The sequence below is a fragment of the Pelmatolapia mariae genome, linkage group LG4, assembly GCF_036321145.2.
Source record: "Pelmatolapia mariae isolate MD_Pm_ZW linkage group LG4, Pm_UMD_F_2, whole genome shotgun sequence".
NCBI lineage: Eukaryota > Metazoa > Chordata > Actinopteri > Cichliformes > Cichlidae > Pelmatolapia > Pelmatolapia mariae.
In genome coordinates, this window is record NC_086230.1 from 33,848,220 (window position 1) to 33,992,398 (window position 144,179).

Genomic DNA, 144,179 nt, shown 5'->3' on the forward strand with positions numbered 1-144,179 from the left:
TCATCATTGCCAGACCTGGCCCACATCTGGATGACATACATCTTATCATGCCAGAAGTCAGCCAGCAGTGCGGGCTTGATACCAGATCCGGGCCAGACCTCCTTGCTATGTGGGTAATCTTAATAGTAGAGATAGTGTCTGTCTCCTGAATCCAAACTGGAAGCTGGTTCCACAGAAGAGGGGCCTGAAAACTGAAGGCTCTGCCTCCCATTCTACTTTTAAATACTCTAGGAACAACAAGTAAGCCTGCAGTGTGAGAGCGAAGTGCTCTAATAGGGTGATATGGTACTACAAGGTCATTAAGATAAGATGGGGCCTGATTATTTAAGACCTTGTATGTGAGGAGCAGGATTTTGAATTCTGGATTTAAACACTCACTGTTGTACCTTTCTCCTGACCTCTGTACATACTGAGGATGATTCATCAATCTATCAGATCTGTTGCCACTTATTGTGTTTGGCATACCGCAGCCTTTACTCCTTGTTTCCTTTTAAGATTGGTTCTTGGTAGCCAACTTTCCACTAAGACAATTTCCGATGAGGTAAAGAGCAGCCAATGAAAGAGATTATATGTCATGTAGTAAAATAATCTTTTGTGACGTTCGTGATGTTGACTAAAGGCGCCTTCAGTGCAGGCTATTTTTAAAAGCAAGATTTCCTATAATTGGACCTACTTTGCCTGCAGACTTTTGTAAATGAAATCCTGCTGAGGGGATATTTTTCTCTGATGAAACTGCAAATGAATGATATCTGAGAACAGGTCCTCAGGTAAAGGAAAAATACATCAGTCTATAGCAGGACATTGGTTTCCTCATGTGAAATGGATAATTAATCTAAAAAAAAGTAAATCATTAATAAACAAGTTCAAGATTGATGCCTGAAAGCTGAAATTCCTGTTTAATACAGCGTGTCTGATGTGAGGGTGGCCAGGTGAGCTGGAGGGAAGTGTTGGGCGTGTCAGAGAGAGGTGTGTTTAATGCAGACAGAGAGGAGGAGGAGAGAGGAAGGTTATTTATACCTCAGCAGGTCTGGAGGTATGGATTTTACAGCGATGGCTTTCTACAAAGTGATGTGTTTGGCTGCTGGGCTGATGCTCCTGACCCAAGGTAAGAGCTCTCTGCACACACCTGCATCAGGTACGACTCAGAGGGTGAAAACACTCAGGAGCACATCGCTTCACTTTAAAGTGAGACTGCAGGAAATAACACGGCAGGAAAAGGAGGACTGGTGGTTTATTTTAGCTTCATCTTTATCTTGGTTATGAAAGCTAAAACACAGATTAATGTGACGATCCGTTTGGTTTGGAAGCAGCTGAGAGGCTGAACTGCTCTCCATCAGTCAGCGTCTGTATCACAGTTATTAGAGCTGCTTTATTTTATTTTAACTTTGATTCACTTTTTAACCTTTATTTATGTTTTTTTTGTTTCATATCACAGATAGTTTTTAAAATTCCAATGATATGGGTGATATTAATCAGCGGTAATATTTAAGAAGTTCAGAACAGGTATTCCAGCACAAACACTTCGCTCAGAGTCATCTGTAGATGTCAACCAAGTATTTGGACTCAAAGATTTTTCAGTTTTATTGTTCGTTCTGTGAAATAAAACATTTTTTCACATTTAGTTGTGGTTCTAGTGAACTGTGATGCCTTTGTGCTGCATCATCGCTGTACAGCCTGAGGATATAAATCACCTCTAACATGAGATTCTGATGTGTACAGCTTATTATTCAAATTAATGATTTGATTACAGCACATGTACATACTGGGTGTTTTGGGATGTGATAATGGAATTAGAAGCGAGCTTGCGGTGACATGACGTCTTTTCCTATTATTGGAGTAAAGATTTTTCCTTGAAAGTACTCTCGGCTTTGTGGTTTGGAAGATACTCTCACAAATTAAACTTCATGCTTCTGGAGATGATACAATAATAATAAACTAGATTCAATGTGAACTGCAGGCAAAGACATGAGACAGACTGAAGGAAGTAAATTTGTCAGTTTCACACCTTGACGTCATCTTAAGATGCTTTTATTACACATGAATGGAAGAAGTCACTCTATTAGGTATAAATTTGTAGTAAGATTTTAACAGATTGAAGTGTTGAAGAGATTAAACTCACATTTAGAAATTGATTTGGTGTATTGATACACCCAATAACAACAGTCACCCTACGGCACTTTAAACTGCAAAGTAAAGACCATAACGATCACTGTAGGGTCTTTAAAACGCTGCTAAAGTTAAAAACTAAGAGGACAAAACCTCCAGGAGAACCAGGGTCAGGGTGTGGCAGTCACCTACCGCGGCGGTTTGGCAGGGCGAGGTAGGAGAAAAAAAAGCAGAATGACAGAGGACAAACAGACTAAAGGTGAGAGAGCACAACAATGGAACGACATGCTGCAGTGCTGTGTAAACACAGCTGAGGGGTTTGTAGAGCTGTTAGCATAAATCTGACATTTTTTAGTGAAGTGGTGGAGTAAAGGTTCTTGTGGCTGATTGTTACTGATTATCTATTTGTGAGATTAATTAAGGCTGAGGAGATGTTTTGAAAAGAGTTTTGAACTCTTTGAACAGGAAGTTGGTCGCGTCCTGAGATGGCTCCACATCTCGCTATGATTGCAAAACATTGATGAGGAAGGTGAATCTCCAGAAGCAGAACAGGCTGTCTCAGTAAATATCTTAGAAAACCATTTTCTAATGAACGATGGAGTAACTATGGAGGGCGAGGACCGTGTTGGGGTCAAACATGAAGGAGTAGCATTAGTCGTACAACACACAGTGTGTGTCCAGTATTTCTCTGTGTGGTTTCTGTCTGAGAGACCATCATCAAGAGCTCATCAGTGTTTTCATTTTGCTGAGCCACACAGTAAACCCCTCCTCCTCACAGACAGACAGACAGACAGACAGACAGACAGACAGACAGACACACACACACACACACACACACACACACACACACACACACACACACACACACACACACACTCTTAAGAGAAATGCAATATATTAATGATTTTCTGGAAAGGTGGTAAAACAGTCTGATGTGACAGCTAAAACAACATTAAGAGATGAACACACATAAACAACCAGGGATGAAAAATAGAACGAACACAAAAACCTGTATTCCTCTAGCGCCCCCTGGAGGCAAAAAAACCCAACCCTTTTATGTATATAAAATGTATGTATATAAAAAATGTACACAACAATTGCAACATTAATGGTGGTCAGTTTGGTTCTAATGACTCACTATTGCACACTCTGGTGGATGTTAGAGGAACTGCAAGTCTTGGGTTAATTTTTAACACTCTTGCTTCTAGCAAACCAGACTTTCCCACTATTATTAACGACAGTGAACTAATCACAGAAGGATGAATGGAGATTATTTGCTTTAAAATTGTTTGTTTTCTGTGTTTCAGAGTCTGAGTCACAGCTGGATGGTAAGATAAAGTTTCTTTGTGTAATGATTTACTGTTATGTGTAATAAATCTTTAGTTTCATATGAATATTAGTTTGTGAGTGAACTGTAGACTCCCAGGATCACTGTGTCCTCACTCAGCAGTTTGTAATGCTGAGAGTTTACAGCTCATACAGTAATGCTCACTCTGTGTTTTAATGTCTGTCTTCAGTTTGTGGTCAGGCGGCTCTGAACACCAGGATTGTAGGAGGACAGGTGGCCCCTGTTGGCAGCTGGCCCTGGCAGGTCAGTCTGCAAAGATCTGGGTCCCACTTCTGTGGAGGATCCCTCATTAACAGTCAGTGGGTGCTGACTGCTGCTCACTGCTTTCAAACGTGAGTAATGAGGCTGAAGCTGCACACTAAACAAGATTTAAAGAGATTATGGAGGGTCCTAATCTGGGGGCTCAGGGGGGTAACAGGATAAATATTTAACAGGGCGGGAAGTCAAACTTTATATATGTTTTCTCGTCTATAACAATTGTAATAACTGTGCACTGTTTGTGTCTCTCCTGATGATCTCAGCAGTACTCCAATCGGTCTGACTGTGAATCTGGGTCTTCAGAGTCTACAGGGATCTAATCCCAATGCAGTGTCTCTGACAGTAACACAGATCATCAACCATCCAAACTACAACTCTGGTACCAACGACAACGACATCTGCCTCCTGCAGCTCTCCTCACCGGTGACTTTCAACAGCTACATTTCTCCCGTCTGCCTGGCAGCTTCAGACAGCACCTTCTACAGCGGTGTTAACAGCTGGGTCACCGGCTGGGGCAGTATAGGAAGTGGAGGTGGGTCATGAAGACACCTGATTGTTTTTTAGAGTAATGATGACTATAATGTACCATTTTAGAAATAAATCGAGCAATAAAATTCTTATGTAAGGTCAAGGTCTGTGGAGACGCATCAAAAAAAGAAAGAAACACAGAGTATTAAAATTTAACAAATGCAAAAGTTATATATATTATTATCATATACAGTATGATAATAATATGTGGAACAAGGAAACATGCAACCATGAGTGATGATGCAACAAATGGCAAAGGGAGATCTGAGGCTACAAATACACACAAGAAAACAGGGGGAGAGGAAACACCTGTGAGGAAAGCTGAAAGTAATCAAGAAAATGATTCAAAGGAAGTAAAACTTCTGTCTCAGAGAAAAACCATTACCAAAATACACCAGGATGTAGCTAACAATGAATCAGATTTACACACAACACACAAAGAGAAACACTCCAAACGATTAACAAACAGAAATACAGTAAACCACAAAAACTTTAATAATAAACCTTTACGGTAAAGAACCCTGGGTCTGTGACACTTTTTAATACTGTTTGCATGTTAGCCTTTGTTGACACATTTTCACATTTCTTTGTGTTTTGCTGCCACCAACTGTCAGCCAGTGGAACAGCACAGGAGAACCCACAGCAGATAAACATGTCTCCCCCATCTTTGTTTGCACACGACTGCACTTTGTTTTTAAGTTTGGTAGAGCCATCCTTTGAGTGCATTTAATCAATCACGTCTCATTAAACTAACTTTGTTGGGGTCCCTTCAGTGCCCCTTCCTTCTCCACAAAACCTGATGGAGGTGCAGATTCCTGTTGTGGGAAACAGGCAGTGTAACTGTAACTATGGAGTGGGAACAATCACTGACAACATGGTCTGTGCCGGGTTAAGTGCAGGAGGAAAGGACTCCTGTCAGGTGATTGTTGTTACCTGTGTTTGGCACATTTTCACCTTCTACAGTTTCTTCTCCTCAGCTAACAGTAAATGTTTCTGCTCTCAAAGGGGGATTCAGGAGGTCCAATGGTGAGCAAGCAGAGCGGTCGCTGGATTCAGGCGGGAATCGTCAGTTTTGGGAAAGGTTGCGCCTTGCCTAATTTTCCAGGAGTCTACACCAGAGTATCCCAGTACCAGACCTGGATCAACAGCCAGATCTCCTCCAACCAGCCGGGCTTCATGACGTTCACGTCCACTGGGACCAACAGTGACCTCAGTGTCTCCTGCACAGGACTGCCGCCAGTGCCAACCACCACCCCTTCAACCACCACCAGCAAACGTATGTCAAGCACAAACCCTAAAACCATCATCTCTGTAACTACCACCACAGATACCAATACAGCCGTGGCTCAGGGGATTGGGAAGCTCATCTGTAACCAGAAGGTTGCCAGTTCGATCCCCCTGCTCTCTCTTTCCTGGTCGTTGTGTCCTTGGGCAAGACACTTTACCTTACCGCCTACTGGTGTTGGCCAGAGGGGCCGATGGCGCGATATGGCAGCCTCGCTTCTGTCAGTCTGCCCCAGGGCAGCTGTGGCTACAACTGTAGCTGCCTCCACCAGTGTGTAAATGTGAGCGTGAATGAATAGTGGAATTGTAAAGCGCTTTGGGTGCCTAGAAAAGCGCTATATAAATGCAATCCATTATTATTAAAAAGCACAAATCCTACAACAACCGCCACCCCTAAAATCAGAAATGTACTGATCACTATTTTATTTGATTACAACCAGCTGATACCGAGTTGTGTTTACTTCAATTTTCAAGTTTACTTTGTCATATAACAGTCATATTATAAGACACTGGAATGAAATTAAATTTTTCACAGGCAATGTAATAAATGAAAACCACAAAACACAAAGAGAAGGCACAGTCCTAAGGTCTTTTCGATTCTAAGAACCAGATGAACGAAGGAAGCGAGGGGGCCTTCACAGTGGAGAAGCCCTTCTTTTTGCATCTGAGACGATCCTCTCAGCCATCACGCTGCGTTGCAGTCTTGTTGTCAGTTACATCACCATACCATGGTGCGATGCAGCTTGTCAGGATGCTCTGAATAGTGCTTCGGTAAAAGCCTACTAAGGAAGTGATTCCTCCTAAGGCGGCGAGGATGAGGAAGAGTTCCTCACATACTTCAACCTCCTAAGGAAGTGCTTGCTGTGCTGAGCCCCTTCTCGGCCAGGTGTGTGGGTTTCAAAGTCCAGGAAAGCCCTTCGTTGATGTAGATACCTGGGAATTTCATGCTGCTGACCCTCCGATGTGGGATATCAGCCTTTGTTCAAGCTCACAATCAACTCTTTCCTCCTGTTTATGCTAACCTAGTAGCTAGCAGCCTCTACACCAGCTCACTAACGGTTGCACTTCTGCTCTGTAAGATGTTTCAACTCTGTTTGTTAATGAACCCCACTGAGGTTGTATCATCAGCAAACCTGATGAGCTGCTTTGTGTTGAATTCTGCAATTCAGTCATGTAGCAGAGTAAAGAGAAGTGGGCTGTTTGATGGAGTTTGATCATACATGATAGTGTCGGTTGTCTTTCAGATAAGAAGTCCAAAATTCAGTTACAGAGTGAAGAGCTTAGTCCTAGCAGAGAGAGAGCTTCACCATCAGTTACAGTAGGATGACTGTGTTAAAGGTTGAAGGCTGAAGTCAATAAGCAGAATCCTGGCATAGCTGCCCTTTTGTTCCAGGTGAGATAAGGTGGCTGGCAAAGAACACGAATCTTTGCTCTGATGTGACCCAGGACAAGCCATTCGAAGCACTTCATTATGACAGACGTCAGTGCCACAGGCTGACAGTCGTTAAGACCGGTGTTTCCTTAGGCACTGGGTCAGATTTTATGGCCTATTATTACTGAAATCTACAGCAATATGTGCTGAGTCCCTGGGATCACTGGATTTATTTTGACTTTGTCCCACGTCTACCACATTCTGGATGTTCTAGATTTAATGAAGTGATATCTCCTACCAGATGACCACAGATTAAACAGTCAAAGAGAGGAAGGTGAAGGATCTTTCACAATGGAGAAGCCCTTCTTTTTGCATCTGTCCTTAAAGCTTAGCTTTCTTGATAGCTCAGGAGAGTTCAGTACTTGCCAACCAGAGGGTTACTTTGTTCAATGATCAGAAGGCGGCTTCCCTAAGTCACAGCCTTGTCCGGACCTCTGATATCATTCACAGCTTCTGAGTCACGCACTGTGACATCACCCAAGCACTTCTCTTTGTAGCTCATTATAGAATCAGTCTCCAGTGTTGGGAAGGTTACTTTTAAAATGTTTCCACTACAGATTACAGATTACATGCCCTAAAATGTATTTTGTAACGTATTCCGTTACGTTACTTAATGAGAGTAAAGTATTCTGAATACTTTGGATTACTTAATATATTATCATGCTTTTTACAACTACATGAATGAACTATTGCTGTGTGATTTATTACTATTACTGAAGGCTACTCGTTATACCAATACCAACTAGATGTTTAAATCTTAATATAAATGAGTAACAGTAGGTGGACATTAGGTAAGGCTGCACTTTTTGCAGCGATCTCGTATAGAAAACTATTCCGCGCGTATATAAAACAGGTCCGCGGCTCCGAACCGTAGTAAAGGGACCTCTGGCTAATACGTCGGGTTTGTGTCGGGCTCGTAGCTGAAAACTAGCTTTACTTTGTTGTCTGGGTCAACTTTGCTAGCGAGAGACAGAGAGAGGCGTTGAAAGGCTGCTCCAACAGAACTTATTGTTTCAGAGGAAAAGACGAAAACAGTGTACAGCCGAGTCTTAATAGCTTACTTACAACTGGGCTCGTCAGGCACTCTTCTTGGCTGCAGTGGTTATTATTATATTTACATGCTTCCAGCTCCCGTTTCTGCTTGGTGACACCTCGTACTTTTCCACTCTCCTTTTTCTCCCTCCCTCCCTCACTCACAGACACATAAAGGGTATAGCAGTCCATTCTCCCTGCAGCACGGACTACACTGCCCATGAGGCTACATTCTTTAGGGCTATGCCTGTAACACTCTGCCTATTGCCTTCATATTAAATCATTTTTTGAATAATACTTAAAAGTAAAGGTAAAGTAGAGGTGACATGGGCCGCGAGATTGAGACACAGGCATTAGAGCCTCTTAATATGTTTTGTTTGGCTTTCCACTGGCGTGGAATTACTGAAAATAAAGAGTGCATAGCCTAACATATGAAACAGGAGAAGACCGCCCTGTAATCCATTTATTTCAACAAAGTAACGGAGTAACAAAGCAACTGTAACGGAATACAGTTGCTCATATTTTGCATTTTAAATACATAACATGTATTCCGTTACTCTCCAACACCGTCAGTCTCCAACTACTGGGATTTATTTTTTCTAAGAACTTTAACTGATAGCATACACAGGCAAAAATCACATTTTCTCAAGTAATAAATGCTATTTTTATAACATTAAATAAAAATGGTTTGTTTTTTAAAGGTGTTTCACCTCACACCCAAGTAGCTTCTTTAGCTCTAAAACCATCCTAGGATGAACTTGTGTGCTTTCATAAAGTCTAAACTTGCTGACCTGAAATGATTTCTTTGTGTCTGCCTCTGGTTTTTCTCCTCAGCGGTGTTCTGTGGACAAGCTCCGAAGAATTCTGGCATTTTGGGAGGAACCTCAATTGGGACAGCCGGCTCGTGGCCGTGGATGGCGAGCCTGCAGAAGAATGGAAGTCACGTGTGTGGTGGGACTCTGGTGGCCTTGGACTCAGTGCTGAGCAACGCCAACTGTTTCTCAAGGTGAGTTGGAGCTGAAGTTGAAATCTGGCTAGATTATGATACAACTCATTAATAAGTTAAGTCTTGTTATGAAGTCTCAAACTGAGCAACTTCTGAGTTTTTAAGCATTTTGAATCACATGAAGAGAAAAGGGTGGATCTGACAGAGGAATCAACATATTCGTTGGTCAACAATGTTTCACTGACATGTAGCCACAGTCTCAAGCAAACCCTCCTTTATGGTCCTTTCTGACAAAAATGGCACCAGTGTTGAAAGTGTCCAAGTAGACCATCAGGACCTGAGGTGTCCTATCAGAACACACATAATGAGTTGAACGGTGTTCTTCACATCTACTGTAGTTTCAAAGCTCTGGCCAGTCTTATATTATCCATTACATTTGCCTAATTGTCTTTAAAAAATGTGTGCATTATTTTAAACTTTAAATGGACTTCTTTGCCCTATGCTTCTTAACTGCAGCATTTTTAGCTCAAGGTTGTGTTCAGCCTGGCCAAAATTTCCCATTCAGGGCATGTTATTTAAAGTGAGCATGAAATACTACATGTGTTTGGTCTCATTCACACCACAGAGCCTATAAATTTAAGACTGTCTGTGAAGCTGGATTTCAAAAATAAGCCTGTTTGAATCAGGTGCACCAGTGGTTCATCGGTCCAAGAACTATAGGACAATAATAACTTTAAACACTTATGGCCAACACAGAGAAAAGAAACAACGGACTGGAATGAATAGCCTTGACCTGAGAAACATGGAACATAGGGTGGATGAGTGTAAATGAGGCAACTTGAGTTTCACCACAGAGGGACTGATGACTGATTCAGTTTTAAACGGCCCAATGAAGTTTAACTTGCGTGATAGAGATTTATTTTTGCAAGAGTCTCCACCAGAAATAACGTTTAATGAACAAAGTAATTCTACTTGGTCGAGGATGACAGGTGAAACTGGTAGTGTGAGCCCATTATATCACAGCTGAGTAGGCGGCCATGAAAACGTAGCAGGACTATTAGGATCTGGTTCATTCTGAAGGGTTTGGTGAATGGTTTTCTCTAAGTCCCACGTGAGCGAGCCCACCCTGCGGAGAGGCGGAGTTCAGGATGATTGGTGCTTGAGGAGGGTGACCAAGTTAGTGTCCGACAGAGAGGCAGTATATCCAACGTTGGGATTGCAGAGATCCTGAGCAGAGCGGTGGGCAGGAGGGCAGTCAGGTGAGGAAGCCACAGCCAAAGCGTACAGCCTGAGCAGGTCAGTTGCGGCAGATGTCTGGCAGGATAAGCTGCAAGTGAGTTGAAAATTGATCCGGGAATGGAGGAACAAACTGGACACAAAGGGAAACAAAAGTAAGTATACGATGAAGCAAAGAACATGCAGGAACATGGGAGTCGGGTTACCACCACAGGAGTAGCAGACGAACTGGGAATGAGTGGAAAGGTGAGCTGGTCCTAAATGCTGACCTGCTAATTGTTGCTGATGGATCACAGGTGGATGGTAAGGGTGTAGAAACAAGGCTCCGCCCCATGAGTGGATACTGGAGAACCAGAGCCAACATGGAAAAATACGCCAAAACAGGAAACACTTGCTCAGATCATCACACCAGGGGCAGGACAAAAGTGACCCCTTTAGACTGCGTTTTTTTGTTTTAGCTGTTTTCCACTGAGTTCCACTAGTTTGCTGATATAAACTAATATAGCAGCAACCAACCAACCTAGTGATGTCATATTCTGTACTGGATCATAATAGTGCTACATATGATCTAAAAACTATGACTTTAAACACCATCCATCTATCCATCCATTTTCTTCCGCTTATCCGGGGCCGGGTCGCGGGGGCAGCAGCCCAAGCAGAGAAGCCCAGACCTCCCTCTCCCCAGCCACCTCCTCCAGCTTATCTGGGGGAGCACCAAGGTGTTCCCAGGCCAGCCGAGAGATATAATCTCTCCAGCATGTCCTGGGTCTGCCCTGGGGCCTCCTCCTGGTGGGACCTCAAATGGCTCCTTTCGATGTGGAGGAGCAGCGGCACTACTCTGAGCCCCTCCTGTATGGCTGAACTTCTCACCCTATCTCTAAGGGAGAGGCCAGCCACCCTTCGGAGGAAGCTCATTTCCGCTGCTTGTATCCGCGATCTTGTTCTTTCGGTCACTACCCACAGCTCGTGACCATAGGTGAGGGTAGGGAAGTAGATCGACCAGTAAATTGAGAGCTTCGCTTTTACACTCAGCTCTCTCTTCACCACAACAGACTGGTACAGCGTCCACATCACTGCAGCTGCAGCACCAATCCATCTGTCAATCTCCCGCTCCCTTCTCCCACCACTCGTGAACAAGACCCCAAGATACTTAAACTCCACCACTTGGGGCAGGGTCTCGTCCCTGACCCGGAGTGGGCACTCCACCCTTTTCCGGCTGAGGACCATGGCCTCAGATTTGGAGGTGCTGATTCTCATTCCCACCACTTCACACTCGGCTGCGAACCGTTCCAAGGCAAGCTGGAGGCCATCACCTGATGAAGCCAACAGGACCACATCATCTGCAAAAAGCAGAGATGAGATCCTGAGACCACCGAAATGAAAGCCTTCCGCCACTTGGCTATGCCTAGAAATTCTGTCAATAAAAATTATGAACAGAATCGGTGACAAAGGGCAGCCCTGGCGGAGCCCATCACTCACCAGGGACGAGTCCGACTTATTGCTGGCTACGCGGACCAAGCTCTTGCAACGGTCGTATAAGGACTGAATGGCTCGTAGCAATGGGCCAGACACCCCATACTCCTGGAGCACCCCCCACAGGACCCCCCGAGGGACACGGTTGAATGCCTTCTCCAAGTCCACAAAACACATGTAGACTGGTTGGGCAAACTCCCATGCACCCTCGAGTATCCTTGAGAGGATAAAGAGTTGGTCCAGTGTTCCACGACCAGGATGAAAACCGCATTGTTCCTCCTGTATCTGAGAATCGACTAACGGACGAACTCTCCTCTCCAGCACCCTGGCATAGACTTTCCCAGGGAGGCTGTCCCCTGTAGTTGGAACACACCCTCCGGTCCCCTTTGTTAAAGATGGGGACCACCACCCCGGTCTGCCAGTCCTGGGGTACTGCCCCTGATCTCCACGCAACATTGCAGAGACATGTCAACCAAGACAGTCCTACAACATCCAGAGCCTTAAGGAACTCGTGGTGGACCTTGTCCACCCCAGGGGCTCTGCCACCAAGGAGTTGTTTAACTGCCTCAGTGACCTCACCCCCAGAGATTGGCGGGTCATCCCCCTTCGTCCCCAGACTCTGCTTCCGCCACGGAAGATGTGCCAGTGGGATTGAGGAGGTCCTCGAAGTATTCCTTCCACTGCCTGACGATTTTCTCAGTCAAAGTCAGCAGCACTCCACCCGCACTATACAGAGTGCAGGTAGAGCACCGCTTTCCCCTCCTGAGTCGCCTGATGGTCTGCCAGAATCTCTTCGAGGCAGTCCGAAAGTCTTTTTCCATGGCCTCGCCAAACTCCTCCCACACCTGAGTTTTTGCTTCAGCCACTGGCCGAGCTGCATTCCGCTTGGCCTGTCGGTACCTGTCAGCTGCCTCCAGAGTCCCACAGGCTAACCAAGCCCGATAGGACTCCTTCTTCAGCTTGGTGGCTCCCCTCACCTCAGGTGTGCACCATTTGGTTCGGGGGTTACCACCATGACAGGCACCAATTACCTTGCGTCCGCAGCTCTGTGCAGCGGCTTTGGCAATGGAGGTGCTGAACATGGTCCATTTGGACTCAATGTCCCCAGTCTCCCTCGGAACGCTGTTGAAGCTCTGCCGGAGGTGTGCGTTGAAGATCTCGCGGACCGGGGCCTCTGCTAGACGTTCCCAGCACACCCTCACTGTACGTTTGGGTGTGCCAGGTCTGTCCAGCGTCCTCCTTCGCCACCTGATCCAACTCACCACCAGGTGGTGATCAGTTGACAGCTCAGCCCCTCTCTTTACCCGAGTGTCCAAAACATATGGCCTCAGGTCTGGTGACTAAAAAATCGATCATCGACCTGAGGCCTAGAGTGTCCTGGTGCCACGTGCACTTATGAACACTCTTATGTTTGAACATGGTGTTCGTTATGGCCAAACTGTGATTTGCACAGAAGTCCAATAACAAAACACCGCTCAGGTTCAGATCTGGGAGGCCGTTCCTCCCAGTCACGTCTTTCCAGGTCTCACTGTTGTTGCCCACGTGAGCATTGAAGTCTCCGAGCAGGATAACACCCTCCAGTGCCCCACCCAGGGACTCCAAGAAGGCTGGGTACTCTGAACTGCCGCTCGGCGCATAAGCACAGACGACAGTCAGGACCCGTTCCCTGACCTGAAGGCGAAGGGAACAAAGCCTCTCGTCCACTGGGAGAAACCCCAACATACCAGCAGCAAGCCGAGGGGATACCAAGATACCCACCCCAGCCCGACGCCTCTCACCAGAGGCAACTCCCGACTGAGACAGAGTCCACCCCCTCTCCAGGAGACTGGTTCCAGAGCCCAGGCCATGTGCTGAGGTGAGCCCAACTATATCTAGACGGTACCTCTCAACCTCACGCACTAGCTCAGGCTCCTTCCCCACCAGAGAAGTGACATTCCATATCCCAATTGCCAGTCTTGGTAGCCGGGGATCGGTCCGCCCGGGCCTCTGCTCCTGGCCAGGGCCTGACTCACATTGCACCCGACCCCTACGGTGCCTCCTGCGGGTGGTGGGCCTGCAGGAGGATGGGCCCATGTCCCTTTTTCGGGCTGTGCCTAGCCGGGCCCCATGGACTAAGGCCAAGCCACCAGACGCTCCCCCTCGGGCACCCTCCCCGGGCCTGGCTCCAGGGCGGGGCCCCGGTAACCCTATCCCGGGCAGGGTGAACTGTTCCCTCAATGGTCTTTTCATAGGGATCTTCTGAATCGCTCTTTGTCTGGTCCCTCACCCAGGACCAATTTGCCATGGGAGACCCTACCAGGGGGCAAAAGCCCCCAGACAACATAGCCCCTGGGATCCCTGGGACACACAAACCCCTCCACCACGATAAGGTAGTGATTCGCGGAGGAGACTTTAAACACTTATTACTTAAATCCAGCTTCACGTTAAATGTGACACTTTTAACTGGCAAAGTATAAATGGTAAATTAGTAAATTGATTGATTGATTGATTGATTGATTGATTGATATACCTTTATTAATCCCACAAGGGGGAAATTTCATAAGGCTGCCGACCTATTAGCCTTTATACAGGTAGTGTTGTATGACGTCCTGCTCTAAGGACCACTTATACTTCTGTGTTAAATGTAGTCTGTAGGTATATCATATTTTACAGCATAACCTGATGTACACCTCCATAGAAATATGATTATGCTTTCAGTCAGACTGGAATGACGGTGATTGGCCCATTTGCTACCTTTGTTTTCTCCTATCCATTCTGGTTACTTTTTCTTCCCAGTGCCCTTTCAAAATCTACAGGAAGAGAATCAAAAAACTCCATCGAGAGCTAGTATTTCAGCAGCAACATTACCAAACAACTCAGACCCACCATACATGAGTATGAATGATAGCAATGATGCGGGTCACATGCATAGGCTACATTTTAGGCCTTACATAGATTCAGTGCAAAAGTATACATTAAGCACTAGTCTATACACAGTAGCTACGCATCAGCAAGCAACTTCGTAATGCACTTCTAGCCCCACTCCTCAGTTACATTTCTTTAAGTCAGTATTTCATGCTGAGGAAAGGTGGGGACGTCCAACAGAGTCATTAAAGGTTGGCATAACGAGTTCATGTTATGAGTTCATGTTTATGTTTGTGTGCTTCGTTCCTCCCACAGCTCCCCTGTAGCATCCGAGTGGACTGTCGTGTTGGGGCGTCTGAAGCTAAATGGATCCAATCCCTTTGAGGTGACGCTGAATGTGACAAATATCACTCTGAGCAACACGACCGGGACCAACATAGCCATCCTCCATCTATCTGCCCAGCCCACCTTGACCGACTACATCCAGCCCATCTGCTTGGACAATGGGCAAACCTTCGCTGAGGGCTTGGCGTGCTGGGCGGCCGGTTGGAGTCCTGGAGCAGGAGGAGGTGAGTCAGCAACATGAAGGCTGACAGAGTTCTGCCCAGACTCTGCACCGGTCCATCTCTCAGATTACACATGTGGACCACTGCACTTACAGTTTCTTTAGTCAGTTTTTCTTATCTTTCATAATGTTAGCTGAGGAAGTTATGCAGCAGTTTAACACCTCGGTGGTAAACTGTGGGAACTCATCATCGAGTGAGAGCATCTGTACAGACGTGTTTGCACTGCAGCAGGTAAATGACTGGATTCTTCTTCTTATAACACACTGTCTGCTGACATGTTGTTTATTCTGGATCTTGGATTTAGCAGCTTATCAGAAGCTTTAAACAAAGTTCTCTGATTTCTCCAAATGATCAGAAACTGACTAAAACTGTTTAAAATGGCTTTTGCAGGAAAATTTTAAAGTGTTTTAGCAGCTTTGACTGATGACTGTGTACATGCAGATTTTAGGTCCCGATGACCTAAAGTTTAGAAAATGCTTAAAATTAGGTGCAAATTTCAATATGGAAGCTGAGTGATCAGATGTGAAGAGCAGCTTCAAAACAAAATCAATCCTGAAATACTCCAATTAGGGCGATATGATGAAAATATAAAATTGTGATATTTTTTTGGCTATATTGTGATACACGATAAATATTGTGAAATGTCTTGAGCCCAAGCGCCTCTGGTACCGGGGGCAAACGGGCTGAGCTGCAGTTTAAGCCTCCGTGCAGTCAAGTTTCTTTATACAAATATTGGCATGTGTGGTATCCACAGAAACCTCTGGATCTCAGCTACAACCACCAATTGTTAATATTAATTATACATTCACAGTGTGTGGGAGAAACAAAAACTCACAGTGAATTATGTGCAGACGGCTTAATATTTCCATTGCAACCTATATTCAATGGTTACGATTAAGGCATTTTAACCATCGTACGTAGAAAAACTGCATCGCATACATTCGATATGTCATCCATCACTAGCTCCGACTCAAGATTTTTTGTGTGTGTGTGCTGTTTTAGGTAGTTAATAATCTGGGTCCAAATTTTTTCTGGTAACAAAGGTGTATCAAAGTCTTCCTTTGAGTCACAGGAAAATATAAGATTATAATAATAACTGACCCTTCCCGTCTGTCCAGGGTGAATCTGGCGGCCCGCTGATGTGTAAGCAGGGCGGCTCTTGGTTCCAGCCGGTCGTGTTAACAGCTCCAAGCCCCTCTGCCAGGAGAAGACGAAGCTCAGTTGTGACCTTTACCAGACTGAGCACCTTTAATGCCTTCCTGACGAAGACGCTGGGGACACTCTTGTCTCCAGCCTCCAACACCACCACCAACACCACCACCAACGCCACCACAACTACCTCAAGCACCGTATCACAAAGCAGCGGGGGTCGTCCTGCTCACTCCTTCATCTTTGTCTTCTTCCATCTCCTCAGCCTCGTCTTTTGTCTCCAGCTCTTCCTGTAGACAGTTTGACTTGATCGACATGATGTGATGGACACAAATGAATGTGAACAAGCTTTGACTTTACAGACTTTACACGCTTAAAGCCGTGCCTGCTAATCTTTGACTTGATTCTGCATTAATCGGTTATCTAGAGCTCAGTGGTGACGTTTGGGCGGGTTTACTGTCAACTAAGGGTGACTTTAGTGTTCCACTGCCAAGAAAATGAAGCTAGTTGTGTAATGTGTGCCATATCGTTTTTGAGGCGCAGCATTTTTATCATGAATTCTGACTCCTAGTGTGTACTGTACACCTGTTTATGATTATATAGGTACCCCAGACTTGACAAAGCTTTTGCCAGATGACTTGCAGATGAATAACATGAATAACTACGCACCCGTGCACAGGTAGCTGCTTTTTTGCAAACAGTTTTACTTTCCCACCAAATTTAAGTCGTCTTTTATACGAACTAATGCCCATTTTCAATTTTCAATTTCAAACCTTAGGTTGGGGTATGTGCTTGAGTGATGAATAAAACTGATTAATAAATTTTTATTCTGTAAAGAAGACCTTTCTTCTGATTTCCAGCTCCACGTCTTTATTATTTATGTGCACTTTACTCCTGCTCTAATGTGATGGTGGCACCAGGCGTCGGAGCTAAACTTTGGTATAAAAATGAAGAATTCCTTTAAACTTGCACTGAACATGAAAATTTATCCCAGAAATTCATTATCTGCACTTGTTATGTACATATCTATATATTTGAGGTAATAATGTTGAATGGTGTACAATCTTTATTTTATAATTTCTAAATACTTTGTTCATTATCAGGAGTATTGTGTAATTGTAACAAAATTGTAACCAAAATACTGCTGATGGTATATCTTGCAGTCTTAATCAATTTGATTTAAAGAAACATATTTTGGAGCTCTCAGGAGCAGGATGATGATCAGGCTGTTCCTCGTCTACCTCGTGTCTGGGCCACAACGCTAAGTACTCAAACTATTGAACTGCACTGGAAAACAAATGTGTCATTTGAAGGAAAAATGAATAAATATCCAGTAAATGCAAAAATATAAAAGAAACTCTATCTTTCTTTGTTTTTGTTTTTTGTTTTGGTATTTTGGGAAATTTTGGGGGGAAACCTGGTCTTGTTAGCAGAGACGGCATCCATCCCACTTTGGATGGCACAGCTCTCATTTCTAGAAATCTGTCAGGCCTGTTAAACCCTCAAAAACATGATTGTCCAGAGTTGGGACCAGGAAGCAGTGTCGCAGTCTTACATGCCTCTACTCCACTCTGTCTTATTAATCAACCACAGACACTGAGAGTGTGATGTTGAGGCTGTGTGTAGGCAGTAATTATGGCAAGGAGGACCCAAAACTGCAGACTCAAAAGAAAGATTACTTCTAAATCACAAAACAGAAAACTGGCTAAACTGGAAACACAGAAAATTAAACTGGGAGAAAGAAGGACAGAAAACACAGCAGGGGATGATGGTAGATCACAACACACACAGATGAAAACACAGGGCTTAAATACACAGAGGGAGAAATCAGGGAATGAGAGACAGGAGGGGAACACAGCTGGGGCAAATCAGGGCTGAGAAGACAAAGGAAGCAAAACCAGACACATTAACATGAGACACGGACTTTCAAAGTAAAACAGGAAACATAACACAGAGACAAGGGGATACAGTAGACGGGGGGACAGCAACCATGGATCACAGACAAAAAAACAGAACACTAAAACTCTAACAAAACCCACACAGAGAACCTAAACTAAGAATAATCCTATAACCCATAAGACAAAACTAGAATATAATGAAATAAACAAAATCAAGAACCAAAAACACAAAACATGGGTCGACGACCCAGGCACCCTAACAGACAGAGTTTTTATTCATCTCAGTTGGCATCTGGGTCATTCTTCATATCAAATACTTTTCAAGATAGCCATATAGATTTTTAAAATAGTCCAGTGACCCACTTCAGTCCTTTTGTTCACACATAGAAATCTGAGGCAATGTTTGAACATGAATATCTCCCAAACTGTTACAGATAAAAACCTGAACATGAAAATGGGATTTCTTTATCTTTGTGACTCAGAGTTTCATGTTAGAAAGTATTCTACATGCTTTATTTTGCAGTATTGTGAAATTCAACTATGTTTCTTTCATTTATTTTAATTGTCTTTCGAAATGTTAATTTCTTTAATAATGTGTGCTCAAATGTGGGACTTTACACGAGTGCTGGATTGTTTTTTTCTTATTTAAATAGCCAATAGTAAAATCTCAGGCTTTTATCTTTAACAGTCTTTGAGATATTAATGTTTAAATATTAATGCAGATTTCAAGGTACAAAATAAAAGCTTCAGGGAATGTCTGTGTGGCAGGCAGAGAAGGAAACCAAAAACACTAAAAGAGATAAAGAGGGGAGCCAGAGCAGAGAGTCCAAAGACAAAATGATGGCTATTGGCACAACAGACGACAAGCTCTTCAGGGACAGACTGGCAGGCCAGCAAAGATGGACCACTGGAAACTGGCAACAGTGAAGGAGATGGCTTGGCTGAGGTCAGATGTCAGTGGAGGCAATGAGGCACCCATAAAGGTTTGCTGTACTGTGCAATCTGCACGCCTTGGTTCTGACGAGTGCTTGTTTGTGTTACTGCTGCCTTCCCAACAGCTTGAACCAGTCTGATCACTCTTGTTTCTGAAACACTCAGCCCGTCTGGCACCAACAACAATGCCACGCTCAAATTTAAATCACCTTTCTTCCTCATTCTGATGCTCAGTTTCAACTTCAGCAGGTCATCTTCATATATCTGCATACCTAAAGGCATTGAAGTGCAACCATGCGAGTGTCTGTCGTAACAGGCAGCCGAACAGGTGTAACTAAAAGTGTCATAAACACTGTTATCCTGATCTGCTGGAGCCTGTAAAGTACAGTACTGTGATAACAAAGGTGTGTCGCGTTTTCATGGCTACAAAGCAAATGTGTCATTGAAATACTCAAAGTACTCGACACCTGTGTTCACATTTCTGCTATTTCTGCTGAGAAACTGAGACACAGCTTGTACAGCTTGTCCCCCAAAATAATTATTAAACAGAAAAATGCACCAAGTTTAACGAGAACTTTTTTTCTTGTTTCAGCTGTGTCAAACTGAGCATGTGCAGAGGCTTTAATAACCTGCCAGCTGCCGTGCTAGGATCATTTAGCCTAATTTTTTAAAACCATCTATCATCTCATTTAACCAGTGCATGTTTTTCTTACTTTCAGTGCTGCCAACATGAATTAGCACTTTTACATGCACCCATTCAACTCTTGAACTCCATTGTGCTTGTATTCTGTTACTGGCAGATCCAGTTTGTCACGCCACGTGAAAGCATTGTTCCACAAAAACCCCATCTTACAACAACATCTCTAAAAATTCCCTTTACACTACATTATCAAGATGGTGTTTTATGAGATGAATCCAGTTTCAGAGGAGTGCCTCATATTTTATTGTCATTTTTAAATTTGATTTTGTTTTTTCAGTTAACGCAGCAGTGAAAATTAAATCAAAGCTGCATTAATTACAAACCTCCAAAAGTTGATTCTGTTCATCTGGACGTAGCGTTTTGTGGGAGAAACGTTTCGTCACTCATCCAAGTGACTTCTTCAGTCCCAGCTGACTGCAGGTTTCCAATCTTATAAACAGTACATTTGCATAATGACTGAAACCAGCCCACTGAAGGAACAATGGGCTGGGAGTTCAGTTCCTTAATCATAATTATGCAAATTCTCATGACCATTGATCAACAACCACTGACCAAAACCCACTGATCAAAGATCACTGATCAATGGCCATGAGAATTTGAGAATCACGTAGTGAGGAGGTAAAATTATTAACAAGATAATTGACCTCTGATAGGGTAGCGTTCAGGTAGCTGCTCTGCTCTATGAGCATTGAAGATGATAACAGTGGGTGGATTATATTCTTAAACTGAGTTACAGCACTTTCAGAAAGACATCTACTGTGATAAAGTCTACTCTCCACTGCTGTGTAATCAATCATTGTAAATGTAAATGTTATCAGGAAATGATCAGACAGCAGAGGGTTTTCAGGAAACACTGTTAAATGTTCAGTTTCTATGCCATATGTTAAAACAAGATCTAGAGTGTGATTAAAGTGGTGGGTGGGTTCTTTTACATTTTGAGAGAAGCCAATTGAGTCTAATAACAGATTGAATGCCATGTTGAGGCTGTCATTTTTAGCATCTACATGGATGTTAAAATCACACACAATAATTATTTTATCAGAGCTGAGCACTAAATCAGATAAAAAGTCTGAGAAATCAGAGAGAAACTCTGTGTAAGGCCCAGGTGGACGATAGATGATAACAAGTAAGACTGGTTTCTGAGTTTTACAGCTGGGGTGGACAAGGTTAAGCACCAGGCTTTCAAATGAATTAAAAGTCTGTCTGGGTCTTTGGTTGATTAATAGGCTGGTGTGAAAAATTGCTGCCACACCGCCCCCTCGGCCTGTGCTTCGAGGTTTCTGGTAGTTAGAATGACTCGGGGGTGTTGCTTCATTTAAACTAACATAATCATCCTGCTGCAACCAGGTTTCTGTAAGGCAGAGTAAATCGATTTGTTGGTCAATTATTAAGTCATGTAATAACAGAGACTTGGAGGAGAGAGACCTAATATTTAATAATCCACATTTCACTGTTTTACTCTTTGGTTCAGATGTGGATTCTGTATTGTTCTTTCTTTTTGATTTTTTATGTTTAAGTTTTTTATTGCTGGTTTTTAGTTTGTTTTTTGTCTGTTTGGGAGCTGACACGGTCTCAATGGAGATGGGTTTTTGGGGGGGTAGCAGGAGGAGAGAAGCTGCAGAGAGGCGCGTAAGACTGCAACTCTGCTTCCTGGTCCCAACTCTGGATAGTCATATTTTGGGGGGTTTAATAAATTGGTCCATATTTCTAGAAATGAGAGCTGCTCCATCCAAAATGGGATGGATGCCGTCTCTCCTAACAAGACCAGGTTTCCTCCAGAAGGTTTGCCAATTATCTATGAAGCCCACATCGTTTCTGGGACACCACTCAGACAGCCAGCAATTTAAGGAGAACATGCGGCTAAACATGTCACTCCTGGTCTGATTGGGGAGGGGACCAGAGAAAACTACAGAGTCCCACATTGTTTTGGCAAAGTTACACACCGATTCAATATTGATTTTAGTGACCTCCGATTGGCGTAACCGGGTGTCATTACTGCCGATGTGAATTATGATCTTACTGAATTTACGTTTACCCTTAGCCAGCAGTTTTAAATTTCCTTCAATGTCGCCTGCTCTGGCCCCTGGAAGACAATTGACTATGGTTGCCGGTGTCTCTAGCTTCACATGTCTGAGAACAGAATCACCAATTACCAGAGTTTGACCCCCGGCGGGTGTGTCGCCGAGTGGGGAAAAACGGTTAGACACATGAACAGGTTGGTGGTGTACCTGGGGCTTCTGTTTAAGACTATGCTTCCTCCTCACCGTCACCCAGCTGCCCTCTTTCCCCAGCTGCTTGGGGTCTGCCGGGGAACAGCTAGCGGGGCCTACGCTATCTTCGGCTGCACCAGCTACAGGGGCCTGGCTAGCTACAGGTGAATGAAGGGTGCGAAGCCGAGTCTCCAATCCAGTAATCCTGGCCTCCAGAGCTGCAAATATGCTACATTTGTTACAGGTATCATTACTGCTAAAGGAGGCCGAGGAGTAGCTAAACATCTGACACAATGAGCAGGAAAGTGCAGGAGGGACAGGTGAAGTAGCCATGGTACAATATTACTGGGGGTGGCTGTAGCTCAGGTGGCAGAGCAGGTCAGCCACTAATCAGAAGGTCGGTGGTTCGATCCCAGGCTGCCTCCTGGCTGAATGCCAAATATCCTTGGGCAAGATACTAACCCCATGTTTGCCTACTGGTGGTGGTCAGAGTGCCCGGTGGCGCCAGTGTCCGGCAGCCTCGCCTCTGTCAGTGCGCCCCAAGGCAGCTGTGGCTACAATGTAGCTTGCCATTGCCAGGGTGTGAATGTGGGTGTGAATGTGTGTGTGAATGGGTGAATGACTGAATGTAGTGTAAAGCGCTATACAAATGCAGGCCATTTACCATTTTACCATGGTGCTAACGAGTCGGCTACGAGCTAAGCTAAGCTAGCAAAACAGTACAAAGACAGTGAGTGAATACTTTGGCTATAAATTAGGTAGTGAGTACACAGAAAGTGTGCTTCGGATGAAGCACGTGAAGATTATACTATGAAAAAAGAATGTACTTAAAAGTTTTTAATTAAATTGCTAAGCAGATGAGCTACTCAGAAACACCACTGTGTTTGAGCAGGAACAGGAAGTGATACTCTACCGCAGAGCGAGCGAACACCAAGTGACAGCGCCACCAAGAGCTAGAAATAATCAGGCCCCATCTTATCTTAATGACCTTGTAGTACCATATCACCCTATTAGAGCACTTCGCTCTCACACTGCAGGCTTACTTGTTGTTCCTAGAGTATTTAAAAGTAGAATGGGAGGCAGAGCCTTCAGTTTTCAGGCCCCTCTTCTGTGGAACCAGCTTCCAGTTTGGATTCAGGAGACAGACACTATCTCTACTTTCAAGATTAGGCTTCAAACTTTCCTTTTTGCTAAAGCATATAGTTAGGGCTGGACCAGGTGACCCTGAATCCTCCCTTAGTTATGTTGCAATAGACGTAGGCTGCCGGGGATTCCCATGATGCATTGAGTTTTTCCTTTCCAGTCACCTTTCTCACTCACTATGTGTTAATAGACCTCTCTGCATTGAATCATATCTGTTATTAATCTCTGTCTCTCTTCCACAGCATGTCTTTATCCTGTCTTCCTTCTCTCACCCCAACCGGTCGCAGCAGATGGCCCCGCCCCTCCCTGAGCCTGGTTCTGCTGGAGGTTTCTTCCTCATCACCGGCCGTCTGCTGCGCTGCTGTGCTGACCAGCTAGCAGGTGTGTTCACTTACATCTTCAACGAGTCCCTGGCGAAGTCTGTGGTCCCCGCACGCTTCAAAAGATCCACCATCATCCCGGTGCCCAAGAACAGCAAACCCTCATCCCTGAACGATTACCGGCCAGTTGCGCTGACCTCGGTAGTAATGAAGGTGTTTGAGAGGCTGCTGAAGAACATCATCTCCTCCTCCATCCCAGACACCACAGATCCGCTCCAGTTCGCCTACCGACCCAACAGATCCACTGAGGACGCCATCGCCCACGTCCTGCACACCACCCTCAGCCACGTGGACAAGAAACAGGGTAACTATGTGAGAATGCTGTTTGTTGATTACAGTTCAGCGTTTAACACAATAGTGCCCAGCAGACTGTTCACAAAGCTGAGGGATCTGGGACTCAACAGCCGTCTGTGTGCGTGGGTGTTGGACTTCCTCACTGGCAGAACTCAGGTGGTGAGGGTGGGTAGGTGTGTCTCCGACAGCATCACCATCAGCACAGGAGCACCACAGGGGTGTGTCCTCTCGCCACTGCTCTACTCCCTCTACACTTCAGACTGTGTGGCCACCCACGGCTTCAACACCATTGTGAAGTTTGCTGACGACACAGTGGTGTTGGGTGCCATCTCCAACAGCGATGAGGCGGCCTACATGGACGAAGTGAAGAATCTGGCATCATGGTGCCAGGACAACCACCTCCAGCTGAACGTCAGCAAGACCAAGGAGCTGGTGGCGGACTTCAGAAGGAGTCAGCACAGAGACTACAAGCCCATTATCATTAATGGAGCTCCAATAGAGAGGGTGCAGTCCTTTAAGTATCTTGGCGTCCACATCTCCTCAGACCTGACATGGGCTGCCCACATTCAGGCCCAGACCAAAAAGGCTAGGCAGCGCCTGTACCACCTACGACAACTGAGGAAGTTCAGGGTCTCTCCAAAGATCCTCAGGATCTTCTATGAAGGCGCTGTGGAGAGCATCCTCACACAGAACATGACATTGTGGTTTGGAAACAGCTGTGTGAAGGACCAAAAAGCTCTCCAGAAAGTGATCCGTACAGCAGAACGCTGCTGCAGGATTGCTCTCCCCCCGCTTCAGGACACCTACACCAGGAGATGCCGGACTAGAGCAACGCAGATACTGAAGGACCCGTCCCATCCTGGCAACAAACTGTTCCAACTTCTACAATCTGGTAGAAGGTTCCGCATCATCTGGGCAAAGACAGAGAGACTCAAGAGGAGCTTCTATCCTCAAGCCATCCGAGCCCTAAACCAAACCTAACCTATAATTGACTGAGACTCTCCTCCAGACACTCAATTCCTTTAACTTTAAATATGTTTATATTGTCCATTCTGTAAAATAGTCAGATGTCTATTCATATTAATGTACAGAAATCACCTGCTTGCTGCTACTACTGCACATTCACCCAATGTATATACTATATATATATATATATATATATATATATATATATATATATATTTATAATGTTATTCCTCTACCCCCCCCCCCCCCCCCCTTTTTTTTGCACATGTTGAGGAGCGTGTCAGGATACATTTCACTGTGTGTTATACTTGTATAACTATGCATGTGACAAATAAAGAACCTTGAACCTTGAACCTTGTTAAAAGGGAGTTTTTCCTTCCCACTGTCGCCAAAGTGCTTGCTCACAGGGGGTCATATGATTGTTGGGCTTTTCTCTGTACCTATTATTGTACGATCTACTGTACAATTTAAAGCGCCTTGAGGCGACTGTTGTTGTGATTTGGGGCTATATAAATAAAATGGAATTGAATTGAAAATCACTGGCGGCTCCGTTTCATATATAAAGCTGAATGAGTTTCATTCACAGTGCAGATGTGATGGCTATTTTTAAAAATGTATACAATGTTCGTCAACTTTCCTCACCTAACTTTGCTAGTTTTGAAGCTCAGTTATTGGAGATGACTGCTTCCACGACCACTCTGTGTGTTGGTTTACCGACCGCTCAAATATAACAAGTGTTTTATCTCGGACTTTGCTGACTTCTTGGGTTTTGTTCTTTTTAAATATTACTCTGTTCTTATTCTTGGTGATTTTAACATACACATATGTTGTAAGGGTGACCTGCTTGCTAAAGACTTTCTTGCTTTAAGGAACTCTTTTAACCTCCTTCAGTCGGTAAATGAACCAACCCACGCTAAAGGCCATATTTTGGACTTGGTCTTTATGTATGGCCTGGATATCTGTATTAAGGATATAAATGACGCTGGTATTTCAGATCATTTTCCAATTTCCTTTGATATTGGTTTATCTGCCTCTGGACCACAGTCTGGAGCTCTTTCTTATCCGCTACGTGTACTCAGCTCTGAAGCTGTGTCAAAGTTTGCTGTGTCTTTTTTAGAGTCGGCATTTATGATTCCTGACTGCTGCTCAGTTCGCTCATCTGATGGTTATGCTAGTATTTTGTTATCATTATTTTCATCTACCCCTGATTTGGCTGTACCTGACTACTGTTCTCTCTGCTCGGTTGATGGTTATGCTAATATCCTGTTATCTTTTTGTTGTTCTATCCTTGATTCTGTTGCTCCCATCAAAATGAAGCGCTCTATAAGCTACTCTCATTGCTGGCTAAATGATACTACGCGTGCTTTACGACGTGTTTGTCGCCATGATGAGAGACACATATTCACAAGACATATTTTATCCGTTATGCATTGTTAACTACTTTTATGTATTATGATTGTCATGGTTTTATAACTGATACGTGCCAGGTACTTTCTCTTTTCCCTCCCATCTCCTTTTTCCTATTTTATTTTTGTTTTTGTCAAGCACCTTGGTATACCCTTGGTTTTTTAGTGTGCTTTATGAATAAAGTTCATTAATATTATTATTATTATTATGTGTGGTGTGTCTGTCCTTCGTAGTCTCTGAGTGAATCAGCACAAACAGAAGCTGTTTCCTCAAATAAAACTTCAGTCAGCCAAAACATGTGCTGGATACTCACGTTCATTTGAGCTTTCTATTTCTCACCCTAAGATAGCTGGGATAGGCTCCAGCCCACGAATAGATGGAAAAAAGAAAAGATAATAAGAAACAGAGCAGATGTAGAAAAGCACAGTGGGTCATCAAGTGCTGCACCTGTAAGAAAAAAACTGCACCTGGAACAGAAATGCATGAAAAATGCACATACACAAAACAACAATCTTGTGTAGTGTGTCTGTGTGTGTTGTCATGAGATGTGTTTGTTATTTCTCACACTAATTGTGACACCCTCCAGGAGTGAAAGGCACACAGCCAGCCGGGATTAGCCCGAGCGATGGGGCGGTTTTCAGGGACCAATCAAAGCAGCAACTCTCTCCATGAGTGACGTAGTTAAAGAGTGATGATACCTCACTGTAGAGGTGGATGTGCTCGGATTTTCGGACATAACCCAACCTGACTTTAGTTAAAATAGAGTGTCATTAAAAATCCTCCGCTGTGAAAATTTGGAATGAAATCTGAACCTTTATTATCTGAAGCATCAGAAAAAAACCCTGTACGCTCCACAGAGTGTGAAAGATGTCTGTGAGGTTGGTGTTCACCGAGTGACAGATTAGTATCAGACTAATGTCATTACGTAGGAATGTTGACATTGTTCTTCCTGTACAGGTCAGCTGAAGGTCTCAGTGATCTGGGACTGTAAATGACACAAAATTAAGTGTTCTGTCCACCTCTATTGTTTATTTGGACTAACTGTAAAAATGTACAATATTAGTGCTGATCTGACATCTGACTGAATAAGCAAATAATATAATAACAACAATGAAACTGAACTACATTAAGTGACATCAGAAAAATGCACTTCAACATCGATCTGTCAGCTGTGTTTACTGGACTTGTCCCCTGGAGTACACCAGTAGGCTGCAGTCTTTCCTCCATGTACAGCAGAGTGGGAAGTAGAGGAATAAAGTGTCTAGTACAGGGGTCAGCAACCTTGAACACCCAAAGAGCCATTTGGACCCAGTTTCCACGGTAAAGAAAACGCTGGGAGCCGCAAATACTTTTTTGACATCTAAAATAAATATTTGCAAAATATTTGCATAATATTTATTGACCGGATGAGCCCATGATGGTAACAAGCTCCAACCTCCTCTGAACCTTCCTTCAAAGGTTCTGAAGGACAAACTGGAGAACTCAGGAGTGGACCATCACCTCACTACCTGGATTTTGGACTACCTCACCGACCGACCACAGTATGTGAGGACTCAGGGCTGTGTGTCGGACAGGGTCGTCTGCAGTACGGGGGCCCCACAGGGAACGGTTCTGGCTCCGTTCCTCTTCACCATCTACACTGCAGACTTCTCCCACAACTCCACCCAGTGCTTCCTGCAGAAGTTCTCTGATGACTCTGCTATAGTCGGCCTCATCACTGATGGGGACGACAAGGAGTACAGAGGACTGACTCAGGACTTTGTGGACTGGTGCCAGCTGAACTACCTCCAGATTCAATTCAATTCAATTCAATTCAATTCAATTCAATTCAATTTTATTTATATAGCGCCAAATCACAACAAAAGTCGCCTCAAGGTGCTTTATATTGTACAGTAGATAGCACAATAATAAATACAGAGAAAAACCCAACAATCATATGACCCCCTATGAGCAAGCGCTTTGGCGACAGTGGGAAGGAAAAACTCCCTTTTAACAGGAAGAAACCTCCGGCAGAACCAGGCTCAGGGAGGGGCGGGGCCATCTGCTGTGATTGGTTGGGGTGAGAGAAGGAAAACAGGATAAAGACATGCTGTGGAAGAGAGACAGAGATTAATAACAGATATGATTCGATGCAGAGAGGTCTATTAACACATAGTGAGTGAGAAAGGTGACTGGAAAGGAAAAACTCAATGCATCATGGGAATCCCCGGCAGCCTACGTCTATTGCAGCATAACTAAGGGAGGATTCAGGGTCACCTGGTCCAGCCCTAACTATATGCTTTAGCAAAAAGGAAAGTTTGAAGCCTAATCTTGAAAGTAGAGATAGTGTCTGTCTCCCGAATCCAAACTGGAAGCTGGTTCCACAGAAGAGGGACCTGAAAACTGAAGTCTCTGCCTCTGTCAGGGTCTGACGGCACCCTGACCGGTCGACCTGCCAGTGTGTATATTTGTGTGCGTGTATGTGTGTCTCTCCTATCATCCTGTCTCCCCCTCCGGCTCCGCTGTGATGTGTTAGGAGGTAACCTAGCAACAGGCTACCTCCGACCCGGAAGTGCTGTCGCCCGAAGCTGCCGCACCTGCAATCAATCCACCAGCTGCTGCCAATCAATTACCATCTTCAGCAGGGCTACTTAATGGTGCGGCTGAGCGACAGACAGCGCTGGAGTATTGCACTAAGCCTGGTAGTGTTTTTGAGCCGCCACGTTATTGAAGTACTGTTTTGCCCACGTACTCATTTTGCTGTCGTGTGTGTGTGTTCACCCAGGGATTGACAGAGGATTACGGACACAAAGGAAGCACTTGGAGGAGAGACGGGCACTCACTACCACGCACGGGCTTACACGGGAGGAAGGACGCACTATCACCATTGTTGCACATTTGAACTGTTGTCACCTTGCTGCACTGTAAATAAATGCACTGTCCTTATTTCTGAGCTCCGCGCCTGAGTCCACTCTTTAACCACCGTGACAGAATACTCCAGCCAGCCATGGACTCAGCGGACTCAAACCCAGTGCAGCGAGAGCTCTCTGTTCAGGGCGAAGCTTTGGACCGCCATGAGAGCATGATGAAACACATCATGACGGAACAAACGGCGATGCGACAGGTGCTTGCAAACATTCAAGGTATGTTACTCACCGCGCCCGGCACCTCAGCTGAGAATCCACAACCCACTCCATCAGTAAGTGTGGCTGCAGCTTGTCCACTACCTCCATCTCCACCACCTCCACCTAGGCGAGAACATACATTACCGGTTCCGGAGAAGTTTGATGGAGATATAACAAAGAGTCGAGGCTTTCTGATGCAGTGTTCATTAATTTTCAGACAACAGACACAGGCTTACGGCTCAGATTGTGCGAAGATAACGCTTATGGTGGAATTAATGACTGGCCGGGCGCTGCAATGGGCACAAGCCGTTTTAAATGTTCAACCGAATATCTCCTACCAAGATTTTCTGACCAAGTTCCGCTGTGTGTTTGATAAAGGAACAGATGCAGATGGCGCTGCTAATCGTTTGTTTAACCTGAAACAGGGACGTAAGAGTGTCGCGGATTTCTCCATTGACTTTTGGATCCTGGCCGAGGAGACGGGCTGGGCAGAGAACGCACTCCGGGGAGCCTTCCTGAACTGCCTAAATGAGGAAATCAAACGTGAGTTAGCTACAAAGGAGCTACCTAAGTCTCTTAGCGCTTTGATTAATATGTGCATTCAACTGGATAATCATATGAGGGAGTTTGGGAGACAGGCAGGAGAGGGACGACGGCTGGCAGGGGGCGCCAATGCGCCTACCGGGTTGCTTCCTTCTCAATGGCGAGAGGAAGAAGAAGACCCAGCGGAGGATGAGGAACAGCCGATGCAGCTGGGCCGGGCTCGGTTCGGTGCTTCCCATCGGAGGAGAAGACAGCGCACGGGTGAGTGCTTCGTGTGTGGGAAAAGGGGACACTGGGCTGATACCTGTCCGAAGCGGGTAAAAGACTCCGCCCGCCAGTAGCTGTGGGAATACTGGCGGGTGCGACGGCTAACTCTGTTCCCCATCTCAGTTGTCCGGCCAAGCTGATTTTTCATTCCTCCGCTCACCCGTGTAGCGCGCTAATTGACTCTGGAGCTGAGCAGAGTTTTTTGGATGAATCACTAGCTCATAAATTAGCCGTACCCATTGTTCCTTTCCCTGAACCGCTCCAGGTTTCGGCTCTTGACGGCAGCCCACTGACTACAGTCACTCACCGCACTCGAACCATCACACTCACCCTCTCTGGCAATCACTCGGAGCAGCTCTGTTTGTTTCTTTTTAAATCTCCTGATGCTCCCCTTGTGTTGGGCTATCCGTGGCTGCAACAACATAATCCGCAGATCGACTGGACCACGGGCCGTATTTCGGGGTGGGGCAGTCAGTGTCATGCTTCGTGCTTACGCTCCGCGACTTTTGGTGCGACAGTCGCTGGCTCCTCGGAGCCTGTTGCACCTCCTGATTTGTCTGGTGTTCCGCCTGAGTATCGTGACCTGGCCCAGGTTTTTTGCAAAGACAAAGCCTCCTCGCTTCCGCCCCATCGCCCGTACGACTGTGGCATTGACTTGATTCCCGGCGCTCCCTTGCCCACCAGTCGGCTTTATAACATCTCCAAGCCCGAGCGGGAGTCGATGGAACGGTACATTAATGACTCTTTGGCGGCCGGCCTCATTCGACCCTCCACTTCACCTTTGGGCGCGGGATTTTTCTTTGTGGCTAAGAGAGACAAGACGCTCCGACCGTGTATTGATTTCCGGGGTTTGAATAAGATCACGATCAAGAACAAGTACCCCTTGCCCTTGCTGGCATCCGCCTTTGAGCTCCTCCAGGGCGCCACGGTTTTTTCCAAATTGGACCTCCGCAATGCTTACCACCTGGTGCGGATTCGTGAGGGGGATGAATGGAAGACGGCATTTAACACTCACCTTGGGCACTTCGAATACCTGGTGATGCCTTTTGGGCTCACCAATGCCCCTGCTGTTTTCCAGGCTATGATTAATGATGTGCTGCGTGATCTCATTAACCACTGTGTCTTTGTCTACCTAGATGACATCCTTGTGTTTTCCCGGAACCCGGTGGAACATGTGGAGCATGTGAGGCTCGTACTGCAACGCCTATTGGAGAATCGCCTGTTTGTGAAGGCTGAGAAATGTGAGTTCCATGTTCCGACTGTGTCTTTTCTGGGCTTTATGGTGGAACAGGGGCGGCTGCGTGCGGACCCAGCTAAGGTCAAGGCGGTGGTTGAGTGGCCAGAGCCCAAGAATCGCAGGGAGTTGCAAAAGTTTCTGGGATTTGCCGACTTCTACAGGCGCTTCATTCGCAACTTTAGCAAGATTGCCTTGCCTTTGACTAACCTTACCTCTCCCAAGTTGTTATTTCAGTGGTCTCTGGACGCTCAGCGGGCTTTCGCTCAATTGAAGGCTCTGTTTTCATCCGCGCCTGTGCTGGTACAAGCTGACCTGGAGCTCCCGTTCTTCGTGGAGGTGGATGCTTCCGACTCCGGGGTGGGGGCTGTCCTCTCGCAACGGGTGGCCGGTAAGATGCATCCCTGTGCTTTTTTTTCTCGCCGGTTGTCGCCCGCGGAGCGGAATTACGATGTTGGTGACCGGGAGCTTCTCGCTGTTAAAATGGCCCTGGATGAATGGCGACACTGGCTGGAGGGGAGCAGGTTTCCAGTGGTGGTGTGGACGGACCACAGGAATTTGGCGTACCTCCAGGCTGCGAAGCGCCTTAACGCCCGACAGGCCAGGTGGGCCCTGTTCTTCACTCGCTTTAACCTTACCATTACTTACAGACCCGGATCTCGCAACGCCAAGGCTGATGCGCTGTCTCGACAGTTTACACCTGCGGCCGAGGGCATTGAGAGGGACTTGCCCATCTTGCCTCCATCTTGTTTCATCGGCGCTTTGACCTGGGAGATTGAGCAGGTGGTGCGGGACGCCCAGCGACAGGAGCCGGATCCTGGCACGGGCCCGGAGGGCAAGCTGTTTGTTCCTGCGTCGGCCCGCAGTAAGGTGCTTCAGTGGGCCCACACCGCCCGTTTTGCCTGCCATCCGGGTAAGAATCGCACCGTCTCTTTCCTGCGCCGGTTGTTTTGGTGGCCCTCTCTGTTGCAGGATGCTGGGGAGTACGTGGCGGCTTGTCCTGTGTGTGCTGAGAACAAGATGCCGACCTCGCCGCCTTCTGGCCTCCTGCGCCCTTTGCCTGTCCCCATGCGCCCCTGGTCGCATATTGCTCTGGACTTTGTTACGGGACTGCCTCCGTCCTCAGGTAACACTGCTGTACTCACTGTCGTTGACCGGTTTTCCAAGGCTGCCCACTTTATAGCCCTGCCGCAGCTTCCTTCTGCTCTGGAGACGGCTCGCCTTCTCACCCAGCATGTTTTTCGGCTCCATGGCATTCCTCGGGACATCGTGTCTGATCGTGGTTCCCAGTTCACGTCCCGGGTGTGGAGGGAGTTCTGTACAGAACTAGGGGCTCGGGTCAGCCTGTCCTCGGGTTTCCATCCCCAGACCAACGGCCAGACGGAGCGGGCTAATCAGGCGCTGGAGGCTATGCTGCGCTGTGTCGTCTCCTCCAACCAATCGACGTGGAGCGCGCAGCTCGCATGGGTGGAATATGCGTACAACTCCAGTACGTCGGCGGCCACCGGGGTGTCCCCGTTCGAGGCGTCCTTGGGCTATCAACCCCCGCTTCTTTCCATCTCTGAGGGAGAGTTGGCTGTTCCGTCTGTTCAGCTCCACATGCGGCGCTGTCGGAGAGCGTGGCGTGCTGCCAGAGCGGCCCTCTTGAGAACGGCGGCCCAGAACAAGAGACTGGCCGATCGCCGCCGCGTCCCGGCACCGGACTACCAGGTGGGCCAGCGGGTATGGCTCTCGACCAAGCATGTTTCTCTCAGAACTGAATCTAAGAAGCTTGCTCCTCGGTTCATTGGCCCGTTTCCTGTCCAAGCTGTGTTGAACCCAGTGACGGTTCGGTTGAGCCTGCCTCGTAACATGCGAACTCACAATGTTTTTCATGTCTCACAGGTGAGGCCTGTTCGGACCAGCCCGCTGTGCCCGCCTCCCGGGCCCCCGCCACCCGCCCGGATTATCGACGGCGCCCCGGCGTACTCCATCACCCGCATTATGGATGCCCGGCGCCGCGGTAGGGGCTTTCAGTTTTTGGTGGATTGGGACGGGTATGGTCCGGAAGAGCGTTCCTGGGTGCCGCGGTCCGCGATTCTTGATGATGCCATGGTGAGAGAATTCCGCCGCCGGCACCCTGACAAGTTTGGTAGGTCGCCGGGAGGCTCCCATTAGAGGGGGGGTACTGTCAGGGTCTGACGGCACCCTGACCGGTCGACCTGCCAGTGTGTATATTTGTGTGCGTGTATGTGTGTCTCTCCTATCACCCTGTCTCCCCCTCCGGCTCCGCTGTGATGTGTTAGGAGGTAACCTAGCAACAGGCTACCTCCGACCCGGAAGTGCTGTCGCCCGAAGCTGCCGCACCTGCAATCAATCCACCAGCTGCTGCCAATCAATTACCATCTTCAGCAGGGCTACTTAATGGTGCGGCTGAGCGACAGACAGCGCTGGAGTATTGCACTAAGCCTGGTAGTGTTTTTGAGCCGCCACGTTATTGAAGTACTGTTTTGCCCACGTACTCATTTTGCTGTCGTGTGTGTGTGTTCACCCAGGGATTGACAGAGGATTACGGACACAAAGGAAGCACTTGGAGGAGAGACGGGCACTCACTACCACGCACGGGCTTACACGGGAGGAAGGACGCACTATCACCATTGTTGCACATTTGAACTGTTGTCACCTTGCTGCACTGTAAATAAATGCACTGTCCTTATTTCTGAGCTCCGCGCCTGAGTCCACTCTTTAACCACCGTGACAGCCTCCCATTCTACTTTTAAATACTCTAGGAACAACAAGTAAGCCTGCAGTGTGAGAGCGAAGTGCTCTAATAGGGTGATATGGTACTACAAGGTCATTAAGATAAGATGGGGCCTGATTATTTAAGACCTTGTATGTGAGGAGCAGGATTTTGAATTCAATTCTGTATTTAACTGGAAGCCAATGAAGGGAAGCCAAAACAGGAGAAATCTGCTCTCTCTTTCTAGTCCCTGTCAGGACTCTTGCTGCAGCATTTTGGATCAGCTGAAGGCTTTTCAGGGAGTTTTTAGGACTTCCTGATAGTAATGAATTACAGTAGTCCAGCCTGGAAGTAATAAATGCATGAACTAGTTTTTCAGCATCACTCTGAGGCAGGATATTTCTAACTTTAGAGATGTTGCGCAAATGGAAGAAAGCAGTCTTACATATTTGTTTAATATGTGCGTTGAAGGACATGTCCTGGTCAAAAATGACTCCAAGGTTCCTCACAGCATTACTGGAGGCCAAGGTAATGCCATCCAGAGTAAGAATCTGGTTAGATACCATAATTTTAAGATTTTCAGGGGCGAGTACAATAACCTCAGTTTTATCTGAATTAAGAAGCAGAAAGTTAGCGGCCATCCAGGTCTTTATGTCTTTAAGACATTCCTGCAGTTTAACTAATTGGTGTGTGTTACCTGGCTTCATGGATAGATAGAGCTGCGTGTCATCTGCATAGCAGTGAAAATTTATGCTATGTCTTCTAATGATGCTGCCTAGGGGAAGCATGTATAATGTAAATAGAATTGGTCCTAGCACTGAACCCTGTGGAACACCATAATAGACCTTCGTGTGTGAAGAGGACTCTTCATTTACTTGAACAAATTGGAGTCTATTAGATAGATATGATACAAACCACTGCAGCGCAGTACCTGTAATACCTACAGCATGTTCTAATCGCTCTAATAGGATATTATGGTCGACAGTATCAAACGCAGCACTGAGGTCTAGCAGGACAAGCACAGAGATGAGTCCACTGTCAGAGGCCATAAGAAGATCATTTGTAACCTTCACTAAAGCTGTTTCTGTGCTGTGATGAGCTCTGAAACCTGACTGAAACTCTTCAAATAAGCCATTCCTCTGCAGATGATCTGTTAGCTGTTTGACAACTACTCTTTCAAGGATTTTTGATATGAAAGGAAGGTTGGAGATTGGCCTATAATTAGCTAAGACAGCTGGGTCTAGAGATGCTTTTTGAGTAAAGGTTTATTTAGATCAATGCCAGTAAAACAAAGGAGCTGGTGGTAGACTTCCGCAGGCACAAGCATCCTCCACTGCAACTACTGAACATCCAAGGTATGGACATTGAGGCTGTGGACAGCTACAGGTACCTTGGTGTTCAACTGAACAGCAAACTGGACTGGACTCATAACTCAGACGCCCTCTACAGGAAAGGGCAGAGCAGGCTGTACCTGCTGCGGAGACTCAGGTCGTTTGGAGTGGAGGGCCCACTCCTGGAGACCTTCTATGACTCTGTGGTGGCCTCAGCCATCTTTTATGGTGTGGTCTGCTGGGGCGGCAGCATCTCTTCTGGGGACAGGAAGAGACTGAACAGGCTGATCCGAAGGGCCAGCTCTGTTCTAGGATGCCCTCTGGACCCAGTGGAGGTGGTGAGTGACAGGAGAATGGTGGCTAAGCTGTCATCCCTGTTGGACAACATCTCCCACCCCATGCAGGAGACTCTGACAGCACTGAGCAGCTCCTTCAGTGGGAGACTGCGGCACCCACGGTGTGGGAGGGAGAGATTTCGCAGGTCTTTCCTTCCCACTGCTGTCAGACTGCACAACAAAGACTTTAACTGATCAAACACACACATCCACAAATGTGCAATAACACTAATGTGCAATAATCTTTTCTGGCATTGTTGTATTTTTACTCAGTTGTATATAGCATTTGTATTCTATTTTTATCTTATTGTATATTTTATTCTATTTTATTCTACTGTATATAGTATTCTGTTTTATTCTATTCTGTACAGTTGTGTACTGTATTTATTCTTATTTTATTTTATTCTAATTTTTGCTGCCAAAATAAATTTCCCACGTGTGGGACTAATAAAGGTTATCTTATCTTATCTTATCTTATCTTAAAACATGGGCCTTCGAGCTGGAGTTATGTTACTGTCATGGATTCACAGCAGCCATTAACAGAAGGTTTGAAATGTTCTGGTCGTGACAGTCAACTCCCTGCCTTCCTACAACAGTATGAGGTTCAGTACTGGAGTCAAACAGAATGCCAGCATATTGAGACAGACACACATGGGCTGCAGGATCCTGACGGAGAGGCAGAAAGCCGACCAGAGACATGTCCTGCTCCTTTAGCTACCAATCAAGATGAGGTTAACTCCTGATGACGATGAGGGAGATCAGCCAATTCATGATTCAATTATCTCCTCCTCATTCTCAGATCTTCAATTCGCACTGTCTCATCTGATGAAATCAAATCCTCCATTCCTTTAATGCATCAGCAACATGAGCAGTTCCAGCAACCTGTCAATCGCCCTCTCAGCCCCCACAGGTTAGCCATCATTCTGGTGCAGTTCCAGCTGCCAGCGCTCCTTCACCGAATTCATCGATATTAGATGCTGCATTCCTTCAAATGGTTTGCCTAGACCAGTTTTTCCAAGATGAGACTCCCTTTAATTTCCCACCCACACCACTGCAGGTTCTCCACCAGATTCCCTGTGTTCAACCTGCTGTGCAGACCTGCACAGTTCAGTTTTGGTGGTTTCTTCTGTTGAGAGGATGAAAGGAGAACATTGAGTCTGAGTTAAAAAAAAATAAAGTAAAGAGGGAAAGAGGAAGTGCAGATAATAACTAAGGAGAGAGTGAAGGAGGAATGGGAAGGAAGTTGGTGCAGATGACATACACATGGGAGTATGGAGAGGTCTAGAAGAGAGGGCAGGCAGGGTGGAGAAGAGTGTCAGAGGTGATCTTTGACAGAAGGAGAGCAGCAAGAGTGAAGGTTTACAGTATGGTAGTGAGACCTGCTGTGATGGATGGTTTGGAGACAGTGGCCCTGAGAAAAAGACAGGAGGAGGATGAAGATGTTCACTGGGAGTGACCAGCAGGAACAGGATCAGAAATGAGTCCATCATAGAGACAGCAGAGACTCAGAGAGGCTGAGATGGTTTGCACATATGCAGAGGAGGTAAGGCGGATATACTGGACAAAGGAAGATGAAGATGGAGGAGCAAGGCAGGAGGAGAAGAGGAAGACCTCAGAGAAAATTCATGGATATAGTGAAGGAGCATGCATGGATTTTGGTTTCCTGATGTAAAATTAATAATGCATTATAAAAAAGTTACTCATCGGTGAAAAAGTTCAACATTGCTGTCTGAAAGCTGAAATTCCTGTTTAATCTGGAGTGTCTGATGTGAGGGGGATCAGGTGAGCTGCAGTGAAGTGTTGGGTGTGTCAGAGAGAGGTTTAATGCAGACAGAGAGGAGGAGGAGGAGAGAGGAAGGTTATTTATACCTCAGCAGGTCTGGAGGTATTTTACAGCGATGGCTTTCTACAAAGTGATGTGTTTGGCTGCTGGGCTGATGCTCCTGACCCAAGGTAAGAGCTCTCTGCACACACCTGCATCAGGTACGACTCAGAGGAGCACATCTGCTTTCATGATCTGTAAGGTCTGCACAATGGACTGGAATGTTGTATCACTTTAATTAAAGTTTAAAAAATGTGTGTCACTTGATATTTAATTGGATATATATTCAAGGGGAAAGCTGGCTGGCTTATTTCTTTAATTCAGTCATTCATGGGATTATTAGCTGCAGCTTAACTGGCTGAGATGTTTCTAAAAGAAGTTTGATCTCTGAGCTTTGGAGAAGTTTTTTAAATGAAAAGTGTGACGGCGTGTGATGCGCATCAGTTTGTTGTGCCAGTTGAAGATGTGATAACAGGTTTCATTCATCACAGCTCAGTACAGGAAGTGCGTTAGATTCTGAGATGGTGCCGCGTCGTTTGTGTCAAAAGGGGAATCAGAGCACGCTGTCCCAGAAATAAGAGGAAATACATTTTCTATCGAACGATGGAGTAATTATGGAGGGTGGAAAGTGAAAATACCGCGTGCAGCCCAGCCCAGCCCAGCCCAACACACACACACACACACACACACACACACACACACACACACACACACACAAAACTACCTACAAAGATTGCACTAACCTCTGTTGTAAAACTGGAAAAAACCAAAACATAATACATAAATATTAATATCTATACATGTTAAATATTCCCCATAATGCATTCAAGTAATGAACATCTTACTGAAAAAGTAGAACACTTAAAATAGGCTATCTTACTTAGAATAGCACGTTGAAATTAGCCAAATTAAAACATCAGAAAAGTAACAAACACTTGGAAATACAGTCAAAGCCAGCCAGCAATAACAAATGAACTACTGTCAGGCAAATGTGTCCACGGCACAAGCATAAGGAAGGGTGCAGTGTACACCAGGCCAACTGCCTCCAAAGGGAAGTTACAATCTGTCCACTAGGTGGCAGCATATACAAAACTGATCACATAATCAAGATTTTAGGTTAAAGCTATTTTATGAAGCACAGCACAGTTATCATAGACTGTATAGAAGCATCACACTGACACAAACGTTCCTGCTCAGTAACACCCAATCAAAATCCTAGAATTTCCCTCATTAGAACTGGAGCTCATCTGTGAGTCACCTCACAGCAGCCATGTCATTGGTCAGATGATATCATTAAAATTCTCCAACATGGGGACTGACTCACTGCTGGAGCCTCTGCTGGATGCTTATAGCTAACCACAGACAATCAACTTTCCCACTATTATTAACGACAGTGAACTAATCACAGAACGATGAATGGAGATCTTTTGTTTTAAAATTGTTTGTTTTCTGTGTTTCAGAGTCTGAGTCACAGCTGGATGGTAAGATAAAGTTTCTTTGTGTAATGATTTACTGTTATGTGTAATAAATCTTTAGAGTTTCATATGAATATTAGTTTGTGAGTGAACTGTAGACTCCCAGGATCACTGTGTCCTCACTCAGCAGTTTGTAATGCTGAGAATTTACAGCTCATACAGTAATGCTCACTCTGTGTTTTAATGTCTGTCTTCAGTTTGTGGTCAGGCGGCTCTGAACACCAGGATTGTAGGAGGACAGGTGGCCCCTGTTGGCAGCTGGCCCTGGCAGGTCAGTCTGCAAAGATCTGGGTTCCACTTCTGTGGAGGATCCCTCATTAACAGTCAGTGGGTGCTGACTGCTGCTCACTGCTTTCAAACGTGAGTAATGAGGCTGAAGCTGCACACTAAACAAGATTTAAAGACACTGCAAAGTCAAACTTTATATATGTTTTCTCGTCTATAACAATTGTAATAACTGTGCACTGTTTGTGTCTCTCCTGATGATCTCAGCAGTACTCCAACCAGTCTGACTGTGAATCTGGGCCTTCAGAGTCTACAGAGATCTAATCCCAGTGCAGTGTCTCTGACAGTAACACAGATCATCAACCATCCAAACTTCAACTCTGGTACCAACGACAACGACATCTGCCTCCTCCAGCTCTCCTCACCGGTGACTTTCAGCAGCTACATTTCTCCCGTCTGCCTGGCAGCATCAGACAGCACCTTCTACAGCGGCGTTAACAGCTGGGTCACCGGCTGGGGCAATATAGGAAGTGGAGGTGGGTCACTGGTTAGAACAGATTAATATTGTCTGAGGATGACAGGAAATAAACAGCTTCTCCAAAGCATCCATAAAGGAGGCAGAAAGTATCCATGTGGAGGGGAAACAGACTTTATAAAACACTAAAAGAATCTTAGATTAAAATATTCAGGAAATGTCTGCAGCATCAAAGATGGTGGTACAAACAGAAAAGCACTTCAAAAAACTGTTCAAGCATCTTTTTCTTTCTTTTTTTTTAAAACTTTTAATTAGATTTGTCTGGTGGTTCAATATATACAGCTTTCTGTCACGTGACCAGTGAAAGTGGGAAATCCTTTGAGGTAAAACTTAGTCACCACCAGAATAAATGCCTGGAAGTGAACACCAGTGTTGGTCAAGTTACTTGATAAAAGTAATCCGTAACTAATTACGGATTACTTCCCCAAAAAGTAATCCCATTACTTTACTGATTACTTATTTTCAAAAGTAATTAGTTACTTAGGTACTTTTTAAAAACATGATTTACAACCTGAATAGGTAATAAAGCAATAGAGCTTTCAGCCCAATTCTACTTTCTGCATAATCCATCATATAAAATGTAATCAAATGAAAAAGTCTCTTTTTAAAACTTGTTTTATTAGTTTTGATCTTTTAACTTTACGCATCAAGCAAAAATTAAATTATATGCAACATTCTCTGACTGGAAGAAATGTGTTTAACATTTAAACCTATTTTCTGTATATTCCAGCACATAAAATTAAATATTTTTTTGTGTTTACACTCACTCTTTCAAATAGAGGCAAGTAAAACACAGCAAAAATAAAAAATAAAAACAAAGACTCAGCGGTCCTGTTGCTCTATTTTCTAGTGATGGGATTTCCGGCTCTTTTTAGAGAACCGGCTCTTTCGGCTCCGAACCGGCTCTTCAGGTTGTTTTGTTGCTTTAATTAATTTATTATTAACAACAATATAAAATTATGCACAAAAGGAATTACCAATGTTAAAAAAAAGCGGTTTTATTTATATATGTTTATATATAAATATATCCGGTGGCTGCTAGAGCCAAAGCACGTACAAACTCCAAAACACATTTCTAGCGTTAATTGAACTTCCAACACAGAGCTACCTAGATCACTTAAATTACACAATTGAAAGCATATGTGTATTGTTTGTGTATTTATACACAAGCACTCATATATATTCAAATAATTAAAAAAAAAAAGAAGTTCATTTACCTGTTACTACCACACACCAAATCCGGTTGTTGGTACTTGCTGGCTTGTGTAGCCACGAGGTAACAAAAGCTCAACACTGCGCCCTAGCATCCTGGAGCACTTCTGTTGTGTTCGTACATGTTTTGTCTCTAGGGGCCACCGTAAATATACTTTTATTTATTCACTCCACATAAAATGTAATCAATAAATCATATAATACAAAAACAAACTAGTCACAGTTCAACTTTTAACTTTTTCCTTTTAAGCAAATTTAAAGTGAAACAACACAAAACACTGCAAACCACAACACAATTAAATATAAATTAAAATATGAAAACAAAAAGAAGATGCATATTCTCTGTCATATGGGCCTGCATGAATAAACTTTCTGAATCCTTTATCATCCGCAACTGAAAATAGTTGTGGATGATTACTATACCTTTCTAATGTGACGTTGTTGTCCCTGGCTCTCTCTCTCTCTCTCTCCCTCCCGCTCTGTTCCTGTGCTACTGAGAGTGTAACTACCGCCCCTCCCCCCTCTGCCCAGCGCAAAGCACAAGGCTCGCGTGCGGAGTGAAGCGGAAAAAAAGTGCGAGAGAGAGGGTGAGAGAAAGAAAAAAAAAAACAACCACGGCTCCCAATAAGGAGCCGGCTCGCGTCGTTCCCGTCAAAGATCCGGCTCTAAGAGCCGTTTCATTCGCGACCGACACATCACTACTATTTTCACCTGTATAGCAGGAGTGGGGCAGGCGGAGGTTTGCCCTGGTGCAGGTGTGTCGTAGCGGTCAGTGGAAGGATCGGGCACTTTCACTTTCATATGGCATCGTACTCGGTGCTCGCTCGGAAGTTTAGGGGTTTTTTCGCTGTAAAAAGAAGTTTTCTTCCCACGCAGTGAACAGCGGTTTGTTTTTGTCACTTTTTATGGAATCAAACTCAAAGTAAGGTCAGTACTTCCACGCTTTAAACGCTGCACGCTCATACTCTCTCCCGCACTCGATATATGATCCATTGTTGATCTGCACACAGCTGTTGCCACGAACGTCACACTCGCTTACGTCATTGTCATGAGACACAAAAAAAAATCACGGTTTTAGTAACGCAGTAACGCAGCGTGCTTATGGGAAAGTAACGGTAATTTAATTACCTTTTTTGCAATAGTAATCCCTTACTTTACTTGTTACTTGAAAAAAGTAATAGGATTACACTAACCCGTTACTTGTAACGCATTACTGCCCATCTCTGGTGAACACATCCACACGCTGTTTATTAAACAGATTTTGTTTTTTACCCCTTCAGTGTCGCTTCCTTCTCCACAAAACCTGATGGAGGTGGAGGTTCCCGTGGTGGGAAACAGGCAGTGTAACTGTAACTATGGAGTGGGAACAATCACTGACAACATGATCTGTGCTGGGTTAAGTGCAGGAGGAAAGGACTCCTGTCAGGTGATTGTTGTTACCTGTGTTTGGCACATTTTCACCTTCTACAGTTTCTTCTCCTCAGCTAACAGTAAATGTTTCTGCTCTCAAAGGGGGATTCAGGAGGTCCAATGGTGAGCAAGCAGAGCGGTCGCTGGATTCAGGCGGGAATCGTCAGTTTTGGAACAGGCTGTGCCAGGCCGAATCTTCCAGGAGTCTACACCAGAGTATCCCAGTACCAGACCTGGATCAACAGCCAGATCTCCTCCAACCAGCCGGGCTTCATGACGTTCACGTCCACTGGGACCAACAGTGACCTCAGTGTCAACTGCACAGGACTGCCGCCCCTGCCATCCACCACCCCTACAACAACCACCACCCCTACAACTTCCACCACCTCTACAACAACCAGCCCTACAACCACCACCACTGCCAGAATCAGAATCAGAATACATCTAGTATGAACTCATCCACCTGCACATCAACATCAGCAATACAAAGAACCAGAAGAAACTGTCACCCATCACACTGGTGAACATTCATGTTTTGGGCATGGAGGTGATTGAAAGGTAGAAATTCCTCTGTGTTTACCTTAACAATAAATTGGACGGGTCACACAACACTCATGCTCTGTACAAGACGGGCCAAAGTCGGCTCCATCTGCTGGGCAAGCCGAGGTCTTTAGGGATGTGCGAGACGTTACTGAGGACATTTTTATGCTGAAGTGATTGCTTCTGCAATAAACTGATAAAGAGGGCCAGGACTGTCCAGGACATTAGTAAGATAAAATCACAAAGTGCTTCACAATAAAATCAGAAATACAAATAAAATAATATAAAACAGTGAAAAAATTAATTAAAAGCTCGTTTATATAAAAATGTCTTCAGCTGCTTTTTAAAGGAGTCTATGGAGTCTAGACAGCGTAAAGACAACGGCAGGGAGTCCCACAGCCTTGGTGCCTGAAAAAAACCCGATCCCCTCGTGTTTTAAACCTAGTACGTGGGACCACCAGTAACCTCTGACCTGACGACCTAAGTGCTCGGGATGAAGCATGAGGTTTCAACAGGTCAGAGATATACTGGGGAGCTTCACCGTGCAGAGCTCTAAAAGTTACAACTAAAATTTTGAAATGAACCCTAAAGTGACGGAAGTGGAGAGGTAAGTGACGGAAGTGACGGACAAGGTAAGCGACTCATGTTGTAACTGACGTCAGACGCCGGAGATTTTGGCGGAAAATTAAAGCGAATGGTAGTTTAGATTTGAATAAATTCCTTTAAGCTTCAGTATAACCAAATACACTTATCAATTGTCTTATAACTAACAACATTTGTCTAAATCATCTCCAACACCCTGGAGAACAACGGGGAGAGTTTAGAGGCTCTCCAAGATTACATTGATCAGTACTTCCAGGATCTCGTGATGAAGAAGGCTCAGAGTGCAGCTTCCCCGGCCAAACCTGAGACGCCGTCGTCGAAAAGACTTCGCCCGGCAGATTCCCCCGGCACAACATCGCCAGCCGGCAAAGATATTGTCGACATACTGGAGTCAATCGACCAACGACTGTCCAGTTTCGATGCAAGGCTGTCCTTGGTGGAGATTCTTCACCGGGAATTTAAATCCTTGCGAGAGTCCCTGGAGTTCAGCCAGCAGCAGGTGGAAACGCTCGCTGCTGAAAATGCCACGCTAAGGGAGTCGGTGAAATGTCTCACAGACAATGTTACTCAGCTAAATAGAGAAAATAAAAAAATAAAAGAAACAGTTATAGATCTACAAGCTCGTAGCATGCGTGATAATCTGGTATTTTCTGGTATTCCAGAAGCCGCTGGAGAGGACGCGGAGACCACGGTAAAAAGCTTCATCAAAACCCACCTGAAGCTGCCCGAGGACACGGTGAAGAACATCGTCTTTGATAGGGTGCATCGCCTCGGCCCCATTCGGGCTGCGGCCGGGAGACCACGTCCTATCGTGGCCAAATTCGGCCACTACAAACAAAAGGAACAGGTGAAAAGCCGCGGCAGGGAATTAAAAGGAACGGACTTCAGCGTGAACGACCAGTTCCCCAAAGAGATCCTGGAACGACGCAGGGTCCTCTTCCCAATCCGACGCAGCTTTATCCAGAAGGGCTCCCGCGCTGTCATCGCTGTGGACCGGCTGTACGTGGACGGACAACTCCACCGCGACCCCGACATCACTCCGTGGCTGTATTAACTTCACACCAGATAAGAATCCGCTACACCCTTTCCCCACCCACTCACACGAACTTGCATTAACATCTGTTTAACTTACTAGTATCAAATCACATCTTAGGTGTGATTTCATAGCAGAATTAACACCGTCACTCTCCGTCAATGGTTTGATTGGAATGTTTCCGGATGTTTTTTTTTTTCTTCTCGTTTTTTGTTCTCTTTTTTCCCCCTCTTGTTTTTATGCTGCTCACCCTTGTCCTTGGTTTCTTTCTTTTTTCTTTCTTTCACTGCTTCGATCACCTGCTTCCACACTCATCCACAAACAACATCCTTTATTTCAACACATACGCACAGCACGATCACGCACAGCCATGCGCTCAACGGCAGCACATTTACATCAGACAGCGCACACAGTCGTATAGGATACACACACTTAAACCAAGCGTACTCATATTAGTAAATATGCACACACATAGTCAGACTCAGGGAGCATCTCACCACACATTTTTTCTCTCTCCCCCTCTTTTTATTTACGAACAAGTGATGTATTCTCTCCACCTGTCTAAGCGACACACACAGCGCACACCCCTAGTTATACACAGACATCTATGGGTGCACTAAGATTCGTTACATGGAATGTAAATGGAGCTGGCTCCAGAGAAAAGAGGTTAAAAATATTTAACCAACTCAAAAAACTACAGGCAGATGTTGTGCTTTTACAAGAGACCCACAGACCTCTTAGAGGTTCGAATGAACTTAAAACACCTGAGTTTCCTAATGTGTTCTCAGCTTGTTATAATTCTAGACAAAGGGGAGTAGCAATTTTAATCCATAAAAAAATTAATTTCACAGTACTCGATACAGTTATAGATCCAGAGGGCAGATTCTTAATCATTAAACTATCTATACTTGATAAAAAGCTATGTATTGTAAGTGTATATGGTCCAAATGTTGATGATCCCTCATTCTTTCACGGTTTTTTCAGTGCACTCTCTGAACACTTAGATGGCACACTTGTTCTTGGAGGCGACCTCAACCTTGGACTAAATGAAGAAATGGATAGGCTCAATACAGCAGGAACTCAGCGTAATTGGCAGTCCATAAATGTAATCAAATAGTATATGAGCGACTTTGGTCTTTGCGATGCATGGCGCTCCCTTCACCCCACCAGTAAGGAATATACTTTTTTCTCACATGTCCATCACTCCTACTCTCGTCTGGATTATTTTTTGGTCAGCAGCTCACTGCTGAGTGACATTTCAGACACTGAGATTCACCCTATAGCTGTCAGCGATCATGCTCCTGTATCTTTAACACTAATGCACAAGAATAATACTACGCCAAGTAAAAACTGGAGATTTAATACATCACTGCTTAAAGATGAAGACTTTATTAAATATTTTAAAAAAGAGTGGACTTCATATTTAGACTTTAATGACACTCCCGGAACATCAGCTTCTGTTTTATGGGAAGCAGGGAAAGCTGTGATGAGAGGTAAAATAATTTCTTTCTCATCACATAAAAAGAAAAAAGAAAACAAAAATATTCAGGAATTAGAAAAAACCATCAAATCACTAGAAGAAGCCTATGCGTCCGACCAAGATCAGGAAACATTGAACAAAATACGCAAAACAAAACTAGAATTAAATGAGATAATTGATAAAAAAACAAAATTCTTAGTACAAAGACTACGCTTACAAAATTATGAACATGGTAATAAATCCGGTCAATTTCTAGCAAACCAGCTAAAAATAAATAAAGAAAAAACAACTCTATGTGCTGTTCAAGACTCATCTGGGAATACAGTATATGACCCGAAACAAATAAACAACATTTTCAGGGATTTCTATAAAACGTTGTATTCACCACAAATAAACCCATCTAAAAAGGAAATTGATCAGTTTTTAGACAACATAACTCTCCCAAAATTATTAGACTCTCAAGCAATGGCATTGGATTCGCCACTGACACCAGGTGAACTCCAGGAAGCCCTGATAAGTATGCCCAATAATAAGGCTCCAGGTCCAGACGGCTTTCCTGCAGAATTCTACAAAGAATTCTGGACAATTTTAGCCCCAATTTTTTACAGAACGCTGTTGGAAATCAAAGAAAATGGCAGACTTCCATCAAATATGAATTCTGCAAACATTAATCTCCTGCTAAAACCAGGCAAAGACCCTGTATATCCCTCAAGCTATCGTCCAATATCCCTTATAAATGTAGACCTTAAAATAATCTGCAAAGCTCTCTCAGATTAGAGAAAATAACCCCCCTCTTAATTCATCCTGACCAAACTGGTTTCATAAAAGGTAGGCACTCATCAACAAATACACGTAGATTACTTAATTTGATAGACTACTCATACAGGAAAAACCTTGAAACTACAATATTTTCTTTAGATGCAGAAAAAGCGTTTGAGTTAACTGGAAATTTCTATTTGCAACTTTACACAAATTTGGTTTTGGATCTTCTTTCATCAACTCGTTAAAAATATTATATAATTCCCCAACAGCTTGTGTCAGAACAAATGACCAGACATCCTCCAGCTTCTGTCTCCTGAGGGGCACCAGGCAGGGATGCCCACTCTCTCCTTCACTGTTTGCAATTTTTATTGAACCACTAGCAGCAGCAATTAGACAGAATTCAGTAATTAAGGGCATAAAATGCAAGAACGTGGAACATAAATCAGCCTTTATGCGGATGATGTGCTACTCTTTCTCCAAAATTCACAAACCAATATCTCTGGGGTGATTGAATTGATAGACTCTTTTGCAAGAATATCAGATTACTCAATTAACTGGTCAAAATCTACAGTCCTTCCGATTAATTGCTCCTTCCATAATTCCTCTTCTACTCCACTGCAATTGGGAAATATAAAATATTTAGGTATTAATGTTTCTCCCAAGCTTGCAGATCTAACTAAATTAAACCACATCCCGCTTTTAAAGAAAGTAGAAGGCGATCTGGCTAGGTGGAAATGTCTACCCATATCACTCATGGGAAGGGTTGCCGCTATAAAAATGATGGTCTTACCAAAAATAAATTATTTATTCTCAATGATCCCAACTAAATCGCCACAAGATTGGTTCAGATCTCTAGATTCATATATGTCCAAATTCCTTTTGTCCCGATTTGAGATATTGAGAACCAAAACAAAATATCAGAGGCCCAGAAGGATGCAATCAAACAGATGAGTTTATTGAACACACGCGTGGGAAGAAGCACACAGCATCACATCTGCGGGGTTCTTCTCCAAAAATACACAGAGAATGGTTTTTATAGCATCGGAGTATAACGCCTCCTCTTGCGTTCTATAACATATTTTTGTATTTCTAAGAACATCATTTGCATCTTGTACAGACAATGATCAATATTTTTAGAGCTAATTGCAGACACAGAAGTTCCTCTTTCTAGCATCTTCTTTCCAAATATGGCGATGATTTCAGACCCCTCAAGTCCCCATGGACTTGTCTTCTTTTAGCACATCTTTGGTCACTTGTTACCAAGCAAACTCACTTGCAACAGGTTACAACAAGAAGCTGAATGCATTCGGGCCTCTGCTCAGGCCTGTTCCTAGATTATATGTATTATATGTGTTTTGTAAGCATGTATGCTGTTTTAACCTTAATGTTGTGTGTACACAATGATTATGGCCGCTCCTGTAATACAAATGTCAACATATGATCATGACAACACCTGTAACACAAGTTTCACCGCAATGCCAACAGCTTCAACAAATGCTTTGATGAAATGATGATTAATGTAATGATAATGATGATGGTTATGAATAGTAGCAGCAAAATATTTCCCTCATCCTGACACTCCCTCTCTTGACCCTCTTTTTTTAAAAGAGGGTCACCACCCTTTGCTTGTGTCATTTCTCTGACCCTCTCTAGCAGTCCTCTGGCTAGGGAACAACCTCAGGCGTTCGAGTTGGTCAATCAGAACACACTTCTTAATAAACACAATATGCAATGTGTATAAAATGATTAGAGGTTACAATGAGAAAGGTTACTCTGAGGCCTGCTACTTTAATAAACATCTCAGTGCAACATCAATGCTATAGGTTCTATAATTAATGCAATGCTAATGCGAGCTGAGCTCAATCAGCACTCCTCCCTCACCACTGAACTCACTGACACCGGTGAGATACCCCTTACACTTGTGAATCTCCAGTGGTCTGGGCTTCAAGCTCCACTTCCTTTCTGTGGCTCTGATGAATCCAATATGGTCTCTCTACAACTTTACAGGCTTGAGCAACCTTAAGCTTAACTTCACATCATAACTGACTAAGGTGCCTCTTCATATTAATAATATGTCATTATTAGTGTTATTATCTTTTCATATACCAGCAATAGTATATTACAATATTCTATTAGTATAGTACAGTATGCTACTGTACTACTAATATACAATAGTTTATTACATCATTTTATTTATATTTCATTTTGTATCCATCAAGGGCTCGGGGTGATCTGCAGTTTCACCCTTTCCCAATCTGGAGACATTTTCCTTTTCACACACTTTCCTTGGGTTAACAATCAACACAACCTTAATATACCTTATGCATCTCTCTATTTCATCTAATATGTCTTCGTTTCAATTATCATAAAACACACTTTCCTTTTTTTTTGTTATTGTAATGTGGTGGACAATCCTAAACCTCCATGATTTAGCTTCCATTTTCAATCCAATTATATCCTGTACCTTCTCGCTCGAACTCGTCCGGGCTTGACCTCTGATTGGTCCCTTACCCTCTCTTCACAGTGTCCTGTGTGGCCTTAAAATCTCCAGCAACACAGTCCCACTCAGATCTTTCTGCTCCTCTGTTTCTTCTCCGTTGGTCTTTCAGTCTTTTCTTTCAGGTCAAGCCATAGCCTGGCAAAATATCACATTCAGTGCCTTCAAACAGTCATGTCACACTGTTCTTACCAGCCCGCAGTTCACCGTGGATGTTTTCATCACGTGCTTTCTTTCATGCTGCTGGACTCATCAATCGTCGTGAGTGTGAATGCTTCACTTGCACTGTCTTTTGCCTGCTATTTAATCTTCAAGTCCATGATGTTCTGTCGGTCTTCATCAGGAGATTAACTGTCCTTTAAGCTTCTTCTTAGGATGGGGACACAATAAGAGGTCAAGTTGTAAAATTTTAGCCAAAAGCCCTGGCCTGTTTTCATCCCAATTCTGTTAATCTATTCTTTTGGCCACTGTTCTCATGTTTTCAGGTTGAGGAGAGTCCACCTGTATTGACACACTAAAACATGTAATTAATATCATTTTTATTACTTTTCTTAAGGCAGTCAGTCTCTAATTCCTCTGTTTTCATGTTGCAACGTCTCTCACCAGCTCACAAGCTATAATCAGACTTCCTGTTTGACGCACACACAATGCAGTTTGCCTACGCACACACTTCTTATCTCACTGAGTTGTTATCTGCTCTTATGACTTAAACAAACTCCTGTTTTGTATTTACAGTCCATAAACCCTCTGTAACTCTGCTAAGAGTTGATCTAAAAAGAATGTACCCTCAGTACACGCACACACACTTAAATATACTAAGCTCTTTTGCATTTGCAAGCATTCACACCAAAATCTTCAGCGTGCTTAGCCGAGCTCTTTCAGACCTCAAGACAATTAACAGTTTTTATTGTTTGTTTTCCACACATATCACCATTTTTCAGCTCAGTTTTTGTAGCATCATCCACACAATACTTTCCTCAGCATTTTGCATCCTTCCCTAAACTTCGTCGTCCCACACACACTTCTCTCTCAGACTTCCTCTGTCCACGCACTCTAAGTCATTATCACTTATTTATTATTTGGTACCAATCACACAGAATTATTCAAATCGAGTACTCACAACATTCACAAACTTAGAATCACTCAAAACACGCTTTCCTAAGAGTATTTGATCAAACATGCTTTCTCAAAAATCAGAAAGAGCAAGTCAAAGAAAAACAATTGAAACCTCTAACAATTCTCACAGCACACACAAAAATGAAAAATAAATAAATAAATAAAACACAGGTATTGCTGACAGCGGAGACTCCCGCGCAAAAATCAGATTCTCCACCCTCAGCAACATGAGCTCATTCATTTGTTTCATTTTGTTTTGTTTTTAGGAAAAAAGTTCTTTATGCTCTTGGACTGGATTGAGTCGCTACAATCCTTTTAGACAGAGACTCACAACCAATCAGGTCCCCACCGGTAGACTCCTCCTCAGCCAATTATAATCTGGAAAAGTCACCTTATATTTGTTTGTCCAGAAATTTTTACAGCACTGTTAATTCACTCTCCTCCAGGCCTGCTTAGAACAAAAATGAGAAAAAGAGAGCTGATTATTAGCTCATCAAAACACAAAACATCATCACCTGACAGGATTTCTAAGTGCACTGTTACCATTTTAAAGTACCCAATTCTAGACATGTCCATGTTTAATAAAACTCCCTCTATTAAAATAAAAAACAACCCAAACCTATATGGGACAATTCTCCCCATCTTAGAGAAAATGTGACCCTAAATGTCCTTTTCTAAGTCATGTTCTTCTCTTCACACAACTCTTGGCCTCCAGGGCATACACTTTGGACTTATAACCGTGATATAAGTCCTCACAGCGCACCAAGCACGGAGAAAACTCAACCTCAGTGCTTCAAAATTCTCAAAATTTCTGACAGTGCATTTTTGTTCTCACACATTTCGCCATGCACTTGCCCCTTCCACTGGCCCCCTTTCGGGCCGGCCTCCTTATGGGAGTCAGGTTGCTCCTTTCTCCCTGGGTTCGGCAAAGGGGTGTACTGCACGTTCTGGAGCTCTTCTGCTGGCAATGTCATGTTATCTGTTCCTGGTGTGTGAGAGGTTCTGCTCTGTGACACCTCATGTCTCATGTCTGAGTTCACACTTTGGTTATCCTCAGTTCCATCTTCCTCTTGTGCGTCCAGTGGTTCTAGCTCCATGAGGTCCACCATTTGGGAAGGTGAAGTTGGGCCTACAGCTCTGGCTTAGGCTCCCTGTGTCCCCTCCATAGGGATGTTCTGTGACATCCGTGTTTGTGCACCAGGTGATTGGCTTGTGGGTGGGGATCTCGGCAAATTAACATCTGCGAGCCCACTAATCACTGCGCCAATTTGCCCATCTGGCCCTTGGACCTCCCCTCCTGAATAAGACATGACATCTCTGCCGTAGTTTTCCTATTCACTGAGCGTCTCAGTGTTTCCTGCTTCAGATCCTTTAATCTTCTTTCACAGTTCCCGCCTTCAGTTTTGAAGACCAGGTCTAGAGGTTCTCTGTCCTCCATTTTTCTGTTTTGGGCCACACAGAGCTTTTTCACATATTCTTTCATTGCTCTGAATTCTTTGTCTGCTGCCTTAGTTGCTCCTGGAGAAGCCATGTGGATGGCCTTGTTTAATTGTTCCAGTTGATCCTTCAGTGGCTTGTAAATTCTCTGTCCACTGGATGTCGCACTTGAGCTGTCCGCCATCTTGTTTCTCTGAAACTCACAAAATGGCAGCTTACTTAAAACTCACAAAATGGCAGCTTTTGACTCCACCCGCCAAGAGTTCCTCGGCGAGATTTCCTGTTTACTGTCAGATGCAGTTCAGCTGCTCCAACAGTGACTTCCTTTTTTCACTCCCTTGGTGAAACACAATAGTCAACCCAGCAATCCCAGTGCTGCGTTCACCTTAAGTATGCACAAAACCAGCAACAGTTATTTAACTCAAAAATCTCAATATTGCATCCACTTCGTGAATGCACCAAACCAGCCACTTATTTGCTGGAAACACTCTATTCTCTCAGTGCTTTAGTTCAGCTGCCCACAGCTGTTCACTGAGAAAGAGGAAGTAGGCCCAGTCAGTCTCAAGACTGAGCAAGTTTAAAACTCTCTCTTGTTGCACAAACAAAGTAAGACGTCGAACTCAAGATCCACTGTCTCCAGTTCAACAGTCAGTGTCTCAACACTCTATATTTTCCCAGAAGTTAAGACAGAATAGACCAGCACACTCTGTACTGTAAAACAGGAAGTAGGCCTCAGCCTGTTAAGTGCGCAGTTACAATGAGACAAAAAGAGGAACTAAGACCGCACCCAAAAGCTGTCTGTGTGATTATACTAAGCAGTCACCCAGACATTAGTTTCTTTCATATAAAACGAGAGCCACTCCGCTAAAAACACTCATTCCATGTACTCTAGCGTGTCTTCAACTGGCTCCCAATCTGTGGTCCCTTCTCTTTCACACCGTTCGACTAGGCCCTGAAATAGACCGAAAAAGTAACAAAGGACTGTGTCGACACTTTCATCTGTTGTGTCATAGTACAAAGTAAATTCATACGGTCTCTCTACTGTCTCGCCATAACAAGTAGCCTTTGTGTGCAAAATATCCCCTTCCCATGTAAATTCAGTTTTCATAGACCCAAAAGTAAGCATATTATTCCCTAGTCAAAAGTGAAACTGTGCCTTACACAGTCATTCCTAATTCAACTGTAAAGTGAAACCAAAACTCTGCGTGTCTTGAAACTAAAAAGAAGAAGGGACAGCGCCCAGCTCTTAACTGCGTATGTTGTGACACACACCACACGCACAGACACAGACCCAGTGGGAATTCTTCCTCGATCGTTTATCAACGTTCAAAGCAACACAGTCTGCCTTGAATATTCTTCTGGACCTCACCTGATCCACCAAAATTCATGTGAGTGTATCAGCCGTTTGCTGATTTTTTCTTGCCGTCAGACCACGCCGGATCTGTTAGTCTCAGCAACGCTGCACACTCAGAATCAACAAAATTGTACAGCTGATTTCCTATCAGACCTCGCCGGATCTGTTAACCTTATCAAAGCTGCACACTCAGACTGGTACAGCTGATTCTTCCGTTCAGACCGCGCCGGATCTGTTACTTCAGCACAAAAAACACTGATTTTCCTTCCCAATCAGTTTAGCAAGAGCCACAAAACCATTTCTGACTCTATTTCCTGAAATTCTGAGTCACTTAAAACACCCTGACAGCCTCAGGTGTTCTCTGTCGGACTTTCTTGTCCGAAATTAAACCTTTTCTTCACAAATAAGTGTCTCCCAAAATGATCTTTTGATCATAACCGATTTTTAAACCAAGGTCCCAAGTCTGTGGCAGATGGTCAGTCTGGAGTCCCGCACGCCGGCGGACCCTAATGGACGTCTCCAATAGGTAGGGGGTCTCCACCCGTGAACTTGACACTTAGTACACCATAAAATTACCAGTAACCTATTATCCTGTGTTTTCCTAAACACATATTGGTCTCTTTTCTCTTTTACCAACAAATACCATATGACCTTTTAACTCAGTACTGCCTTTTTCTCAAAGTTTCATTATCCTGACTTCAAAGTTTCTCATCACTTCAAAGTTTCTCTTTACTTCAATGTTTCTCATCACTTCAAAGTTTCTCTTTATTCTCAAGAATTTAGTTTTACCATTACTTCAACTTTTGATTGTCATGCAAATTTCACCTCAATCAAAACAGACCTTTACCGGCAATTTCACTGAATAAACATTAATTTTATCATCCAATTCAGCACACTTCAGATAAAAATCAACAAGCCTGTGCCTACCTTTTTTGTCAAGGCCCTTGTCCACTCAGTTCGATTGCCGGATTGTGTCTGTCTGTCTGACCACCTCTGGCCTCGAATTTTCTCCGTAAAAACCTTCAGAACCGAATCAATGGCCTCAATATCCGGGTCACGGCACCAAAACTGTCCCGATTTGAGATATTGAGAACCAAAACAAAATATCAGAGGCCCAGAAGGATGCAATCAAACAGATGAGTTTATTGAACACACGCGTGGGGAGAAGCACACAGCATCACATCTGCGGGGTTCTTCTCCAAAAATACACAGAGAATGGTTTTTATAGCATCGGAGTATAACGCCTCCTCTTGCGTTCTATAACATATTTTTGTATTTCTAAGAACATCATTTGCATCTTGTACAGACAATGATCAATATTTTTAGAGTTAATTGCAGACACAGAAGTTCCTCTTTCTAGCATCTTCTTTCCAAATATGGCGATGATTTCAGACCCCTCAAGTCCCCATGGACTTGTCTTCTTTTAGCACATCTTTGGTCACTTGTTACCAAGCAAACTCACTTGCAACAGGTTACAACAAGAAGCTGAATGCATTCGGGCCTCTGCTCAGGCCTGTTCCTAGATTATATGTATTATATGTGTTTTGTAAGCATGTATGCTGTTTTAACCTTAATGTTGTGTGTGTACACAATGATTATGGCCACTCCTGTAATACAAATGTCAACATATGATCATGACAACACCTGTAACACAAGTTTCACTGCAATGCCAACAGCTTCAACAAATGCTTTGATGAAATGATGATTAATGTAATGATAATGATGATGGTTATGAATAGTAGCAGCAAAATATTTCCCTCATCCTGACACTTTGGAAAAATAAGCCCCCACGTATAAGCTTAAAAACACTACAAAAGACGAAGGATAAAGGAGGATTAGAACTACCTAACTTTCAGCACTACTTCTTAGCCAACAGGCTTCAGTTTATCTCAGGATGGCTAAAACATACCCTCTTAGATGAACCTTGGCTAGATGTAGAACAAGAACTTTGCAATAATCTAGAGATTTCAGATCTACCATTTATCAGCTCAAACATTCAACGACATGAATGCTTCAAAAGTGTCAACATTAGCTCCTCTCTGACAGCATGGTGGGAGTTTCTGAAGTTGACAGAGTCTTCATTAATCCCATGCAAACGTACACCTATCTGGAACAACCCTGACATATTACAAAACAATAATATGATAAACTTTTCAGATTGGAGTGGTAAAGGAATCAAATATTTAAAACATATACTAGAAGGAACAGAATTTATTTCATTTGACAGACTAGTTACACAATATGGGATCAACAAGAAAAGATTTTTAGAATATCAACAAATTAAATCCATAGTAAAAAAGAGATTTAAACCGGGTCAAGTTGAACTACAAACACCACCAAGTGTGGTTCAATTTCTTACTCTTAAAACCCCCAAATTACTATCCAAAATATACAGAATGCTTTCTAAAACAGATGAATCAATATCACTTCCTATTGCAAAATGGGAAGCGGATTTATCAGTTAACTTAGACCAAAACTTCTGGTCTCAGATTTGCTTAAAAACCTTTCATCTAATTAGAAATCCCAGTCTTCAATTAATTCAATACAAAATACTACATAGAGTGCACTATACAGGTCATCGGATTTTCAAGATGGGCTTTACGTCTACCAACAACTGCTCACACTGCCAAACCAATTCACCGGACAATTATATCCACGCTCTTTGGTTCTGTCCACCAGCTCAGAAGTTTTGGCGTGAGATATGTGAAGACTTATCGAAGTGTCTGAAATGTAACATTCCAACTTCTCCTTTAGTGTGTTTGTTGGGCAGCTTAGATAATGTCACTTCAGAAAAGAATATAGCCCACATGGTTTTCACTGCCCTATGCATAGCCAAGAAAACAGTCCTCATGAACTGGAAAAATAAAAATAATCTTAATTCTAACCAGTATAGAAATTATCTATTAGATTACATTAGTCTTGATACAGCCTCTGCCACCACATCAGATCAATTGCTCTGGGCTCCTTTGATCAGCTCCATCACCTAGTGGGGGTGGGGGGTCATAGTTTGGTCCCACCTTCACTGTTGTGATTGGTGTGGGGGTAGGGACAGGCTTAGGGCGTCGGGGGGTTCCCCAGGAGCATCTTCCTTGGGGGGCTCAACCCGGGGTAGCGGTCATGGCCAATTAAGGGCTCCGTTGGCTCTTAGGTGACGGTTTCCTCGTGGCTGCGTGCAGCGGGGCTAGGGGAGGGTCTGTGCTGACGGACGTGGGTTACTGACCTGGTAGCCTGGCTGCCCCTGGGTGGGTCCGGGACGGGCGTGAGGTTCTGGGGGCGCTCCGTCTCTGGGCTGGGGCCCTGGCCGGGCCTCGGGGGCTCGGGTCCTGGTTGGTGTGTTGCTGGGGTTGTGGGCGGGTGGGTATATGGGGGCCCAGCCCTGGCGCAGGGCGCCGCCAGTGCATCGAGCCACCTGAGGGACTCTTCAACTGGTGGGGGAGGTTGTCACATCTTGCAGGAGCTTTCCTCTCCTCAGGAATTCTCTTTGCAGGAGGGGGAGATATAGGAGAGGTGGAGGAAGATCTCAGCCTGGGCGTCTACTGTCTTGTGTAGTCTGGAAGATGAGTGGATGATGGGGTGGGTGCAGTTTTCTCTGTAGTGGGGTCGGGTGGGCTGTCCCGGGCTCTGTGGGGCCGGGCGGCGCTGCTGCACTGGGCCCTGGTCTGGATGGGCCTGGGCCCCCTTTCCCTGGCGGGTTGCAGAGTATGGGGGTGCCTACTGGGGTCAGCGGGGGAACTGGCCCCAGGGAGGGGTCACTTGCCCCTCCCTTTCTTCCCTCCCCATCTCCAGCTGCCTCCCTCTTCCCGCTCCACCATAATCACCCACACATGCAGGGCCTTGGGGTAGGGGTGTGTCACCAGGGTGCAGAGGAGGCATCCCCCCCCTCTGTCCCCTTCTGGCTGCCTCTGCCTCAATTTTATCTCACAACTTAGACATTCACATTACTCACACTCTCATTACACATACATATAGGATCTTGGGGGTGGGCACGCTACACGGACTCCAAATTACCATCAGGGTGTACACCTCACCCCTGGCGTCGTTGCCCACCTCTCAATTTTAAATACACGTAGACATTGAGGGCTAGCAGGAGGGGCTATGCGCTTACCTGCTGCTCTCTGGCAGGTAGCTCCATGCCCTCCTGGGTTTTAAATGCACCTTAGAACACACATACATCAACACTACATATGAGCGGGTAGAGGGAGGTTTGGAGTCTTCTCACACCCCCGGTCTCTGCGGCCTGCTGGAGCGGGGGGACTAGGAGGAGGAGTTGGCCGTCCGACTGGGGTCTGGTGTGTGGGGCCTCCCTGCTGCTGCGGAGTCGGGGCAGTCTGCTTCTCCCCACTGCAGGGAAAAGGGTAACACCACCTGGGTCTGGGTGCAGTTTCCCCCTCCAGGGGCAAGGGTACCTAGACCCGGTTCTTAGAGTACGCTTGGGGAGTGTGATTGTGTGTACAGCGTCTCTTTATGTCTGTCTCCATGTTGGTTGAGTGTGGAGTAATTGCCTATGAGAGCATGAGGGTGGGAATGGATGTCTGTATCTGTGTGTGCCTGTATGTCTGTGTCTATATGTCAGGTTGGGTATCAGACGCCACCTCTCTGGGGACATCTCAGGCCCTCCAAGGTTTGGAGGCCTATCTCCCCCCACCACTTCCCCTGCCGGTGGCAGACGCCCTCAGACATCGGTGCGTTGGTGGTTCTTTGTGTCCGGGGGTGGGTGTCCGGGTACACACCGGCTCACTCCTTGGTGGCTGCTTATCGGGGCCTGGAACCTGGGGCTCGCTCGGGCCACTTCGGGGGTGGGGTGACCTCGGCCTCTCGGCCTGGGGCTCGGTCACTCAGGCACAGCTGGCTGCCGGCGGAGCTCACGGGCACGTCACTGCAACCCCCCCTGGCTTCTGCTCCGCGGCTGCTGAGTGATCCCTCATCTGGGACTCTCCTCAGCTCTTTCTGGGACAGTGGCGCGGCTGCCCCTCTGTTGGTCTTCCTTGTCTCTTGTGTTCTGGGGGCCTCTGGATGTCTGGAGTTTTGATCTCCTCCATACCTGCTTCATGCCCTGGAGGATGGGACTGTGGCCCCCCACACCCTCTAGCAGATCATTACATGAAGGAACCTTTTAAATACAAGCGCGCTCATGCTCACAGGTGTACACACAGGTGATCACACACACAAACTACACCCTTTTTGGCTCCTACCTCAAAGCACACTGTGCGCTGTCGATCTTACGTGCTGCACAACAATGTTTAACATTTAATATTTACTGCCATATTCCCATATATCATTGTGATGTTGTTTATTCTATTACTCTTGTTTTCTTCCTCTTGTTTTCTTTTTTCTTTCTCAACAGGTGATTCAGGTGATCGATATATGTATTTTTTGTTGTCTGCTTATTTTGTTGGTTTTTGTTTTTTGCCCTTTATCCCCGTCCCTCTTCTCCGCTGTTTTTTTTTTCCCCCCCTCTTTCTTTCTCCCTTTTCTTTTCCCCTGTCCCGTATCTAGCAAGTAAAAATAAATAAATAAATAAATAAACAATAAAAGGTAAATCAAATGGACCATTACGGCAAGGCTGGGATGGTCCATTTGGTAAAGTAAATCCGTTGGGCATCTTTCTTCGCCTTTAGACAATAATTCTGATGGCAAAAGAACCAAACGGGACAAGTTTAAAAAAATAAATAAAAAAATTTAAAAAAAATTAAAAAAAACAATAAATTGGACGGGTCACACAACACTCATGCTCTGTACAAGACGGGCCAAAGTCGGCTCCATCTGCTGGGCAAGCCGAGGTCTTTAGGGATGTGCGAGACCATACTGAGGACCTTTTATGCTGAAGTGATTGCTTCTGCAATAAACTGATAAAGAGGGCCAGGACTATCCAGGACATTAGTAAGATAAAATCACAAAGTGCTTCACAATAAAATCAGAAATACAAATAAAATAATATAAAACAGTGAAAAAATTAATTAAAAGCTCGTTTATATAAAAATGTCTTCAGCTGCTTTTTAAAGGAGTCAGTGGAGTCTAGACAGCGTAAAGACAACGGCAGGGAGTCCCACAGCCTTGGTGCCTGAAAAAACCCCGATCCCCTCGTGTTTTAAACCTAGTACGTGGGACCACCAGTAACCTCTGACCTGACGACCTAAGTGCTCGGGATGAAGCATGAGGTTTCAACAGGTCAGAGATATACTGGGGAGCTTCACTGTGCAGAGCTCTAAAAGTTACAACTAAAATTTTGAAATGAACCCTAAAATTCACTGGCAACCAACGAAGAGAAGCCAAAACTGGAGTAATGTGTGACCTCTTGTTTGTGCTAGTTTAAAGTCTTGCCGCGGCATTCTGTACAGTCTGAAGGCGATCCAGAGCAGATTTGTTGAGACAAGTAAAAAGACCATTACAATAATCCAAACAAGAAGAGATAAAAGCATGAATCATTTAGAAAGTTTAGAAATGTTTTAACCATATTTGTGACTAAAAAACGACCTGCAATGCAAACTCAAAGAAGCAGAGCCGTTACCCAGACGGTGAGGTCAGGTCTGGTGAAAACAGCAGCTGTTCCTGTGATCACCATTAAAACCTTTCCTGGGAAAAACCTAGCACTCATTCATCAAACCACCTGTTTAACAAAAGTGAACTCTGTAGCTGCTCCATCCACCGCTCTTTGTTTTACAATCCAGTATGAACTCATCTGCAGTAAAGCTCCAGAGGTTGTACTAAAATATGCAGATGAACTCTTAAAACCCTCTGGGCTCTATCCTGGCCATTTGTGGCCACTTCACTTTTCTTTTTTCAACCATTTGAATTCTGTAAATGCAAATGGAATGAAACTTCCCAAAGGTGTGTATTTTTTTTTTTTGGATTTTTTTCATTTTCAACATCAGCTCCTTAATAATGTCAATAATATTCACTATTCACCAAATTGTTCCTCTTGGCTCTATTGTGGCCATTTTTGGCCAGTTGAAACCCATTATAACCACCTTTTTTGATTCCTTGTTATTGACAGTAATATATCATCCAATTTAGGTAAAATTGCTTTCATTCTAAACTCAACACATGAAAATTGTAGTTTTTAATGTTTTTTTTTTTTTGTTTTTTTTAACCAAATTACATCAGTTACCCATTTTTGGCCAAACAAGCAATTTCATGTAATACTCCAAGTTTCTAGTAGTGGCTAGTAGACTGGAATAAATAATGACGCATCAAACATTACATATGCTGCAGTGAATTTCTGTGGATGCAGGCTATTGAGCTTTGAGCTTCCAGTCAAACTTAGCTTTGAAGCACATGCTAAAAGCACTTTTACTCTTGTGTTTTTCATAAAAAGATACCATACCCAAAATATTAACTCTAGAAACAAAAACAAAAACAAAAAAACCCAATCACAGGACATTTTGCAGAGTTCAAACCTGCAGCTGCAGCTCAAACAACAACAAACACTGTTTGTAAACGTGTCCTGGAGTTTATGCAGGTGCAGTCAGTGCTACTGCTGTAAGTAAGCCTAACAGCTTCCAGATCATTTATTCTGGCAATATGGCAATTAGATCATCACTGCTTCAAGCACTGCCTATATGATCTGGTCAGAGAGCAAGGACAGCAAGCAGTCCTCTGCCCTGGAAGAAAATACATCTGCCCAAGATGAAGAAACCTCCTCTCCAGAAGATGAGGGGACAATCTTCAAAGAGGCTGACTGCATCACCACTGATGATGAGTACTAACCAGTGCCTGAATCCTCTTCTTTGGGGGAGGATTGGGGTTGGGGGGCATGGAGGTGGAGCCCCCCCCCCCTCCCCCCCCCAAAGAACATAGGAGCATTTTCTGAGACCGAGGAGCCGGCGACTCAGTGGATCCACCATGAAAGGAAAACCATGTGGGTCCCACTACTGAAGAGAGACTGCACCACAATCCAGTACCAACTGGTATCAAACTAGGGGTCACCCTGTATGCAGTTTCCTGCATTAGCAGCCTGAGATCTACTTTTGACTTTTTTATAACAAAGGAGATCTTTTAGCTGCTGTGCACCCTTACAAACCTGCACGGGAGGCGAAGGTGTGAGGATTGGAGGATTATAGATGAAGTGGAGATGTGAGCCTAAACCAGAATAAAGCAATACATAGCATGTTGGATGACAACACTGGAAGTTCTCAGGAAGTAAAAAAAGGCATGGGGTTCAGACTCCAACTGACGGAGCTCCGAGGACAACGTCTTTACTTCGGGCACCTTGGCAGAGGAACTCCTCAGATGAAAACTGGCACAGGGGAAACAACCCAGAGCTTCCTCCCCAGCTCCTCCAGTTGCAACAGAGGAAGATTTTGTTGTCTGTCTTTGGCTTCACTAAAACTACCACGGCGATATCCCACATGCCAAAGCAACGGAGGAATATGCTTCTTTTGACAGCAACACACAGGGAACCAGCAGTCAGTAATGGGGAATAAAGGATGCGTGAAAGCAAGAAGCAATCCTGGACTACAATAGGCACAAATACAGCTTGGATAACTTAGAGGGTGTTGGCACCTCGAGTTGTAGAAGGAAAACTAACTAATGGCTGCTGGCTCTTTTCTCCAATCTCCTGGATGTCTTGGGAAACGATGCCTTTGTCCCGCCGGAAACAACTTCACTGAAGTGGGGGAGTGCTCTGCAACCTACAAATGAAGAGTGATCCTGGAAGAGCTGGGGCACATGCTGGTGACCTCAACAACTGCAAGACACCCTTCTCCTTAATTCTCAGCCACTTCTGCCATTGATCTCAAGATACAGTAGTCTGAACCAGAGTGTGACCCACACCCCACCAACGAAATGAGAAGAAGGTGCAAAAGGTGCACCTCCAGGATTGGACCAGCAGCCCCTTGCACCAGGTGTAGAAAGTGTGCCTACAAAAACCACTCTACTGTGGTTAGTACATCTTGCTGCTAATGAGGATGCACACAGAAGCACACACACTGGAATATAAATTTTGATCATTTTATTGGTCATTTCAGTGGTTATTTGATCATTAAATTGCCTTTCTGGCCTCTAACACACCATTTGTGATTTTCTTTTTGGCCATTCATCTCCCCCCCAAAAAATAAAATAAAGTAAAAATAAATCATTGTTACTGTTTCTGGTACTGACCTGCAATGATACTAAAAATAAATATTAGGTTTCATCATTCATGTGCTAAAAAATGTGAACTTTATTGCTATTTTCCCCCAAAAGCGTAGTAATAATACATAATCTGACTGGTATTCAAAGAGTATAATATCTGAATTTGAATTATATTTTGGTTTTCATGACTAGGACTAGTGCTAATTTAAAAAATCAAGTCAATGAAAGTAAAAAAATGTTTCAATATATATGAATTTTATAGCATTTTGTAAACGTAAACAGGGGGTGGCCATTTTTGGCCACGAACAAGGCGAGAGGGAGATTTTTTATTTTTCTGTCACTGCACAAAAAAACAAAGATGCATAAAACTCATTGATACTGTTAATTATTGCTATACATCTAACCTCCATCATGGTTAGAAAATAAATCAGATGGCATGTTTTATTTGGAAAAAAATGGGGATTTTATGATTTTTTTTCCATTTATGAGTTCCTAGGATTATCTGATCTAACTGGTATTTAAAGGGTTAAAATTCTGAATTTGAATGTAATTTTGATTTTCATGAACAGCACTGATGCCAATTTAAAAAATTAAGTCAATGAAAGTGAATTTTTTTTTAATATATATGAATTTTATAGCATTTTGTAAATGTAAACAGGGGGTGGCCATTTTTGGCCACGAACAAGCTGAGAGGGAGTTTTTATGTTTTTGATCTCCCTGCACAAAAAATAACAATGCATTATAATCAGTGTTGATGTGAATCAATTACATGTCCCAGACTCTACTATTAATAATACAATAAATTTCAGTAGCAATACAATTATATAAAATTGTGAGATTTGAGGTTGTCTTCCAGTTAGTGCAGTGGACAAACAAACTGGTGTTTAAAGGGTTAAAAATTTAAAAAGTAATAATTATTTTATATTTATGAAAAGAACTGAAGTTACTTAAAAGCTTTATGCAGAAAAAATGGCAAAAAACCATAGAAATAATAAAAATTACAGACCTAATCTGTTGGTGGCCACTTTTGGACACGAACAAGCTGAAAGGGTAGTGATTTTGAACAAACCCAGAGGATTAACTTCGTCTGATACATGTTTAAATTATACATCTTTGTTGTGATGGGCCGTTAGAAGTTGAAGATCCGGCACATGTGTCAAAAAACAAAAAACAGCATTTTGAACGAGGCCTAGTTTGTATAGACAGAGTCATGTGATCAGTCAGCCAGTGAGGAAGAGAGGACTTTGTGCCTATTCCAAAATAAAAACCAAATAGAATAACCCTATATGTTTTATTTTACCAGTTCATATTCAGATCTATCCCCAGGTCACAAATGTACATAAGAAAAACTCTGTGCATATAAGTTCTTATAAATTACACAGAAATGTACCTATCCACTGGTTTATTACATAACCACATCTATTATATTCAGAAATTTCAAGAAGTTACAAACACAGAGAGACCATACCATTGCACGTGTAAACAACGAAGGTTTATTCATCAAAATTATTTATTAATCAAATAGACATAACATAAACGCTAATAATTTACATGGTATTAAACAGAAGCTGCCAACATAAAGCAGCAGCTCATTTTAATTGGTAGATTTTAGCTTCTCTTCATATTTTTGTCCACCAGATGTCACCAAAGAGGACCATTTTTCAATATGTTCCAAGGTTTAAGTCAAGATAACCTTTATTAGTCCCACAGGTCGGAAATTAATTTTTTGTTGTTTACACAGCGCTATTTTCTTTCCGGTCAAAGTCTTCTCCCTGTGAAGAGAAAAAGGGAAAAAAAACTCCTCCTCTTCTATGAGAATCTATGCCCTGTCCATTGTGTGCAGGAATTTTCCACTACAGCTTTGTGGCGTATAGGTGTGGCATTTTCTTTTAGCACTCAACTATATATTAAGGTGCAAAACATAAATGTGCAATAAAAGATAAAAAGGTAAATTCCCAACAAATACAAACTTCAGTGCATCAGAAATCACTACAGCTGAAGGCTGATGGCAGCCGTCCTATTTTACATGGAACCACCACAACAACTACGCTGCCTCTGGCCACTCTCCGGCATGAGTGCCCATCATGACAACACTCTATTTAAAAAAAAACAATTCTAACCTTGAGTCTAGTCTAAACTACCTGAATATTCAGTGATCTTGGACCACATAAACCCATTTGGGATTAATACAGTTTATCTGATTCTGATTGCTGGAAACCCGAACAAAACACTCAATAAGAGGCTCTAATGCAAGTGTCCTGTTAATGTTGGTGGTGTCAGTTAAACAGTGGACCCGGAGCCAGCAGTGCACGGGCAGGAATGCATTTCTTACTTGGAAATGGGATGGGCGAAACTTCAGTATCTTCTATGTACTATTGCTGTGTGAGTTTTTTTACTATTAATGAAGGCTACTTGCCACCGAGCTAACATTGTTAGCTGGCATTAGCTGATAGCAGATTGTTAGGCCGTTTCCTAATACTCAAGTACGCCCATCCATACTCACGTTTTCACTAGTCCGGACTTCATAAGTTCACACAGGAGCCGGGTGTCAAGAACACAGCGAGTGATGACACAGCTCCAGTTTTTACTGCCATCCATCCATCCATCCATCCATCCATCCATCCATCCATTCGCTTCCGCTTATCCTTTTCAGGGTCGCGGGGGGCGCTGGAGCCTATCCCAGCTGTCATAGGGCGAGAGGCGGGGTACACCCTGGACAGGTCGCCAGTCTGTCACAGGTTTTTACTGCCATCCCCTCTTATTTTAACTGTCATTAACATTTGCAATGGAAATGACACAAAAAGTGATACATGATGTAGTAGATTTCTCCACGTATTAACATGATGTTTTTAGACTTGATGGATAATAATAATAATAATAATACTAATAATAATAATAATGATGATACACTTTATTTGAGGGCATCTTTCAGAAACAGATAGCATTAACAAGCTGCTAGCTGCAAATAATCTTGTGCAGTTTCACATGATTATTAACAGACAAAAAAAACCATATTACTGATACAGAAATGTAATAAGAGATCGCTGCAAAATGTGCAGCCTTACCTTCTGTTACTCCTTTTATATTAAGATGTAAAAATCTAGTTGGTATTGGTATGGCGAGTATCCTTCAGTAATAGTAATAAATCACACAGCAATAGTACATTCATGTAGTTGTAAAAAGCATGATAATATATTAAGTAATCCAAAGTATTCAGAATACGTTACTCTCATTGAGTAACTTATCAGAATACATTTTGGGCCATGTATTCTGTAATCTGTAGTGGAAACATTTTAAAAGTAACCTTCCCAACACTGTCAGTAGCATACAGGGTTACCCCCAGACCCATTTCTACTTTCAGGAAAATTATGGGAGATGTAAATCATATGAAATGGACCAAAGTTAACACATTCTGAAGTTTTTGTCAGAGATCAGTAATGTTGCATAAATGTCACATTGGGCACACACTGTAAATGTATTCCTTATTGGGAATGAATTTGCTAGAATTTGCTTTTTATTTTATAACACACATGATGATCATAACTTTGCTAGTTTTACATCCTGTTTTACATCCCACTAATGTTCATGCTAGAAAAATATCCTGCAGAAAACTGAACATCAGATTTATGCAGTAAACCTGATAAAATTATAAAAATATTGCAAAAAAAAGTGTGCAAAAAGAGAACAGAATTATGTAATATTGACACCAAGTTTGAACTCTTGTTGTCACTTCTTGGTAAATGGACTGGTTCTTATATAGCATGTTCCTACTCTATCTGAGCACTCAAGGCACTTTATACAACTTGTTCATTCACCCAATCACGTTTCGAGGTTTTCAGTGCTACCTAACTAACATTCATACTCTGATCGATGCATCGGCGAGCAACCTGGGGTTAGCATCTTGCCCAATGACATTTGGCATACAGACTGGGATCAAACCAACAACCTTCTGGTTAGGGGGTGACCAACTCTACGACCTGAGCTACAGCCACCCGCCGCTTAAGGCTTAAGGTTCGAGAGTTTAGCCAAACACCAACATTTGAAGCAGTATTTCATCGGTGAAGTAAAGGTCCACATCGCATTTCTCACAGGTGGAGATGGTTGCATTGACTTTGCAAGATTTGCAACAACTCCACTTGTCACAGGTCAATGTGCAACCTTGTCATTGTGAACATAATCAGGAACTCCAACACGAACTCTCTTGGGTGGTGTTGCAGATGTGATATTCAGTGATGGCCGCCCCCTTTGTGAATGCAAAAGGATCGGGCAACTCTGCCTGGGAGCTGCTTTGTTTCAGCAACTTTTTAACACCATGTATTTTAAAGTCGCAGTGGTAAATCAAACATGCATTAACAACACTAAGCATGACGGTTTGCCAGAACAGGTAGAGACACCATCTCCATGACCTGCATGCATCATGTTCGATCCCTGCCATGAATTTGTTGAGCTCCACAGATGCTTTGTGATGAGTTTACGAAATATGAAAAGTAGGGTCAGTGCAAATATCGCAAGGTCAATGCAACGACCACCATCTGTGAGAAATGTCATGGGGTTTTTTGTCCCCCCTTCAGCCACTGTCTACTAGGACCAGAGAAGGTGCTTAAAACAACTCATCGCCCACTGGTGGAAAGTAAGAACATGTTCACTCCCCTTTTCCACACGGCTACACTCTGCCCAGCTGTAATGTCAACATCGTCTGTCAAATTTTAAACTTCACTGATGGCTTCCCTGAAGAAAACAATACCCATACGAGTTATTAACTGAGACAGTACATCAGGGCTAAATGAAACTGAACTATAAACAGCCCTAGGGAGATGATGAGGATTAGAATGAACCTCTGCATTTGTCCTTTTTACTTCGACGTGAGCAGGTACTCTCACAGTCTGGCTGAGGCAGACTGTATGACTGTATGTACTGTGGAAAAATCAAATGCAGACCAGAATGTGACCATTACAAAACAAAGGGCAAGGCGAACCAAGAGGAAACTAAACACTAGTGATGGCCCGCTTGAAGCTGACACTCCGGCGCATGTGTCAAGAAAACCAACACACTGCTTAAGAGGCACTGTGTCGAGGCTTGAGTCGTTTGGCCAGAGTCACGTGATCAGTGACGTCCGAAGCTTCGTTTAGAACGTAACCGATTCAGTGGTTTATAAGGAAGTGAATCATTCGCGGGATTTGAGGAGTGATGTAATGGTGAGAGACAGCAAACCACTGATCATGGCGCCAACGAGGAAGAGAGGAGGTCCTGTCGTGTGGAAGTATTTTGAGTGGATTTTGGTCAATACAGTGGGTTTGTGTTCTTGCTGTTTGCTTTTGTTTTGTGTGTTTTAATTATCTGAAAATGTGAAAAACTTAAAATGTCTGAACAAAACAAAAATCTGCTTTTCATAATATAAATATAATTAAATAACCTTAGAAAGACTTCAATTTGACTGAAATTTAATATAATAAAAAGAAGTATGTTTAAAATAATCTTAAAATTTTATTCTACAAAATGTGCAGCAATTTAATTTATTCTTTTTAGCTGATAGTCTGCAGGACACAGGACCGTATACCTGCATCTCTACAGTTTCTTTGCACTCCAGTCTCTTCTGTTCCATGTGAGGGGATTTTCTTTAAAGAAGGAGAAATTATCTCCAAGAAAAGAAACAGAGTGGAACAAATTCTCTTCTTAAATAAAAATGAATAAGGGTTACCTTAAATGCATCATGTTTTCACTTTACAAGTTCATAAGCATTTTCCTTTCCAGTTCACAATCAGTTCTACCTCCACGTCAAAATATGTATAAGAAAATTGGCCTAATATCATATTTATAAACATACCTGTGCAGCTGTCCAGTGATTAATTGCATAAGTACACGGAGGCAGGACCTCACAGCAGAAGCATACTCCATAATCTGTTGTACCTTATTATATGTGTATTATATGTATTTTTCATTTATTGTATTTACCAACATCCAGAAGTCACAAACAGAGAGACCACACCATGGCGCATGTTTAAACAAGGAAAGTTTATTGATCAAAATTATTTATTAAACAAATAAACATAACAATTTTCAAAGCTGTTTAAAGCAACACAACGGTGGCCCAATATCAGACATTATATTAGGCCACCGTAAAAAGACAGCATGAGTTAAATAAAATACCTGGGACATGAAACATGGCAGCTTAGAAACATGACGAGGAATAACAGACAACCTGACAAAGACTGAATGAGAAAACACAGACTAAGGCTGTGTCCGAATTCAGGGGAAGGATGCTCATAAGGACACTACCTACCTACGTCACAAGGTAGTGTCCTTAGACAGACGGGTAGTCAGGAAGTGAGCGGCTGTGGACAGCCCCCTTTTTTTCTCCATAGAAACTTTATTGAACAAACAATGAGTATTCAAACATAACAGATGGGCTGTGGACAGCCTCCTAGCCTTCAACTCCGCCCTTACTTGCGTGTTTTTCCGGTCGCTAGCGCCACAGCGCGAAAACTTTAAAATGGTCCCAGAAATGTCGCTCCGTTGTTTGGGCAATTTTAATTCTCGAGGAGCTAGAAAAATCTTATCGTTTTGTACCTTAGGCTCATCAGAGACAATCATATCCAGGTAAAATAATTTCCTTTAATCTACACGCATTTAGGAATTACTGAGATATTTACACGGATAATTGAAATATTGCCGGCGTTGTGCCAAAAAAGTGTTCGCCTGGCAAAACTGATTTCCAATGTTTCTGTGTGTAATATGTGTAATATCTTTATGTATGTTGGTAAATGGACTTCGGTGAACATGGTTTACTAAGGGGTTTTATATATACAATAATTACCTGTTGTTCAAGTATCTTTATAACTCTGGTTATAATGTAGGTACAATTGATATATTTGTTGCGCTGTCTGCTGTCCTCTTGGCCAGATTACTCTTAAAAAATAAATTTCTAATGTCAACAAGATTGTTTGTGAACTGGATAAATAAAGGATATATAAAAGTCAAAAACTGATTGCAGCTTCTACCTTGTTACAGGAATGTTGCTGGTGGCTCAAAGTGACTTGATATCATTGATGAGGGAAACATTTGACATATGTTTCACGTATTATAGACCAACAAGTTATTCATAGCAGGTTAAATACGAGCAATCAGTTTAGGGCAAAAACCGGAAATCAGTTTTTGGCAGACGATCATTTTTTGGCACAACATCGGTCATTCTTACACATGTACTGTATCATATAAAATATATAAACTAAATATCTTTGAAACATATAGAATCTAATCTTTTGTTGTCTGCTACAGAGTTACAAGTATTATACTAATAATATAGCATCCACCATCTCCTGCTTGCATATTTCTGAAAACATCTTAGTGGTGTGGCAGCCGTTGATTGAGCCAGCCCTGCAAACCCTGTGGATGGACGATGCAGTGGACAGTGGGAGGAAGCATCCTAAAGCTCTTTGCAGACCACCCTGTGTGATTCTCCACTCCCCGACCAGAAAAGACAAACCTCAGTTGCAGCACCCCATCCACGTCTGATCTTGCTCCGGCAGATTCAGCAACACTGCCAGACTTCCTGTAATCTATTACAGTTGTTCAAGAAACGGTCCAGGAACAGCTCACTCAGGTTAATCCTGTGTGAACAACTGAAAATACTGTTTTTTCATCTTTACATACTGTGTATTTGAAATATTCTTGTTTAATTGTTATTGTTATTTACTTTATTACTATCAAATAAATATCCAAGTAATACTGTTCAAAGTTAGCGTTATGTTCATACATGTTACAAATGCCTGTAAATCAAATTGAGTTCAGTGACAATTACTGTTTGTTCGAATCAATTTATTAATAACATAAAACCTTTAAACTAATGCAACACATATAACAATGTAACAAATATATTCAAATAAATAAATTTCTCAATACATAACTCATTTTGGAACTAATCTTTCTAGAAGTGAAAACAGTCTGTCCATCCTCTCCCTGCTCTCCTCTCCTCAGCCTCTCTTTGCTGCCTCATGTCCTCTCTGATGAGGTCTAGCAGCTCATCATCTCTTTTCCTCTTTCTCCCTGTCGTAGGTGGCTGAGCCGCTTCATCATCGCTGTCGTTTTGGTCACCCACTGCTGTGCTTGGCCCTGGAGTGTCCTCAGGGAGAGAGGACATTTGGACAAGAGGCTTAATGGAAGGTCTCTGTCCTATCACCTCATCCATGAGGGCAAACCAGGGCCAAGTAGCAGCAGTGGGCTTCCCACTGACCCCCTCTCCTGAGCCTGGATACTTGCAATCCTAAAGGCAGAGGAAATCAAAAATGACAGCAGGCAAATAAAAACACCACAACAACTCTTAGTAATTGCACATTTATTAACGTGTGTTCTTAAGAATTATCTTCTTGATAACACACATACGTACTTTGTATTCTTTAAAGTTATCTCATGTCTTCTGGCCTGCAAGGGGGTGACTTTCCCCTGCAGGTCCATCTTCTCCAGAATTGTCCTGATCACACACAACAAATAAGAGAAGAAAGGAAACCATGGCAACTATGTTAATCCCTAAACCCAAAAGTTTTCACAGCAGAACACCAGAGGAACACCGTCTGGACATCACAGGTTCTGTACAGCAGCGGTCCGTGAGTCGTTTGGTACCGGGCCACGAGAGTTGAGGCTCCGCTGTGAAATTTATGGTTTTCAGGGGTTTTATCGTTAACTCGGTTTCCCTGGGTCTTTCCCTTGTTGTAGTTTCGTGTCTTATTTTGAAAGAAATATTTACACGTTACCATAGCGACCAGAGAGCATTAAGCGGCAGAGAGGAGGATGTTACTCTCAATATTGGCGCATTTTCAGGAGGACGCTGCTAATAAAGTTACACAATTACACAGCACATTCACGTTTATTATTATATTTACAAAATACCACAGTTTTTGTCTTGGTCGGATCATTTTATGTGGTTGTATGTATCCGCGATACCTTAAAGGCTCCGTGTCTGACATAAACCGGTCTGTGGCGTAAAAAAAGGTTGGGGACCGCTGCTGTAGCATGAGGGTTAATAGGACCGCACTCATATGAATATGATGTGTAAACTGATTTATTCTTGTACCTCCACGCCGTAGCGGCCCAATTCTTCACCCAGTGAAGAGGTGATCGTTTTCTCCTCGTTTTAATAAATTAAGTCGTTTGGTCTTTGTTCCCCACAACATATCACCAATTCGAAAAAATCTAAATTAGCTGTATGTAAGCGGCAATACATGAAAAATCGCGGGACCCCCCATACAAACTGGTTTACGGTTATTTTAAAGAAAAGAAACATGTCTATGCAGATGCCCAAAGCTTAACAAAACGACCACTATAACAATTTAACTTTTGTACAACCAGATTTTCATATGCTTACATTTGAAAGTGTTTTCCTCTCCCGCTTCGACCACCATCGTTATCAGAAACAAATCTCCTCTATGACCCGCAATGAATCCTGGGATATAGTAGGACATGAAGGATACATCGGACCATCCTTAGAATTCAGGGCAAAGTAGGACGCATTTGTCGCCACATTTTGAGCACTCTTTGAATTCGGACAGCCTTGGTCTCGTCGCCGTGACGTCATTGCCTCCAAATATGGCATTGAAGCGTCCTTCCTCTGAATTCGGACACGACTAACCCTCAAATTCACGGAAAAGTAGGACACATTTGTCGCCACATTTTGAGTGCTCTTTGAATTCGGACCGTCCTCGTCGCGTCGCTGTGACGTCATTGCCTCCAAATATGGCATTTTAAGCATCCTTCCCCTGAATTCGGACACAGCCTAAATACACACAAGGGTGATTAGGGGAAGTGGAAACACAGCTGACACTAATCTGACATAACAAGACAAAGGAAGCAAAACCGACTACACTGACACAGGACACAGACCTTCAAAATAAAACAGGAAACATGAAACGCAGACATGAAATACATGAGACTAACCAGAAGATGTAACAGAAACATAACTAGATTAAACTTGAAGCAACTAAATAATGAACCTTCATTCTTCTTCTTCAAAATATAACAAAAGAGATCAAAAACCAAATGACAGCGCTGGCTCACAGACCCTGTCTCAACATTTGGAAACCTGCCACAGGAAAGAGGAACTGCATCAGGTGTAGGCAAAATAGCTGCTGTTGCAACACTACCTCAGACCTCAGCTTCAAAAGCCAACTCCTCTTCACAAGTAACCATCTCTCTCTCTTCATCCCTGACATGTTGAGTAGGATATCTTCAGTAGAAACTGTGAAATCACCATCACCCTAGATCAGCTCACCTGCATCAGTGTTATCAATTACACCTATCACATGATCAGTTTCCATCCAGAACAAACCAAAGAAGCTGCTGAGAAAAAGCTCTATCGGCAAAATCTACTCCATGAGGAAAAAGGATGAGTTCAAGTGCTTCCTCACCTTTTCTCTCCAACACCACCAGAGGTAGGAAAAAAGAAAAGAAAAGATTATAGGAGGAAAGAGCACATGTGGAAAACCACAGTGGGTGGGTGCCGGTTTAGCTCACTGGAATGAGCAGGTGTGCGTATGCCACACAGCTGAGAGTGTCTTCCTCTCTCTTACCTGTGAGTCTTCACTGTCCCTACTGAAAATAAAACACACACAAAAAAAAGCACAGTGGGTCACAAACTGCTGAGCACAAAAAAACTGCACCTGGAACACAAACGTATGAAAAACACACACAAATCAACAATCTTGTGTAGTGTGTGTGTTTTTGTGGGGGAATGTGTGTGCTTACGTATGTAGGTGTGTGTCATGAAATGTTTTTGACTTTTGGACTCTCTCCGTGAGTGACGTAGTTAAAGACTGTAGGGGTGGATGTGTTCAGACCTGATTTTAGATCAAATAGAGTGTCATTCAAATTCCTCCGTTGTGCAAATTTGGAAAGAAATCTGAACCTTTATTATCTGAAGCATCAGGAAAAAAAAACCCTGTATGCTCCACAGAGTGTGAAAGATGTCTGCGAGGTTGGTGTTCACTGAGTGACAGATTAGTATCAGACTAATGTTACTACACAGGAATGCTGACAGGTGAGATTCAGCTGATGATGTTCTGCCATTGTTCTTCCTGTACAGGTCAGCTGAAGGTCTCATAGTGATCTGGGACTGTAAATGACACAAAATGAAATGTCTCATGGAGGGGGGAGGCAGAGTCAGAGAGGCTGAGATGATCTGAGAGGAGGAGGGAGGGGGGATATACCGGACAGAGGATGATGAAGATGGAGCTGCCAGGCAGGAGGAGAAGAGATAGACGTGAGCGAAGAATCTTGGATGTAGTGAAGGAGGACATGCAGAGGGTTGGAGTGACAAAGGAAGATGCTGGGATAAGAGGACAGGAGGAGGTGGAGGCAGATGATCTGCTGTGGTGACCTCTAAAGGGAGCAGGTGGAAGAAGACGACAAGTTTTATAGTTTATGAGTTTATGACCAGTGACTTTGCTCACATGCGGGGTCCCTCAAGAGTCCAATCTTGGTCCACATCTTTTTTTCCTTTTAGAAGTATAGGACGCGCTTATGTCCCATCCATCTCATCCTTTTCAGAGTGACAGGAGCCTATCCCAGGGCTCCATGGTACACCCTGCACAGGTCGCCAGGCTGTTGCAGGACTAACACATAGAGACAAACAACCATGCACACTCACATCTATGGGCAATGTAGAGTTACCACTTAGAGCTTTTATTCACATGTCAGTCTAAAACAGCATCAGTGTTGAGAGTCCGGTTAACACAACTTTTAATACTCCTTTTCTAAAAATTGATGTGTTATCTTAAAATCCTGAAAGAGCCTCAGTTGTGCCAAAAGCCTGATTTAATGATCAATAATTTTGGTACATTGATGAACGGTTAGCTTACATCATATTTCTGATTGTGCTGCTGAATAGTACAGCACTTCTCAAGATCAGCTGAAGCAAAATGACTTCAGGAAATCAGGGGATGCAGATGAAATGCATTAAGGCTGCCACGTAGACACTGGAGAAACTCAGGTGCTGACCATAGTTTCTGACCCAAAACAAAATCCGTGCGTAACTCTACGCAGGAGGTCCATCAGGTTACTGGGAATAGAAAAGATTTTGTGTTTTTTTGTTGAAGTGAAATCATGATTCCTCTTATCCGGGTCACCCCTCTCACATCGCCCATATTGGCTTCTTTGCTTTGTCACTGTGTCTGATGAGAGGAAATGAGCTGCAATGTTGGGCGTGTCGTCAGACAGGTGTTGGTGTGGGCTGCACCGCAGACAGAGAGGAGGAGGAGAGAGGAAGGTTATTTATGCCTCAGCAGGTCTGGAGGTATGGATCTTACAGCGATGGCTTTCTACAAAGTGATGTGTTTGGCTGCTGGGCTGATGCTCCTGACCCAAGGTAAGAGCTCTCTGCACACACCTGCATCAGGTACGACTCAGAGGGTGAAAACACTCAGGAGCACATCGCTTCACTTTAAAGTGACACTGCAGGAAATAACACGGCAGGAAAAGGAGGACTGGTGGTTTATTTTAGGTTCACAGATAAATGTGATGATCTGTTTGGTTTGGAAGCAGCTGAGAGGTTTTAACTTCTTTATTTCACCTTAACTTTTGTTGGTTTATTCAATCAGCTTTGATTGACAGACGTGATTTATTCATGAGGATCTAAACGTGTGACAAAGGACAAAGGAGGATATTCACCTTAACCTGATCTAAGATTATTATTAAAGCTTAAACATTTCAGATCAATGACTGAGTTCCAGTACATGTACATATATCGTGTTTCAGAGCTCATGATCACATGATATAATAATATAAATGTCATATATAATATATCTGTTTTATTGTAAATTTTTCTCCTGATTCTTCAGCAGCAGTTTTACTTTCTGTCCTGTCAATAAAGCTTCATTCAAACTTGGCTGTGATTCAAACCTCTCATAAAAGTTTCTTTATGAGTGGTTTGAATCTTTATGTTTATTAATGATTATTTGATGGTTGTTTATAACTTTAAAACTGCTCTCTGTGCGTATGCCCGGCTTTCTGCAGCTGCTGTCTTCACTACATGAATCACACTAATGGCATCTGAAAAAGAAACAGAAAGGATTATTTTTAATTTCCTCCAACAGTAAAGGTTTATTTTATAAATATTTGTCAATAAAATTAAAGCTACCTCGTCATTATTTAGTGACATTAAGTGTCGAGTTTCAGATTTAGTAAATATTTTAGATCTGCTTTCATGATCATATCTCAGTCTGCACAATGTGGACTGAAATGTTGTATCACTTTAGTTAAAATTTAAAAAATGTTTGTCTTTAATATTTAATTGGATATATATTCAAGGGGAAAGCTGGCTGGCTTATTTCTTTATTTCAGTCATTCATGGGATTATTAGCTGCAGCTTTAACTGGCTGAGACGTTTCTAAAAGATCTCTGAGCTTTGGAGAAGTTTTTTAAATGAAAAGTGTGACAGTGATGTGCATCAGTTTGTTGTGCCAGTTGAAGATGTTTATGTTGAAGTGCGTTAGATTCTGAGAAGGTGCCGCGTTGTTTGTGTCCAAACTGATTCAGAAGGTGAATCAGAAATATGAGGAAAGACCTTTTCTATCAAATGATGGAGTACTTGTGGAGGGTGGAAAATGAAAATACCGTGTGTGCAGCCCAGACCAACACACGCACACACACACACACACACACACACAGATGAGGAAACACAGCACGATAACAATCCTCTCAGAAATGGAGGTAAAACCAGTCTATGGAACGAAAACAATAACAGTGTAACACACACACACATACAAAAACTACCTACAAAGATTGTGTTTAACAGATGGATGAAGCTGCCCACTGGCGTCATTGGCTGCTTTGCTCGGTCAATGATTAGCTGGAATTATTGGAATGGAGTCCAGTGGGTGGTGTCATCCGTCTGTTAATGAAGAAATACCACCGATGTAAAACTAATAGAATAAACAACACATACAGTGCATATAAATATATATGAATATATATACAAGTTGAAAATTTCCCAAAATACATTCAATTAGTTAACAGGTGGCAACATAAACAAAACTGGTCACATAATCAAGATTTTAAAGGGTCTGTTAGTACAGTCACCTCACAGCAGCCGTGTCATTGGTCAGATGATGTCATTAAAATTCTCCAACATGGGGGCTGACTCACTACTGGAGCCTCTGCTGGATGCTTATAGCTAACCACAGACAATCAACTTTCCCACTATTATTAACGACAGTGAACTAATCACAGAACGATGAATGGAGATCTTTTGTTTAAACATTGTTTGTTTTCTGTGTTTCAGAGTCTGAGTCACAGCTGGATGGTAAGATAAAGTTTCTTTGTGTAATGATTTACTGTTATGTGTAATAAATCTTTAGAGTGTCATATGAATATTAGTTTGTGAGTGAACTGTAGACTCCCAGGATCACTGTGTCCTCACTCAGCAGTTTGTAATGCTGAGAGTTTACAGCTCATACAGTAATGCTCACTCTGTGTTTTAATGTCTGTCTTCAGTTTGTGGTCAGGCGGCTCTGAACACCAGGATTGTAGGAGGACAGGTGGCCCCTGTTGGCAGCTGGCCCTGGCAGGTCAGTCTGCAAACATCTGGGTCCCACTTCTGTGGAGGATCCCTCATTAACAGTCAGTGGGTGCTGACTGCTGCTCACTGCTTTAGAAGGTGAGTAATGAGGCTGAAGCTGCACACTAAACAAGATTTAAAGAGATTATGGAGGGTCCTAATCTGGGGGCTCAGGGGGGTAACAGGATAAATATTTAACAGGGCGGGAAGTCAAACTTTATATATGTTTTCTCGTCTATAACAATTGTAATAACTGTGCACTGTTTGTGTCTCTCCTGATGATCTCAGCAGTACTCCAACCGGTCTGACTGTGAATCTGGGTCTTCAGAGTCTACAGGGATCTAATCCCAGTGCAGTGTCTCTGACAGTAACACAGATCATCAAACATCCAAACTACAACTCTGGTACCAACGACAACGACATCTGCCTCCTGCAGCTCTCCTCACCGGTGACTTTCAGCAGCTACATTTCTCCCGTCTGCCTGGCAGCTTCAGACAGCACCTTCTACAGCGGCGTTAACAGCTGGGTCACCGGCTGGGGCGATATAGGAAGTGGAGGTGGGTCACTGGTTAGAACAGATTAATATTGTCTGAGGATGACAGGAAACAAACAGCTTCTCCAAAGTATCCATAAAGGAGGCCTTTGTCTGCTTATTTCATGATTCTGTTGCTGAAGAGAAGCCTGAATAAGTTTCAGAAACTATGATTTATGAATTTATAGAAAAGACACCAAATTTCTGAGCCAACCTCAAAGGAAATGTTTGTGTAACGCAATCTGTACTTAAAATGAAAAGGTAGGTGTTGTGAGCTGGAAGGTCAAAGTGCTACTATTCACCAATCTCCTGGCTGGCTCGCCACTTGTAACGCAATCTGTACTTACACCAATGCTTGAATGCTTGGAAATCAGGACTGTTGACCTTGGGCAGTTCACTAGGTGTCGGTATCATCAATTTCACCCCGATGTCTAGGCCCAGAATCACAGTTTCTCTAGAAATAGGTTACAAGAATTCAAATGTGTCCCAAATATCTGTATCCCATCAGAGGCTAGTTTCGTAAAGGAGATTGGTAGTAGCTGCTCCACCACAGGAACAGTAAGGCTTCCAGCACACAATGGACACCACACTCACTTAACATAAACACATTTATTAAACACAATTTTAAATAATAAACCCCTTTTCTGTAGTGTCTTTCCACTCAGTGTCCCAATAAAAATAAAAATAAATGCAAATATGTATCCTTTAAGGTCCTTTGGCCAAAAGAAAATCACCTGAGCTCAGGGAAAAGTAAAGTGCACGTTGGGGCCCTTTGAATTGTTCCTACCGCTCTGTTGGAACGGTGTAGCATCCAATAATAGCATCCAGCAAGCAGAAGCATCCGTCCTCAGCAAAGACCATCTACCAGCTGAGACATCAGATGAAGACTTCCCCAAGGCAGTTCATCCAGCAGGATCCAGGGCACCAAAAGGGCAAACAAACCAGCCTACACACAAGTGTGCAGAAGAATTAACCAAAAATGTTCATAAGTCTCAGTACCACTGACTCAGTGTCCATGTCACTAACGGCTTATTTAACAGTCTTACCATAATAATATAGACTTGTCAAAATAAAAATATAACAGAACATAAATGCTGTTAACAATGTTTATTAATGTTGTTCTCTTAGGCATAACATAACTCTGTAACTGACCTCGTGTCGGCCGCCATTTTAGGGCATTAGCCAGGCTCGCTTAACAGTTAGCTTGCTAACAGTCAGGTAACAACACACATTATACAATATTTAGCCTCTTCCTTAACAAACATGACAGTGGTAGATTTGATACCTCGCTGCAGCATAATAAGGCACAAAACATTTCATGCGAACATGAGCTGCAAGCTAACTCACCAGAGGGGTTCATGTAATAGCGAATGGCTGTCGGATTCAGCTCAGCTTCACGTTCGTAACCGCTACAAGACTCCTTTTTCTAACAACATATTAAAACATTAGCTTCAAGTATAAAGGTTTTTAAAACTATTTACAGCAACTCAAATGTCTACTGTACCCGAATTTCCAGGTCGCAGAGGGCACGAGAGCAGCATGCGCCTCACCGGACGAATGGAAGAAAAAACTCTGTAGCTGGACTAGGGAGTGGCTATGCGCACAGCACAGTGGTGCGTTCAGTGACTACCAAATAATCAGAAATCCCATACTCAAAAAATGACCTGGGTTACATTTGTAAAAAAGAAACTGGCCTCATGCATTTTCGTTTTTGATGATAAACCTGTGCGCGTGGAGGGGAAACAGACTTTATAAACACTAAAAGAAACATGGACTGAAATATTTGGGAAATGTCTGCAGCATCAAAGATAGAGATACGAACAGAACGTCAAAAACACTTTAAAAAACTGTTTGTGCATTTTTTTTACTTTTAATCAGATTTGTCTGGTGGTTCAATATATACAGCTTTCTGTCATGTGACCACTGAAAGTGGGAAATCCTTTGAGGTAAAACTTATTCACCACCAGAATAAATGCCTGGAAGTGGACCGATCCTTTGTTTACTGTTCTGCTTTGTACCTTTAATCTGTCACACGCTGTTTATTAAACAGATTTTGTTTTTTACCCCTTCAGTGTCGCTTCCTTCTCCACAAAACCTGATGGAGGTGCAGGTTCCTGTTGTGGGAAACAGGCAGTGTAACTGTGACTATGGAGTGGGATCAATAACTGACAACATGATCTGTGCCGGGTTAAGTGCAGGAGGAAAGGACTCCTGTCAGGTGATTGTTGTTACCTGTGTTTGGCACATTTTCACCTTCTACAGTTTCTTCTCCTCAGCTGACAGTAAATGTTTCTGCTCTCAAAGGGGGATTCAGGAGGTCCAATGGTGAGCAAGCAGAGCAGTCGCTGGATTCAGGCGGGAATCGTCAGTTTTGGGGAAGGTTGCGCCTTGCCGAATTTTCCAGGAGTCTACACCAGAGTATCCCAGTACCAGACCTGGATCAACAGCCAGATCTCCTCCAACCAGCCGGGCTTCATGACGTTCACGTCCACTGGGACCAACAGTGACCTCAGTGTTACCTGCACAGGACTGCCACCAGTGCCAACCACCACCACCACTTCAACTACCACCACCACTATCACCACCACCACCCCTACAACCACGACCCCTACAACCACTACCCCTACAACCATGACCCCTAAAACTACCACCACCCCTACAACTACCACCACACCTAAAACGACGACTACCCCTACATCCACCACCCCTCCAACCACCACCCCTAAAACAATCACAACCCCTAAAACCCTCACCCCTCAAGCCACAACCCTTAAAACAACAACTACCCCTACATCCACCACTCCTAAAACTACCACCACCCCTCCAAACACCACCCCTAAAACTACCACCACCCCTCCAAAAACCACCCCTAAAACAACCACTACCCCTACATCCACCACCACTCCAACCACCACCCCTCCAAACACCACCGCTAAAACTACCACCACCCCTAAAACAACCACTACCCCTACATCCACCACCCCTAAAACAACCACCACCCCTAAAACCACCACCCCTCCAACCACAACTCCTAAAACTACCACCACTCCTCCAAAAACCACCCCTAAAACAAACACTACCCCTACATCCACCACCACTCCAAAAACCACCCCTAAAACCACCACTACCCCTACAACCACGACCCCTAAAACTACCACCACTCCTCCAAAGACCACGCCTAAAACTACCACCACTCCTCCAAAAACCACGCCTAAAACAACCACCACCCCTAAAACTACCACCACTCCTCCAAAAACCACGCCTAAAACAACCACCACCCCTAAAACTATGACCACTCCTCCAAAAACCACGCCTAAAACAACCACCACGACCCCTCCAGCCACCACCCCTAAAACTACCACTACAGCAAATGTAAATCCTAATAACCCCAAACATGACACAAATATGCAAGCCAACATCACAAATACTGCTACAACAATCTTAATCCCTGCCACAACCACCCACACCACTACAACAACCACCCTGCTTCCAGCCACTCCCCAGCGTAAGTGCCCATCATGGCAACACTTTATTAAAGAAAACAATCTAACTTTTACTCTAGTCTAAAATACTTGAACTGATGGGTTTATTTGGTCCAAGTTTTTTGTTTTTTTCTCCTCAGCAGTGGTCTGTGGACAAGCACCGAGGAGTTCTCACATTTTGGGGGGAACTTCAGTGGCGACAGCCGGTTCATGGCCATGGATGGCAAGCTTACAGAAAAATGGAAGTCACGTGTGCGGTGGGACTCTGGTGGCCTTGGACTCTGTGCTGAGCAATGCCGACTGTTTCTCAAGGTGAGTTGGAGCTGAGGTTGAAGTTTGCACAATTTAATCAACAAAAATTAGTACTGCACGCTGGGTGACGTGGATAACACCTGTGCACCATTTAAATACTGACTGGTTGACAAGTTGACCAGAACAGGGAAGGAAGAAATAGCAGAGTGCACAAGGACTGGAAGAATCACAGGAAAGACATACAAAAATATAGCATGAAGAGCACAGCTGCAGTTGTAACTTTTCATTGTTTTTAATTTTCTTCATCACTTCAGCTCTTTGTATGTTGGGATGTCGCTCCTCTCTAAATTTGCCTGACCAAAAACAGCACGAGTAAGAGTTTTAACATGTTTGCATTTTATGCTCAATCATAATTTATCTATTAGACAGCAAAAAACAAAGAGACAAGCAGCACCACAAATGTAATGAACTTATCTTTCTAGTTGATGTGTTTTTCATCACAACAAGGTTTACTTGCTCTCTGCTTGCAAACTGAAGTAGAACTGCAAAACCATTTATGATTTATAATAGGTACCTTTTTTATCTAGAACAAAGTTTTTCTCAACATATTATTAAAATAGTGTTTTAGATTACTGTTTTAACAAAAAATCTTTTTCAGATTTACACTCACTACTTTTTACAGTTCAAACTGACTCAATGCATTGTAAACCAACTGTATTCCACTGTGGATCAGTCCACCAGTGAAAACTGTGCTCAACAGACTACAAATGTAACCGTCCCTTTAAGGAAATGAGCGAGTCTTTAAAAATGGAAACTGAACACAGTCCGAGCAGATCAGCTGATCTCACTGCCAGCCCACATCACCTGATGGTGCCACACTTCTACACTTTCCACACATGTAACTGGTCAGTCCCACACAGGGTTAGCATTTAAGCTGATTCTGTGCTAAATCTAGTCCAAAGGTACTTTGTCATATACAATCTATAGAAATATAACAAGGCTTTGATTCAGCCTGCTGTGATTGGTCCATTTGACAGCAGCATTTTCTCTGACATGTTTCTGGATACTTTTTTTTCAAACCAACTTGGAGAGAAACTTCACTGCTAACTGGTTACTTCCTTTTAAAATGGAGTTTTTCCTTCCCGCTGTTGCCAAAGTGCTTGCTCATAGGGGGTCTTATGATTGTTGGGTTTTTAACTGTATGTATTATTGTAGGGTCTACTAGAGTTGACTGTTGTTTTGATTTGGCGCTGTATAAATAAAATTGAAGTGAATTGTTTTGACAGTGGTTACCGTGGATCTGCAAGCCACAATGCAACCCACCTCCAGCCCTGTTCCCGACCTAACATCACACCTGCCGTCATGGATGCTGCTCTGCATGGAGTTCATCTAGTTAAATATATACCTCTTTAATAAGACCCTGGCCTGAATGTCACCAGGTTCAAATCTGTAAAACTTGGGCCCCATGAAGTTCAATTCAATTCAATTCAATTTTATTTATATGGTGCCAAATCACAACAAAAGTCGCCTCAGGCCGCTTTATATTGTACAGTAGATACAGAGAAAAGCCCAACAATCATATGACCCCCTATGAGCAAGCACTTTGGCGACAGTGGGAAGGAAAAACTCCCTTTTAACAGGAAGAAACCTCCGGCAGAACCAGGCTCAGGGAGGGGCGGGGCCATCTGCTGCGACCGGTTGGGGTGAGAGAAGGAAGACAGGATAAAGACATGCTGTGGAAGAGAGACAGAGATTAATAACAGATATGATTCAATGCAGAGAGGTCTATTAACACATAGTGAGTGAGAAAGGTGACTGGAAAGGAAAAACTCAATGCATCATGGGAATCCCCGGCAGCCTACGTCTATTGCAGCATAACTAAGGGAGGATTCAGGGTCACCTGGTCCAGCCCTAACTATATGCTTTAGCAAAAAGGAAAGTTTGAAGCCTAATCTTAAAAGTAGAGATAGTGTCTGTCTCCTGAATCCAAACTGGAAGCTGGTTCCACAGAAGAGGGGCCTGAAAACTGAAGGCTCTGCCTCCCATCCTACTTTTAAATACTCTAGGAACAACAAGTAAGCCTGCAGTGTGAGAGCGAAGTGCTCTAATAGGGTGATATGGCACCACAAGGTCATTAAGATAAGATGGGGCCTGATTATTTAAGACCTTGTATGTGAGGAGCAGGATTTTGAATTCTGGATTTAACAGGAAGCCAATGAAGGGAAGCCAAAACAGGAGAAATCTGCTCTCTCTTTCTAGTCCCTGTCAGGACTCTTGCTGCAGCATTTTGGATTAACTGAAGGCTTTTCAGCGGGTTTTTAGGACATCCTGATAATAATGAATTACAGTAGTCCAGCCTGGAAGTAATAAATGCATGAACTAGTTTTTCAGCATCACTCTGAGACAGGATATTTCTAACTTTAGAGATGTTGCACAAATGGAAGAAAGCAGTCTTACATATTTGTTTAATATGTGCATTGAAGGACATGTCCTGGTCAAAAATGACTCCAAGGTTCCTCACAGCATTACTGGAGGCCAAGGTAATGCCATCCAGAGTAAGAATCTGGTTAGATACCATATTTCTAAGATTTTCAGGGCCGAGTACAATAACCTCAGTTTTATCTGAATTAAGAAGCAGAAAGTTAGCGGCCATCCAGGTCTTTATGTCTTTAAGACATTCCTGCAGTTTAACTAATTGGTGTGTGTTACCTGGCTTCATGGACAGATAGAGCTGCGTGTCATCTGCATAGCAGTGAAAATGTATGCTATGTCTTCTAATGATACTGCCTAAGGGAAGCATGTATAATGTAAATAGAATTGGTCCTAGCACTGAACCCTGTGGAACACCATAATTGACCTCAGTGTGTGAAGAGGACTCTCCATTTACATGTACAAATTGGAGTCTATTAGATAGATATGATACAAACCACTGCAGTGCAGTACCTGTAATACCTACAGCATGTTCTAATCACTCTAATAGGATATTATGGTCGACAGTATCGAACGCTGCACTGAGGTCTAGCAGGACAAGCACAGAGATGAGTCCACTGTCAGAGGCCATAAGAAGATCATTTGTAACCTTCACTAAAGCTGTTTCTGTGCTGTGATGAGCTCTGAAACCTGACTGAAACTCTTCAAATAAGCCATTCCTCTGCAGATGATCTGTTACCTGTTTGACAACTACTCTTTCAAGGATGTTTGATATGAAAGGAAGGTTGGAGACTGGCCTATAATTAGCTAAGACTGCTGGGTCTAGAGATGCTTTTTGAGTAAAGGTTTAACTACAGCCAGCTTGAAGGCCTGTGGTACATAGCTGATTATTAGAGATAGGTTAATCATATTTAAGATTGAAGAATTAATTAATGGCAGGACTTCTTTGAGCATTTTTGTAGGAATGGGGTCTAAAAGACACGTTGATGGTTTGGAGGAAGTAATTATTGAAGATAACTCAGAAAGATCGATTGGAGAAAAAGAGTCTAACTTAACACCAATGGTACTAAAAGTAGCTGTAGATAATATTACATCTGTGGGATGATTATTGGTGATTTTTTCTCTAATGATAAAAATTTTATTTGTGAAGAAGTTCATGAAGTCATTACTAGTTAACGTTAAAGGGATGGTTGGCTCAACAGTGCTCTGACTGTTTGTCAGCCTGGCTACAGTGCTGAAGAGAAACCTGGGGTTGTTCTTATTTTCTTCAATCAGTGATGAATAGTAAGATGTTCTGGCTTTGCGGAGGGCTTTCTTATAAATCAGCAAACTATTTCTCCAGGCTAAATGATGATCCTCTAAATTTGTGACACGCCATTTCCTATTATTAAATTCAGTTCTTTATATTGTTTTGGTGGTGAAGAAAAACTCAAGCTCAAAGTGGTCTAACTCAAAAAATGATCTTTAATTTTACATTTTCCGGAAAATGGAGACTGAGCACACAGACACCAGCTCAAGTCTGAATGCAGTAGCAGCTAGCATGGTTATATTTCTGCAGCACGTCACACACACACAGTCAGTTTACTCAGTTCCTCTTTCTTTGTGTCAAAATCCGAGAGTCTGGGAGCCACTGATACAAACGCTCTGTCACCTTTTGTTTTTAACCTTGTATGCGGGACAACCAGCAACCCCTGGTCACAAGACCTCAGGGACCTGCTGGGGTGATAAGAATGAAGAAGATCACTTAAGTAAGTTGGAGCTACACTGTGCAGGGCCCTATAAGTCATGATTATGATCTTAAATTGGACCCTGAACTTGACAGGGAGCCAATGCAGCTGAATCAGGAGGGGAGTGGCATGGGAGTATTTGTGATGCTTTGTCAGAAGCCTAGCAGCAGCATTCTGAACGCCCTGCAGTCGTTCCAGGGAGGCATTACTTAAGCAAGTAAACAAGGAATTACAATAGTCTAAGCGGGATGAAACAAAAGCATGAATAATCATTTCCAATTTGGAACGTGACACAATGGGGCTCAGCTTAGCGATATTTCTTAAATGGTAAAAAGAAGAGCGAACCAAAGATTTAACGTGTGTGTCCAGCGTCAGAGCTGGATCAAATGTAACACCAAGGTTCCAAATGGATGATTTAATATAAGAAGCAAGAGGGCCTAGATTCTTAACCACGAGGGGAACAAATTTCTCAGGAACAAAGACAATGATTTCCGTTTTATCAGCATTTAGTTGAAGGTAATTACCAGCCAGCCAATCTCTAACGGAATCTAAGCAGGACTGCAAGATTTGGAGCTTAGAAACATGAGGTGGCCTAAAAGAGATATATAGCTGAATATCATCTGCATAACAATGATATGAAATATCAGAGAAAGAGCTAAGAAGTTGCAGAAGAGGGAGTAAATACAACAAAAACAATAATGGTCCCAAGACAGAGTCCTGAGGCACCCCATAGGCAAGAGAGCTCTGACTTTTTGTCAGCCTGGCTACAGTGCTGAAGAGAAACCTGGGGTTGTTCTTATTTTCTTCAATCAGTGACGAATAGTAAGATGTTCTGGCTTTGCGGAGGGCTTTCTTATAAATCAGCAAACTATTTCTCCAGGCTAAATGATGATCCTTTAAATTTGTGACACGCCATTTCCTCTCCAGCTTACGAGTTATCTGCTTTAGGCTACGTGTTTGAGAATTATACCACAGAGTCAGGTACTTCTGATTTGAGGCCTTAGTTTTCACAGGAGCTACAGTATCCAGAGTCGTACGTAATGAGGAGGTAAAATTATTAACAAGATAATCGACCTCTGATAGGGTAGCGTTCAGGTAGCTGCTCTGCTCTATGAGCATTGAAGATGATAACAGTGGGTGGATTATATTCTTAAACTTAGTTACAGCACTTTCAGAAAGACATCTACTGTGATAAAGTCTACTCTCCACTGCTGTGTAATCAATTATTGTAAATGTAAATGTTATCAGGAAATGATCAGACAGCAGAGGGTTTTCAGGAAACACTGTTAAATGTTCAGTTTCTATACCATATGTTAAAACAAGATCTAGAGTGTGATTGAAGTGGTGGGTGGGTTCTTTTACATTTTGAGAGAAGCCAATTGAGTCTAATAACAGATTAAATGCAATGTTGAGGCTGTCATTTTTAGCATCTACATGGATGTTAAAATCACCCACAATAATTATTTTATCTGAGCTGAGCACTGAACCAGATAAAAAGTCTGAGAAATCAGAGAGAAACTCTGTGTAAGGCCCAGGTGGACGATAGATGATAACAAGTAAGACTGGTTTCTGAGTTTTACAGCTGGGGTGGACGAGGCTAAGCATCAGGCTTTCAAATGGATTAAAAGTCTGTCTTGGTCTTTCGTTAATTAATAGACTGGTGTGAAAAATTGCTGCCACACTGCCCCCTCGGCCGGTAGTTAGAATGACTCGGGGGTGTTGATTCATTTAAACTAACATAATCATCCTGCTGCAACCAGGTTTCTGTAAGGCAGAGTAAATCGATTTGTTGGTCAATTATTAAGTCATGTACTAACAGAGACTTGGAGGAGAGAGACCTAATATTTAATAATCCACATTTCACTGTTTTACTCTTTGGTTCAGATGTGGATTCTGTATTGTTCTTTCTTTGTGATTTTTTATGTTTAAGTTTTTTATTGCTGGTTTTTAGTTTGTTTTTTTGTCTTTTTGGGAGCTGACACAGTCTCAATGGAGATGGGTTTTTGGGGGGGTAGCAGGAGGAGAGAAGCTGCAGAGAGGCGTGTAAGACTGCAGCTCTGCTTCCTGGTCCCAACTCTGGATAGTCATATTTTGGGGGGTTTAATAAATTGGTCCATATTTCTAGAAATGAGAGCTGCTCCATCCAAAGTGGGATGGATGCCGTCTCTCCTAACAAGACCAGGTTTCCTCCAGAAGGTTTGCCAATTATCTATGAAGCCCACATCGTTTCTGGGACACCACTCAGACAGCCAGCAATTTAAGGAGAACATGCGGCTAAACATGTCACTCCTGGTCTGATTGGGGAGGGGACCAGAGAAAACTACAGAGTCCCACATTGTTTTGGCAAAGTTACACACCGATTCAATATTGATTTTAGTGACCTCCGATTGGCGTAACCGGGTGTCATTACTGCCGACGTGAATTATGATTTTATTGAATTTACGTTTACCCTTAGCCAGCAGTTTTAAATTTCCTTCAATGTCGCCTGCTCTGGCCCCTGGAAGACAATTGACTATGGTTGCCGGTGTCTCTAGCTTCACATGTCTGAGAACAGAATCACCAATTACCAGAGTTTGACCCCCGGCGGGTGTGTTGCCGAGTGGGGAAAACGGTTAGACACATGAACAGGTTGGTGGTGTACCTGGGGCTTCTGTTTAAGACTATGCTTCCTCCTCACCGTCACCCACCCGCCCTCTTTCCCCAGCTGCTTGCGGTCTGCCGGGGAACAGCTTTACACTCAACTAGCTAGCTAGTTGAGTGTAAAGGTGTAGATCTAGTTTGAAGCTGATGAAGATTATGTTTGTGTGCTTCGTTCCTCCCACAGCTCTCCTGTAGCGTCCGAGTGGACTGTCGTGTTGGGTCGTCTGAAGCTAAATGGATCCAACCCCTTTGAGGTGATGCTGAATGTGACAAATATCACTCTGAGCAACACGACCGGGACCAACATAGCCATCCTCCATCTATCTGCCCAGCCCACCCTGACCGACTACATCCAGCCCATCTGCTTGGACAACGGGAGAACCTTCGCCGAGGGCTTGGCGTGCTGGGCGGCCGGTTGGAGTCCTGGAACAGGAGGAGGTAAGTCAGCAACATGAAGGCTGACAGAGTTCTGCCCAGACTCTGCACCGGTCCATCTCTTCAGATTACACATGCTGACCACTGCACTTACAGTTTCTTTAGTCAAACATCAGGATTTTCTTATCTTTCATAATGTTAGCTGAAGAAGTTATGCAGCAGTTTCAGACCTCGGTGGTAAACTGTGGGAACTCATCATCGAGTGAGAGCATCTGTACAGACGTGTTTGCACTGCAGCAGGTAAATGACTGGATTCTTCTTCTTATAACACACTGTCTGCTGACATGTTTATTCTGGACCTTGGATTTAGCTGCTTATCACAGTCACGTGATGATTTTGGATAGTTCATCATTTTAAGTTGTCAGGGGGCTTACAATCTTCAGAAACATGTAAGAAGTTCCAGCTTTGAATTTTCAGTTTTCATTTTTGGCCAATTAGATTTAATTTAAGAGTGTCTCTATATCTCTGTTTTAAAACTTTTAAAATAATTTTATTGGAGGGAAAAACATGGCAACCAAATAATATTAGATGTGATTTTCTGATTTTAAATCGAATTCAGGGTGATTCTGGCAGCCCGCTGATGTGTAAGCAGGACGGCTCTTGGTTCCAGGCGGTCGTGTTAACAGCTCCAAGCCCCTCTGCCAGGAGGAGACGAGAAGCTCCAGTTATGACCTTCACCAGAGTGAGCTCCTTTGATACCTTCCTGACAAAGACACTGGAGACACGCTTGTCTCCAGCCTCCAACACCACCACCATCACTAACCCAACCAATGTCTCCGTCACCACCACTGCCAGCAGTACCTACACCACCACCATGGCCACCACAACTCGCTCGAATAGTGTGTTCGACAGCAGCGAGGGTCGTCCTGCTCACTCCTTCATCTTTGTCTTCGTCCATCTCCTCAGCCCCGCCTTTTGTCTCCAACTCTTCCTGTAGGGAACTCAAATTGATTCACATGATGTGATGGACACAGATGAATGTGAACAAGCTTTGACTTTGAGACTTTACAGGCTTAAAGCTCTGCCTGCTAATTTTGACTTGATTTTTAACTGGTTATCTAAGAGTTCAGTGGTGAAGCTGTGGAGGATCAAATTGGACGTGAAATTCTACTTGATGAATTATAATCATAAACATCTGAACCACCTGATAACAGACGTTACGTGCGGTAACAGATGTTCTAGCCCTGTATTCCAGCCCTAAACCTAACCTTATCCCTTACCATAACCATAACCTTATTTCTAACCTTAACCAGCATTTTAATGACGTTAAATAGTGTTTTCGCAAGCGATTTTAAGGGAAGGAGCAAACATGTGTAGATTGAGTCCAAACGGTTCTCATACGTCCTCAGTTTTTCGATGTCGTCATTTAGGAACGTGTTGGGTGCCCGATTTGTCACCTAGCAAAAAATGTGACACTTTCGGAGTGAGAACGTGTTGTGATGAATCCAGGCTCACACTGTGCAGTCTGGACTTAGATGGCACCGGTGTCCTCGGTCGTGTTGTTTTTTACCCTCCCTTTTCCCTTTACCTTCACTTATGGACCTTGGCACTGTGTTTTTTATTTTTATTTTTTTAGTTGTATTTTCATCTAGTGGTTGTGCACTGATTACATATGACAGGCAAACACTTTTAAATCTTCGTTCTTTCCATTCGTTTTGGGCCGACCCCTGCTGGATTGTGGGCAGCGCTAATCTACCACAACTGGATTCGTCCTTCGGCTTATCCTACCTACCTACCGCTCCCTAATCTCCACAAGAAAAGCTACAGGAAGCGGGGAAGGAGTGCCCATCGCGTCCGTCTCAGGGCCTTTCTCAGAGCCAGAATTACGGACCATGTACATGCTAACCTGGGTACTCCATCATTTTCTCCCTCCTCCCTGGATTGCTCTGATGCTAAGATGCTTACTTATCGCTGGATTTACCCGGTTGATCATCAATCCTCCTCTTCCCTTTCTGCAATACGCTTTCCTGCTCGGATTTGGATAAGGTCACGCCGACGGGGAGTTTGCCAAAGCAATCTAAGCACTTTACATCATGCTTCTAAAGGTGACTTACTACCCTGGCCACGGATAGCATTGCTGAATGTCAGGTCGCTGGTAAATAAGAGCTTTGTTTTAAATGACTTCTTCTGTACAAGCGGCCTTGATGTTTTATTCCTTACGAAAACCTGGATTTGCCCTGGTGAGCTCATGCCTTTCTCTAGTCTTCTTCCTATGAACTGTGCCTTTTTTAGTTCACCAAAACTTAAAAAACTGGTAGGGGAGGTGGTTTAGCCTTTATTTTTAAAAACGTATATAATGTTCAGCAACTTTCCTCATCTAACTTTGCTAGTTTTAAAGCTCAGTTATTGGAGATGACTGCTTCCACGACCACTGTGTGTGTGTTGGTCTACCGCCCGCCCAAATATAACAAGTGTTTAATCTCGGACTTTGCCGACTTCCTGGGTTCCGTTCTTCTTAAATATGACTCTGTTCTTATTCTTGGTGATTTTAACATACACATCTGTTGTAAGGACAATCTGCTTGCTAAAGACTTTCTTGCTTTAACTGACTCTTTTAGCCTCCTTCAGTGGGTAAATGAACCAGCCCACGCTAAAGGCCATATTTTGGACTTGGCCTTTACGTATGGCCTGGATATCTGTATTAAGGATATAAATGATGCTGGGATTTCTGATAATTTCCCAATCATTTTTGATATTGGTTTATCTGCCGCTGGACCGCAGTCTGTAGTTCCTTCTCGTCTCGTATTTTCATCTACCCCTGACTGGCTGTACTTGACTACTGTTCTCTCTGCTTGGTTGATGCTAATATCCTGTTATCTTTTTGTTCTTCCATTCTTGATTCTGTTGCTCCCATCAAAATGAAGCGCTCTAGAACCTACTCTCATTACTGGCTAAATGATAGTACGCGTGCCTTACGACGTGTTTGTCACCGTGATGAGAGAAGGTGGAAAAAAGATAAACATCAGGTCTCTTGTGATATGTTACGAACTAGCCGCTCTTATTTTCAAACTGCTGCTAGAATGGCTAAAGCATCTTTTCTTTTTGGCTAATGTTATTTAAATTTTTAATTCTGTTGTTAATCCCTGTTCTGATATGGCTTTACCATATTCACAAGCTCTTTGTGAGCGTTTTCAAATTCTTTTTTTAGATAAGGTTTCATCTTTAAGTCTTCCTCTTCGTCTGCTTCTTGTCCTTTTTTTCCCTCTGAGTGTAATTCAACTTTCATCGATTTGAGCCCGTGTTACTTTTGACTCTCAACCAGCTGGTTGATCAGCTGAAAAACACCAATACTGTCTTTGATAGTCTCCCATCACGCATTGTTAAGGGCTGCTTTGATGTAATTGGACCGGGCATTCTATTCTTAATGAATTTTTCTCTACTCTCTGGATCTGTCCCACTGGCCTTTAAGCATGCTGTAGTCCAGCATCACATGTTACCAGGAGGTCTGACTTTACCTTTCTGATTATTGATTTTATAAAATTGTTTGCGCCTGCTTTAATCGAGTTTGATCCGAGACTTCAAGTCCCTATTTCCTGTACAATCGTGGGGACTAGTGGGTCAGGAAAAACATTTTTTGTCAAATCTGTATTGGTCAACTGTGGACATGTTTTGAATAAACTTGTTGAAAATGTTGTGTGGGTTTACACATCCTTTCAGCCTCTGTGTTCTGAGTTTCAACAGAAAAATCAATATAAAAAATAAATTCATTTAAGCTCTCCCCAATTCTTTTGAAGATCAGAGTTCGTTTCCCTCACACCAGACTCATCTCATTGTACTAGATGTGGTGGTCCGGATTTTCACACAGTACAAAAATCATAAAAATATGAGTGTCCTGATGTTGACTCAAAATGTGTTTCTACAAGGTGTAAACACAGCAGAACCATCTGTCTGAAGAGTACTTATATGGTCTTATTTAAAAACCTTCGTGACAAATTACAAGTTAATACATTAGCTAGACAAATATGTCCAGGACGGCAGCGGTTCTTTTTGGACAGTTTTGAAAAGCCACCAAAGAGCCCCACAGATATTTATTGATAAATCTCACATCGACCTGTCCAGAGCAGCTAAGGTTAAGATCAGGAATACTACAGCTACAGAATACAGCTTTGTCTTTTTACCGAGGAACAAATGACAAAAAAATGTCTGTATGACTGAGAAGAAGAGATTTGTATCAATCTTTTAAAAGGAAATGTCCCTATCACGCAATGCCAACATTAGAAATTAAAACACTATAAAGATAAAATCAGACAGATGGAGTAGACAGGATGGAGTCAGGAAGAAGAAAAAAGTTAATGACTCAAAAAGGTGGTTTCCTGTTACCACTTCACACAACCGCGTTACCTCTTGTTGGGATCCAGCTATAGGCGCCAATGAAAATGCAGAAAATGTATTTAATCTCGCCTGAGCAGATCAAACACTTACATGAAACGCAGGGAAATTAGTCTCGGACAAGCATCAGAGACAAGGCTGAAGCTGATTTGGATCATGAAATGAGGGGAATATTAGAGAGAAAATCAAATCAAGTATAATGTGCTTTTACAGCTCTAAGAATCCACATTATTGAGCAATAATCTTTCACAGAAAAAAAATGTCAGACTTTATTCCAAGTAATTTAAATATGTCTCAATGATGGCCCTATAGGTGTGAGTTGAACTGGCTTGAGAAATCAAACTGTCACCCAGAGTCACATCACATTTAAAGGCTAATTTATAATTCCGACAGGAAAATTTTTTGCTTATCAACATGAGCGGGCCTCTGCTCTGCATCACTCTTTTCCCTCCATTCAAAGTATGCCTTATCATTTGGAAGACTGAATCATGTATAGGGATGGGACATTTTAGAGACAGCCACCTCCCACCTGAAGGTAGTGTTACATAAAAGCCTTGAGACCTGAGAGTCATGCTGTTACCAGCATGAAATGAGGTGGAAGTTTTTTATTTTAGGTTTTTAAGGTCACTGGCTTTAATCCAGCTATTAAACTTTTCAGGCCAGTTTCCCCATTTGACAGGAAATACATTTGCCCCCTCTGTTTACGTTTTGTCAGAATGTTCTCTATATGATACAGCTTACCCACAACCACATTGATTTTCTGTAGCTCCTGCTCGTAAAAACTACAGATAATTGGTTCCCCATCGTAATCTTTGATTTTATAAACCGGAGGATCCCTAGGTATGCATTGGTCAATAGTAAGTATTTCATCCGTGAAAGTCAGTTCATAACGTTCATCAAACACACCTCTAACTTAAGACAATCTCACGTGATCTCCCTTTTTAAATTTCACAAGCTTATTTCTGGAACAAATAGGAAAAGTGCCATACAAGTTTTTAACCCTTTAAAACCGGTCGGAGCGGGCACGCTCCGTTTTGCGTAACTATTTTTCAATCTCTGTAGAACTGGAACCATGTAAGGTAGCGCAATAATTTTTTTTTGCATTTGAGGAGTTGTACTTACATGTTATGCTTGTTATGGTTTCCTTCCACATATAGCTTTGCAAAAATTGCATAAAAAGCGCTTGCAGCAACAAAAACATTATATTCCAGAAACACTAGTGATGGTAAATTCAGTTCTTTTTATTGAATGGAGTTTTAATGAGTCACTCACCAAAGTGAATCGGGTTTTTTGAGTGATTTGAGTCACTGAGTCAGTTGACCAGAGAGTGCAAAAAATGTACATTTTCACTCAAACTTAATTTGTTTATCTTTTCATGTATATCCTACTGCTAAGATGAGCAACTGTAAAAGAAAACAACTACTTTATAGAGCAAAAAAGAGCAAAAGAAATTTCTAAAGGGAACATTTATTTTATTTATTTTTATTTTATTAGTATTTTCCTTAAATGTGTCAAATATATATTTTCTCATGTAAATGTCCACTGAGCTGTGAGCCAGGGGGCGGTAATGCACCTTAACATTGGTTGCCTACCAAGAAGAAGAAGAAGAAGCTGTGAGCCAGGAGAGAGGGGGTGAGTGAGTGTGTGGCTGTATCCCAATTCAGGGTCTGCAGCCTTAAAGTACACAGCCTCAACGGTCCTCAAGGGCCGTGTACTCAAAGACCGCTAAGGCCGGAAGTGCGAGGCTTGTGAAATGGGACGGTCTAGCCTCCGTCGCGCTGCCCAGGTTGCCTAGCAACCATAAAACCAACCGCTGGAAACGTTTCATACAGCTTTGTTTGACAGAAATGAAGGAGAACATATTTTGTTCGTGTGTTTGTTTCTACATGAGCTTTGTGTGATTTAATAAGTATCTGAGGCTGAGACCACATGACTGTAAAACATGATTGTTGGGCTTCATTTCTGTACTGAACAGTCATTTAAGATTAGCTAGTAAATAACAATTAGGTAATGTTGTTCATGAGACTAAAGTCAGTGTAAATATGTTATGGCCAATATTATAGTTATTATATTAATCATAAGTTATTACAGCAGTGAGTTTGAACTCTCAAATCAAATCACTTCTATTGTCACATCACATGTGCAGGTACACTGGTACAGCACATGTGAGTGAAATTCATGTGAGTGAACTCTGTGTCTAATACTGAGCTTCAGTAAAGATTCAAGTTGCAGTTATTTATATTTCCTATCACCTTAAATCTTCACTCAAAGACAAGTATCTTTGACAGTGTATATGTAGATGTATTATATATAAGAGACAAATATTGTCCGTTTAATATGTTGGCATTACTAAATTTGGCTCAATGCTTACATATATGTGTAAAAACAAAATGTACGAGCTGTGAAAACTGTTTCTGATAGAATGAAGAGTAGACTGATATATTAAATATTCCTTTATTGGGTGAGAAAATCAGACCATGTCATAACTGCTTTAAGTCATACAGAATAGATATCAGAGCCTTAAACAGGCTGACTTCTGCTAAATGGGTCAAACTGGGCAGAAAGTACACAAACACATAACATCCTTATAGAATATGATGTAACACTATAGATCAACTTACCTCAGAATATATAAAGCATATAAACAATTACAGCAATATGATGCAACAAACACAGCAGTGCTACTAATCCAAAATACTCAAAGCTTCATAGAACTGAAACAAACATTTATTTTTAGCTCCATTCTGCTGCTGATACATACTTTAGGTTTCTGAATATTAAACTTGTTGCTGCCTTTCATAGTGTGTAACTTGAAGGCCCTGAGTACTTTCTCCCACACTGAAAACACTGGAATGATATAATTATTTGAACATTACCTAATAAGACTGATTCAGGACAGACAATTAGTTATTTTAAACTTTTCTAGCAGTCCTTCACAAACAGGGAACAGTCTGTCTATTCTCTCCATCTGTCAGCTGCTGCTGGCTCTTCCTCCTCCTCTTCCTCACACACTGCTGAGTTTGTCCTGGTGGATCATCAGGGGTGCAAAGCCTCACAGATGATGTGCAGCAGTGGGTCCCTCAGTCTGTCCTCACTATTGTCACACATGGAAATCAAATGTGTGATAAGCTGCAGGATTCAAACACAAGTGTAACTTATAAATACATGTTCATACTTTTATTCCACAATCAGAGAGAAAGAAACAGAGAGAGAGTGCAGGACAGACAGACAGGTGAGAGTCTCAGGTGTACACACTGCTACAAAACAGCACAAGAGAAGGAGGATTTAGTGTTTGTGTTGTTACGAGTGCTAAACAAGAAGAGTTCCCAGATGGTCCAGTGGACACGTGTGACTCCTGTGATTAAAGCATCTTTCTTTCAGCTTAACGAGTGAACCGTCAGCTCGTTCAAACACACGTTAAAGTCCGTTTGGCTCGACACCACCGAACAGAGGCAGCAATATAACATAGCTAACATTAACAGTGCAGTGAATCCTGCTTGTGCTGTGATATTCAGGACTGCAAACCGAGCAGCATTCACTCACTTTCAGCTTGTTGTGTTTGTGGATATATGACTGACTTTAATTATCCATAAAATCATCACATTCTCTGTAAGATTAAGGTCAGCTATTGTATTATTATATTTTAAAGGCTTTAAAACCAAGTAAACGCTGAAAGTACAAACATCGCTAATGGCAAATAACTTTGCCGACATGTGGCCAACAGCAATGTTTTAATGTTCCTCATTATTAAACATTTGCACATAAATAAGTGACATAATATTCAGTACTTACGTTTAACAGTTTACTCTTCGGCCGCTACGTTTCTGCCGTCTGCGGCAAAATTATCCACAGGGACTGCCGCGCTATGAATTGTGGGATATGTTGGGCCACGAAGTCTACATCTCCACAGCCTTAAATTTCAGGGAAATGAAGGCCGCATTTCAGGGCTGCACTTCGAGCAGCCTTTGAATTGGGACAGCCTTCGGCGCGCCGCTGTGACGTAATCGGCCTTAAAATGCAGCCTTTAAGGCTGCAGACCCTGAATTGGGATACAGCCTGTGTGTCCGAATTCAGGGGAAGGATCCTTATAAGGACACTACCTACCTACGTCACAAGGTAGTGTCCTTAGACGGACGGGTAGTCAGGAAGTCAGCAGCTGTGGACAGCCCCCTTTTTTTCTCCATAGAAACTTTATTGAACAAACCATGGCTATGTCCCAATTCAGGGTATGCACGCTTGAAGTACGCACACTACGCGTACTACGTACGGTGCGTACTGTGGTCGTGTCCAAATTCATGGGCTGCATCCTCCTGAGGCCGCATTTGTAGACCGATTACGTCACAGCGACGCGCCGAAGGCTGTCCCAATCCGAAGTGTACTTCAAATGCATACTCCAAATGCGCCGTCAATTTCCCCAAATATCAAGCGTGGTCCGGTGCACGCTTCATGGTCCCATATATCCCACAATTCATAGCGCGGCGGTGGGTGTGGATAATTTTGCCGCAAAATACGGCAGAAGGGAGGGGCCGAAGAGTGAACTGGCAAAAGTAAGTACTGAATATTATGTCACTTATTTATGTGCGAATGTTTAAGAACATTAAAACATTACTGTTGGCCACATGTCGGCAAAGTTATGTGACATTAGTGATGTTTGTACTTTCAGCATTAACTTGGTTTTAAAGCCTCTACTTCTAAACATATATATATAGTCGACCTTAATCCTACAGAGAATGTGATGATTTTATGGATAATTAAAGTCAGTCATATATCCACAAACACAACAAGCTGAAAGTCAGTGATGCTGCTCGGTTTGCAGTCCTGAATATCACGGCACAAGCAGGATTCACTGCACTGTTAATGTTAGCTATGTTATATTGCTGCCTCTGTTCGGTGGTGTCGAGCCAAACGGACTTTAACGTGTGTTTGAACGAGCTGACGGTTCACTCGTTAAGCTGAAAGAAAGATGCTTTAATCACAGGAGTCACACATGTGTCCACTGGACCATCTGGGAACTCTTCTTGTTTAGCACTCGTAATAACACAAACACTAAATCCTCCTTCTCTTGTGCTGTTTTGTAGCAGTGTATACACCTGAGACTGTCACCTGTCTGTCTGTCCTGCACTCTCTCTCTGTTTCTTTCTCTCTGATTGTGGAATAAAAGTATGAACATGTATTTATAAGTTACACTTGTGTTTGAATCCTGCAGCTTATCACACATTTGATTTCCATGTGTGACAACTGCAAGTGTCCAGAGTGAGGACAGACTGAGGGACCCACTGCTGCACATCATCTGTGAGGTTTTGCACCCCTGATGATCCACCAGGACAAACTCAGCAGTGTGTGAGGAAGAGGAGGAGGAAGAGCCAGCAGCAGCTGACAGATGGAGAGAATAGACAGACTGTTCCCTGTTTGTGAAGGACTGCTAGAAAAGTTTAAAATAACTAATTGTCTGTCCTGAATCAGTCTTATTAGGTAATGTTCAAATAATGTTATCATTCCAGTGTTTTCAGTGTGGGAGAAAGTACTCAGGGCCTTCAAGTTACACACTATGAAAGGCAGCAACAAGTTTAATATTCAGAAACCTAAAGTATGTATCAGCAGCAGAATGGAGCTAAAAATAAATGTTTGTTTCAGTTCTATGAAGCTTTGAGTATTTTGGATTAGTAGCACTGCTGTGTTTGTTGCATCATATTGCTGTAATTGTTTATATGCTTTATATATTCTGAGGTAAGTTGATCTATAGTGTTACATCATATTCTATAAGGATGTTATGTGTTTGTTTACTTTCTGCCCAGTTTGACCCATTTAGCAGAAGTCAGCCTGTTTAAGGCTCTGATATCTATTCTGTATGACTTAAAGCAGTTATGACATGGTCTGATTTTCTCACCCAATAAAGGAATATTTAATATATCAGTCTACTCTTCATTTTATCAGAAACAGTTTTCACAGCTCGTACATTTGCTTTTTACACATATATGTAAGTATTGAGCCAAATGTAATAATGCCAACATATCAAAAGAACAATATTTGTCTCTTATGTATAATACATCTATATATACACTGTCAAAGATACTTGTCTTTGAGTGAAGATTTAAGGTGATAGGAAATATAAATAACTGCAACTTGAATCTTTGACCCAGAGTTCAAGCTCACTGCTGTAATATCTATCTATCTACATATATGTATATATATATATATATATGTGTGTGTGTATATATATAAAGAAACAAACAAACAAAAACACCCAGCACGCCCCTGCGGGCGGTTTATCCTTCAAGCTCGGGTCCTCTACCAGAGGCCTGGGAGCTTGAGGGTTCTGCGCAGTATCTTAGCTGTTCCCAGGACTGCGCTCTTCTGGACAGAGATCTCCGATGTTGTTCCCGGGATCTGCTGGAGCCACTCGCCTAGCTTGGAAGTCACCGCACCTAGTGCTCCGATTACCACGGGGACCACCGTCACCTTCACCCTCCACATCCTCTCGAGCTCTTCTCTGAGCCCTTGGTATTTCTCCAGCTTCTCGTGTTCCTTCTTTCTGATATTGCTGTCATTCGGAACCGCTACATCGATCACTACGGCCGTCTTCTCCTGTTTGTCTACCACCACTATGTCCGGTTGGTTAGCCACCACCATTTTGTCCATCTGTATCTGGAAGTCCCACAGGATCTTAGCTCGGTCATTCTCCACCACCCTTGGGGGCGTCTCCCATTTTGACCTCGGGACTTCCAGGTTATACTCGGCACAGATGTTCCTGTACACTATGCCGGCCACTTGGTTATGGCGTTCCATGTATGCCTTGCCTGCTAGCATCTTGCACCCTGCTGTTATGTGCTGGATTGTCTCTGGGGCATCTTTACACAGCCTGCACCTGGGGTCTTGCCTGGTGTGATAGACCCCAGCCTCTATGGATCTTGTACTCAGAGCTTGTTCTTGTGCTGCCATGATTAGTGCCTCTGTGCTGTCTTTCAGTCCAGCTTTGTCCAGCCACTGGTAGGATTTCTGGATATCAGCCACCTCCTCTATCTGCCGGTGGTACATACCGTGCAGGGGCCTGTCCTTCCATGATGGTTCCTCGCCTTCCTCCTCTTTCTTGGGTTTCTGTTGCCTGAGGTATTCACTGAGCACGTTGTCATTTGGGGCCATCTTCATGATGTATTCGTGGATGTTTCTTGTCTCATCCTGGACTGTGGTGCTGACACTCACCAGTCCCCGGCCTCCTTCCTTCCGCTTAGCGTACAGCCTCAGGATGCTGGACTTGGGTTGAAACCCTCCATGCATGGTCAGGAGCTTTCTTGTCTTTATGTCAGTGGCTTCTATCTCCTCCTTTGGCCAGCCTATTACCCCAGCAGGGTACCTGATCATAGGTGTTGATGGCCCGGATCTTGTTCTTACCGTTCAGCTGACTCCTCAGGACTTGCCTGACCCTCTGCAGGTACTTGGTGGTTGCAGCTTTCCTAGCGGCCTCTTCATGGTTCCCATTTGCCTGCGGGATCCCCAGGTACTTCTAACTGCCCTCTATGTCTGCAATGTTGCCTTCTGGTAGTTCAATCCCCTCAGTTCTGACTACCTTCCCTCTCTTTGTTACCATCCGACTACACCATCCATATATATATATATATATATATATACACCATAATAATCTGACAATACATATAATATTGGCAATTGTTAGGATTCAGAAATTCTTTTATTGCTGCCATATAACCTGCCTTATGATAACTGTATTAATAACATGTTTTACAGCATTATTTTATCAGTAATATTTCTTACAGGGTTCATATTGCATTGAAGATGTTTGTCACCACATTGACCTTTCTATTCACAGGTTTAGTTCAGTTTATACACATTGCTTATCTGTGCTTGTTTAGAGTTGATGTTCCATCCAGGAGGGTTGTAAGCTTCACTGGCGCGATGTTCAGGTGATACATGTTGAGGGAGGATGGGAACATAGCAGGTTAATTGCATGCATGCTTACAATACACATAAATCTAGCAGCAGGGCTGAGCGAAGGCCCAAGTGTCTTCTGCTTCTTTTTGAGACCTGCGCCAGTTCTGTCTACTTAGTGATTGGTGACGAGGGTCAATAATTAGCCATTAGAGACCCTGAGGCTTGAAGTTTATTACCTTAAAAGGCAAGTGTTATAGAAAAGAGAAGTTCTATGTCTGTTTATAGCTATTAAAAATGTACAAGATGTACCCTTGTCTGTCAACAATGTATTTTTGACCTGTAATTGACGTGTACGTGGGGGCGTACATTCTCTGTCCTATAAAACCCCCATTCAGTGTATTCTTGTCAGAGGAAGACATATGCTGATGTTTCTTCTCCTGTGTAATAAACTTATCGTTTGATTGCACTTTTCTGGAGCCTCCGTCGTTTGTTGTCTGGTCTGCAGTTGATTGATCTCGCTTCACAATATTATATTTACATTACCACAGTGAGATGATTTTAGTCTCATGAACAACATTAGCTGATTGTTATTTACTAACTAATATTGAAATGACTGTTCAGTACGGAAATGAAGCCCAACTATCATGTTTTACAGTCCCGTGGTCTCAGCCTCAGATACTCAACTAATCAAAGTGATGTCATGACAAAAATGAATGACCAACAAAACATTTTTCTCCTTCATTTCTGTCAAACAAAGCTGTATGACACATTTCTCGCGGTTAGTATCATGGTTGCTAGGCAACCTGAACAACGCGACGAAGGCTAGACCATCTCATTTCACAAGCCTCTCACTTCCGCACTTCTCGTACTTATAGGTCGTGTCCAAATTCATGGGCTGCATCCTCCTGAGGACCCGGCCTTCGCGGTCTACGTGGGCCGGGTCCTCAGAAGGTCGGGTAGGCCGGAAGTAAACGGCAGGGGAAATTGGACGGTCTAGCCTTCTGATTAGCGTCACCGCTGTCTCGGTGGAGTTTAATAAACTCGGCCGTCTGCTCCTTGCTATCTAAAATATAACAGGACACTGGCGTAAATTCTCGACCGTCTCACACTTCTGTTTAATCAGTTTTCTATTTGACGTTTATTCAGCTGTGTAAAAAACCAAGGAGGAACCCACCCGGGGGATTAATGTTTTATTTTATCTAATCTAATCTAATAACTTTAATCTCAGCCAAACCGATTTACTCACGAACAAATAAAACACTGAAAAAAGCCCAACAATAACATTTTTAGGTTGTCTAAGTGACTTATATATCATGTTTAACCTGATTAGCGAAAGTCCGTGGTGATCTGAAAATGATGTGCCGGGAGTTGTGCCGTTCTCGGCGGCTTCAGTGACCCTCGAGCTCCCGGCTAGCTATCGAGGTAGTGGGTAACAGACGTCTCCGAAAACGTCGAAGCACTTTTGCAAATATGCGATATCTTGATAAACCAAGCAGATATTTGACGTTTACACAGCTACTTTCTCGCCTGAAAATATGTTAAAAGTTTATTTTGTGACCCAGAAAGATTAGTAAGAGTAATTTTAAAACTTAGTAGTGGCCGCCATTGTTGGAAACTGGAGTTTGGCTGGGCCTCGCTATGAATTCTGGGATATGGTGGGCCACGAAGGACACACCCAACCCATCCTTCAAATTCGGGGAAAAGGAGGACGCATTTGTCGGCTGCATTCGGAGGAATCTACGAATTTGGACAGCCTTCGGCGCGTCGCTGTGATGTAATCGGTCTACAAATGCGGCCTCAGGAGGAGGCAGCCCATGAATTTGGACATGACCACAGTACACACCGTACGCAGTACGTGTAGTGCGCGTACTTCAAGCGTGCAGACCCTGAATTGGGACACAGCCTTTGAATTCGGACAGCCCTTGTCACGTCGCTGTGACGTCATTGCATCCAAATATGGCATTTTAAACATCCTTCCCCTGAATTCGGACACAGCCAATATAACACACACCCATTTACAGTTCAAAAGATACTTTTTAATTGTAATTGACTAATTGGCTTTTTGACTAGAGAATGACTTACACTCTCTTCACTGGTCACTTTATTAGGTACACCATGCTAATAAGGTTGGTTTTCCTGGGGAGAGAAGGGGAGAAAATAATTGATAGAAAATCGACTAAAGCACCAGTGGTGTTGAATTTTTTACTAACTATGCATTTGTAAACGTCTCTGCATTTAATTGTTAGTTTTTATTAATCTCTGACTTTCTTCCAAAGTATCTTCGTCTATCTTCCTCCTCTCACTCACAGCTAGTTCAAGCAGATGGCCCCGCCCCTCCTTGAACCTGGTTCCTCTGGAGGTTTCTTCCTGTTAAAAGGGAGTTTTTCCTTCCTACTGTCACCATTTGCAAGCTCTAAGGGGGTTATTTGATTGTTGGGGTTTCTCTGTAGTATTGTAGGGTTTATGCCTTACAAAAATAGGTGACTTGACTGGTAGATCCAGTTTGGTGTCAGCCATGAAAGCATTGTTCCAGGAAACAAATATTTATATATATGTTTCCTCCAGTACAACATCCTTTATATAATGTTACCATTACAGTGTTTCATGAGAACCAGTTTCCAAAAATACCCCCTCCTTCACACGCACACACATTTATTTATTTTCATAAAACCCAGCAGTGAAAGTGAAATCAGAACTGTGCAAACTGAGCTACATTAATGACAAATATATGTTTGCAGCTGTTCAGACTTGAATCAAGAAGAGAAGGAAGTTTTAAAATGAGTTAAATCACCTGTTAAGTCAAAGGGCTTCTGCTGGTTTGTAGAAATAAATACAGTTCAAGATCAGTTCCATGCAGCGTTCCAGTAATCACTCCAGTGAGCACAACATCACCACCCTGGATCAGTTTTATCAATTACACTGATCACATGATCAATTTATAGTCATAGCAAACAACCTGCTGAGACAAAGGTATAGTGCAGTATGGTGTCTGTTGGCTGAAAGCTAGATGGTGCTCCCGTGATTATCCTTAATCAGAAGGATGGTCTTACATCCAGAGACTGAGCTGCAAAAAAAGCAGTTTCCCTAATATGCAGTGTGATGGTACATGCGGGTGAGATATGGTGTGGTTTCTGCCAAAGCGAACAAGCACACAAAATAAACAAAAGATCACAGTACACATGAGGGAAAAAGTGAACTAAACTGTTCAAGTAATGAATAACTATTAAGTAGCTACGTCAAATCTGCATCAGATCAGCAAAACAGAGGTATCATGGGCATACCACATGTGACGCACAGCAGTGTTAACAAATAAACGATGACCTTTCACTCAGTTCACAGTCGCTGTCTGCTTCATGGACAATAGGACGTGACTGAAGGCAGAGGCAAGAATGAAATGGTGGAAGGTGAAGATGGAAGAAGGTTGCATATTCCCATTCGATCTTACTTGTCCTTCAGTTTCTTAAGTAAATAAAATCCCGGTGAGGGGAAATGTCTCTTTGATCAAACTGCAAACAAATGAAAAACAGCTTTGACTTTGGTCTCCTGATGTGAAATGAATGATTAATCCTAAAAAACATTATTAATTAATAAAACATCAACATTGCTGTTTAATACAGGATGTCTGATGTGAGGGGGATCAGGTGAGCTGGAGGGAAGTGTTGGGTGTGTCAGAGAGAGGTGTGTTTAATGCAGACAGAGAGGAGGAGGAGAGAGGAAGGTTATTTATGCCTCAGCAGGTCTGGAGGTCTGGATCTTACAGCGATGGCTTTCTACAAAGTGATGTGTTTGGCTGCTGGGCTGATGCTCCTGACCCAAGGTAAGATCTCTCTGCACACACCTGCATCAGGTACGACTCAGAGGGTGAAAACACTCAGGAGCACATCGCTTCACTTTAAAGTGACACTGCAGGAAATACACGGAGGACTGGTGTTGTGTTTTAGCTTCATCTTTATCCTGGTTATGAAAGCTAAAACACAGATTAATGTGACGATCTGTTTGGTTTGGAAGCAGCTGAGAGGCTGAACTGCTCTCCATCAGTCAGCGTCTGTATCACAGTTATTAGAGCTGCTTTATTTTATATGAGCTTTGATTCAGTTTTAAACTTTTATTTTGTTTCAATTTTTATTTAACATACAGAGCACTAAAAGGCCAGGCCCCAGATTATTTATCCAAGCTTCTTATAAAATACACTGCTGCTCGTCGTCTCCGCTCACAGACTCAGAGTCTGTTGGTACACGACTGAAGACAGAAGGGGGCGGAGCCTTTCAGTCTGTGGCACCAAGGCTGTGGAACAGTTTACAACCACAACTACGTTTGGTTGGATTCTTTTAAAAAGCAGTTAGAAACTTTTCTGTTTAAAGAAGCATTTTGCTGATCTACATATTTTATATTCTTCACATTTTTAATTTACATTTAAACGTTTTACATTGTGTATAATGTCTATTGATTGTACTGTTTATCTTTGTGTGCAGCGCTTTGTGACTGCCTTTCTGTGAAAAGTGCTTAATAAATAAATTTTACGTACTTACTTATTTTTTACTTTTAGAATCACAGATAGATTTTAAAATGTCACGCATAATCATATGGGTGGTATTAATCAGTAAGTTGTTGATGGTGTAAACCAAGTATTTATATTGCAAACTTTTTCAACTAAGTTTCTCTTTTCATTTCATTGCCTTTGATGAAGCAGCTGAAAGAAAAACTGATTGAAGTGTTTATTAACAGAACATTTTCTCTGTAATTTTGTTTTTTCTGCTGCTTGTCCAGTAACAGCTTTTCTTTTTCACTCTTTGATGCAAAGTCATCACATTTTTTGAAGAAAGACATTTTTGGAAAAACGTGAATAATTTGAAGTGTCAGTTTATTGTGAGTGATGACAGGATCCTTCATCGTGGTTCAGGGCAGGAAGTGAGTCACTTACTGTGATGGCACCACATCTTGTTATGATTGCAAAACTTTTGTGTTTTCTAAACACTAACTGAGAAGATGACTCGCCAGAAGCAAAGTCCTAGAAATGTCCCAGAAAACCATTTTCTAATGAACCATGTAGTGTTTATGGAGGGTGAGGACTCTGACCGGGCCAACCTTGACATATGTTCAGCTGTAGAAATCAGTGGAGTTCTCCTTTAACATCCTGTCAGGTACTGCAGGAATTAAGTAGCAGTATTAATAGTACAACATGCAGCGTATGTACAGTATTTCTCTGTGTGGTTTCTGTCTGAGAGACAAATGTGATCATCAGTGTTTTCATCCTGCTGAGTCAAACAGTAAGTTTAATTCAATTCAATTCAGTTCAATTTTATTTATACAGCACCAAATCACAACAACAGTCGCCTCAAGGTGCTTTATATTGTAAGGTAGACCCTACAATAATACATACAGAGAAAAACCCAACAATCATATGACCCCCTTGAGCAAGCACTTTGGTGAGAGTGGGAAGGAAAAACTCCCTTTTAACAGGAAAAAACCTCAGGCAGAACCAGGCTCAGGGAGGGGCGGGGCCATCTGCTGTGATTGGTTGGGGTTAGAGAAGGAAGACAGGATAAAAGTAGGGCTGTCAGTGTTATTCGAGCTACCCGCGCTAGCGCGTGGACGCTGTCCAGCACCACGCAAAGGGTGAACCGCGTTAACCCGTTAACGGAGACATGCCGCGTTAACGCGGTTTTGGTGTTAACGCTGACAGCCCTAGATAGAAGACATGCTGTGGAAGAGAGAAAGAGATCAATAAGAAGTGTGATTCAGTGCAGAGAGGCCTATTAACACATGTTGCTTGAGAAAGGTGACTGAAATGAAAAAACTCACCAGCCTACACCTATTGCAGCATAATTAAGATCACCTGGTCCAGCCCTAACTATATGCTTTAGCAAAAAGGAAAGTTTGAAGCCTAATCTTAAAAGTAGAGATAGTGTCTGTCTCCTGAATCCAAACTGGAAGCTGGTTCCACAGAAGAGGGGCCTGAAAACTGAAGGCTCTGCCTCCCATTCTACTTTTAAATACTCTAGGAACAACAAGTAAGCCTGCAGTGTGAGAGCGAAGTGCTCTAATAGGGTGATATGGTACTACAAGGTCATTAAGATAAGATGGGGCCTGATTATTTAAGACCTTGTATGTGAGGAGCAGGATTTTGAATTCAATTCTGGAGCTGATCTGTGGGTTGACTATGACTGTTCTTACCATCCTTCACTTCTGCTTATCTTGACCAGCCAGTTTGGGCCTTAACTAAAACTGTGATCGTGGTCTTCCATTTCCTCACCATGTTGCTCACAGTGGAAACTGACAGCTAAAATCTCTGAGATAGCTTTTTCTATCGTTCCCCTAAACCATGATGTTGAATAATCTTTGTTTTCAGGTCATTTGAGCGTTGTTTTGAAGCTCCCATGTTGCCAGACTTCAGAGAAGATGCAAAGATGAGAAAAACTTGCAATTGGCCACCTTAAATACCCTTCCTCATGACTGGATTTGCCAGTGTATGTAGGTCAAGGGTCAATGAGCTTACTAGACAAATTTTGTGTTCCAATAATTACTGATAAAGGTATTCAAATCAATAAAACGACAAGGGTGCCCAAATGTATGCTGCTGCCTAATGTAGTTTAAGTGGTTGTTGAACTGAAAGCTTTAACCTGACATTTTGGGGTTTCTGGCAAAATACATTTATATTTAAAAATCGATTCAGGATTCAACTAGTCCATATCGAGTTATTCAAGCTAGCATCGATTTTAATTCTAAAATCGATCATTGAAACCCTCCCCTAATACTTATTTCTGCTGTAAAGTTTAAACATGGGAGTCTATGGGAACTGACTCACTGCTGCCTCTGCTGGATGTCAGAGGAACTGCAGGGGTTGGCTTCATTTCTCAGACTGTTGCTTATAGCTAACCACAGATAGTCAATTTTCCCACTACTATTACAGACAGTGAACTAATCACAGAACGATGAATGAAGATTATTTGTTTTAAAATTGTTTGTTTTCTGTGTTTCAGAGTCTGAGTCACAGCTGGATGGTAAGATAAAGTTTCTTTGTGTAATGATTTACTGTTATGTGTAATAAATCTTTAGTTTCATATGAATATTAGTTTGTGAGTGAACTGTAGACTCCCAGGATCACTGTGTCCTCACTCAGCAGTTTGTAATGCTGAGAGTTTACAGCTCATACAGTAATGCTCACTCTGTGTTTTAATGTCTGTCTTTAGTTTGTGGTCAGGCGGCTCTGAACACCAGGATTGTAGGAGGACAGGTGGCCCCTGTTGGCAGCTGGCCCTGGCAGGTCAGTCTGCAAACATCTGGGTCCCACTTCTGTGGAGGATCCCTCATTAACAGTCAGTGGGTGCTGACTGCTGCTCACTGCTTTAATACGTGAGTAATGAGGCTGAAGCTGCACACTAAACATGATTTAAAGAGATTATGAAACAGCCTAATCTGGGGGCTGAGGGTGTAACAGGATAAATATCTAACAGGGCAGGAAGTCAATAATATCATTTCTTTTTAGCCATCGTAATAACTGCATGCTGTTTTGTGTTCCTTGATGATCTCAGCACCGACCCAAGCGGAGTGACTGTGACTCTGGGCCGTCAGACTCTACAGGGATCTAATCCCAATGCAGTATCTCAAAGTGTAACACAGATCATTCCACATCCAAACTACAACTCTACATCATTTAACAACGACATCTGCCTCCTGCAGCTCTCCTCATCTGTGAATTTCACCAGCTACATTTCTCCCGTCTGCCTGGCAGCTTCAAACAGCACCTTCTACAGCGGTGTTAACAGCTGGGTCACTGGCTGGGGCAGTACTAAAGAAAATGGTGGGTCATAAAAACACCTGATTGTTTTTAGAGAAATTATGACAATAATGCAGGAAACAAGTTTGGTGTCTCAGAAATATTTAGAGCAATTAAACGTTTCCATGAGGTTAAATCTGTGCAGAGTTCAAAACAAGAAAGAATGATTATGTGAATTAAACAGTCTGGAAGTGCTGGACCTGCAGCAAGCATGCTGAGTGTGCACGATGATGTCAGGTCAAAAACATCCTTGGTTAAAAGAAAGTATAGTTTCTGTGTATCTGACAGTGCCCCCCGGTGGTATTAGACAGCTACTACATGTTGACGACCATCTACTGTCTGTGTGTCAAGTTTATTTCTGTATCACGTTTAAAAACAGCAGCTGTTGTGCTTCATCTAAAATACTCAAATAACATAAAACAGGACAAGATGACAGAGTGACATCAAAGTCATGTGACTGTGTTCTGCAGAGAGCTTTAACCCCAGCAGACAAACACGTTTGTTTGCACACATGACTGCACTTTGTTTTTAAGTTTGGTGGAGCCGCCCTTTTGTTTGATGATGCATTTAATCAGTCACATGTCATTTATTACAAACTGATATATTTATTTTACCCCTTCAGTGTGCCTTCCTTCACCCAACCTGATGGAGGTGGAGGTTCCCGTGGTGGGAAACAGGCAGTGTAACTGTAACTATAGAGTGGGAACAATCACTGACAACATGATCTGTGCCGGGTTAAGTGCAGGAGGAAAGGACTCCTGTCAGGTGATTGTTGCTACCTGTGTTTGGCACATTTTCACCTTCTACAGTTTCTTCTCCTCAGCTAACAGTAAATGTTTCTGCTCTCAAAGGGGGATTCAGGAGGTCCAATGGTGATCAAGCAGAGCGGTCGCTGGATTCAGGTGGGAATCGTCAGTTGTGGGAACGGTTGCGCCTTGCCGAATCTTCCAGGAGTCTACACCAGAGTATCCCAGTTCGAGACCTGGATCAACAGCCAGATCTCCTCCAACCAGCCGGGCTTCATGACGTTCACGTCCACTGGGACCAACAGTGATCTCAGTGTTACCTGCCCAGGACTGCCACCAGTGCCAACCACCACCACCCCTACTACTACTACAACCACATTGCCTCCAACCACTTCCCAACGTGAGTTTCAATTCAATTCAATTCAATTTTATTTATATAGCGCCAAATCACAACAAAAGTCGCCTCAAGGCGCTTCATAGGTACAGAGAAAAACTCAACAATCATATGACCCCCTATGAGCAAGCACTTTGGCGACAGTGGGAAGGAAAAACTCCCTTTTAACAGGAAGAAACCTCCAGCAGAACCAGGCTCAGGGAGGGGTGGGGCCATCTGCTGCGACCGGTTATGGTGAGAGAAGGAAAACAGGATAAAGACATGCTGTGGAAGAGAGACAGAGGTTAATAACAGATATGATTCAGTGCAGAGAGGTCTATTAACACATAGTGAGTGAGAAAGGTGACTGGAAAGGAAAAACTCAATGCATCATGGGAATCCCCCGGCAGCCTACGTCTATTACAGCATAACTAAGGGAGGATTCAGGGTCACCTGGTCCAGCCCTAACTATATGCTTTAGCAAAAAGGAAAGTTTGAAGCCTAATCTTAAAAGTAGAGATAGTGTCTGTCTCCTGAATCCAAACTGGAAGCTGGTTCCACAGAAGAGGGGCCTGAAAACTGAAGGCTCTGCCTCCCATTCTACTTTTAAATACTCTAGGAACAACAAGTAAGCCTGCAGTGTGAGAGCGAAGTGCTCTAATAGGGTGATATGGTACTACAAGGTCATTAAGATAAGATGGGGCCTGATTATTTAAGACCTTGTATGTGAGGAGCAGGATTTTGAATTCAATTCTGGATTTAACAGGAAGCCAATGAAGGGAAGCCAATACAGGAGAAATCTGCTCTCTCTTTCTAGTCCCTGTCAGGAATCTTGCTGCAGCATTTTGGATTAACTGAAGGCTTTTCAGCGAGTTTTTAGGACATCCTGATAATAATGAATTACAGTCGTCCAGCCTGGAAGTAATAAATGCATGAACTAGTTTTTCAGCATCACTCTGAGACAGGATATTTCTAATTTTAGAGATGTTGCACAAATGGAAGAAAGCAGTCTTACATATTTGTTTAATATGTGCGCTGAAGGACATGTCCTGGTCAAAAATGACTCCAAGGTTCCTCACAGCGTTACTGGAGGCCAAGGTAATGCCATCCAGAGTAAGAATCTGGTTAGATACCATATTTCTAAGATTTTCAGGGCCGAGTACAATAACCTCAGTTTGATCTGAATTAAGAAGCAGAAAGTTAGCGGCCATCCAGGTCTTTATGTCTTTAAGACATTCCTGCAGTTTAACTAATTGGTGTGTGTTATCTGGCTTCATGGACAGATAGAGCTGGGTGTCATCTGCATAGCAGTGAAAATGTATGCTATGTCTTCTAATGATGCTGCCTAAGGGAAGCATATATAATGTAAACAGAATTGGTCCTAGCACTGAACCCTGTGGAACACCATAATTGACCTCAGTGTGTGAAGAGGACTCTCCATTTACATGTACAAATTGGAGTCTATTAGATAGATATGATACAAACCACTGCAGTGCAGTACCTGTAATACCTACAGCGTGCTCTAATCGCTCCAATAGGATATTATGGTCGACAGTATGGAACGCTGCACTGAGGTCTAGCAGGACAAGCACAGAGATGAGTCCACTGTCAGAGGCCATAAGAAGATCATTTGTAACCTTCACTAAAGCTGTTTCTGTGCTGTGATGAGCTCTGAAACCTGACTGAAACTCTTCAAATAAGCCATTCCTCTGCAGATGATCTGTTAGCTGTTTGACAACTACTCTTTCAAGGATTTTTGATATGAAAGGAAGGTTGGAGACTGGCCTATAATTAGCTAAGACTGCTGGGTCTAGAGATGCTTTTTAAGTAAAGGTTTAACTACAGCCAGCTTGAAGGCCTGTGGTACATAGCTGATTATTAGAGATAGGTTGATCATATTTAAGATTGAAGCATTAATTAATGGCAGGACTTCTTTGAGCAGTTTTGTAGGAATGGGGTCTAAAAGACACGTTGATGGTTTGGAGGAAGTAATTATTGAAGTTAACTCAGAAAGATCAATTGGAGAAAAAGAGTCTAAATGAATATCAATGGTACTGAAAGTAGCTGTAGATAATATTACATCTGTGGGATGAATATTGGTCATTTTATCTCTAATGATAAAAATTTTATTTGTGAAGAAGTTCATGAAGTCATTACTAGTTAACGTTAAAGGGATGGTTGGCTCAGTAGAGCTCTGACTGTTTGTCAGCCTGGCTACAGTGCTGAAGAGAAACCTGGGGTTGTTCTTATTTTCTTCAATCAGTGATGAATAGTAAGATGTTCTGGCTTTGCAGAGGGCTTTCTTATAAAGCAGCAAACTATTTCTCCAGGCTAAATGATGATCCTCTAAATTTGTGACACGCCATTTCCTATTATTAAATTCAGTTCTTTATATTGTTTTGGTGGTGAAGAAAAACTCAAGCTCAAAGTGGTCTAACTCAAAAAATGATCTTTAATTTTACATTTTCCGGAAAATGGAGACTGAGCACACAGACACCAGCTCAAGTCTGAATGCAGTAGCAGCTAGCATGGTTATATTTCTGCAGCACGTCACACACACACAGTCAGTTTACTCAGTTCCTCTTTCTTTGTGTCAAATTTCTGGTGCAGCTTTGCACTAACTTCCCCTTTCTAAGGTCTGTTGCCAGGGCAACTTGTCACCCTTAACCTAGTTCTTGTCTCGTCTGGGTCTAGTTTATAAAGGCCTACACATAAAGCAATATAATCAGCAAATAAGCACTAAGAATATATATTAAATACATGACAGTTCCCCCCTTTTTGTGTTTCCCCTAGAAACACAACATAATTCCCTGATTTATCCCATTAAGTTTACTTTCATGTGACAATAATAGCTAAAATAAAACAAACATCAAGCTCTTAGACAGCACCTCACGTGTGCGCCGGGCTGTGAACTGTCCTCCCTTAAGTATTACCCCCTTTGTAAGTAGAATCCCAGTTTAAACCCACTTCTGACTTCCCTCACTGCTCACGGTTGAATCCAAACAGATACAATTAGCTTTTTCTGGTAAAAGGTCCTACATTACTTTTGTCACTCTTTGGAAACAGCCTCTATAAAGTTAACCTGTTTCCTCTTTAAAAATTTACTCCTGGTTTTCCACCCCCTTTAGGGGTAGCACATATCCGTCCTTAACACTATTTTGGGCAATTTACCTAACATAGAAATCCTGAAAACTATTACTAAAGTCCCTCTCATTACTCTTCATTACTTTTTATGCTCACATTTAACCTTAATTGCTAAGCAGATAAGCTACTCAGAAACACCACTGTGTTTGAGCAGGAACAGGAAGTGATACTCTACCGCAGAGAGAGCGAACACCAAGTGACAGCGCCACCAAGTTTCCATTTCAAGACTTTGTTTCCTTTAAACTTTTATATTATACAACCACTGCAAACACTTTCTGAGCTCTTTTCAGGATCTGTGGTGTTCAGGCATCCTTAAGATGAACTTGTATGCTTTAATCAAGTCCAGACTACCTGAACTTGAACTGATGGGTTCATGTGGCTCAATTTTTTACCATTTCTTTTCCTTTTTTTTGGCCTGCCCTTTCCGGCACTGTAGCAATCAGAACTACTGTCTGAAGGCCAATAAAAATGCCCAAGAGATTTTATTTTCCCAACTGGATCATTACGACTTTGTCATACTGATCCACTTGATTGATCCATCCATCCATCCATCTTCATCTTTTTTTTTTTTTTTTTTTTTTTTTTTGTCTGTCCCATTTGGTTCTTTAGCCGTCAGAATTGTTGTCTGAAGACCAACAAGGATACCAAATGGATTTATTCTGCCAAATGGATCATCATGGCATTGCCATATTGGTCCATTTGATCAACTTTTGTTGTTATTATTTATTTTATTTTCAGTAGTTACAGATGAGACAGACATGATTGGGGGATAGGAAAGGGAAAAAGAAAGATAGGAAGGAAAAGAAAAACAGAAGGGAAGAGGGACAGTGAGAAAGGGCACTTACAAAGACAAAGAGAAAAAAAAAATCTCCTGGATCACCTGTTGAGAGAAAAAGAATAGAAAACAAGCAAAAAAAACAAAACAAAGCAACATACTAAACACAACACCATCATGTTAATCTAGCTAAGTGTAAACAGCAATAAATACTAAATATTGAATGTTGTTGTGCAGCACAGACAGCGCACAATGTGCTTTGAAGTAGCAGCTAAGAAAGGTGTAGTTTATGTCTACGAACAGTGAACACCCATGTGCACACCCGTGTGGATCAGCGCGCTTGTATACAGAAGGTTTCCCCATGTAACGGTCTGCTAGAGGGTGTGGAGGGCCATAGCCCCGTCCCCCAGGGCATGAAGCAGGCATGGAGGAGATCCAGGCTCCAGACATCCAGGGACCCCAGAGTGCGAGAGCCCAAGGAGTACCACCGGAGGGGCATCCGTGCCACCCTCCTGGGAAGGGCTGAGGAGATCCCCAGACAAGGGGTCACCCAGTAGCCACGGAGCAGAAGCCAGAGGGGGCTGCACTGGCGCGCCCGCCGGCTCTGCCGGCAGCCAGCTGTGCCAGAGTGAGCCGAGCTGCAGGCGCTCGGTCAGGCCCCGAGGCCGGAGGTTCGAGGGCCCCCTTTGCCCCGGAAGAGGCCTGACCGAGCGACAGGCACCAGGCCCCGCCAAGTAGCCACCGGGAGTAAGCTGGTGTATACCTGAGCGCCCAGCCCCGGACACCAAGAACCACCAATGCACCGGCCCCTGAGTGCATCAGTTACCGGCAGGGAGTGTGGTGAGGGGAGATAGGCCTCCACACTTTGGAGGGCCTGGGTGTTCCCAGGGAGGTGGAGTCTAAGACCTGACCTGACATATAAACACAGACAAACAGGCACACACAGACACAAACATGCATTCCCACCCTCATGCACACATATACAAACACTCAGCACTCATCCAACGTAGGAATAGACATATATGCACATGTACACACAATCGCACTCCCCAAACATACTCTATACCCCGGGTCCAGGTACCCTCGCCCCCAGAGGGGGAAACGGCACCCAGACCCAAGAGATGTGACCCTTTCCCCCGGGGTGGAGGCAAGCAGACCGCCCCAGGCCTCGCAGAAGCAGGGAGGCCAATCTGTCAGCCAACACCTCCTCCCAGCCCCCCGCCCCGATGGCTGGCAGAGAACGGGGGTGTGTGAAGACCCCATACCTCCCTCCTCCCGCTCATGTGTAGTGTTGCTGCGTGTTGTTCTAAAGTGCATTTAAAACAGGGGAGGACATGGTGCTGCTGCCGGAGAGCAGCAGGTGTTAGCACGGCCCCTCCCGAGAACCCTCAATGTCTACATGGATTTAAAATTGAGAGGTGGGCACCGGTGTCAGAGGTAGGGTTGAATACTCAGACCATCCACTGGACGCCGTTGGCGTGGTCACCCTCAAGGCCCTATATATATGTGTATGTTATGACAGTGTGAATAATGTGGATGTCTAAGTTGTGGAATAAAATTGAGGCACAGGTGGCCAGAAGGGGACAGAGGGGGGGGATCCATCTTCATCTGCTTTAGCCGAGGCCGGGTCGCGGGGCAGCAGCCTAAGCAGAGAAGCCCAGACCTCCCTCTCCCCACCCACCTCCTCCAGCTTATCCGGGGGAACACCAAGGCGTTCCCAGGCCAGCCGAGAGATATAATCTCTCCAGCGTGTCCTGGGTCTGCACTTGATTGATCTGTAATTTTTTACCATTTCTTTGTCACTGCCTTTGGTTTTTCTCCTCAGCGGTAGTCTGTGGACAAGCTCTGAGGAATTCTCGCATCTTGGGAGGAACCTCAGTGGCGACAGCTGGCTCATGGCCGTGGATGGCGAGCCTACAGAAGAATGGAAGTCACGTGTGCGGTGGGACTCTGGTGGCCTTGGACTCAGTACTGAGCAGCGCCAACTGTTTCTCAAGGTGAGTTGCCGCTGAGGTTGAAGTTTGCACAGATAATAATACAGTTCAATGGGTGACATCACAGCAGCCACGGTGATGTTGCACAGTGATTAGTAATTATTACTAATTATTATTAGTAGTAGTAGTAATTCTCTTTATGAAGTGTCAAACTGAGCAATTTCTAAGTTTAACAGTTTTGAATTCAGACAAAGAGAAAAGGGTGGTTCTGACAGAAGAACCAACATGACATTGGTGATTCGTCTGTTCTGTCTCCATCATGTATTGTAGGAAAAGATGTTGAAAGAGAGTCCAAATACAGACGAAGATGGAATGGCATAAACAAAAAGTACTGGCCGGTGCTGCACCTCAGCCTCTCTGTACATGCACTAATGGTACCAATTTAAAAATCCTCAGTGAATTCCTTCCTCGGTTATCGCATTCATAAGATTTTTTGAAAACTTGTCCTCAGACCTTAACCTTTACGTTGGGGGGCACAAGCATAGAAACACAAATTTTTAATAGATGCCCCTGTGGTTTAAATATCGAAATTGTCTTTCTCAAGTTATCACATTAACAAGATTTGTCATAAATGTGACCTCTGATCTTGAGGTCAGGGTCATACATAGTGGGCCTCATACAGTTGGACCAGTGAAACCCCCTTTCTATCAATGTAAAAAAGTTAAGCTCTATCCGGGCAGCTGAATAGTGTAGTAGTAAGACTACACATCTTTGGAGTGGGAATCGCCAGTTTCCCACCCAGTATCCAGTAAAGGTCCTGGCTAGACCAAAAAGCCCTAGAATGGCGTGGCTCCGTCTGCAGCACGGACACAAGAACATTTCACTACACGTTGTACTCTGTATGATACTGTATGTGACAAATAACAAAGGTTGTTAAATATTTAGCTGTTTTTCTATATGAAGAAGAAAAAGCTGCTGTGACAACAAAAAAGAAAATTAAACTCTAAGAAATGTGTAAAATTACTGAAGTTCTGGTAGCTCATTGCCCAGGCTGTTAAGTGTTTTTAGATTATTTTTTAAACTGTGGTCGTAAAGAGAGGTACAGGGGAGGTGGAGAATGAACTCAACATATTGTCTTATGTAGTCTGGTAACTAATCCGGTGGCTGCTTGGCGGGGCTTGGCGCCAGTGGCCGGGTCGGGCCCCTTCTGGGGGTGGGGTGCCCTTGGACTTCGGGCCTCTAGGCCAGGGCCTCGGTCCGCTCTGGCATGACTGGCTGCTGGCAGGGCCTGCGGGCTTGTCACTGCAGCCCCCCTGGGGCTCTCCTCAGCTCGTTCCGGGAAGGTGGCGCTGTTCCGGTGGTCCTCCCTGGGATTTCGCACTCTGGGGGGCCTGTGGATTTCCGGGCCTCGGTCTCCTCTATGCTGTCCTCACTAAAGTTTGTTGCAGGCAACGTAATTTCAGCTATACAGCTAGCTTAACATTCTTTATTCCCAGCACCTCATCCTCCAAGAAACAGGCCGCTTGTTGTGCTTGGCAGGATTTAATGATGAAAAAAAATTCTCTCTCTTTTTTTAACTGTACAAAGAAAAGGAATACAAAATACACAATAAAGACATTTTCCATTACACTGGGAGAATAGCATTGCTCTAGTAAAGGATACATAACTACAAATGAAGCATCTGCTGAAAATACAAGCATCTACCTGCCTCTAAATTATTTGTCAATGTCAGTGTCAAAACTTACTAATACACATTAAATGTATAAGAACTTATGGATGAAGCCGAAATTGTGGACTTTAACACCAGGATTGCAGAGATTGCCATCAGATTACAATTTTCCACTGGAGCAAGAGAACAAGAGCAAGAGAGCAAGAGACAGACTCTACAAAAAGACATTCTGCTTAGTTACCACTAGGTGGTTGTAACACTTCTAAACAACTACAATACGTCCATTCCATGACATCCTCCATGTCTGCCTCATGCTCTGGGTGGCAGGGCTATGGCTCTCCACACCCTCTAGCAGATCGTTACATGGATAAACCTTTTGAACTCAAGCGTGCTCACGCACACAGGTGTACACACAGGTGCTTGCAGACACAAACTATATCTTCCTCGGCTGCTACCTCAAAGCGTATCGAGCGCTGTCGGTCTTGCGTGCTGCTCAATAACATTCAATATTTAGTATTTACTTTTACTTACACGTATCTAGGTTTTTGCTTTGATCTCTCTATTGTGTTGTTCTCTTGTTGTTTGTTTCATTTTTTCTTCCTTTAACAGGTGATCCAACAGATTTTCCAAGTGTCTTCTCTTACGGTCCCCCCTTCTCCTCTGTTTCTCTTTCTCCCTTTCTGTCTAATTGTCTGTCCAATTTGTAATAACTTAAAATAAAATAAATAAATAAACAATAACAATCATATAGATCAGTCAAGTGGACCAATATGGCATTGCCCTATTTTCTCCACTTCAAAAAATAAATCAGTTGGGCATCTTTCCTGGCCTGCAGAGAACAATTCTGATTGCTAAAGTACCGAACAGGACAGGCAACAACAACAACAAAAAACTGTAGTCGTAAAAACACAAACATTTTTGTTGTTTGTTTATTGCTTAACTACTTTGTGTAGTATGACTGGCCACAAGCTATAAAACGTATGAAAATACTGTTAAAAATTTGTGCTTCTTTGCATTGAGCAGCAGATTAAACAAGTATTATAAATTATAATTCTAAATGGCTTCAAGTGCACATTCAGTGCTGTGAGACTCACTTAGACACTGAGGATGTGTGCTACATGCAGACATGTCTGCTTCTCTGCCATTCAAACACACTTTGTATATATTTTATTTGATGTAACATTCAACACTGAACTGTACATTTAGCATTTTTCAGGGAAGCTTTGTAAAAAGAAATTTTATACTACCATTGCTAGGGAGAACACACACGAGGTTTAAGGCCTGGATAAGTTTGAAACCTTTGTCCTGCACAATAGAAATGCTTAAAAATAAAAATGAATATCAATTTATCCAGCTGCTAATGTTATAAATTCTTCAGTCAGCTTTGCAGTTCCCCAATATCACTGAAATGCAGCCAAGTGCTGTTCATATAAAACATTTTCACTCCCGTCTCCACTTTTTCCTGACATGCTTGCATTTAAATCGGGCTCCCTGTCTCTTTATGTAACTGGCACGTACCACTACACTTGCTGTCTTGGAACATCTGCCCCCCTTCCTTCTTTCACATAATGTTTTGAACCCAGTTGGTCTTTCGTCCCTCAGGCTCAGGGGTAGAGATACTGGCGGGGTTTATGAAGCAGGAATCAGGGCAGAGGCCACAGCCTGCCCAGCCTCCTGTGTCAGCTGGGGACCCAGATGAGCCACCTCAGGTGTCCTCATTTGTAGTGAGGACCCAAATGCAGAAACGTGGAGGCAAAAACTGGGTTTAACTAAAGGCAAGCCATTTATTAAAGGTGGCACGAAAAAAATATAAACAAAAGGCAAAAGAAGACAAAGCAACACTAACTAAACTGGCCACAAACTAGCTCATCATTAGGGGTGGGTTTAAAAAAATAGATTTTAGTTTGAATTTATTGATTCATTAAATCCCAAATCAATATTTCAATATAAATGTATTTTTCCAGAAAACTCAGAATCTCAGGTTTAAGATCACAAAACTATTTCAACAACCACCAAACAGCTAAAATATCAAATGAGAGCAGGTAAATGGATGTAAACACAAAGCGCAGATCATTCACCTGACATCACGTACACAGACGCGCCGTCAGGGCTGAAAGCCGACATCTCACAGACTCTGAAGTTGCAGGTTTCATTACTTTCCAACCAAAATTTACTGAACCAGCAGCAAAGGAAGATGAAACTAGGCTTCACATTTCAGAAACTTTGTCATGAATTCTCTCTTACTTTGGCTGTTTTCCTTCCACCATGATAAAAATCACACTCAATTCTGATGTTCAATATTTCAAAACTTTGAAACTTTTACAAACTATGCCAAATTGTAAAACGGTTAGCTGTGTCTCTAATAAAGCCTCTGTAACATTACTCTCCTCCCCTCAGCAGCATCAGGTAATGTTCATATGTTGATTTGTGGTTTTCTCTCATTTCTGTTCTACTGCAGAATATTTTTAAGGTGGTTGTCTGCTATAGAAAGCCAGACCAGGAAAATCTCCTTCATGTTTTTCAGTTTTATCTTCAGTTACTTTGACACAAAGGAATCTGCTGTGGTGGTTACACCTCTGATGAAGTCTCACCAGTGTGAGATATGGATAATTATTTAAATCATCATAATTCTAACATTTCTGACTGTCTGAGTCAAAATTGAATTGAATCGGGACCTTTTGAATCAGAATCGTATCAGTGACGATACCCAGGACTAGTCATCAGTGACTGGGAAGACCGGGAAGGATGAAACACAAGGCGTGGAACATGGCTAAGACACACTGAGAGACACAAATAGGGAAACAAACATGAGACAGAGAGGCATCGGTCTATTGGTTATGTTTAATAAAATATCTAGAATTTAAGTAAATTTCATGTGTGGACTCTTTCCTTGTCACCTACTTTAAGACAGATTATTACACATTATTTATTAAACTTCTGTTCTGTTTTGTTCTGTAGCAGGTTTTTCTATTGGATGGTTTTTCTATTTTCTCTTGTTGCAGTCTATTTGATCTCTCCGATTAGCTTCACCTCTTTAATAAGACCCAGGCCTGAATGTCACCAGGTTTAAACTTGAGTCCCATGAAGTTGAGTGTAAAGGTGTAGATCTTGTTTGAAGCTGATGAAGATTATGTTTGTGTGCTTCGTTCCTCCCACAGCTCCCCTGTAGCGTCCGAGTGGACTGTCGTGTTGGGGCGTCTGAAGCTAAATGGATCCAACCCCTTTGAGGTGACGCTGAATGTGACAAATATCACTCTGAGCAACACGACCGGGACCAACATAGCCATCCTCCGTCTATCTGCCCAGCCCACCCTGACCGACTACATCCAGCCCATCTGCTTGGACAACGGGCGAACCTTCGCTGAGGGCTTGGCGTGCTGGGCGGCCGGTTGGAGTCCTGGAAGAGGAGGAGGTGAGTCAGCAACATGAAGGCTGACAGAGTTCTGCCCAGACTCTGCACCAGTCCATCTCTCAGATTACACATGTGGACCACTGCACTTACAGTTTCTTTAGTCAAACATCAGGATTTTCTTATCTTTCATAATGTTAGCTGAGGAAGTTATGCAGCAGTTTAACACCTCGGTGGTAAACTGTGGGAACTCATCATCGAGTGGGAGCATCTGTACAGACGTGTTTGCACTGCAGCAGGTAAATGACTGGATTCTTCTTCTCATAACACACTGTCTGCTGACATGTTTATTCTGGACCTTGGATTTAGCTGCTTATCAGAAGCTTTAAACAAAGTTCTCTGATTTCTCCAAATGTTCAGAAACTGAATAAAACTCTTTTGAGGGGAAATTTTATGATTGTTTGTATCAGCTTTGACTGATGACTCTTTAAATTAACTGCACATTTCAACATTCACAACTCAAAGAGTTTTTATCTTCGATTATAGCCATCAAAAATGCTTTTAACACCTAGTTAAATGTGGTCATTTATTTTTAATAGTTTTAGTTAAAATAAGTTTTCTGGTAACAAACATGTATCAAACTCCTTCGAGTTACAGAAAAATATAAGATTCTAATAATAACTGACCCTTCCCGTCTGTTCAGGGTGAATCTGGCGGCCCGCTGATGTGTAAGCAGGGCGGCTCTTGGTTCCAGGCGGTCGTGTTAACAGCTCCAAGCCCCTCTGCCAGGAGGAGACGAAACTCAGTCATGACCTTCACCAGAGTGAGCTCCTTTGACGCATTTCTGAATGCGACACTGGGGACGCGCTTGTCTCCGGCCTCCAACATCACCAGCAGCATCAACACCACCAACACCAGCAGCCCCAGCACCACCAGCACCACCAGCAGCGTCAACACCAGCAGCGTCAACACCACCAGCACCACCAGCAGCCCCAACACCACCAACACCAGCAGCGTCAACAACACCAGCACCACCAACACCACCATCAGCACCAAAACCACCATCAACACTTCCAGAACTACGTCAAGTACCGTATCACAAAGCAGCCGAGCAGCTCAATCCTTGATGCTTGTCTTTGTCCATCTCCTCGCCTTTTGTCTCCTGCGCTTCCTGTAGAGAAGTCGAACTTGATTCACATGATGTGATGGACACAAATGAATGTGAACAAGCCTCGACTTTGAGACTTTACAGGTGTCAAGAGATTTATTCTAAATGACACTTCTTCAGCTAAGATTCTAAGAGGAGAAACACACACACAGACGCTGCAGCATTTACTTGTATACAAGGGCGATCACAGAACGCTCACATCAGAGTGGGGGCCCTGCGATGCGCGCTCTGCTCTTGCACTTGTCTTTATTTATACACAAGAAAAATGAATACATTTGACGTGAGCATGTGCGTATGTGATTGTGTGTGTGTGAGTGTGTGTGTGTGTGTGTGTGTGTGTGTGTGTGTGTTCGAGGTCAGAACTGCTTGTTTGTCTTCTTACTATCGCTGTGAGAAGACTCAGATACAAATATCAGAACACGTGTTATGAAGAAGAATCAGTCCTGAACAATGAAAAGAACAATCAGTTCTAAGCAAGGAAAAGATCATCATGCAGCATTCTATCACAAGCAAACTTATATCATTAAAAGCTTATACTGACTAAAAAATACAATTTTCTATTGACATTCCCTCCTGTTGTCAGTATAACCTTTAAGTGAGATATCAGTATGTAACATCTTGTTGTACATTTTCTGTCACATCATCATTAATCACACAAAGTCTTCACATTTCAACAGGTCGGGATCATCATCATTTGTCACAGCTATGTATGCAGCTACAGTGGAAACGATTATGCGGTCAATCATGAGTTTTAGACATGGCAAGATACATGTTACAAAAACACAAAATAAAAGTAAAAATACTCCAACTCCGATGAGTAGTCTCTTTAGCACCTGTAGCCAGGAGCCAGTGTAAAACCAAGAAAACCAGTCACTTGTATTACTCACATAGTCCTGACTTTGGGCCTGCTGGATCTGTCTCAAGGCGTTCAGGGCATCAGTCATGTTTGATGAGTGTACATTGTCTGGTATGTAAGTGCAGCAGGTGTTGTTGAAGAGGACGCAAAGTCCTCCTTTTTCAGCCAGAATCATGTCCAGTGCGACTTGGTGTTGCATCACAGTTATGCGCAGGGCATCAATCTCTTCATTTTGTTGATTGTTGATTTTGCACGAGGCATTCAGGAACAGTCCAAAGCGGTAGTCCAAAGTTTCAATTCTTAACATGTTCTTTCCGGTGCCCACCCATGGAAACAGTGAGTGGAGGACCTTTTGTCCGGTGGTCCAAAGCTTAAATTCCTCTGGCACATCACTGCCATAGATGGGGTCATGTGGTTGTAGTGTGGAGACGTCTCGTCGTCGTCTTGTAGTCTGAGAGTCATTTACAGCTGACATCCTGAAGGTGTGGTCTGAGATGAAGATTGGGGCACAGGTGCCCGTCCATCCGGGTGGCAGTATGAAGTAGGCACGTTGTCCACACAGCCAGGCCATTCCCTGCACCCAGTAGGTGCCGTTGCTGGGCGCGGACGTGTTTACAGGTGCGCCCTCTCCGTTGGCTGCAGTGTGGTTACAGTTGGTGGTGTTGCCTAGGGGTCTGTTACCGTTGTCTTGTCGGTAGCACATGGAGTGGTTCTTCCCTGGGGTTTGGTCCAAGAACACTGGGAAGTGAATGGACGTGTTCCGATTCGTCACGTTGAAGTTGATCCAGAAGAGCCGGTCACACGTTCCGTTGTCAAGTCCAGCGTTTTCGACGATGATTACCTCGTGTCGGGGTGGTCCCTGAAAGATACTAAGAAGGTTAAGCGAATAGATGATAGAGCTTGTCTCATCAATGATGATTTTCTTATGTTGATAGCCAATGCCCGCGAAGCTGGCAGCGCACTTGGCTTGTGTTTTATTCATGTAGTTTCCATAAAAAGTGGGATGTGTTGATGTGCTGGGCATATAAGAGCAGACATAACAGTCTGTATTTTCCGATTCTGCTCTGGTCCTGTCGTGGATGTAGCGGTACCAGGCATTGTTCATCCAAGGGTGTATGTGGTCTTGCGTCATATCTCTTAGGTGAGAGTTGTCGTGCGTCCATCTTCTCTGTCTGCCTTGTGGTTCAGCTGTTGTTGGCGTCAGCTGGGGTCCTGTAAGGGTGAGCGTCGTAGTCAAGGTAACCAAGAGGGTCCACATTCCCATGGCTGCACACAGGTACGTCACACCTCGCACTTGGTTGCCCTAGAGTTGATCAGAGGCTGGAGGTTGAAGTGCGAGCTTACCCGACGGGGGCCCAATCAGCACTCCCCCCTCACCACTGAAGCAACCAAGTGTGGGCGAGATTTCCCTAATGTGCTGTCTTGGGGGTGCCGGGGTTTCCTGGGACTTCAACCTTTTTGCAGTGGCTCTGATGTATCCAGGAGGGTCTCTCTGCTATTTTGCAGGCAGTTGGAGTGGTGATGAGCACTTGGTAGGGACCTTCCCAGCGGGGCGAGCTCCAATTTTTCCTTTGGAGTACTCGGACAAGGATCCAATCACCTGGCTTCAACCTGCAGGAAATAGATGAAAAAGAGTCTTGCGGCAGTTTATTGTTCAAAACGACTTCTCTGTTTGTCAACAATTGAGTCATCCAATCTGCCAGAGTGGTTTCACGGATTGATTTATCTAGTGGCTCGCTAATAACTGGCAATGGAAAAGGTCGCCCATGTATGATTTCAAATGGGGACAGTTTGTTATTTCCTTGTGTTATTCTCATCCACATTTTGACTAGGCCTACACATTCTGGCCACGGCCTGCCAGTTTCTTCCATTGTTTTCCTGAGCCTTTGTTTTATAGTGCCATTTGTTCTCTCCACCAATCCTGCACTCTGTGGATGGTAGGCACAATGGTGTTTTAACCTGAAACCTAGTGCTTCAGATACTTTGCTGATCACATCATTTACAAAATGGGTTCCATTATCTGATCTTATCAGAGTAGGAATTCCATATGTTGGAATGAAATGGTTGCATAGACACTTTGCAACTGAGATTGCGTCTGCTTTTTTAACTGGGTAGATTTCTGGCCATTTTGAGAAAACATCTATAATTACTAGAGCGTATTTTGAGCCCTGACACTCATTCAATTCAATGAAGTCCATGTGAATTGTATGAAATGGGTGAGGTGGTGTAGGAAAATGTCCTCTTTTTGGCCTTAAGTTACCTTGGCTATTGTGTTTTTGGCAGGTCATACATGTTCTCACATATTCTTTTGCTGAAGTTTCAAAATTAATAGTGTAAAAGTGTCGGTTTATTATAAGGACCATTCCTCCCGTGGAAACATGGCTTAAACCATGGCTCACTAGAGCGGCTGTTTTGTGTAATGATTTGGGAAGAATGGGTTTTCCTGCTACTTTCATTATGTCATCAGTGTCTAGTGCTGCTCCGTGTTTTAGCCATTGTTTTTGTTCTTTGGGTGGTGCTGCTTTTTGTTCGTCCTGCAGTACAGATAGTGGAATATTGTGATTTTCATGAGTTGTTAACAAGGCTGTGGTTGCTATAGCTGCTGTTTTTGCAGCTTTGTCAGCAAAATTGTTTCCCTTTGTGATTTCAGAGTCATCCTTCTGATGTGCTGCACATTTACAAATTGCTAAATGTCACGGCAGTTGTACGGTTTTTAACAGTTGTTTCAGTAAATCAGCATGCTGAACTGGGTTTCCAGAGGAGGTCACCATCCCTCTGTTATCCCATATTTTTGCAAAGTGGTGAACTGCTGCAAATACATACTGGCTGTCTGTGTGGATGTTAATATCCTGTCCTTCATGTAATTCGCATGCTCTGATTACAGCAGTTAGCTCTGCACTCTGAGCTGAATGTGTGTGTGGCAAGGCTCTTGCTTCCACTATAGTGTCTTTTGTGGTTACTGCATATCCTACACAGTTACGCCCTAGTGTATTTTTTGATGCTGAACCGTCAACAAAGATATCAGTGAAACCATCTTGTGGTGTACTGTAAATGTCAGCACGTGGTTTTGTTTCTTCTTCTAATTTGTCCACGCAGCAATGTGCTTTTCCCTCCGTAGGTGTTGGCAACAATGTGCTAGGATTTAAAGGTCCACATCTCACTATGTTGATGTGGGACTGTGAAAGCAGTATGCCAACATAGGAGAGTTGTCTCGCGTGTGTTAAGAAAGGCAAATGCGCTTGTAGCAGTATAGAAGTTACTGCATGTGGTACTCTAATAGTCAGAGTGTGTCCTAAAACTATGTCAGCAGATTTTTGCACTGCCTCTGCAGCTGCTGCACATGCTTGTACACAGGTGGGCATTCCTGAGGCCACTGAATCAAGTTTGCTTGAATAGAAAGCTAGTGGCCTTTGTTTTTCCCCAAATGATTGTGTTAATACTGCTTTCATGTGTCCCTGTGTTCCGTCTACGTTTAAGTAGAATGGTTTGTCATAATCTGGTAATGCAAGCACAACGTTAGTTTGGAGCATGAGTTTCAGTTTAGTAAATGCTCTTTCTGCTTCTGGCGTCCACTGTATTTTATCTTTTAAAGCAAGATCTTTTCCATAGATTAGGTTTTGCAGTGGTTGCGCCCATGCCGCAAAGTCCGGAATCCACGCCCTGCAGTAATTGCACAACCCGAGAAAACTCATCATCTGTTGCTTAGTTTGTGGCTGTGGTGCATTTTGTATAGCTTCTTTTCTCTTGTTTAATAGTTTTTTGCCTGCACCTGAGAGAGTGTGCCCTAAGTATGTTACTTCAGGTCTCCATAATTGGAGTTTATTCAGAGACACTTTGTGGCCTTGTCCTGCTAGGTGACGTAACACAGCCATAGTATTTTGTTTACACCCTTCCTCTGTGTGGCCAGTCACTAAAATGTCATCTACGTACAGTAGAAACTGTCCTCCTGCTGGCAGGAGGCAGGACATCATTGATTTCTTTAAAGCTTCAGCATAGAGAGTGGGGCTGTTTTGAAAACCCTGAGGTAACCTAGTATAGGTGTATCTCTGTCCCTCAAAAGTGAAGCCAAACAGATGCTGTGAGTTAGGGTGTAAAGGCACTGAGAAAAAGGCGTTTGACAAATCTATAACTGAGAACCATTGTTCTTTTGGGGTGACTTGATTCAGTATAGTGTGAGGATTTGCTACTACTGGTGGTATCATTTCAGTAATTTCATTTATTGCTCGCAGATCATGTACTAAACGATACTTTCCAGTATTAGCTTTCTTTACTGGGAAAATTGGAGTATTGCAGGTAGCAGAATTAGTTTTTATTAAAATTCCTGCTTTCTCCATATCTCTTATCACTGGTTTAATCCCTTCTGTTGCTTCCTTAGATAAAGGATATTGTGGTTTAATGGGCCTGTGGGATGAAACAGTCTGTACTGTTACTGTGTCTGCGTTTTTTATTAACCCTACATCAGTTGGTCCATCCGACCACAATGATGATGGTAGGTTTTTAAGTGCTGGCTCTTCTTCCAACGAAAAAATTTCTCATTCTTGTGTGCTGTCATGCAGATGAGTGTTGGGTGTAGTTCTTATCAGCCAGCCAAGTGTGTATCTCATGCACCCTGTTCTTTTACCCTGTGCCCAACCCTCTTCCTCTGTAGGTGTATATTTATCATTTTCTACCTTTTGCAGGATGTCGCCTAATTGATGCCACTGTGTACCTGCTGTTTTTGCAACTGACACATGGGGTTTGGTGATCCTGTTTAGTTTTTTTACTGGATCTGGTTGGATCACTGAGCACACTGCATTTCCGCTTGTTGTGACATATAAATGTTGCAAAGTCAGATATGGGCTTTTTAGGCTGTGCACCTGTTTATCATACAGAGGGTCTGGGCCTGTGGTTTGTTTATAGCGCAGGGTGTTGTGATACTCAGTTGGCTTCATTTTTTCAGCACTTACAGGGAGATGTTTTTCAGCTGCTTCTTTGAGCTGTGTAAGCGGTGGCAAATCTAATGACCAATAGTAGTTTGGCTCTCCTTTTCCTTCCCTCTGATAGGGGTCTTCCTCTGCTAACATTATTTCTGCTGTCATGCCTGTTTCTGTGGGGACAACTCCTATCCCTAGTTTTGTCATTGCATCTCTTCCTAATAAGTTTACTGGGCAGGTTGGGTCTATTATACATGGCATGCAGCAGGAGCGTTGGCTGGGTTTATGCAAAAATGTCAGTGGCATTGTTAGTGGCTGGGTTTTTACGTGCCCTGACGCTGTTTTTACAATTATCGCATCATTAGAATAGGTTGTTCGGGGGGGTTCTGTCCTAAGTACTGTTTTACAAGCTCCTGTGTCACACAACATTTGCAGCTTTTTGCCATTTACATAGACTGTAAGCGTTGGCTTTCCGTCCAGTAAACTTATTAGTTGATGAACGTTATATACTTCAGCTTCTGTCATGGTTAGGCTGTGTGGCAGGCAGGAAGTGGACCCAAACGCAAAACTCACGGGAAAACAGGACTGAACTCAAAATACAGCTTTATTGCTGACAACAGATGACAAAAGATAACAGCGATACAAAATAACATAAAACTAAACTGGGAAGAACTAAGGTAACTGACTTACGAGGAACACATGGAGGAGCACACAGTCATGAGGGAGAACGCGACACAGAACTGAGGGAGACGCAGACCTAAATACACAGAGGGTTAACGAGGGGAGTGGGAGCACACGGGGAACACAGGTGACACTGATAATCATAACGAGACAGGGGAGGAGTGAACACAACATGACGGATGCTGATGAGGGACTGTCAAAGCAAAACAGGAAGTGCACAGAGGTTCAGACAGGAGGAGAGAGAGCACGGGGAGAGCACAGACATAACGGGCTGGGGAAAACATGGAATAAAACACAAGGAGAGAGGAGGGCTCAGATACACAAAGGGGCACACAGGGGGTAAGAGCCACAAGGGGGAAAACACATAAGGAACAATGTAACAGGGCAGGAACCATGGCCTAAATAAAGAACAAAATACAAAAATACATGAAAACTAAGAATGCTGGGCCAACATGGCCCAGGATCATGACACCACCCCCCCCTCAAGGGCTGGCTCCCGACAGCCGAAACCCGAGAACCAAAACAAGAAAAACCAAAAACAACCCACCCAGGGCGGGCGGCGGGGGACCAGGACGGAGGGAACAAAACCAAACGAAACACAAAGAGCATGATACACAACCAGGTTCAGAGGAACACAAAAATAGTCCAGGACAGGGAAGCAATGTCCACATAGAACAGAGTGTCGACTCGGGGGCGACAGCACCAAAGTTCACAGTACGGCTGTTCCGGAGGCCGCCCAAGCGAAAAGCGGCAGTGGCAGCAGAGCGGGTCCGGAGGCCGGCCGCGTGGAAGACGGCGGCGACGTGGACACGGGTCCGGAGGCCGGCCGCGTGGAAGACGGCGGCGACGTGGACACGGGTCCGGAGGCCGGCCGCGTGGAAGACGGCGGCGACGTGGACACGGGTCCGGAGGCCGGCCGCGTGGAAGACGGCAACGTTGCGGGAACAGTTCAGGGGTCCGGCCTCGACGGCGGTGACATCTGGCTGGTGGCCCGGAAAGGGACCGGCGATTCCCAGGTGCAGAAGCTGGACCAGGCGTAGCAGAAGCCGAGGCCGGGCCAGGCGCGGGCGAAGCTGGAGCCGATGCAGAGGCCGGGCCAGGCGCGGGCGAAGCTGGAGCCGATGCAGAGGCCGGGCCAGGCGGGGAAGGCGCTGCAGGCGGCGGCGTGGAAGCCAGGGACGGAGGCGCTGCAGGCGGCGGCGTGGAAGCCAGGGACGGAGGCGCTGCAGGCGGCGGCGTGGAAGCCAGGGACGGAGGCGCTGCAGGCGGCGGCGTGGAAGCCAGGGACGGAGGCGCTGCAGGCGGCACTGGGGCCTGGGCTGCAGGCGAAACAGGGAGCACTGGGGCAGGCTGGACTGACTGAACTGGGGCAGGCTGGACTGACTGAACTGGGGCAGGCTGGACTGACTGAACTGGGGCAGGCTGGACTGACTGAACTGGGGCAGGCTGTAGAGCAGGTGACTGGGCTACAGGAGACTGGGCTGGAGTGTGAACGAAAGGCAGTTGAGCTGGGGACTGGACTGCAGGTGACACTGGACACTGAACTAGTGGCTGTAGTAATGGTTGTGGTGAGAGTGGAGTTGGTGGTCGGGTGGACGACTGAGCTAGCGGGGACACAGGAGACTGAGCTAGCGGGGGCTGCGCTGGGGTATGAACTGGGGGAAAAGCTGATGCCTGCGCTAAGACCTGAGCTACTGGAGGCTGGGCAGCTAAGTGAGCTCCTGGAGAAAGTGGAGGTGTGGTGGAGCGAGGATAGCGAGGACGCAGTCTCTTTCTGAAGGGAGGATCGAAGGATTTGGTTATTAACCGTGACGGAAAAAGATGCTGACGCCGAGAATACCAGGCTGCGAGGGCGTCCAGAAGGGCCGCAGAGTCTTCTTTGCCCGGATCACCAATGCCAAACAGCTCAAACCAAAGCCTGGCTCTCAGAGCTGCTATTATTTGTTTCAGTCTTTTGATGTCTAAAAAGCTGGCTGTGCAGAAGGTGGAAGACAAAAAGTTGTCAAAAAAAACAACCTGGACGTGTCTCTCGGGAGCGTCCTTAGCGTGGATAACGCCCCGACAATACTTCCACAACTGCGCGAGAAACAGTGGGTCTGCTGTCATGGTTGGCTGAGCTAACTCTTCGGAGCCTTCTGAACACGAAGACGCTGGCTGGACAGACTTGCTCACACTTACAGTAGACACGGGAACGGGTGCAGGCTTCTGCCAGACACAAGCTGCTCCCACCCGAGGAGTAGGTACGGGTGCAGAGGCAGGCTGTGTACTAGCTGGCCTCACCTCAGGGACCGGCACTGGTGATATGGCAGACCGGACACCAGCCACTCCCACCCGAGGAGTAGGTACGGGTGCAGGAGGAAGCTGAGTCACGGCTGCCCTGGGAGCCGGAGTAGGGACCAGCTGAACCTCAGCTTTCTCCACCCGAGGGACTGAAACGGGTGCAGAGAGAAGCTGGGCCCGAGCTGCCCTGGGAGAAGAAACACAGGAAGACGAAGAGGCAGGCTCAGATAAGACAGTCTTTGAATGGGCAGACACAGGGGTTACACACACAGGGTCAGAAAAAACTGTTTCATCAAACATCGGTGTAGCCCTTCTGCCATCACAATTTACAGTCTTTGACTTAGCCGTCTTTGGAGGTTTTAAAGAGTGGTGAGAGTCCTTGATAAATCCCAACTCAGAGGGAGCTGGATGGAAATAATTCTCCCAGTCTATGTCGTCGTCCATAAGGGAAGTTCCCCACGGATCAGAGGTGAGTTTATTACTGTTAATGTCAGATGGGATGTGAGGATAAAAGTCATTGCCGCTCACCACCGTGGGTTGTTCACCATTGTCCGGCTTATGGCGGCGTGTGAGCCGCTTCCTATGGGAAGGGGAAGCGGGCGGAGAAAACAGCTGAGCCTCCGGCATGCAGAACGGCGAAGCCGAGGCTGGAGCGTGGGCATCTGAAGAGACGTGGAGAATTCCCACCTGAAGCGGCCGCAGCTTGGGTGCAGGTGAAGCAGCAGGTGGGGGCTTTCGGCAGCTCCGGGGACCGCCGAGAGCCAGCCGAGTTCCTCGGAAAATCTGCCCGTAGTCAGGAGTGCGCCACGGCCTCAAGCGGAGCTCCTCCTCCAGCTCGGCAAAGGCAGCATCCTGACGCTCACGCAGCTGAGAGCGGTTTGCTGGGTCCATGTACTGGTCGCGTTCTACTGTCATGGTTAGGCTGTGTGGCAGGCAGGAAGTGGACCCAAACGCAAAACTCACGGGAAAACAGGACTGAACTCAAAATACAGCTTTATTGCTGACAACAGATGACAAAAGATAACAGCGATACAAAATAACATAAAACTAAACTGGGAAGAACTAAGGTAACTGACTTACGAGGAACACATGGAGGAGCACACAGTCATGAGGGAGAACGCGACACAGAACTGAGGGAGACGCAGACCTAAATACACAGAGGGTTAACGAGGGGAGTGGGAGCACACGGGGAACACAGGTGACACTGATAATCATAACGAGACAGGGGAGGAGTGAACACAACATGACGGATGCTGATGAGGGACTGTCAAAGCAAAACAGGAAGTGCACAGAGGTTCAGACAGGAGGAGAGAGAGCACGGGGAGAGCACAGACATAACGGGCTGGGGAAAACATGGAATAAAACACAAGGAGAGAGGAGGGCTCAGATACACAAAGGGGCACACAGGGGGTAAGAGCCACAAGGGGGAAAACACATAAGGAACAATGTAACAGGGCAGGAACCATGGCCTAAATAAAGAACAAAATACAAAAATACATGAAAACTAAGAATGCTGGGCCAACATGGCCCAGGATCATGACAGCTTCATCCTGTTCTAAATTGTTTTCTTTGTTAGTTTTTGTTTCTAATGTTTTTACTTCTTTTTCATTTATCTGGGTGGTGGCAGCCACAGTGTTTGCAGCTAGTCATTCTGTGTCAGGCGTGCTCTTACAGTCACGTGCAAGGTGTCCCTTTTTCCCACACTCCCAGCATGTAGTGTTACAGCCACTGTTTGGTGTGTGTCTAAACCTGCCTCTACCTCTTGCTCCTCCCCTATGCATTCCTCTCCCTTTCTTTTGGCCTCTGAAACCTCCCCTATAGCCTCCACTCCCACTAAAAGCTGTAAAAGCAGTGTCAGTGTCTAGGGCAAAAACTGAGGCCTTCTCTTTGTTTTTCACTACTGTCTGAGCATGGTCAGCATATTGAAGCGCCTCATCTACTGTGCCTGTGTCTTGTGTTACCCAATGTTTTTCTACATGAGTCCTAATGCGTGGTAGCAATCCTTTAATAAAAGCACGTTTAAGTTGCTGCTGATATGTTGATTGTGGGTCATCAGCATACTCTAGACCTGAATGTTGTCTAAAAACTGGTCTCAGCCTATCCATATATTCGTGTGGGTTTTCTGTGTCACTCTGTTTAACTTGCCCTATTTTACCATAGCTGGCTTTTGGCGCTAGTTGTTTACGGGCCCTGTCAAACACAGGTATTAATGCTGCTTGGAGGTCAGCATGACCAGGGGGAAACGCTCTACCATCTGGCAGGGAGCCGGTAAAGTCTCCCCTAATTCTTCCCCAGGAGAGCCCTAGGCAGTCCTGGAATAGCTGTATTACCTCGTGACCGTTTAGATGCCACTGGGTAATTACTTCACGCATGGCAGTTTGCCACGATTCATACCCTTCTTGTATTGATGGAATGCCTTTTACTACATTTTGCCTGTCTTTATGTGTCCATGGGCGGTACACAAAAATTGTGGGTCTGTTATCCCTGCTTCCTCCTTGATCATCACCTAGGAGTGTGCCATATCTGGGGTTTGCTACTTCAACCAATGGACATGCCAGTGTGGACGGTGGTGGTGGGTCTGGGTGTGAACCACGACTGTCACACTCTTCTTCAGAGCCATAATCAGACCTTCCAGGGTGAAAATCTGTTTCATGCTCTGCTAACATTGCTTGCATGTTCTTATGTACATTGGTGGATTTAGCTGTCATTGCTCTTGTCGCTATGGGAGATCGTTTGAGACTGGATTTTTTTGGTTTAATGCTGGTTGTTCTTTCTGCAGTTGGTGTGAAAGGTTTAACGGAGGGGTTCAAAAGAGAGTTATGTGGGTTTGTCGGTGGAGGTCCTTGTTCAGCACGTGCCTGCTTTGTAGTTTCATCATCAGGGGTTATTAAAGCTGCTGCTAATTGTTTTTTCTTTTCTCCTTTCTTTTTTTTGTTTTCAGTTCTCCTGTCAGCTTCAGTTTCCCATGCGTGGAAAAGTTTATACTCTTCTCTACGTTTTAATTTTTTCTTTGGGTTTTTTGTTAGTGTAATTTCTTGTTTCAGGGCAGCTTTGAGCTGGGTAACAGCTGAGGGATTGCATTTCCCTTCCCAGCTGAAGTTTTTAGCTTTTTGTGGATTTCTCCACCTATTTGCACTTATTCTACCTGCTCCGGTTTGTTGTTTTTCTAACCATTCCTCATCAGGTGTTAATTTTGCTTGTTTATTCCCCATTTTTAAAGATTTTGCTGGGCCGTCACTGGCACGCTCGACTTCAGAGTGGTTACTGATACGGCCTTCGACTTGACCCTAAAGGTCAAGCGGTATCAGTGTTACGGGGCGAAGCCCAACCGATCTCCAATGTCACCAGTACGTGAGCCTCAGCAAGGAAAACAAAATAAAATAGAAGTAGTTCAGCAGCGTATTGTGCTGTAAAATCAACTTACTTCTAGACACATACACACATAGACATTTGCGCGCTAATTTGTCACGAAGTATTTCACGGCTACCTCTAAAACCAGTCTAAACACAGTTCCTTATGGCGAACTTAAACCTATTTTAATTTCTTTGTCTCAACGTGCTTTAATTTGCCTAAACATATTTTAATTTGTCACGAGGTAGTTTCGGCTACCTCTAAAACCAGTCTAAACACGGTTCCTTTTGGCGAACTTAAACCTATTTTGTGACGAAGTATTTAACGGCTACTTCTAAAACCAGTCTAAACACAGTTCTTTTGGCGAACTTAAACCTGTTTTATCACGTTTCTTTAAACCTTTGCGGCCGTTTTATATATCAAAATAGTGTTTCTCACCCTCAGATGTCTCACTGGTGGTTCGGATCGCCAGACTGAATCCCACCGCCGTGTACCAGACTAAAACACCGGCCTGGACCCGAATTTTAGCGTTCCAGGTCTTTCGGCCTCGTCTAAGAGGGCTGTGCACAGACTTCGGTGCTGGCTTCCCACGGCGTCGGGAGTCAGTGCTGGATCCTGGAACAGAGTCACAGATAACAGTTCTGATGTTTCTGCCTCGGCTACGAAGGACCAAAATAAATGTCAAGAGATTTATTCTAAATGACACTTCTTCAGCTAAGATTCTAAGAGGAGAAACACACACACAGACGCTGCAGCATTTACTTGTATACAAGGGCGATCACAGAACGCTCACATCAGAGTGGGGGCCCTGCGATGCGCGCTCTGCTCTTGCACTTGTCTTTATTTATACACAAGAAAAATGAATACATTTGACGTGAGCATGTGCGTATGTGATTGTGTGTGTGTGAGTGTGTGTGTGTGTGTGTGTGTGTGTGTGTGTGTGTGTTCGAGGTCAGAACTGCTTGTTTGTCTTCTTACTATCGCTGTGAGAAGACTCAGATACAAATATCAGAACACGTGTTATGAAGAAGAATCAGTCCTGAACAATGAAAAGAACAATCAGTTCTAAGCAAGGAAAAGATCATCATGCAGCATTCTATCACAAGCAAACTTATATCATTAAAAGCTTATACTGACTAAAAAATACAATTTTCTATTGACAACAGGATTAAAACTGATTAAACCTGTACTGTACTGACCACACTATAAGAAACTGTACACGTTTAAGAAAGAGCAGTAGTCCAATTTAGATGAACTCAATGTGTTTTTGTACCTCTGATGGACGAGGTTCAGGCTAACTTTGAAGAATTCTTTAAAACTTGCATTAAACATGAAAATGTAGCTTAACAGTTTAAACTTCATGTTATTCTGAAGCTGAACAGATCATTAGCATATCTGCACCTCAGTTACTCTTACACACATATATCTATATATTTAATTTAACACAATAATAGAAGCTTCTCAATCTTTGTACTTTATTTTTTTTCACTTTTTTGTGCATTTTCAGGACAGAGTTTGTTAATTATAACTTTTATAATAATAAAATTGCACTTGTGATTGAAATAATTCACTGCACATGAAACAACCTGCAGCCTTTATAGATCTGATTTAAAGAAGCTGACTTTAAGATCGCAGGAACAGGGACAGTAATCAGACTGCTTGTGATCAGTGTGCTTGACACTTACCTTGAGGTACCTTGAAGTGTTGAATACTTGTATTACTTTGAGATGACATGGAAATCCTTCATATTTGCAGCACTGTGCATGAAAAGTAAACAGTGGTAAAATCACTGAACATGCTGACATTTTAGGCACAGCTCTGCTTCAAAAAAATTGTTCCTTTTTAACGTGCAGTCTACCTCCTGAGCAGCAGGGGGCAACTCCTCTGGATGCAAACAGCAGTCAGATCACAGGCTTATTCACAGACACATGACACTTTTTTGCCCCTGTGTGTAAACTCAGCTGTAATTTTACTGAGAGATGAAAACAATTTGTTTAAAATTCAACAAACAGAAACACTGACTGACTGAAGGCTGTTTGCTCACCTTTAACCATGTTGCTGTTATTATCAGTGTTATATCTCAGTTTCTTCCTTCATCGTTTTCACTCATGGTGCTCTGATGTGCTGAAGAGTCTGTATCTGGATTCAAGTGAAATAAGCCAGCTGCAGGTTTGTAACTATGTCCTCAGGAGGGAGGTTTTAGTGGTAGAAGGAACAAAAAGACTCTTCTGTGATGTAAACACAGATTTAATGAACTGTCCACAATAAACAAAACTAAAGGCACTTTCAGCAAAATCAACAACATGAACAGCAGCTCAGCGTGACCTTGGGCTATTTCACAAAACCGTTTGGCACAAACTTGATTCAAGATCAGCTGCTCAGAGATAATGGCTCCGTTTTAGAGACCTACAGTCGACATTATGACAGTCCACCCAAGGCTAACTTTCTGGGCGAGGATTTAACAGCGGCATCTGCTGTGTCCTGAAGAACCCCCAGAAACCAACAAGCATGCTTGTGTAGCTTCACCTGCCCCAGCAGGTGAACTTCTCCTGCAGCCAGGAAGCTGTTTTACCCACACATTATTTTAAGTTATTATTATTTTTTATCATTACTATTATTATAATACTCATTACAATTACACTCATATCACGTGTGTGTGATTAACTCAGACCTTCCCAAAGTGTGGGGCCCGCCCGGGGTATGAAAAGGGGAAAAAAAATGCTTGGACACTAGTGATGTGCAATACCACTGATTTCCTTTCCGATCCGATACCAAGTAAAATTCAGGGTAGTATCGACGATACTGATCCGATACCGATACTTTGTACAAAAACGTATTTTTTGTATCTCAAATTATAGCGTCATCATGATTACAGGACATCAGATTACTTGTTCTTATCACTTAATAATGCAGAATTCATCATATAGAAATAAACAAACTGAAGTTGTGCGCCATTTGAACATGTTGCCTGCCTGCAGCACTAAAGGACTCCGTGAGAGACGTCTGTCTCGCCCTGGCAGCACCTGTCCCTGTCCACTCCTCCTCTTCAGTTCGCCTCAACATACGCTCGTCATATTCTGTGATCTGATTTACTCTGAGGTATTTGACGAGGTTAGTGGTGTTGCCACAACACTTCACTTTCTTGCCACATGTATCGCAAACCGCGTCTCGGCTGTTTGTGGAGGTAAAATACGTCCACACATGATGCTGTTTACGCTCAGTCATTGTTGTGAGTGCGCACGCTGCAACACATTTATACAGCCGCATTTCACACATGACTATGAAAGGCGGAAGAGGAAGTAGTTCCTTCCAAACAATCCAAATAATATAGTTTCTTTCCACTGTGTTCCTGTTAATGATAAACTACAAATTTACCCTAAATTACTAAAATATCAATATTTTAATATGAGAATCGATTCTAGAACATAAATGATTGGTATCGGAGGAATCGATATTTCAGTATCGGTCCGCACATCACTATTGGACACTGCTAGCACAGGCACCCACACAAACGCAAAGCAGGAGATGAAGCATCGCTGAATATGTTTCCAAACCAACTTCATTCCAAGCCAAAGACTAGAAAATATGGTGAAGCATATCTTCCCTTTGGCTTCACCTGCACAAGTGCCAAGGTAGGTCTCCCTGCAGAATTGCTTTTCCCTTTTTCTTGTAAAACAAAGGGGGGGCTAGCAAAAAAAGCTTGGGAACCACTGGATTAACTGATGGCACGACCATAGCTGGACTGGCCATCGATTTTATGGGCTGACGGGTTTTTTTGTTTGTTTGTTTTTGTAAAGGTATAAACAATAAAAGGTGGTGGATTGGCCAGATGCTGGCTGATGTGTAAAAATAACTCAGTTGTTTGGTGGTGGCGGCCGCCGGTCCGAGTGTCAGGTGAACTAGACTTCAGGTAAGAAGTTATGACCTGCAGTCTATCTGGTCAGATATAAACCAAGTTTAGGTGGAGTTTATTTTCGTTGTGCTGACTTTTTACAGTCAGTTACAATAACTCGTACTGGGTACTAGCTAGCATGACGGAGTTTCTATACAGCTGGGTGGGTGCTATGATGTTACTGATAGTGAACTTTATTTTATTCATAAGGTTAGTTAGTAGAGTTGCCAACCGTCCCGTAAAAAATGGAATCGTCCCGCATTCAGAGAAAATATGACGCGTTTCATATTGAGGTGAAAAAGAACACAGTTTGTCCCGGACTTCAGCTAGAATGGAAAAAGACACAAAGCTGGAGTTATTCTCTGTCTTTACGCTGTCAGCTGCTTCTTCTTCTCTCATTCTCTCCCCTTCCCTCTCCTGTTGCTACTTCAATCATTAAAATTGATCAATGATCAGCTGATCGGTATTTCTGACGCAAGTCCCGTCTCTCTTGTTTCTTTATCTCCCACTTTGTGCCAGAAAGAGGAAACCAGTGGATGTCGCGCTAAACAACAGGCCAGCGGTGCACATTGCAAATTAGCTCGCATAGACACATTTGTTGTGCCGCTTCTTAATGTTGGGGTTGTTATCTTAGCTAACAACCCCAACTACCAGATTTAACTTGTAACTGGCTAAAAATAACTTAGCCTACCAGTGAGAGGGGCGTTGCTAGCTGGCAGTTTTTTGAAGCAATGTTGAAATTTTCACATTCTGACACTTCAAATTATTCAGGAGCTTTCTGCTCAGCACAGCATCAGCACCGCGGAAGTACACGGATACATCCGAAGACTCGAGACAGAATTCACAATGTGTTTTCGGGACTTTCAGGTGTATGGACCAATGTTTTGTTTTCTGATCAAACCAGAAAGCTTTAATGAGCAGCTGGATTTGTCTCGCATTAACTGGCTGGACACAGAGGACATCAAAATGCAGCTGATTGAACTGAAAAGCTCGACTCTGTGGGGGTCAGAGTTTGCAGAACTACAGACGCAGCTGGAATCCACAGCTGTGCACGTTCATGGAGTTTGCATTTTCTGCTTGACATCACTACCTGTAAAGTTTAACTGTCTTCAGAACATTGCAGAGACCTTATTGACAGTATTTGGCTCTACATATCTGTGTGAGCAGATTTTCTCTCACATGAAGAGTGTCCTCAGGTAGCCGTCTGAAAGCTGGACACTTGGAGACCTGTGTCTCTGAGTGGGAGACCAGAGATCACATTAACATGTGTATCTCTGAATCCGGTCTTTAAGTGATGATGTGATGAATCCTGCTTCCAGGCCCAAAGTAGTCTGCATTTAATAAGGCTGTTGTGTTTTTAACATGTTTTAATGCTTTGTGTCTTGTTCTGTTTAATCTCAACAAGCCCCTAAAAACAGTCAGAGCTTCTCTCGGTTTTTATTACCGCTAATCATTTTAAAGCTCAGTTTTTAAACCCTTACGCTGTAAGGCTGTAGCCCAGCCCATGCAGCAGTATATAATGACTAACCTCGTATTGTGGATGGATTATCTCAGTTGTTCTCCTGACTGACATTTGGTCAGTTTACAGCATCCTGCCATGTGATTGCATTTGTCCCTAACCATCAGGAACTCTCACATTAACTTTTATCGAGGAAAAAAAGTCCTCCGTTCGTTAGTGTTCGCCCTCCAGCTTTACTGTTTATGTTATGCTAACATAGCTTTGTTGTGCTAGCGATCACATAGCACATCATTATATACCAGCTAGCCCAACTTCAGTAACCCTACAAACGTCACTGCTGTTTAGTTTCCTGTCTTCATTTATGTTGGAAGTGATAGCAGAGCTGTACGTCTTAATTTGTTTCATAAATCTCTCAGTCAGAAAATGCTATATTATATTTAGATGGGAGCTAGCGAGCTAACTCCCTGCTAACTTCTAACTCCGTTAAAAGTAATAAATTCCATTTTCATGGATGCCTGGATGGTAAACTTAATTGTTACACCTGGTAGAGCAGCCACACTGATCATTTTTATTACAGAATTTATTAAATAATTTAGACAGTTTTTCAACTCTCAGTGATGCCGCAGTATTCGTTTGATTTTGGGACCTGCAGCGGAGTTTGGGCCCAGACACGGCTGATGACCGGATTAACAAACATGCCATATTGGCCCAGTTTATTTTTCTTATCATTGTTGTGAGGAGACCATAAATAGTATTTGCATTTTCTGTTGTACAATTCATTTGCTGTTTTGGAGTTCTTGTTATGGATAAAAAGTGTCTTTTTATTTTTGTTTCAAAATAGCTGATAACTATTCGCTGATAGCTGCCAACAAATATAATTCTATAAAGTTGTTCTATATAGTGTGTAACTGTTAATATAGAGCGTTATTAAATTTATTGCTAATGCAATCATATGGCACATTGACTTCTGAGGAAATTTTAGATGGCACTCATCATCATCATAGGGCGATCGTGGCTCAAGAGTTGGCAGTTCGTCTTGTGATCGGAAGGTTGCCGGTAGTTTACTTCTGCCCACCTCATCAGCATCATTGTTTGAATGCGTCTGAATGTTTTGTCACATTTTACACCAACATTGAGGAGAGTCTTTCCAAACGTGAGCTGATGTGTGGTCTGTGCCGGAGCTCGTGTGACCGCCAGTGCTGCTGGTTTACTTACAGAAGCCGGAGAGCACGATTCAGCCAGGACACACACACACGCACTCACACACGCGCGCGCGCACACACACACGCACTCACACACGCGCGCGCGCACACACACACGCACTCACACACACACGCGCACACACACACATGCACAGACAGAGAGATCATTGATGCAGAGCATTGCAGCAGCTCTTGGATTTTCACTCTTGGATTTTAGATGAACGGTCACATGAAATGTTCTCCAAATTTTTCGCCTTTGCTTCAGTTAAGATCTGTCTTTAAATCTTTGATACCTTTTTTGTTAATATAGTTTATTTACATAATAAAGAAGTAGCTAGGCAACTCAGTAAGTAGGAACAGGGATAGTTTAAATACATTTTCTAAAATAAAGAGGATTTCATCATCCGCAGTTTGTGCAAACTGCAGGTGTCACGTTAAAAACAAATCAGTAGATTCACAAACGATGGATAAAGACTCTTTCAGAGGTAGAGGTACGTTTCATGTACTGATTAACATACAGTTCAAAGACCTGCGTTAGGGTGCACACTTGGTCATGTTTTATTTAGCACAATTTTGCCATTGTGAATTTTGCTATATGAATATGCTCAAGCGTCTGTCAAGTGTTTGATATCGAGCTAAAAACTTGAAAATATACGTATATTTTAAATCGGTAACATTGCATATCTAGAAAAAAATGTTTTTGGATAACAGACGAGTCACATTTTAAACACTGAATAATCAAAGAGACATTTATAAATACAACAGACATGGTTACCGTGTGAAAGGGCATCTTGGAGCAGAGAAACACGTTGTATTGTTGCAATTCTCTTTTGCATAAGACACAGCAGAAAGCTTCCACGCCGGGTTCTGCCACACAACCTCGCACTGGCCCCAGGGGCACGGAAAAACTTGTAAACCCTAGTTCGGCTCCTGAAAAAGATGCTCGAGGTGTTCTTGTGTCCAAAAAAATTTGCTCTAATATATTTTACTTTTAATGTTACTCTGGGTTGTTGAACAAAGTGAGTTAGTACAATTTAAATAAAAACAAAAAAAACTACTGGTCTCTTAAATGACTAATATCAGCCAGACTGTCACCGAGGACTCGGTGAGTGGTAAGATGCTTAAAAAAAACCTAATAAATTGTTTTCCACCTTGTGCACTGATTTAGCGATGAAACTCAAAAAGTGGGATATATCCACACACATATAAACAGGATGGAGATGATAACTTGGCATTGGTTAGGGAGGAGCTCGCTGAGTGTAAGTATAGAGAGGAGGAATTCCTACTTCTCATTCATGTACTCTGCATCGTGTTGAAACTGTCCATATCTGTCCTTGTAACATATTTATTTCTTTTCAGAATAAATGGCTGAGAAAAAAACATGAAAGTTGATGTAAGTGGTTACTGTTTACCACAACTAAACAGTATCGTGTTTTTTGTTGTTTGTTTTTTTTATCTGGTATTAGTTTCCAAGGGTCAAATTTCTCTTTGGGTAAAAATTAAGCCAACATCCAAGTGTCAAAGAACTGTAATGCCTCTAAAGGCCTCTTAAGGTCGGTTCAGTCCCTGAAGCTTATTTGTCCCACAGATGCTAATCTGGTCACAACTCAAGTCTGTGGGAATGTGTAAGGAATGTTTTGGGATTGGACCCCTGTCTGAGCTCGCGGTAATTTTCTTTTAGGGTTTGTGTTTTTCTGTCCAATAAGCGTTTCTGCTAATGAGAAACCCTCTTCATTGTTGTAAAAGTAGCTCTAAAAAATGAAGCAAAAGTCTTTCCCCTCATTTAACCTAAGAGGGGGCTGCACAAAACCAAAATATCTCATCAGGGGTGAAATTGTTTTACTAAAATTATTTGGAACGCTAAATAGGAGCAAGTTCTGAATATGTGTGCGGTGCTTTTTTACTCAGGGTTATACTGAGTTGAGTTGGCGGCGTGTATGAAAAAGAAATTCTTTGCACGGACATCGATACTTTGCTAGGTTACAAGCATTAGGATAGTGAGATAATCTTAAAGGTTTAAATCTCAAGCTCATTTTATTGTGTCTGTAATAAGGTTATTATAAGAAAGTAAAATACATCTAAATCCACTATTGTAAAAAAGAAAGAAATAGCCCTCAGTCTTTACCAAAAAATGGTTACATTTGTAGTGAAAATGGTTATCAAGATCTCTACTCACCATCTTTGTCATAATATAGATACTAATAATAGAGACTGAAACATTTAAACTGTGTACTAAACAGAATTCAGGCTATGAGTTCAACTCTTGTGTGCACATAAACTAACTGCTGCGATGATTCTGTCTCTGTCTAATCATCCGTATGCGCTCTGATCTCCACTGACTCCACCCTGAACTTTCCTCCACCGTGTGCCCCGGATACGACCCCCTCCCTCCCTCTCTGGACAAACACAATTTTTTTTTCCACACCGGATGCAATTCATCACACGTCTGAATCAAATTCGTCACGCTTCTCACTTCCGGAGTACTTCCGGTAAGGTCAAAAGGTCAGGTCAAAAGGTCATCAATCAAACTCACTTTCTTGAGTGACACGAGGTGTATACCTATGATTTCTTTTAGCAGGAGTTGCAAAAAGTTGATTTAAGTGTTGGTGTTGATGATTTAAATTGATCTGTGTGTTGTGCTATTTGAAATGCAGCAAATCGATTTATAAAGAAGAAAAGAGGTAAGGCCAAGAAGAATGAGTGATAATCCTGACACGCAAACCAGGGAAAGATTAAACAAAACCAGGTAATTATATAACGATAGCACTGACTGTTAATATATGCAAAATATTGGAGAGAATGATTAATGTTTACTTTCTATGTATGACATAGAAAGTAAAGGATATAGATTACAGGATCAAAGTAGGTTTAGGAGAGGAAGAAGTACCATGGATCCAGTTTTATGATTAGAAAACAAAACTAGAAAAGCACAAGTAAATAAAGAAAGTATGTTTTGATACTGAAAAAGCATATGGCCTGATGATGAGATGGTTTATTAATTAAGTTGAAAAACAAAAAACAACTATATGTTGTTACATAAGGTCAGTTTTTTGGTTTTGTATAAATCTATAAAGATGCATCAAAAAATGCAGGCAATCGAGGGGGCAGCATTCGATGTCCCACAATTCCAGATAAAGGTGGGAAAAGGCTCAATAATGGACTTTCAGTGTACACGTGATGGCATGTTAGCTGTTCAGTGTTTGGAGGAGAACAAACCATTACAGACAATAATCTGTATTTACTTTAGTTCATCATTGGCCAGCTTGGATAACAGTCATTCAGAAGCCAGACCAGACATTTTAATTGAGATCTTACAAACAATTTTCTGAATAAATATGATGGGACTTGTCATGGTTCTGGATCCTTCTTGTGTTCTAGTAATATTGTATTATGGTTTATGTTCAGGTTCATTTATGGTCTTAGGTATTTTATTGTGAGTTTTCTCACTTGATTATTAGATTCCCTCTTGTGTCTTTGCCCTGTGTGTGTCTGTGTTTATATATGTTGTGTGAGCCCTTGCGTCTTGTTTCCCTCCTTGTGTTCCATTCCAGATAAAAAATTCCTCTACCTCACTAACCCCCTAAAATGAGTAAACATACAAAAACGTAACAAGTTTATTCTTACTAAGAAACTGCTTATGTATGTTACATTCTTTGTTGTTACTTTTTCATCTCAATAAACTCGCTGTGTGTTTCAGGTGTGTCAAACTCAGCGTGTGCAAGCGCCGGCTCTTCACTTGCACTTTAATAACCTTTTTTTGACAGCCTTTAATAACCTACTTATGTAAACAACGCCTCATACAATCTCTGTTGACCTCATTTGTTTATCATTTATCATCTCCTTTAACCAGTGGAATTGTTTCATCCTCAGGGCCTCTCCTGGCACTACAAACATGAATCTGCACTTCTGCATACCTGTAAACTCACCGGTGCTTAGGTGCTCCTTATTCTGCTTGTAATCTTTTACTGGTAGATCCAGTTTGCTGACAGACATGAAAGCATTGTTCCAGGAAATCATCTTTTACATAACACAGTTTCCAAAAATACACCTACCCCCTTCCCACACACACAGACCACATCTCATGTTTTATTATACTGTCAAATTATTATTATTATTAT

General features: G+C 43.3%; 2 protein-coding genes and 1 long non-coding RNA gene across 3 annotated transcripts; 2 read left to right on the forward strand and 1 right to left on the reverse strand.

Annotated features, from left to right (window-relative positions):
* The first annotated feature begins 1,050 nt into the window (after nt 1–1,050).
* Nucleotides 1,051–89,216, forward strand: LOC134626805 (transmembrane protease serine 9-like). Its single transcript, XM_063472727.1, is given in 21 exon segments — nt 1,051–1,105; nt 3,414–3,434; nt 3,624–3,786; nt 3,976–4,244; nt 5,014–5,159; nt 5,246–5,444; nt 16,347–16,402; nt 29,801–29,832; nt 37,517–37,524; nt 39,161–39,323; nt 39,456–39,724; nt 42,216–42,370; nt 42,406–42,709; nt 76,706–76,880; nt 77,070–77,338; nt 79,386–79,531; nt 79,618–79,904; nt 80,928–81,107; nt 88,029–88,282; nt 88,422–88,519; nt 88,839–89,216. Coding segments are annotated over 21 exon segments (3,627 nt in total).
* LOC134626570 (uncharacterized) lies at nt 70,401–71,753 on the reverse strand. Its single transcript, XR_010093827.1, has 3 exons — nt 71,598–71,753; nt 70,623–70,706; nt 70,401–70,499 (listed from the first exon to the last, which is right to left on the reverse strand). It is a non-coding gene; the product is annotated as an uncharacterized LOC134626570 (long non-coding RNA).
* A 15,027-nt stretch (nt 89,217–104,243) lies between the features above and the next one.
* Nucleotides 104,244–121,436, forward strand: LOC134626806 (transmembrane protease serine 9-like). Its single transcript, XM_063472728.1, has 10 exons — nt 104,244–104,309; nt 107,473–107,493; nt 107,683–107,845; nt 108,025–108,293; nt 108,892–109,034; nt 109,121–109,415; nt 115,133–115,304; nt 120,069–120,322; nt 120,461–120,558; nt 120,963–121,436. Exons 1-10 carry the CDS (start codon nt 104,255–104,257, stop codon nt 121,434–121,436), a joined length of 1,944 nt encoding a protein of 647 aa, XP_063328798.1. The 5' UTR covers nt 104,244–104,254.
* Nucleotides 121,437–144,179: the final 22,743 nt, after the last annotated feature.

Bases quoted from the DNA above. Each gene is read 5' to 3' on its own strand.
- LOC134626806 (XM_063472728.1), top strand. From the start codon at position 104,255: ATGGCTTTCTACAAAGTGATGTGTTTGGCTGCTGGGCTGATGCTCCTG. The intron at 109,035-109,120 runs GTGATTGTTGCT...CTGCTCTCAAAG, and splicing joins GAGGAAAGGACTCCTGTCAG to GGGGATTCAGGAGGTCCAAT. The intron at 115,305-120,068 runs GTGAGTTGCCGC...TTCCTCCCACAG, and splicing joins AGCGCCAACTGTTTCTCAAG to CTCCCCTGTAGCGTCCGAGT.